Here is a 144,179-nt window from a genome sequence, read left to right as displayed (position 1 = left end):
AAAATATCCTCTCATGTTGTCCTGGTTTCCAGTGGTTTGCAGAAGAGGATGTCTTCCTTAATTGACCCCACATTCACAGACATATACCAGGAGCTGTGCCAGGCGCGCCACGTCTGTTGACTCATCCAGCTGTAACGCATATAATTCACTGGCTTTTATGCGAAGCAGTAATTGTTTCAAAACATCTCCTGCCATGTCACTGATGCGTCGTGAAACAGTGTTGTTTGATGAAGGCATTGTCTGTTTTTTTGTCCTTTTCCCCCAGCATTCTCCCAGCCATATCCGCGGCAGCAGGAAGAATTAAGTCCTCCACAATAGTATGGGGCTTTCCTGTCCTAGCCACTCAGTAACTAACCATATAAGACGATTCTAGACCCTTCTTCTTTGGTATTTGTTGCTTTTATACATGTCTTACTACTAGAAAGTCGTCTTTATTCTCGCTCAAAAAACTCCTGTGGCTTATTTTTCAAATTGTCATGTTTAATTTCTAAATGTCTGCGCAAGAGTGAAGGTTTCCTGCGAGAGAGTAACGGTTAATGTTATTTGATGTTATTTAGGCTACCTGTATTTGACATTGTGTTGCTATTTCGCTGAACACTAGATGGTTTAATTTAATTTTTGGCAGTGAAATGAGGCTACTCAGGCGAGAAAAAAACCTCACCCAAATGTGTAGCCCCGTTGGAAAATATACATGTACTGTTTGAAAATGTGAAGAAAAAAATAATATACAGTATGTATACAGTTGAAGTCGGAAGTTTACATACACTTAGGTTGGAGTCATTAAAACTCGTTTATCAACCACTCTACAAATTTCTTGTGCACAAACTATAGTTTTGGCAAGTCGGTTAGGACATATACTTTGTGCATGACACAAGTAATTTTTCAATTGTTTACAGACAGATTATTTCACTTAGAATTCACTGTATCACAATTCCAGTGGATCAGAAGTTTACATACACTAAGTTGATTGTGCCTTTAAACTGCTTGGAACATTCCAGAAAATGATGTCAGTTAGCCTATCAGAAGCTTTAAAAAGCTATGACATCATTTGAGTCAATTGGAGGTGTACCTGTGGATGTATTACAAGGCCTACCATCAAACTCAGTGCCTCTTTGCTTGACATCATGGGAAAATCAGAAGAAATCAGCCAAGACATCAGAAAAAAAATTGTAGACCTCATCCTTGGGAGCAATTTCCAAATGCATTAAAGTACCACGTTCATCTGTACAAACAATAGTACACAAGTATAAACACCATGGGACCACGCAGCCGTCATACCGCTCAGGAAGGAGGCGCGTCCTGTCTCCTAGAGACGAACGTACTTTGGTGCAAAAAGTGCAAATCAATTCCAGAACAACAGCAAAGGACAATGTGAAGATGCTGGAGGAAACAGGTACAACAGTATCTATATCCACAGTAAAACGAGTCCTTTATCAGTATAACCTGAACGGCCGCTCAGCAAGGAAGGAGCCACTGCTCCAAAACCTCCATAAAAAGCCAGACTACGGTGTGCAACTGCACATGAGGACAAAGATTATACTTTTTGGAGAAATGTCCTTTGGTCTGATGAAACAAAAATAGAACTGTTTGGCCATAATGACCATCGTTATGTTTTGGGGGAAATAGGGGGAGGCTTGCAAGCCAAAAAACACCATCCCAAACCTGAAGAACAGGGGTGGCAGCATCATGTTCTGGGAGTACTTTGCTGCAGGAGGGACTGGTGCACTTCACAAAATAGATGGCATCATGAGGAGGGAAAAGTATGTGGAAATATTGAAGCTACATCTCAAGACATCAGTCAGGAAGTTAAAGCCGGTCTGTGGACCGTCACTGGAGGCTCTGAACTGTGAACCGTCGCTGGAAGCTCTGGACTGTGAACCGTCGCTGGAAGCTCTGGACTGTGAACAGTCGCTGGAGGTTCCGGGCTGTAGACCGTCGCTGGAGACTCTGGACTGTACACACGCACTGGTCGACGTGTGCGGGGAGCCGGCACAGGACGTACCGGGCTGGGAAGACGCACTGGAGGCCTGTGGTGCGTGGAGCCGGCACAGGTTGCACCGGACTGATGACACGCTCTTCAGGGCGAGTGCGGGGAGCCGGCACAGGACGTACCGGGCTGAGAAGGCGCACTGGAACCCTGGTGCGTGGAGCCGGCACAGGTTGCACCGGACTGATGACATGCTCCTCAAACCCCTGCGCAAGCGACTCCCAGACGGTCTCTGGCTCTCGGCTCGGCCGACCGCCCCTTGTGACCCCTCCCCCCAAAAACTTGAGGTTGCCCTTGGGCTGTTTGTGGCCGAGGACCCCGGCGTCATCGCTGTCCTCCTTTACTCCTCGGCGACTCCCGCCAAGGAAGGGTCTCGCATCCACCTAGTATCTCTTCCCATGACCAACTCTCCTTCACCTCCTGGGCACGCTGCTTGGTCCTGTAGTGGTGGGATATTCTGTCACGAACGTTGTATGAATAATTGGAGTTCTACATTTTATTGATAATGAAACTTCCAAAACAACAAAGATATAACGATCGTGAAATACGTAGCGCACATAGGCACTAATACAAAACAATATCCCACATCGCAGGTGGGAAAAAGGACAAACTAAGAATGATACCCAATTAGAGGCAAAGATCATCAGCTGCCTCCAATTGGGAACCATACCCACACACCAACATATAAATATAATACCTAGAAACCCCACTAGTCACGCCTTGACCTAAAACACCATAGAGAACCCAGAGGGCTCTCTGGTCAGGGCGTGACATGCCCCTAAGTAAAAGCCAACTCTTCCATGCCCAAAAATGCATTCGTGTCAGTAAGCTGCTTGAGAACATCCCTGTTTCTTCTTACCTTCTTGTTGCGTTGCACAGTTTGAATAGGCAGACCTTCATCCATTACATGATCGATGCAGCTTTTTCCTAGAAGCTTGAATCTGTTGTGGGCAATGAAAAGGGGCTATTCAAAAAATGATCCACTACATTGTCGTTAGCGTTAGATTACATTGCGTTACATTGCACTCTGGTAGCTAGCTGGCTACTTGCTACTGAAGTTAGCAAGGCAAATTTAAATAAATTACACTAACTCGACACAAAAAGACAAGAAAACATTATATAATCTACCTTCTCTGTCTCCTTTAGTTTAAAGAAACACATTTTTATGTAATAATATCATGAAGGAAAAGGAAACCGCACACTGCTCTTGATAGTATCACCGATATTTAATAAGCTTAAGTATCGGCCACACGGCCTTCGTCAGAGCTCAAAAAGCTCTGACGAAGGCCGTGTGGCCGATACGTAAGCTTATTAAATATCGGTGATACTATCAAGAGCAGTGTGCGGTTTCCTTTTCCTTCATCTTGTTCAATTGATGCCATGCACCTGCAAATAAGATTGCTCAGATGTGCGAGTGCCTTTTTGTATATGTAATAATATCATAAAAAAGCTCAACAATCACTATTTACTATCTCAATTTAAAATCTATCCAACAATGTCACCAAATCACCAAGCTTCTAAATCACACTTACTACTGTAGTACTAGGTTTGTTCTCTGATCCTTTGATTGGATGGACAACATGTTAGTTCATACTGCAAAAGGTTTGATTGGTTGGAGGATGTCCTCTGGAAGTCATCATAATAACCTTGTAGGTATATGGAAGGGGGTGAGGAGCACAAGCTTCCAAGGTTTTGTGTTGAAGTCAGAGGAGGACAGAAAATAGCTGTCCTCTGACTACACCATGATGCTACCTTAGAGGGTACTGTTAAGACTACTATAGACCTTCACTGCAAAACAGAAATTCACTGAGTAGGATGGTCTTCCCCTTCCTCCTCTGAGCCTCCACTGGGCATGTCAATTTTTGCCTAAAATCTAACTGCCTGTAGCTCAGGACCTGAAGCAAGGATATTCATCTTTTCAATGATGTTGAAGTTGATGACTGTAGATTGTAGCATTAATCTGTAACAACAACTGTATTAGTAGGGTGCTAATCCAACCATTACATTTAGAGCATGCTAGCTAACTTGCTCGCACAGCAATAGTATACAAAACGGATCACAGGAAGCCCCAAGTATCTATCGGGTACCATACACATGCATATACATCAGGAAATTAACATAGTGAACTCAAACAGATTGCAAACACTTAAATAGAATGCAGTATTTCAGAACGTGACCTACAGCTTCCATGTCAATATCAGACTGGAAAGAATAGATCTTATTGACATCTAAATTGAACCAACCAACAGAAATACTGATAATTCATATTCCTGCAGTGACAAGTGGAAACATAACCAACACCATTACACAAAAACACTATAATATGAAACAAGGATGTATTTTAATGATTTCTTATTACCTTATTCCAAGCTCTGTTTCAATTGAACCTTTAATTGTTCCATGACTGTCAGGGTTTTTGCTGCTGGTCATTAGAGTCAAGTGCAGGAGAGCAGAGAATAGGTGATCAGGCGACTTTATAAGCCAAGAGCAACAAACAGACGGGCGCCAACAGTGACAACTTAAGCCAACCGGCAAAAAGGACAAGCACAAAATACCATCAATAATATAACAATAAGGTTCACCAATAATTCCCCAAATAGAGTACAGGCAATGCCCAGGGTGAAAAGCCAAACTGGCGCGATACAACAAACACAAAACAAAATAATTCCACACAAAGACATGGGGGGAACAGAGGAATATACAGTGGGGAGAACAAGTATTTGATACACTGCCGATTTTGCAGGTTTTCCTACTTACAAAGCATGTAGAGGTCTGTAATTTTTGTCATAGATACACTTCAACTGTGAGAGACGGAATCTTAAACAAAAAATCCAGAAAATCATATTGTATGATTTTTAAGTAATTAATTTGCATTTTATTGCATGACATAAGTATTTGATACATCAGAAAAGCAGAACTTAATATTTGGTACAGAAACCTTTGTTTGCAATTACAGAGATCATACGTTTCCTGTAGTTCTTGACCAGGTTTGCACACACTGCAGCAGTGATTTGGCCCACTCCTCCATACAGACCTTCTCCAGATCCTTCAGGTTTCGGGGCTGTTGCTGGGCAATACGGACATTCAGCTCCCTCCAAAGATTTTCTATTGGGTTCAGGTCTGGAGACTGGCTAGGCCACTCCAGGACCTTGAGGTGTTTCTTACGGAGCCACTCCTTAGTTGCCCTGGCTGTGTGTTTCGGGTCGTTGTCATGCTGGAAGACCCAGCCACGACCCATCTTTAATGCTCTTACTGAGGGAAGGAGGTTGTTGGCCAAGATCTCGCGATACATGGCCCCATTCATCCTCCCCTCAATACGGCGCAGTTGTCCTGTGCCCTTTGCAGAAAAGCATCCCCAAAGAATGATGTTTCCACCTCCATGCTTCACGGTTGGGATGGTGTTCTTGGGGTTGTACTCATCCTTCTTCTTCCTCCAAACACGGCGAGTGGAGTTTAGACCAAAAAGCTCTATTTTTGTCTCATCAGACCACATGACCTTCTCCCATTCCTCCTCTGGATCATCCATATGGTCATTGGCAAACTTCAGACGGCCTGGACATGCGCTGGCTTGACCAGGGGACCTTGCGTGCGTTGCAGGATTTTAATCCATGACGGCGTAGTGTGTTACTAATGGTTTTCTTTGAGACTGTGGTCCCAGCTCTCTTCAGGTCATTGACCAGGTCCTGCCGTGTAGTTCTGGGCTGATCCCTCACCTTCCTCATGATCATTGATGCCCCACGAGGTGAGATCTTGCATGGAGCCCCAGACCGAGGGTGATTGACCGTCATCTTGAACTTCTTCCATTTTCTAATAATTGCGCCAACAGTTGTTGCCTTCTCACCAAGCTGCTTGCCTATTGTCCTGTAGACCTCCCAGCAGGTCTACAATTTTATCCCTGATGTCCTTACACAGCTCTCTGGTCTTGGCCATTGTGGAGAGGTTGGAGTCTGTTTGATTGAGTGGTGTGGACAGGTGTCTTTTTATACAGGTAACGAGTTCAAACAGGTGCAGTTAATACAGGTAATGAGTGGAGAACAGGTGGGCTTCTTAAAGAAAAACTAACAGGTCTGTAAGAGCCAGAATTCTTACTGGTTGGTAGGTGATCAAATACTTATGTCATGCAATAAAATGCAAATGAATTACTTAAAAATCATACAATGTGATTTTCTGGATTTTTTGTTTAAGATTCCGTCTCTCACAGTTGAAGTGTATCTATGACAAAAATTACAGACCTCTACATGCTTTGTAAGTAGGAAAACCTGCAAAATCGGCAGTGTATCAAATACTTGTTCTCCCCATTGTATATATATGCAATGTGATTAGGTAATGTAAACCAGGTGTGCGGGAACAAGACTAAACAAATGGAACAATAAAAAATGGAGCGGCGAGGGCTAGAAGGCCGGTGACGTCGACCGCCGAACGCCGCCCGAATAAGGAGGGGTGCCGACGTCGGCGGAAGTCGTGACAATGACAGAGTAAACAGAATAGAAAGAGAGAGACACACACACACACACACACACGCTGTTAGATGGATTTCTAACAGAGACCAACAAGAGACACAGCAAAACATTCTTAGTAATATAGAGTAGTCAAAAGTTTGGACACACCTACTCATTCACGGGTTTTTCTTTATTTTTACTATTTTCTACATTGTAGACATCAAAACTATTATGTGGTAACCAAAAAAGTGTTGAAAAAAAATCTAAATATATTTTACAGAACAACAGAACAACGACCTTAAGCAAACAGCCAAGACAACGCAGGAGACCCTCTACTCAGTACATTGTTGAAGCACCTTTGGCAGCGATTACAGCCTTGAGTCTTCTTGGGTATGATGCTACAAGCTTGGCACAACTGTATTGGGGGAGTTTCTCCCATTTTTCTCTGCAGATCCTCTCAAGCTCTGTCAGGTTGGATGGGGAGCGTCGCTGCACAGCTATTTTCAGGTCTCTCTAGAGATGTTCGATCGGGTTGAAGTCCGGACTGGCTGGGCCACTAAAGGACATTCAGAGACTTGTCCCGAAGCCACTCCTGCGTTGTCTTGGCTGTGTGCTTAGGGTCATTGTCCTGTTGGAAGGTGAACCTTCATCTCAGTCTGAGGTGATGAGAGCTCTGGAGCAGGGTTTCATCAAGGATCCGTCTGTACATTGTTCCATTCATCTTTCCCTCGATCCTGACTAGTCTCCCAATCCCTTCCGCAGAAAAATATGTGTGTCAGGTTTCTTCCAGATGTGACGCGTTTCGTTTCATCAGACCAGATAATCTTGTTCCTCATGGTCTGAGAGTCCTTTCGGTGCCTTATGGCAACTCCAAGCAGGCTGTCATGTGCATTTTAGTGATGAGTGACTTCCTTCTGGCCACTCTACCATAAAGGCCTGATTGGTGGAGTGCTGCAGAGATGGTTGTCCTTCTGGAAAGTTTTCCCATCTCCACAGAGGAACTCTTTAGCTCTGTCAGAGTGACCATCGGGTTCTTGGTCACCTCCCTGACCAAGGCTTTTCTCCTCCAATTGCTCAGTTTGGCCAGGCGGCCAGCTCTAGGAAGAGTCTTGGTGGTTTCAAACTTCTTCCATTTAAGAATGATGGAGTCCGGCCTTCCGAGTGGTGCAGCGGTGTAAGGCACTGCATCGCAGTGCTAGAGGCATCACTACAGACCCGGGTTCGATCCCGGGCTGTGTCGCAGCTAGCCGCGACCGGGGAGACCCAAGAGGCGGCACACAATTGGCCCAGCGCCATCCGGGTTAGGGGAGGGCCAGGCGCATACACGCTGACTTCAGTCGCCAGCTGTACGGTGTTTCCTCCAATACATTGGTGCGGCTGGCTTCCGGGTTAAGCGAGCAGTGTGTCAGGAGTCATGTTTTGGAGAATGCATGGCTCTCGATCTTTGCCTCTCCCCACTCTGTACGGGAGTTGCAGTGATGGGGACAAGACTGTAACTACCAATTGGGGAGAAAAAAGGGGTAAAAAGTAAATATTTTTTTATATAAAATATTTTTACAAAATAATAACAATATGATGGAGGCCACTGTGTTATTGGGGACCTTCAATGTTTCAGAATGCTTTGGTACCGTTCCACAGATCTGTGCCTAGACACAATCCTGTCTCTGAGTTCTACGGACATTTCCTTCAACCTCATGGCTTGCTCATTGATCTGACATGCACTGTCAACTGTGGGAACTTATGTAGACAGGTGTGTGCCTTTCCGAATCATGTCCATCAATTTAATTTACCACAGGTGGACTCCAATCAAGTTGTAGAAACATCTCAAGGTTGATCAATGGAAACAGTATGCACATGAGCTCAATTTTGAGTCTCATAGCAAAGGGTCGAAATAGTTATGTAAATAAGGTATTTCAGTTTATTATTTTTAATACATTTGCTAAAACTTTTTTAAAAACTGTTTCGTTTTGTGTGTGTGTGTAGATTGATGATTTATTTATTGTTTAAATACATTTCAGAATAAGGCTGTAACGTAACAAAATGTGGAAAAAGGGAAGGGGTCTGAATACTTTATGAATGCACTGTGTGTATATATATATATTTTTTTTTTCTTCCAGTAACTACATTAAATATGCTTGAAACAGCAGAAATGCATAGCAGTACAGCACTCTGAGTATGTACACCGTGATAAAACCTCATGTAAAGCAACACTTACCGCTTCATCAGCAATTGCGGTAATAGAGTCCCAAGTAACTTTGACATTGTAATGATTCATATTATAATGTAATGATTATGGCACACCATGGTTTATTTGACTTTAGCCCACTACATGTATAATAACGTTGCTCTTTCTGACCTGTCAATATCTTACCAAAATGCATCCCAAATGGAACCCTATTCCCTATATAGTGCACTACTTTTGACCAGGACCCATGGGCTCTGGTCAAACGTAGTGCACTTTGAATGGAATAGGGTGCCATTTGGGACTCAGGCCAACTCAATGGACTATTCAGTTCATTTTCTTAATGTAAATCTCCCTCTTTGGTCTTCCCTGTACATATACATCCCAAATGTGGTTCTGGTTATAAAGAGAAACAGGGAGACAGAAAAGGGGAGAGCCCCCATGTAAATGTTCCTTTAAATCAACATGTTTGAGCACACTTTCGCTGAGATTTTGACATACAGAACTATAAACAGTGTAAAATAAATACCTGAAAATGATAAAGGAGCACTTTGGGCTTTATCAGTCCCATATGATATTGTGTGTGTGTACGCGAGTGCTAGTGCGAGTGCGAGACAGAACGTGCATGCTGCAGGGCTAAGGAAAGTTGGTTTCTCCAGCTAAAGCATGGCATCCTTTTCAGGGCTCTTATGTGTAAATATCCATTAAAACCACAGCCAAGCAGGCAGCCAGACAGCTTCACACACTGCCAGACATTCCAGCATGGACTTTTTTCCTCCTTCACTACCAGTAATACTGACTTGTTATAATAATAAGGTGAAATACTCCAATCTCCATGTTAAGATGTTGTGCTACCAGTTTTTTTGTCCAAATGAGAAAAGCACAATTATTTTAATGTGAGTGTTCCTTTGGACAGGTGATATGCTGTCACATTTTGACCTTACAAGGAAACCACAAGGAAGAAGACACAGATAGAACAGTAATGTTATCATCAACAGTGCTTGGGAGTACGGTGTATATTTTAGGACATCATCAGCCTCAAGCCTCACGCTTTCAAACCTTGAGTCAATCGTAATAATAATAAAAATGACCATAGTAAAAAGTATCCATAAAGTTTTGCTAGTCGACAACAAAACAAAATATAAAGTTGAATACTACCAGACAACATAGAATCCCAGTCAACACTTTTCGCTCATCAGACACTACGCATCTCCTATCACAGCCTTGTATCACAGAATACTTTCGCTGTTTGATTGACACACCGTAGAGCAGTGAGGATGGAAGTAGCGTTCGGGAGCACCAACGGTTTCTAGTCACAGACCCCTGCACACGACCCTAGAAATGTTGTTCCCTCTCACGTGAGGAGGAGGGGTGAGAGGGGTTTCCAGGGGAGAATAACTGCCCCCTCTCATTGAAGCCACTGAAGTTCAAGGGCGACCGCAGTACTGCAGGCATTGTTAGCAGAAATTAGGATCCCCATTATAGTGAATAAAAAAATTGCAATCTCTGTGGTCAATCTTTGCATACTTTTTAAAAATCAAAGACAATATTAGTACTAATAATTGCTTCGAATACACCAGATGTATGTCCTAGAACCAATTTATTTTTAAATCTCATCCAGATGAAGTTATAAGGAGAATTCGGTTGCTTATGGCAGCCTGCAGTACCCCGTTCAGCCTTCACAACTTGACTTACGCAATGAGTGGGGGCAGCACTGAACTACCAGTGGGGGCAGCACTGAACTACCCTGCAACGTCACTTCCTGGAGTAGCTCAAATGGCGAATGTTATGTTTCCATGAGACGCCATCTTAACCAACCTAAATTTGTCTTCAATGTGCTATTGAGTCTTCACATAGGAATGAATGGTGTCACGTGATCGATGGCTTTGGCTATTCATATACAGTGCCTTCAGAAGTATTCACACGTTGTCACGTTCTGACCATAGTTCTTATGTGTTTTGCTTGTTTTAGTGTTGGTCAGGACGTGAGCTGGGTGGGCATTCTATGTTGTGGGTCTTGTTTGTCCGTTTCTATGTTTGGCCTAATATGGTTCTCAATCAGAGGCAGATGTTTTGTGTTGTCTCTGATTGGGAATCATATATAGGTGGCTTGTTTTGTGTTGGGGTTTGTGGGTGGTTGTTTCCTGTCTTTGTGTTTCTCTGCACCAGCTAGGACTGTATCGGTTTGCCACAGTTTATTATTTTGTTATTTGTAAGTGTTCACAGTTTTGTAATTAAACATGGTGAGCACTGGCTACGCTGCGTGTTGGTCCGATCCTTGCTACACCTTCTCTTCTCGTGAAGAGGAGGAAGGCTGCCGTTACACACGTCTCTACTTTTTTCACATTTTGTTGTGTTACAACCTGAATCTGAAATGGATTAAATTGAGATTTTGGGTCACTAATTTACATACAATACCCCATAATGTCAATGTGGAATTTTGTTTGTAAAACATATTTGAAATTAAGAAAAAATGAAAAGCTGAAATGTCTCAAGTCAATAAGTTTTCAACCCCTTTGTTATGGCAAGTCTACATGAGTTCAGGAGTAAGAATATGCTTAAAACCTCTACGGGATCAGTGCCTCCCCGGCAGGACGGTATAACTAGTGTAGGGTAATGTGATTACCATGAGGTTGTAAGTAACATAGACTTATCTGTAAGGACATAGACGTATCTGATATGGGCAGAAAGCTTAAATTCTTGCTAATCTAACAGTACTGTCCAATTTACAGTAGCTATTACAGTGAAAGAATGCCATGCTATTGTTTGAGGAGAGTGCACAATTATGAACTTTAACTTTGTATCAAAATCTTGATACAACATTTTGAACAGATATGCAATGATTCATTGGATCAGTCTAAAACTTTGCACATACACTGCTGCCATCTAGTGGCCACAATCTAAATTGTGCCTGGGCTGGAATAATACATTATGGCCTTTCTCTTGCAGTTCAAAGATTATGAAAAAAACTAAACAAAAAAAATGCAGGTTTTTTAATTTGTATTATCTTTTACCAGATCTAATTTGTTATATTCTCCTACATTCATTTCACATTTCCACAAACTTCAAAGTGGTGCCTTTCAAATGGTATCAATAATATGCATATCCTTGCTTCAGGTCCTGAGCTACAGGCAGTTAGATTTGGGTATGTCATTTCAGGCAAAAATGGAAAAAAGGGTTGGATCCTTAAGAGGTTTAAATAGTTGTGATATGAGAACTGAGGATGGGCCAAAAACATTGTAGTTACTCCACAATACTAACCTAAATGAAAGAGTGAAAAGAAGGACGCCTGTACAGAATAAAAATATTCCAAAACATGCATCAAGGCACATAAGTAATACTGCAAAACATTTGGGAAAGAAATGAACGTTTTATCCTGAATATAAAGCACTATGTTTGGGGCAAATCCAACACAACACATCACGGATATTCTTCATATTTTCAATTATGGTGGTGGCTGCATCATGTTATGGGTGTGCTTGTCATTGGCAAGGACTAGGGAGTTTTTTATGATAAAAAGAAACAGAATACAGCTAAGCACAAAATCCTAACGATTATTCTTTCCAACAGACACTGGGAGAGCTGTATTCAGCAGGACAATACCCTAAAACAAAAGGCCATATCTATACTAGGGTTGCATAACCAAGATGACATTGAATGTTCCTGAGTGGAAAGTTACAGTTTTGACTTTCTAGCAATGATCAACAACAAACTTGACAGAGCTTGAAGAATTTTTGAAAGAATAACATTGTACAATCCAGGTGTGCAAATCTCTTAGAGAGACTTGACCAAAAAGACTCACAGCTCTAATCACTGCCAAACGTGTTTCTAACATGCATTGTCTCATAATCCCACTTTGTAACAAAAAAAAATGAAAAAAAGTCAAGGGGTCTGAATACTTTCCGAAGGCACTGAAACCACCTGGAAGTAATGCTGCCTGGTCCCCAGTGCAGGGTTATAAGGAGACCTGTGGACAGCGGTGACCTCGTTAGTGTAGCCTGTAATTATGAGCAACACTTATCACACTGAACAGGGGAACTTGAACATCCACCTCTTCCTATAACTGTAATGCAACTATGCATCGAGAAGGCTTTTTTGCTTTTATTTCTGTCCAGGGTTAATCAAGTTTATTTTTGTGGAGATGTGTCGTTAGTCTGTAATGGGGTGAGAAGGGAAAATCTTTTTTTTTTAAGGGATTTATGAGCTGTTGTGAATGTGTTTGGCACAGTACTGCAAAATAGAAACTTTAGTATCCTTTAAGATAGGTTATCTTTATCCTGCTGTGTTCTAACAATGCCTTGCAATGTTTTACTGCAATGGATGAAATCTTTGATTTGTATTTAGTATTCTATTCATTCGTGTGTGCGTGCGTGTGTGCGTGCGTGCGTGTGTGCGCGCGTGCAGGCATATGTGCCTGTGTGTGTATACAGCATGTGTGTCTGTATTTTTGAGCGTGTGTGTGTCCGTCTCTGTTTCTGTCTGTGTCTGTGTGGATGTTTATATACGCAGCTCAGGTCACCACACTCTCTGAAGCGGGCAGTGATAATAATCAGGAGGAGCTAATGGCCAGTGAAAGCACAAAGTGAGTCCTCTCACCCCCAGCGCCTAATGATTTTCATTACTTATTCCAAGTCGAGCTCCTACACACACACAGCCTGGGCTAATACCTACTATTGGGGTCTCTGGCTGGACTCCTCAGGCTGTGCATGTGCCTGCCAGCCCACCCCACTAGTTGGCAGCATGAGGGAAGGATTCTTTGTTGCGAAATAGGAAGCCAATTCTAGATTTAATTTGGAATTGGAGATGCTTAATATGAGTCTGGAAGGAGAGTTTATAGTCTAACCAGACACCTAGGTATCTGTAATTGTCCACATATTCTAAGTCAGAACAGTCCAGAGTAGTGATGCTAGGAGGGCGGGCAGGTGCGGGTAGCGATCGGTTGAAGAGCATGCATTTAGTTTTACTTGCATTTAAGAGCAGTTGGAGGCCACGGAACGAGAGTTGTTTGGCATTGAAGCTCGTCTGGAGTTAGTTAACACAGTGTCCAAAGAAGGGCCAGAAGTATATAGAATGGTGTCGTCTGCGTAGAGGTGGATCAGAGAATCACCAGCCGCAAGAGCAACATCATTGATGTATACAGAGAAAAGAATTGGCCCGAGAATTGAACCCTGTGGCACCCCCATAGAGACTGCCAGAGGTCCGGACAACAGGCCCTCCGATTTGACACACTAAACTCTGTCTGAGAAGTAGTTGGTGAACCAGGTGAGACAGTCATTTGAGAATCCAAGGCTGTTGAGTCTGCTGATAAGAATGTGGTGATTGACAGAGTCGAAAGCCTTGGCCAGGTCGATGAATAGTTTTGTATTTTGTCGATGGCGGTTATGATATCGTTTAGGACATTGAGCGTGGCTGAGGTGCACCCATGATCTGAAACCAGATTGCATAGCGGAGAAGGTACGGTGGGATTCAAAATGGTCGTTGATCTGTTTGTTAACTTGGCTTTCGAAGACCTTAGAAAGGCAGGGTAGGATAGATATAGGTCTGCAGCAGTTTTGGTCTAGAGTGTCTCCCCCTTTGAAGAGGGGGATGAACGCGGCAGCTTTCCAATCTTTGGGAATCTCAGACGAGACAAAATAGAGGTTGAACAGGCTAGTAATAAGGGTTGCAACAATTGCAGTGGATGATTTTAGAAAGAGAGGGTCCAGATTGTCTAGCCCAGCTGATTTGTAGGGGTTCAGACTTTGCAGTTCTTTCAGAACATCAGCTATCTGGATTTTGATTAAGGAGAAACTAGAAAGGCTTGGGCAAGTTGCTGTAGGAGTTGCAGAGCTGTTAAACGGGGTAGGGTTAGCCAGGTGGATAGCATGGCCAGCCGTAGAAAAATGCTTATTGAAATTTTCGATTACCGTCGATTTATCGGTGGTGACAGTGTTTCCTAGCCTCAGTGCAGTGGGCAGCTGGGAGGAGGTGCTCTTATTCTCCATGGACTTAACAGTATCCCAGAACTTGTTGGAGTTTGTGCTACAAGGTGCAAATTTCTGTTTGAAAAAGCTAGCCTTTTCTTTCCTAACTGCCTGTGTATATTGGTTCCTAACTTCCCTGAAAGTTGTATATCGCGGGGGCTATTCAAAGCTAATGCATGATGTTTTTGTGCTGGTCAAGGGCAGTCAGGCCTGGAGTGAACCAAGGGCAACATATGTTCCTGTTTCTAAATTCTTTGAACGGGGCATGCTTATTTAAGATGGTGAGGAAAGCACTTTTAAAGAATAAACAGGTATCCTCTACTGATGGAATGAGGTCAATATCTTTCCAGGATACCCGGGCCAGGTCGATTAGAAAGGCCTGCTCGCTGAAGTGTTTAGGGAGTATTTGACAGTGATGAGGGGTGGTCGTTTGACCGCGGACCCATTATGGACACAGGCAATGAGGCTGTGATCGCTGAGATCCTGGTTGAAGACAGCAGAGGTTTAATTAGAGGGCAGGTTGGTCAGGATGATATTTATGAGGGTGCCCGAGTTTACGCATTTGGGATTGTACCTGGTTCTATGATAATTTGTGTGAGATAGAGGGCATGTAGTTTAGATTGTAGGACGGCCGGGGTGTTAAGCATATCCCAGTTTAGGTCACCTAACAGTACAGACTCTGAAGATAAATGGAGGGCAATTAATTCACATATGGTGTCCAGGGTGCAGATGGGGGCTGAAGGGCATCTGTAACAAGCGGCAACAGTGAGAGACATGTTTCTGGAAAGGTGGATTTTTAAAAGTAGAAGCTAGAAGTAGAAGAAGAAAAAACTTAGGGAGGAGGCTTCTGATGTTAACATGCATGAAACCAAGGCTTTTACGGTTACAGAAGTAAACAAATGATAACGCCTGGGGAATAGGAGAGGAACTGGGGTCTACAGTTGCCTGGGTTAACCTCTACATCACCAGAGGAACAGAGGTGTAGTAGGATAAGGGTACGGCTAAAGGCTATAAGAACTGGTCGTCTAGTGCATTGGGCCGACAGTTGCCAATCCCTGCTCTGGGGGGATCATGCATTAAAAAGGCAAACCACTATCTTCAAGGTTATAAGCCATCTGTTTTACAAAGCCACAAAGCTGTGTAAAGCAGACATGAAGATTTCTGGGCGTGGTAGAATAGATTCAAGGCATAATGTACAGACAAGGGTATGGTAGGATGTGAGTACAGTGGAGGAAAACCTATGCGTTGCATGACGATGAGAGGTTTTGTCTCTGAAGGCATCAATTAACATATGTGAGGTCTCCGCATGTGTGTGGGGTTGGACGAAATAGCTTTTTTTTATCAGGACTGTGGGCTCTACAGTGAAATAAAACAAATAAAACTAGCCAAGACAGCAGTAGACAATGCATATTGACATTTGAGAGAGGCATAAAGCAATCACAGGTCTTGATCAGGAGAGCTAAGACATCAACGGGTAAATGGCGATGAAAGGGCAGAGCGGGTCAGTTAGATACATACAGGACCTGAGTTCGAGGCTGGGGCCAACAGGTTAACAAAATGAGGTACCGTGTTATTGAAATAGTCCAGGGGGCATCAGCTGTGTAGCCGAGAGATCATAGGGTCAAAAGAGTAGCAATAGGTGGGTCAGGGTGCTGTACGGTATTCACTACTACGCTGGGCGAGCAGGGGACACAGCATTCAGAAAAAGCTAATGTGCCAGGGTTAGTAGATGGTTCTGCGGCGATATCGTAACAGAATAGCCTGTTGAGAGCACATCAGGCGATCACGTCGGCAGTCCAGTCGTGATGGATCGGCGGGGCTCTGTGTCGACAATAAAGTGTCCAGGCTATTTGGCAAAGGAGGTTTGTAGCCCTAGAATTAGTTGGTATATGGGCTTAGCTCGAGGCTAGCTCAAGGCTAGCTGGTGCTTGCTTCGGGACAGGTGTTAGCTAACCGTAGTCACTCTAGCAGCTAGCTAGGAGTAATGATCCGGTGTAATGATCCAGAGCGGCAGTAATCCGGTGATATGGTAGAGAGAAGCAGTCCGATATGCTCTGGGTTGATATCGCGCTGTGCAAGACTGGCAGGTATTGTCCGAGCTAAGGCTGGCTGATGCTGGGGGAAATAAGGCGAGGACCGCTAGCCGTATCTATCAAAGACTAGTAGCTAGTTAGCTGGCTAGCTCCTGATGGAAGTTTCAGCTATAAGAAATAAAAATAGCAGATCCGTACCACATTGGGTGAGGCGGGATGCAGGAAAGTATATTTAGTTCGTAGATAGAAGTGAGATTAAGATATATATGAAAAAAGACCAGCTATTTACAAGGGATAAGACACAGGATAAGACAAAGACAGATATACACGTGCGACTGCCCCGCCATCTTGGATTAAAAATAATTTGCCTCGTGTTGAGGTTAAAAGTTTTAACCACTTCAAACATGTTGCTACCGCCTCACGTTTCCTGATCTAATATTAATCTCTGTTGGCAATCATTTTATTCCCTCTGGCTAAAGGGGACCTTTCCGTCAGTATGACACGCTCTCCGATCTCACTCGGGGTGTGGCTTCTTAATTATGCACAGTTTATAGGAGATATATTATCTTATACCTCCTAAAATGGCGTTCATATCTTAACAAAAATACTTTAATAATTTTTCATATTATATGCACGTATTGGATGGAAATTTGACAGATAAAGGGGATATAATTTCCAAGTTACAGTATTTCGTCCATACAGTTTTTAATGGCTACACAAAATGAAAAACAATAGGACATTAATTTTCTATAGCTCCCCACTGACCATTCCCCACATTCTTATGTTGGAATTATTGTTCTACTATTCACGTTTGACCGTGCATGAGTTTCAGCGGGTAAACGTCTGTCAAACAAAGAACTTTCCTTGGGTTAAATACTCAAGGGGGAGAGAAAGTCTCATTCTCCTGTAATTTATGACAGGGTGTGAACTGTCAACCATCCAGCAGCTCTCTCTGTGGGCGAGAGAGGGCCTGGTTACTGTCAGCTATTGCCAAGCTGATCTGACCCATTCTGATCCTCACAGGACAGTCATGACACTCCTCTTCCCTGAATTATTCATTCCAGACTCAGCCCTGGCGCTGGTGAGTATAATATAGGCATAGCCTGGTCCCAGAGCTGTTTAAAAATAAGCTAAATCAAAAAGGGTAGTTAAGATATTAGTATTGTTTATGTTAAATAAATTAACGTGAAAATATGTATTTCAGAATCTAAACATATTCCATATTTGAGAGAACACTATAAGGAGCATAATGACAGCAAGATGTTGTCTGAATCATGTACGGTTCACAGATCATAGGGTCTTACAGGGGGCATACAAAGAGTCTAAAACTACAAATTTCATAATGATTTTCCCCACAAAATGTTTGTGATACAAATGTAAAAAGCATCCTTCCTCCCAGTGAAGTTCCTATGTATGAATTGCCAGAACAATCTGAGATACCAAATATTTTTCGCTCCCGCTGGTGTGGAATCACCCAGTAATGGTGACTGCAGAGTGCAGCAACTTAGCGTTTTTTGCCAGAATCAGGGAAGCCAGTCTGGTCTGGTATGTGTTGGGTTTAATGGAGGTGGAAGAGTAGGGGATGGAGTGAGTATGGTGTGGAGAGCTGGTGAGTAATGGGGCTCTCATGGAGGAGACCGACTTCCAGGCCTACGACTACAGTCCTGGGAGCTCCACCTGGCACAGCTACCATAAATCCCCCTTTTTTTACGCCATGAATCTAACAAATGCTTTTGGTTTCACATTGGTTGTGGGAACAAAGCCATACGTTTCCATACCGGTAAAACTGATCTTTTATTTTTCTGAAAATTTTGCCTGTTCTGGGAACGTACATTTTAGGTTGCAGGGAGGTTCTGAGAATGTTTTCCTCTGGTTCCTTTAAAGTTTTTCTGGTAGGTTTTATAAATGCTCTGAGAATGGAAAGTTCCTTAAAACGTTCACTGCATGTTTCAAAAACACTTTTAATAACACTGCTAGCTTATTTTGGGTTAACTTTTTTTTACCTCCAAGCACAGATAGGACACATGGAAATGTATTTCACTAGGCATTAATCAAGCAAACACCATTTTGTTTTGCTGTGACACGACATCAATGAGATTCAAACCTATGATCGATATTCTGATCTCTATCGTTGGAATTAATCTACTGCGCCACCAGGATGGGGCATGCCATGTTTATTTTACGCATACAAAACTGTTCACTTTAGTCTATTCAAACAGACCCAATTTCAAAGAAAACAAGCACTCCTTAAGATCAGGTGAGCGGATGAGGCCAACACACATTAACACACTTATGCTGAGAACAGAATGTGCATGTTTTTAAATAAAATTCTTAGTACGTTCTCTGAACATTACTCGTTTTTTTGTGGTTTTACTGGAAAGTTTTCTTAAAGTTCTCAGAATGGAATTTAGAGCTTATTGATGTTAATGTGTACAATTATTTAATTTGTTTCATTACCAGAATATTTCCAAGAACTGACATAAAAGAGTGCCATACATTGAGACCAAGAGTGTGGCTTCTGCTGCCGGTGTGTGTCGTGCCGATTGTCCAACAGCTGGGTTGCCTTCATGTTTAGGTAAAACATTGTCCGACAGAAACCAATATGCCATATATGGTATTTACACTTGTGTTTGTGTATGTGATCTAGAAAATGTGAAATCAGCTCTTTTCTGGGTGGGCGAAATTGTGAGTGGGAAACGTCCCACTCACAATGTTGTGTTATGTTGTTATCATAATTTTTTTTTTTTTTTATGTTTTATTTCACCTTAATTTAACCAGGTAGGCCAGATAAGAACATGTTCTCATTTACAAATGAGCAAAGCAAAGCAGTGAGACACAAACAACAACACAGTTAGACATGGAATAAACAAACGTACAGTCAATAACAACATAGAAAAGTCTATATACAGTGTGTGCAAATGAGGTAAGTTTAGGGAGGTAAGGCAATAAATAGACCGTAGTGGCGAATTAATGACAATTTAGCAATTAAACACTGGAGTGATAGATGTGCAGAAGATGAATGTGCATGTAGAGATACTGGGGTGCAAAGGGGTGCAAACAATGATCATAATGGATAGCTCAAACTTCTGAAAACAGACACGGTGGTGTGTGTGTGTGATATTTCGATTGAGATGTTTATAAAATCAGTTCTTTTGAGTGAGCATGATAAACTCAGCCCAATCTGCCCGACCCAGCGGCAGTTGCCGGAAGAAGAAGACAGCGGAGAGTCCTTGGGAAGCAGAAATGATGCAGCAGGTGGAGGAAATAAAGCAACGGCGACAGAGTCCTGCAAGTGCCCTCTTTGACACAATAGAGCACCACAGTATGAGACATAATACCAATAAAACCAAGCGGTCAAACAGGGAAATGATTCCAATAGTTTTTCATTTTTTCCATAGGGGATTTTAGAAACTCTTAAAGGGCTGTGTTTCGTGTAGGCTTACCCTGTCGTGATGTTTTGATAACCATGTAAATCTCTCTCGGACAAGGTGACTTTTATCAATATATTCGCCTCTATTTACTCTCAGATTCAAAAATGCTAATTATTATCAATGTAGACGTCATGCAAGACTACAAATCCCTGCCAGCTCCTGCACGTCATCTCTAGCTGACACCTTTGCTAACAGGTATTGTGTCAATCTAAAACTTGCACAAGAAAGTTCACAGAATTGTCCATTCGAATACATTTTGCCAATTTATTCATTACTACATTTAGCTAATAGTTAATCCAGATATTCTTACCTGTGCCTCGATTCGGGACTCTCATCCAGATCATCATGGCATTTATAGTTCTTCATGACAGCCACATTAGCAGCTAATTAGCATTTCACTTTTGGGGGATAAATACAGGTGAATATATTGATAAATGTCCCCAAAAAGCATATATTGATAAATGCACAAAAAGGCCTTCACAGGCAAGGATATTGCTGGCCAGTAAGATTGAACCTAAATCAACCATTTATCGGATCATCAAGAACTTCAAGGAGACCAGTTCAATTGTTGTGAAGAAGACTTCAGGGCACCCAAGAAAGTCCAGCAAGCGCCAGGACCGTCTTCTAAAGTTGATTCAGCTGCGGGATCGGGGCACCAACAGTACAGAGCTTGCTCAGGAATGGCAGCAGGCAGGAGTGAGTACATCTGCACGCACAGTGAGGCAAAGTCTTTTGGAGGATGGCCTGGTGTCATGAAGGGCAGCAAAGAAGCCACTTCTCTCCAGGGAAAACATCAGGGACAGACTGATATTCTACAAAAGTTACAGGATTTGGATGGCTGAGGACTGGGGTAGTCATTTTCTCTGATGAATCCCCTTTCCGATTGTTTGGGGCATCCGGAAAAAAGCTTGTCCGGAGAAGACAAGGTGAGCGCTACCATCAGTCCTGTGTCATGCCAACAGTATAGCATCCATTCTGAACGTCGCATAATCCGTGGATCCGCAAGAACCCTAGCCCTTTTGAATATTCAGTTTTACAGAAATTGATTTAAACATTTATTTATTAGCTAACTAAATAATAACACAGAATACCATACACACTTACATGAGATAAAATTCACTAGTGGACTGACACGATATGACAGCTGGAAAGGGGAGTGGGGAAAGATAAAGAGTGGGAGAGAAAAAGAGAACTAACTTATCGAACATACATTTGGAAACTACGCTCACGGAAATACGAATACTTATCACCCTAACCACTGCTCATTCGGATTAGAAATTAAATATATATTTACGTGTAGATGTGTTTCTCTGTCGCCTCTCTGTTGAAACCAATCGATACGTCTATTGGTAGTGGCTCGATGTACGGCTCTGGTTGTCCACCAGAGGTCACAACCTCCCTTCTTAGTTGTAGAGCTTCTCTGGTCTTGGAGTTAAACTAGATACTTTAGATGCACCAGTGATAGTCTAAGATGGGGTTTCTTCCTTCCAACCTCATGTCTTGAGTCAAAGTTCTAGGACCACTTGTGTTATTATTTAGTTAGTTAATCACTGGTGCATCTGAAGTATCAGAGTGCTTAAACGCAAGTCATTTTACGCACTCTGGCCAAAGGGGTCTTCCATCATGCTGGCATGAACTCTGGGCTCACTGGGGCGTGACTACTGACTGGGCACAAGTTTAGATGAAAAAAATGATAATTGAGAAGGCTAAAATCACTTTGCTATCTTCACAAAAGTATTATCACATTGAATCATTTAGATGTGAACCTGATACATATGACGCGAACACTTTCAGAGTTACTGTTACCTTGATATACCATCTAATGACATCACAAAATAATAAACAATGTGACAGGATTATTCTTTAGACACCCACTGGACCATTCTTAACATTTGGACGTCTATAATGAATGTTCCAGTCTCAATCTTTTGATGTTAGAGTTTTTAGGCGGGCCACACTCTCTCTAGACAAAGCTTTCCTTTGGTGGATACTGAAAGGCAGAGAGGGAAAGTTCCCTCCTGCTTAAATTTACAACCCAGTGTTAAGGTGTCAAGACCGGCACAGCCCACCTACCCCTCTTCTGTGGGAGAGAGGAGGTCTTCAAACATTTGTCTAGCTGATGGGGCTTTTGATCCACTGTCAGGAGAGTCATGACAGTGCACATGTTTTCTAAACCACACTCCAACATTCACTGTAGGGTGGCGTGCGTGACAGCAGCATCCTGGAAAGACACCCGACCAGCCGTTGTGAGGAAGTAGTCCTTGGGGTTGTTGCACATGTCTATAGCAACTTTAGTTGCCCTGTCTACCGACATGTTTATTGAGTTTTAAGAAGCTGGTGTCCTCTTGTACCACCTGTTTCCACGACGCAGGTCCCCAGTGGGTGCAGAGTAGTCAACAAATGTGGGGTGGATGTACTGTGTTGATGACTGTTGTCAGTGTCTGTGGTGCATAGGTAGTTGTGGAGGGCCACGCAGGCCTTCACAATGGTCTCAGCTTTCTCAGGGGCAATCTCAAGGGCTCGTCGCAGGATCCTCCATCTCACAGCAAGGATGCCAAAGCAGTTAGTTCTCTGAAATTCTTCTGGCTCTTGAGTGACGGTAGTTGTAAATCTTCTTGGCATCAAAGGCCAGAAGAACCTTTGAAAAAAATTAACATTTCATTAGTATTGAACAGGAACATGAAGGCTATCAAATGTGTACTGTAATAAAATGTGTAGTCTATATTTTATCCTCCTACTGGGATGCCAGAGCACTTTTATGTGAGACATATCATTACAACTTCTATTCACATTGGTATACTTTTCACATACTATTACAAGTCACATGCATTTACAGTATCTTACCTGGATATGGTCGCATCGTGTTGACCTTCAGAGGGAACTTGCTTCACAAGAAAATTCCCTCATCTCCCTCCCTCCCATATGCGCCCATGTCAACCATGGTCATCAAGTCATTAAATCCAAAAGTATTGAAAATGTATTTCCTCATCAATGCTTCGATTAGGTTGGACAAGAGACATGTATTCTCCATCATCCCATCTTGTAGTGTTAAGTAGACAAACATGCCATTTTCTCCCTCGTTTGTTTTTATTTTTCACAAGTCGTAAGAGGAGTTCAAGCTCTTCCAATTTGGAGACAGACATGTTTGCTTTGGCTTCTGTAGCTAGTTAAAAGTAGTGTTAAAGGCATAGAACACCAGAATGTAGCTAGCTAGCTAGTATTTGCAAACAGGCAAGTTCAAACCGGATCCAGATGTTCAAGAGCGTCGGTCCCTCTTGTTTGGTAAGCTATTCTAGCACACCAAGCCCCCTAGTGGATATATACACTCCACAAGGTGGAATTCCTCTCTGGGTGAAACGGAAGGAAAAGAGTCCGCTGACCCAAAAACTCCACTACGAACATGCACGTCCATAGATCTATCCATATAAACCTTAACCCTAAACCTAAAATAGTATTTTCCCTTGTGGGGATCAGCGAAATGTACCCCAAAACACACAGAATTTACTTACAGTTAGAGTTAGGCTGAAGGGCTCCCGAGTGGCACAGCGGTCTAAGGCAGTGCATCCTCAGTGCTAAAGGCATCACTACAGACCCTGGTTCGATTCCAGGCTGTATCACAACCATCCGTGTTTGGGAGTCCCATAGGGTGGTGCACAATTGGCCCAGCGTCGTCCGGATTAACACTTGGCCGGGGTAGGCTGTCATTGTAAATAATAGTTTGTTTTTACCTGACTTGCCTAGTTAAATAAAGGTTAAATAAATAGGCAGTCCTGTAAGAGAGGGGCTGTGCGTGCATATCTGTGCCTGTGTGAGGCCCAGACTTGATCCACTCCTTATCTTTATACTGCATCTGAACTTGTGACTGTCTGGCCGAGAGCTCACTGAACTGACCTTTAGCAGCTCTCTCCTCCTCAGAGCCCACCCTTCACTTTATACTCTCTGGTCTCTACTATATGTCATAAACGAGGGGAATTTTCCTTTTAAATTTAATGACAGCTTATCTACAGGGGATCAGTTAAGATCAGATGTAGATGGTGGTGGTGGAGGTGGCAGGCAGGGGTATGACTGGATGGTAATGTAAGACAGTTGAGAAAACACCAATGTCAGGCCTAATGTGGGAGAGAGGTTAAGGGGAGAGAAAGAGAGAGAAGGGAGAGAAAGCGAGAGGCCCTCCACATTGTTTGGTTCTTATGGTTAGTGGACTTGTGGTCGGCTGGTGACAGTAGCCTGGCTTTCGCAACTACTGCAGAAATCTGGAAAAAGATCTGGCCTACTCAGAGGGGGGCCTCGGCTCCTTAGATAGCACCGTTAGCCTGGCAAGGCTCTGCTAATTATGTGTGTCGTTCCTAGTTGCAGTGACCAAGGCTGGGGACCAGAAACTGTCAGGATCTTACCTGGGACGCCAGCTTTCCCTTGCCCACCAGCACTCTCCCTGGCTCGCCCCCAACCGGGCCACACGGCTTGCCTGACCGCTGTTTTGACAAGTGCTTCAGACATTGCCCGAATGTCACCGAGAACCCCACCGGCCTGCCAAAAATCCTAACTAACCATAACAATAATTAAGAGGAGAATGGGGAGAAAGGAGAGGCTGAAACGCTAACAGAAGCAGAGTTGGAGGTAGCAGTGGTGGTGGTCGTTATGGGGAGGCTTAGATGCAGGCCTGATTAACTGAGGGGAAAGTGAGACCAAGGGAGGGACAGGGCCAGATTGTAATTTCAGGGGGATGCCATGGAGCTGTGCTGGGAATGGTGGGAATGGTGGGACATTTAATGGTTTCATCGCCTGGGTCTCCGAGACATTCTGTATGATGAATAAAGTTCTCTCTCTCGTTACCCAGAGGTTTATTATTCCTTATAGATAGATTTTTGTAAAGTCACAGCTAATGCAAATTCCTTAGCCTTATTGAAGAACACATTTACAATTGCTCAATCAGACCCACAATTGATACATTGATTTATTTGAATAATCCGTTGTGAAGCCAATTCTGCTAATTTAGTACTATGCATACAAAATCAGCGCTTTGTTTCGGAAGTCCTCCATAGCTGGATACATAACACAGGAGATGTAATGTCTTGGGGCATCTTCTAATTTACAACAGCCTTAATTTCCTTGGAGCTTGCTGAATTTTGCAAATCTGAAGAGGGAGTTATCACATTTAGATTTTGTTTGTTTTCTTATATCTAGGGGCCACGTTGGAAACATGTGCAGTCACCAGATAATGACAAGCTGGTTGTGCACTTTCCCACATGAGGAATACACTACGGAGCACGACCACATATCCAACTGTCTAAATGATGTCTCTGACTCATGTTAAATGTTGTTAGTGTTGTGGTTGCGAGTTCACCTTCCACATCTAATGCCTCTTGTTTTGGGGTGCTGGTATAGGCCACCAAGCGCTAACAATCAGTATTTGGATAATATAATAATGCGCAATGCTTGATAATGTAAGCAACCCTGTGACAGTCATCTTTTCCCATTGAATGCAATGTATTGACATAAACATCAATTGGTTGATGCTCATCTTTTCCCTTTGACTGCAATGTATTAAACATCATCTTTTCCCATTGATTGCAATGTATTGACATAAACATCAATTCATTGACGCTCATCTTTTCCCATTGCCACCAGAAAGCCTGCTGGGAATATTACCAATTGACATAAGCTTCAATGGGTTGATGCACAAATCTTTGCTATAACGTGACAGGATGACGAATTGAGGCTGATAATGGGCTGAGTAAATCACCTTTTGTCCCTTCTGAGGGGTTTCCCAGTGCCTGATGGGCATGGTGGTGTAGATCAGCTCCAGGCCTCTCTCGTCACAGATACTGGTCATGAAGGAGAGAGAGAAAGACTGTCTCCATTCAGTCATGGAAGCCAAAAGTTAAATACACGGTTGAACGTAGCCAGGTATAATGATTCACAGCTAATTGACAAGGGAATTGCCAGCAATGCACTGACTCGTTGGCATTAGTCACCCGGGCCACGGAGTAGGCTAGTCCATTGGCACCATGGAATGGGGCACCTCCATACAACATAAAAGACACACAGTGGTTCTTCCTTTAAAAGTTGTGTCGTACTGCAGCTTGCGGGCTGCAGCATAATTCTATGGTACGTTATTTAAGTGTCAGCAATTGTTTCCATTAATGCTAGTTAGTGCTAGTTTGACCACCAGAGGGCATCTTTGAGAAGCATTTGACTGTTTTTAATATTGGCTGTACTAGAGAATTTAAAACATTTTTTATGAGAACAAAGTATATGGAAAGACTTTTAGAAATGTAGCTTAATTAATTTGATTCATATTATGGTGTTTCTATTCCAAGAAAGATGACGCTGTACAACGTAACCGGTCGGGAGTAGGCCTAGGTTGCTAAGTGACTGCGAGTGAAGAGCAAAATAATCCTAACATTTCCACGCCCTAATTGTAGTCTAACCAATATCCAAACGGAGATTCAGTGAAAATAAAAACCAGATTGATTTATCAAGACCAGTCCCCATGCTTGTCGCAAAGAGAAACCTAAAGCCCACCATGCCTATTTTTCATTGTAATTTCCCAAGTCTCTCTCAACTCCAGGACCACTGCCAGCGTTTTTTTTTTATTGCCTGATGCAGTACTCTAGTGCCAAAGAAGACAGACTCTCGGACTGAAAGACCTTCATTAATTTATGAAAAGATAGTCAATTGGTGCCACAGTTTAGACTACCGATAGATCAGCATTCAAACTCCCCCTTGTGATAGTGTGGTGCAATTTCAGAACGAGCAATCGGCCACCATCTACCACAAACAGTCGCGGCATAAACTCAAATCTTTTAAACGAAGTACCAGACAAGTGATAGTACTTTGACCTTAAACAAGGTCAAATATGAGCAACCTGATTCAAGTGTCCTCCATTACTCTGAAACGGGACTGGCTCAGCCTTATTTTGCTGTTGGCATGTGGTTTTGGTTTATCTGAAGCTATCTAATGGTAGTTAGCTAGCAGTGATCTTAGCTAGCCAGTTCGAGTTGAAACATTATTGAAAGCAAGCTGGCTACATTCTATCTAACCTGAAATGCTAATGAATAGGCTACAGTTGCCAAGATCTGGCATGACAGCCAATGGAGATCCCTCCACAATGCAGTTGAAGAAGCTGTTGTTAGCAAGGTAGCTATCTTGCTAACATTAGCAAAGCAAATATTCCCCTGACATTACATCACACGTTAGGGAAAGGCTTTGTATTTAGCTATTCATAGTATCATGGCTAGCCTGGCTAACTAGCATTATCAAATAATACACTGAACAAAAATGTCAACACAACATGTAAAGTGTTGGTCCCATGTTTCATGAGCTGAAATAAAAGATCCCAGTAATGTTCCATCACACAAGAAAATGTATATCTGTCAAATGTTGTGCACATATTTGTTTACATCCCTGTTAGTGAGCATTTATCCTTTGCCAATATAATCCATCCACCTGACAGGTGTGGCATAATCAAGAAACTGATTAAACAGCATGCTCATTACACAGGTGCACCTTGTGCTAGGGACAGTAAAAGGCCACTCTAAAATGTGCAGTTTTGTCACACAACACAATGCCACAGATGTATCAAGTTTTGAGGGAGGGTGCAATTGGCATGCTGACTGCAGGAATGTCCACCAGAGCGGTTGCCAGATAATTCAATGTTAATTTCTCTACCCTGAGCTGCCTCCAACATCGTTTTAGAGAATTTGTCAGTACGTCTAACCGGCCTCACAACTGCAGACCACGTGTAACCACGCCAGCCCAGGACCTCCACATCCGGCTTCTTCACCTGCGGGACCGTCTGGGACCAGCCACCCGGACAGCTGATGAAACGGTGGGTTTCCACAACCGAAGAATTTCTGAACAAACTGTCAGAAACAGTTCTTCCATGGCCTGCATACTCCCCAGACATGCAACCCATTGAGCATGTTTGGGATGCTCTGGATCGATGTGTACGACAGCGTGTTCCAGTTCCTGTCAATATCCAGCAACTTCACACAACCATTGAAGAGGAGTGGGACAACATTCCACAGGTCATCATCAACAGCCTGTTCAACTCTATGTGAAGGAGATGTGTCATGCTGCATGAGGCAAATGGTGGTCACACCAGATACTGACTGGTTTTCTGATCCATGCCCCTACCTTTTTTTTATGTATCTGTGACCAACAGATACATATCTGTATTCCACATCATGTGAAATCCATAGATTAGGGCCTAATACATTTATTTCAATTGACTGATTTCTTTATATGAACTGTAACTTAGTAAAATCTTTGAAATTATTGCATGTTGCGTTTATATTTTAGTAGTATAAACTACATTTATTCACCAGTCACCAACAACACCAGTCTCAGGTTTGACGGTTGACAGCTCACAGAAGTAGGAGCTAGCGTAGGATGTAATCCATATCCTGGCCATCTGTCCAAAATTGTTCAAATACTTTATGGAAGCCCATTTTCACTATAGTATTTCTCGAGCAATATGTGCATTGCCCAACAAGCTACTGCCAAAGATAATGGCAGGGAAAGTAACCACATCGTGTTTTCTGGGGAAGAACATTTCTCCTTGCATGACAATTCTCCACAGGCATTGCCACCATTAATGAAAAAAAGGGGACATGTATGTTGACATAATTGTAATCCCAACCTCTCATGTAAATTGAGACGAACTCACTTCCAAAACTCAGTTTTAGACAAGAATGACTTTGACCAAAAATATCATATTTACACTATTGTAGTCAAATTTGACAGTAGAATAAATGTTTCTGAATCATACCGATGCCACATAGGCCGTTTTCAAAAAGAGAAGGTACTTTTTAGATTCAGTCGCCCTTTAACAGCAATCATTATGAGAGAATATATGATTGATAAAAACATCACAGTTGGAAATTGGCTGTTATCTAGGCTGCGGGAAAAAAGAGTCTATTTTTTATTTGTCACACTTGCCAAAGACAGAGAATCTGACCGCTCAAAAGTCACCTAAATTTCTCCACTCAAAGGCTGACGGGAGATCTGCAGAATTATTGAAATTACACTCTAAATAAAAATGTATTTAATTGAAAAGGAAGGGCTCAGAAAAAAAGTGTAATGTTGGCAACAGCCTTGAGCAGGCTCAACAACTTGAACCATCCTTTCAAATTAAAATGTCTTATTGTTTGAGTAAAAATGGTTTCTTTCCCTCCGCTCTCTTAATTTTTGTGACTTTTCTTTTAATGGATCTCATTTGTCAAGCGAGAAGAGATACACACTTTTGGCTGTGGCCTTCATAGAAAAATGCATCGTTTTTTTCTCTCTAAAAAACAACCCTTCTGTTATTATTCCTTTGTCTGTTCCAATTCAATGATTCCTAAATTCCCCCTCTGTTCCAACTCCTGCAATCCCAGTTCACTTTGGCAGGAGAGAACAGGCATCTGTCCAAAACGTCAACCCGTCCGTCTGTCCTCACCATGCCCCCACTTCATACACACACACGCAATCAACTCATACTCACATTAAGGATATTGCAATGATCTTGGCCTGACTAGTGCAAGCTGGCTTAGTGTGGGATGGCCCCATTTGATAGTCTATGAACGTTCCAATAAATCACAGACACAAAGGACCAAGTACTCTTGCTTATCCACATATGAAAAGCATCGCCACGTTGCTCCAGTGCCTCTCCAACTCTCTCTATCTTGCTTTCTCTCTCTCTACTCTACCCTTCCTCTCTCTATCCCTCCCTCTCTCTTTCTACCGCACCCTGCCTCCCTCTCTTTTCTCTCTCTAATTGGAGACAGTGTCCGGTCTGGAGAGCTTCACTCTATTTCATCACTTTCTCCTGTCTGACAGAAAATCTACCAACACATCTGACTCATTCAAGAGTCAGCAACTTTAGAAAGTTCACCAGGGGGGAAATTCCAGCATCGAGCTTTTTCTGATAATGTCCTTGCTTTTTATTATTTTTATCAGGTTACAAAGAAGTGTTACCTAAACAGTCCTTAAACACTCTGTGGCCTATATACCAGAAAAGGAGGTTGTAATTTCTATTTCTTTCTGAAAGATCTTATCGTGTCCAGGCCACATTTGAGAACAGAGTGGCTCCGCCGGCTAGTTTGAGAGGTTGGGTGATGTTAACATCCCAATCTCACTCAGTAACACAGGCAGGTGATCTGTGTGCCATGCCTAATTAATGAGCCTGTTTGTGTGGTAACAGTGAGTAAGTGAAGAAAGGAGGCCTTATTTTCCCTCACGCCACAACGAGCAGAAAACCCTGGCACAGACACTTACAGAGAGAGAGCGAGAAAGACAGAGAGAGAGAGAGAGAGAGAGAGAGAGAGAGAGAGAGAGAGAGAGAGAGAGAGAGCAAATAAGCTGTGTCTTAAATATTAATTATACTTTGAGACTCACGTGCAACACACCTTTACAATATGTGGTACCGAGAATTGAACTATTGACTCTTTCATGAACCCTGGCACATGTTGGTATCCATTTACCTGAAAGGGTCAATCTTTTCAACAAAGAGCTAGTTCTAATTCTACGTTATAAGATAGCTCAAAGAAACTGGGGTGGCAAACTTTGATCTGTGGTATCCTGGAAGGTCTACCCCGGGTGTTGGTGATAGAGGGGAGGTACGTGCCGCCATGTTGGCTCCCTTTGCTGGGAGTATACGGGCTGGGCACCCCAACGCTGATGCCCCAAGTAGAGGTAATGAGTGGAGAGTGCCAACCAGCAAAGCAGGCCACATAAAGTGAGCACCGTGGCATACCTCGAGGGAAGACAGAGAGACAGACACAGAGCCGAATCTGAGAAGAGGGACTGATCCAAACCTAAGTTATATTGTTGTTATGTTTATTTTGTTGGAGGTGGAGGCACCAGACGGACCGGCTGACACAGGAATCCTCAAGGGCCAGTTCGGGATGGTCCAGTTAGAAGACCCCAACCTCGAGAATGTGAGAAGCCAAGTGATCGTGGTGGACGGCGGACTATTACCCGGGGTAAGTGAGTGGCGCTACTCCCACATCGCCATCAAACATAATTTATTGTATCAGGTAGTAAAGCACAATGGGGAGACGAAGACTTATTACTCATACCCACCCAGTATGTTAGGACTGTCTTGCAGCTCAAACACCTCCAGCTTTATCATGTGACCGTACTGAAGAAGTGGCACGCACGAGAGGTGCTGTGCGCAACGTGGACCTGGCCACAGCAGAACCCACCCTCTGTTGAAGGTTCCATGGGGGTACACCTCAGCCCGACCCAACGGCAAGCACTCCGAGAGTTGGTCCAGCGGAATACAGCCATGTTCTCGGGGAGCACGGATCTTGTGAAACATCATATCCACAGACGTCTGGGAGAAAAAGTGCGTAAACGGCCATACCAGATACCAGAAGCCCGGAGGACGAAGGTCCAGCGGGAAATTATGACAATGCTAGAGATGGGGGTACTGGAGGAGTCCCACAGTTAGTGGTCTAGCCCTATAGTGCTTGTACCAAAACCGGACGGAACCGTCCGCTTCTGCAACGACTTCCAGGGCCTGAATGAGGTCAGTGAATTCGACGCCTACCCCATGCCCAGGTGCACCGCTTGGGGAAGGCAAGATACGTCAGCACCCAGGAACTGACGAAGGGGTACTGGCAGGTGCCGCTGGCAGTGGCCTCCTGGGAGAAGATGGCCTTCTCCACCCCAGGGGGGCTATATCACTACCGGGTTCTTCCTTTTGCGCTGCACGGGGCCCTAGCAACCTTTCAGCGACTCATGGACCGCTTCCCGTGCTCGCGCTGTGAGTACGCTGCTTATTTGGATGATATAATCGTACATGTTGAAAGTTGGGAGTTCCATCTCTGTAGGTTACAGGCGCTACGGGATGCGGGGCTAACCGCGAATCCCCACAAGTGCAAGCTGGCCTATGCCGAGGCGGAGTAATTGGGCAATCGAATCAGGCGGGGAAATGTGAAGCCCCAAGAACCAAGAGGCAGGTGAAGTTGTTCCTGGGGTTAGCAGACTACTACAGTCGATTTGTACCTAACTTTGCCGCAATAGCTTCTACCCTCACAGACATAATGAAGGCATGCCTACCCCAGATGGTGCGATGGACGGAGTACACAGAGGTGGAATTCCAGGCCCTGAAGGACGCACTATGTTCGCACCCGGTCCTCGTGACCTCAGACTTCTAAACAAACTCCTGGTCCAGACAGGCGCGTCTGACACGGGTAGGGGCCATCTTGTTCCAAGAGCAGGAAGGCGAGGAGCACCCCATCATGTATGTCAGCAGGAAGCTCCTCCCGAGGGAGAAGAAGTACTCGATTGTCAAGGAGTGCCTCGCCATAAAGTATTACCTCCTCGGGAGGAAGTTCACCCTGATCACTGACCATGCCCCTCTTGTGTTAATGGCAAGAGGTAAGGACACAAATGACCGTTGGTTCCTGTCCTTACAGCGATTTTTTTCTCTCTGTCATCCACAGGTCAGGGGCCCAGCACAGCAATGCGGACGCCCTCTCCAGGAGGGATGCAAACCTAGCCCTGAGCGCGCCTCCCTCTCGGTTGCTTAGAAAAGTTGTGTTTTCTGACTAGAACCTCCCTGTCTCTGTGTTCATCTCTGCATGCTCAACCCAACACCCCACGGTTTACCATAGATCTTATATCGCTTCAAGGTGTGTATACTTCCATCCCTGCCCTGCCCAGCAACCTCTTTTAGGGGACAGTTAAGTGCATTGCTACCTGGGACCTAAAAGTACAGCCGCCCCAGATCCAGAAGGTCAGGAGTATTGATAGTGCTTCTTGAGTACGTTGTGTTAGGGTGGGGAAGGTTGCGGCTTTGTGCTCCAATTGATGGGGAATTTACACTTGGTTACATCTGGAACATACACTTTCTTGCAGACACTGAAAGGTTGATTGGGCCAGCACTAAGCCGAATATGTATTCCTCTGTTTGCCGTTACCTGATTAATTTAGCTGTCGTGGTCATACAATGAGATTGTGGAACATGCAGAACTGTCAAAATTCCTCTGTCCTTGACACTCGAGGCTCTGTGATACAGTGAATCCAGGGCTGTCCAATCGATTAGCGACTACTTTCTAAGCACCTTGCAGAGTTTATTAAAAGCTTGCTTTGCCTTCACCTGTTCAGAAGAGATAGAGAAAAAGTGCCATGGTTCTCTAACACGCAGAGTGGAAGAGAAAGGAGCTGCCTCGTTTAAGTTACATTTCAATGAATTAATGTCTTGGCTCCCTCCCTCAATAAGCATGCTGGTCAGATGGGAGTTTTGGGATACTGTTGTTCCAGATGTAAAACTGTGCACAGCCCTGGCCAATAAAGTCCAAGCTCTCTAAATAAAACCAACTGATAATAGCTAGAGGAAGATGCTAGGCTACATCAACTGCCTGCTAATGTAGGTCATCGTGTTGTTTTCTTCCTTATGAACGTCCCCTTTAGTTGCAAAGAGCATCCTCTTTTAGAGTATATTCTTGAGTGGTGGGCAAACAGCTAAACCAGTTTACCTATTTCTTTATTTCATTTTTAAACGATATAACAAATCTGTTCTGTTGGATGGTGTCAAACAATCGTTTAAGCTTACCCAATTTGAATGAGTGGTATATTTTTCATCACAGAACCAGAATTTCCGCTTAAAATTACATACCCAAAAATGACATGACAGCTCAGGACCTGAAGCAAGGATATGCATATTCTTGATACCATTTGAAAGGAAACACTTAGAAGTTTGTGGAAATGTGAAATTGATGTAGGAGAATATAACACATTAAATCTGGTAAAAGATCATACAAAGAAATAAACATGCGTTTTCATTTACAATTGTCACAGTTGAAATGCAAGAGAAAGGCCATACTATCAGATAGGAGTTCAGTTGCAATTTAGATTTTGGCCACCATATGGCAGCAGTGTGTGTGCAAAGTTTCAGACTGATCCGATAAACGTTACATTACTACACTATATTTTGTATCAAGTCTGCCAGGAGAATGCCCAAATGTGCCAAATTGGTCAGTTGATAGATTTTCAAGTACATAACTATAGAGAACATATACAAAAATGCTATGGTAACAATACATTTAAGTGCACATACATCCAGGAATGTGGTACATGATAGATAAGTAGCTTCCCCGCAGAAAAAACACTAACAAAGATCTAGATGGCCGGGCAGGGTGAGTGTGGGGCCAGAGACAGCAGGGGTTCAAACTGTAGAACCCAGTTCCTACATTTGAATATAAAAATGTATTTTATCAAATAAAACGATGCTACATTTTATGCTACATTTTATCTCTGGGACCCTCAGGATGACAAATCAGAGCAAGATTACTGAATGTAAGTACATTATTTACCTTCAGAGGTGAGTGTATCAGACCAGTTGCCATTATTAAAGTGTTTGGTTGTTGTGCACTCTCCTCAAATAATAGCATGGTATTTTTTACACTGTAATAGCGACTATGAATTGGACACTGCAGTTAGATTAACGCAAATTTAAGCTTTCTGGCCATATAACACATGTCTATATCCTGGAAAGTTGGCTGTTACTTGCAACATCAGTCTAATTATATTAGCGCACGTTAGCATCCATCATCCCGGTTTAGGGACACTGATCCCGTAGAGGATAAACACAAGGAAAAAGAAAGAATGAAAATAAAGTTTTCAACAAGCCTAAATGAAGATAGTGGTTCTCTGGTATTATAAAAACAATGTAGGTTTTGTATTGTATCAGAAATCTCAGCTTCACTATATATTAGCTCAAGAACTTGGAAATGATCATGTCAACGTAAATTAAATTATACAACTTTAGTCATCTGGAAAGAATGAGTACAGTAACAATACCTCCCCATGGAGCCAAGTCAGTCAACATTTACTGCTGCCACATTTCAAGGCTGTAAATTCTCAAATAAGGGTATATAGAGATTTTGTCTTCAGTGCATGTATCTAATGTCTCGGGCTGTATTTTCTTTAAACAGGTTGATCATCGGTAGGGACACCATTTTGACATGTCAAGGGGATTAATGGCCAATGATAAGTGGGATGGTGTATTAACTACTTTGAGTGTTGCCATTTCCATTTCAAGCATCATTTGTGGGATAATGGAAATTACAGTAGATCTAAAGTAGTAGGGTGGAAGGACTTTCAGTAAGGGACACAGATCCAAAAAACGTGCCAGTTTAGCTGAGCCAGACTATCAACAGCAAAACAGACGGCATACAAACATGCTCACAGACAGACACGCAAACATCTGCAGGTTCTCACACACTATAACAGCTATTCTTTATGGCAGCATGAGCACTATGAGCCGAGGGTGAAATGTGGGCACGGTGGGAGTCTCTGGGGAAGACAACTGTGTTTGCGCGTGTGCACGGCTCACACCGCGCGTGTGCACGGCTCACACCGCGCGTGTGCACGGCTCACGTGTGCACGGCTCACATATGTGCATGTATGTATTGCACTGTTAGCATAAGCCAAGGCAGGACTCTCCGAAGTTCAGTGGTTTGGGGTGTTAATTATCTGATCAGCTTTTTTCTGATAATGCAAGTCAAAACGGCAGAGCCAACTCAGGATGCAACACCCAGGTTCAAAGTAAAACCATTGACCATAAGTATCAAACCTCTCAGAGTAAGAGTGCTGCTCTAAGATCAGGTCTTGCCCGTCTATGTAGTCTTACTAATTGCAATCTAAAATGCAAAACTGATCCTAAATCAGCCCTCCTACTCTGAGACGTTTGATAGATATGGTTTCAGATCTTTTCACACGAGTGCAATTCTAACCTTGAGAGTAGACACACTGCTCAGAACCGTTCCCTTATGAAGAATGCATACAGAAATGCCCAAATATAAACGCCCAATTCGATGAACTGTCTTCATTCAGCTCGTTCGCCAGGTTTAACATTCTCCTAAACAGGCAGCCAGGAGAGCAAGACTTCAGGAATGCACAATGCAGCTTGTTTCCAGTAGTCGGCAGTATCGACTAGCAGATACTGTATCACGCCTTGTCGAGCCAGTGTCCAGCCAGGAAACGGGAATTACAGAGTAGCACGGCCTTGAAAGCATGCTATGCAGAGCCCTTCACAAGCATGAATTTTAAGCCTGAACCCTACCCCCGACATTCAGGCCATACCATACCCAGGCCCGATTGCTTCTGCCAAATTTAAAGCCTGGCCTTGCCCAAAATCTGAAATAACTTTAAACCGACATAACTTAAGGAACGTCATTATTTCCTGTGAAAATCTCTCCTGTCTTATATTTGATCAAGTTGAAGCACTTCTGAAACCATGTTATGATCTTAGTGTGCAGCAGAGCATGACCTCAGCTTCAATATGTTTGTGATCAATTTCGTGATACCCGAGCTCTACCCATACCCTAGTTATTGATGAAAAAACAGGCTCTACCCAGTCCTAACCCAATGTATAATGTCGGGGCCCGTTGGGCTCGGGTCAGGTAGCAGAGCTCTAACACCATGCATTTAAGACTGCTTTCTTGTAGGATCTTGTAGTCACACAAATGAAAATGCATCCATTTATACTGTAACTATATCAGCGAAAGAAAATTGGCCAGAAAATGATGCAGAGCTGGGCCTGGGCATGCTGATTGGGGCTTGGCCTGGGTCATTTTAATGGAGCAAGAGGGACATCTAATGGTTGGATTTAGACAGTGTGCTCTTTTTCCACATTGTGTTGTCAGTAGTATCTCGAGTTTCCCTTTGTCTATGGCTGTGATGAGTGTCATTTGAGCCCATGTGCTACAGTATAGTTATTCATATGCATCTTAAAATGGCACCCTATCCCTTATGTAGTGCACTACTTTTGATCAGGGCCCACAAGGGTAGTATGTGAAGTTGTGCACTACATAGGGAATAAGGTGCCATTTGGGACTCAACATGGTGACATGCTTAGGCTTAACTACCATGTGTAGTGTAACGGTTTTGACTTGACTTGAGGTGATGGTTTGTTAGGGGTGCAAGGTAGGTCATCCCTACCAGAGAAACATTGGATTTCTCCTTTGTCTCATCTGTCAGTCAAGTCTACACCAATACAAAGGATTCATGTAAAAGTCAGAATTCTGAAATACACTTTGCATAAACCCTTAAAACATTGGAAGCAGTAAGTAACTTCAAAACAAAGGTGTCCATTTGCTTTTCTTATATTATTCAAAATAAAATATCCCACAAACATAACAGAGTCTCAAAATAATAATAACTTAGGTCACTCAGGAAAGGCACATTCCTCTGGCCTAAAAGGAGACTGGCTCAGTAAATGACTACAGTGAACCTATTTGACCTGTCTAGCAATGTTCATCAATACATAAGGGAGGTTTCTGAGTCAAAGGTGAACAAGGTGATTAGCTCACTAAAGAACTCTAAAGCCAAATATGTGTTTGGGCTGGACTCTACAAAGAGTCACTCACTGGCCCCATTATTAAGGTCACCAACCCATCTATTGGTGGTGTTAGCAATAGTCTGGAATAACACAGATCTTTAAATCAGGTAACCCTGCTGATGTAACTACAGGCCCATTAGTATACTACCTGTGGTGTTGAAGGTTGCTGAAAAGTGTGTAGCAGAGCAACTGATTGCCCACTTCAACAACAGCCCCTTCACAGAAACGGCCAAATGCTTTCTTTGGAAAATGTGAAGTCCAAGATGGACAAAAGGGGCATTGTTGGGGATGTGTTTCTAGACCTAAGGAACGTCTTTGATACTGTTAACCATGAGGTTCTCATCACAAAACTGTCCAAATTAAACTTTTCCCCCAATGTCTTGAGATGGATGAAATCATACCTTGAGAGCAGAACCCAGTGTGTCAGAGTGAGCAATGAGATGTCGCCCACTCTCAGCTATGATGTAGGCGTGCACCAAGGGTCAATACTGGGGCCACTGCTGTTCAGCCTGCATGTTAGTCACAAATAGGGCAACTTATGCTATTACGCCAGATGTCTATGTGTCAGGGGAGAAGATCCAGTTGGTGTCAGATTTTAAGTACCTTGGCATCATACTTGATTCCAACCTCTCTTTTAAAAAGCAAGAGAAAAAGTGTAACTCAAATAACCAAAATCAACCTAGCTAATTTCCGATACATACACAATTGTTTGACTACAGAGGCAGCAAAACTGTACTTCAATGCTATGATACTCCCCCACTTAACATACTGCTTGACTAGTTGTGCCCAAGCTTGCTGTACAACATTAAAACCCATTCAGTCTGTCTACAAAGAGGCTCTCAAAGTGCTTGATAGAAAGCCAAATTGCCATCATTACTGTTACATCCTCAGAAAGCATGAGTTCCTGAGTTGGGAAAATCTTGTGCAATACACAGAGGCATGTCTTTTATTCAAGATCCTAAATGGCCTGGCTCCACGTCCACTTAGTACTTTAGTCAAACAGAAAACCCAAACCCATGGCAGCAGATCCACAAGGTCTGCCATGAGAGGTGAGTGTATAGTTCCCTAAAGGAAAAGCAGCTTTAGGCAAACTGCTTTCTATGTGAGAGCATCCATGTCTGGAACACACCATCATCCGACACACATACATACAATGGCTTGCGAAAGTATTCACCCCCCTTGGCATTTTCCCTATTTTGTTGCCTTACAATCTGGAATTAAAATAAATTTTTGGGGGTTTTGTATAATTTAATTTACAGTTGAAGTCAGATGTTTATATACATATACACATTTTGTTGAATAAAAAAATAAAATAATCAATTACATGTTACATTTACCACATTGGTAACACTTTACCTTAAGTGTCCTTCAAATAATAATACTAAATAGTAATACATGTATTTATAGCATAGTAGTTACATGTAATTACTATGTAATTACACTGTAATAGCGGTTTAGTGCTATAGGTTATTACACAAGTGGAACAAGGATATGTAATTACAAATCAGCTTGATGGCGGTCATTCCACATGTGTAATTACTTTTGTTACTTTTGTTCCGACTCCCGAGCGCTACAATGGTAATCTTGGCACTTGCAGAGCCTTTCTTGTGCAATCCTCACTAGTATTTGAGCAACAGCCCTACTCTGTGCTAGTGAACGAGCCAAGATTCAGTCACCTATCTGCTTCTCCTACGGTAGATTCACGGAGGAGATGAGGAAGGTCTTCGACCACCCGGTCTGTGGGAAGATTGCCGCTAAACGGCTTCTGCCCCTTCGTCAAGGCTCCCAGAGTATGGCTGAAATAGCATGTGAGTTCCGCACCCTCGACACAGAGAGCAGCTAGAATGAGGAGGCCCTTCAGGGAGCATTCCAAAACGCACTCACTGAGACCCTTAAAGACGAGTTGTTGTCCAGAGAGGTGCCTGTTGGACTTGACGAACTCATTTCTCTCACTATCCGCATTGACAACCATCTCCGTAAGCGTCGGAGGGAGAGAGTAGGTAGGGTTGCATGTCCCATAACATCTGCTTCAGTGCCTTGCTCTCCTTCTCTGACTGCATCACATCTCCAGGCAGGTTCTAATCCTGAACCCATGCAGCTCAGCCGGACCCGTCTATCTCCAGAGAGGCAGCGGCGTATTTGTACTAGGAGCTGTTTATATTGTGGCCAATATAAATATCTGTCTGCTCTCATCGAATATCTGTCTGCTCTCATCGATTCAGGTGCCGACAAGAGCTTCCTGGACCGAGGGGTCATTAACCAGTTGGGTCTGGACACTGTTTCTTTCGATTCACCTCTCGATTACCAACACTCTCAATGGAAAGCAACTCTTCCGTGTTTTTGAGAGAACTGTTCCTGTTATCCTGCGTCTCTCTGGAAATCACCAGGAAAAGATCAGTTTCCACATAATCGACTGTCCTTACTCTCCCCTGGATCTGGGTCATCCATGGTTAAAGCTACACAACCCACAGATTGACTGGTCCACCGGGAGGGTAACTACTTGGAGTACATTTTGTCATTCCAATCGTCTACATTCTGCACTTCCACCTGCCTTGTCTGCACCCCAGTCAATTCCAGAACCCCCAGACCTTTCTTCTGTTCCTCCAGAGAATCACGGTCTAGCTCCTATATTTAGTAAGCACCACACCCCACCTCTGCCGTAAGACTGCGCTATCAAGCTGCAGCCAGGAGCTCTTCTCCCTAGTAGCAGGTTGTATAACCTATCTCGCCCCGAGCAAGAGGCTATGGAGGAATACATCCAGGATTCCATGGCTGTCGGACATGTCAGGCCTTCTTCCTCTCCGGTGGGAGCTTGGTTTTTCTTCGTCAAGAAAGAGGATGGGTCACTGAGGCCATGCATAGACTTCCGTGGGTTGAATAGTATCACTGTCAGGAACAAGTATCCCTTGCCACAGTGCTGCTTTTGCCTCCCTCCATGGTACCACAGTGTTTACTAAACTTGACCTCCTGAATGCCTACCACCTTGTTCGCATCAGAGGGGGACGAGTGGAAAATGGCGTTCAACACACCACTTGGACATTTTGAATATTTGGTCATGCCTTTTGGTCTCACTAATGCCACTGCTGTTTTTCAGAGCCTGGTTAATGACGTCCTGAGGGATGTCTTTGAGCGTTTTATTTTTGTCTATGTGGATGACATTCTTATTTTTTCGAAGGACCTTGAGGCTCACAAGCAACACGTTCTCCAAAGGCTGTTGGAGAATAAGCTGTTTGTTAAGACTAAGAAATGTGAGTTTCATGGTTCCTGTGTACTTCTTGGGTTACATCACTGCTCAAGGACAGCTACGAATTGACCCTGCCAAGGTTAGAGCAGTCACAGAGTGGCCTGGGCCCACAAATCTGAAGCAGCAACAGCGTTTCCTGGGGTTTGCCAATTTTTATAGATGTTTCATCTGTGACTACAGTCGTTTGGCAGCTCCTCTCACCACCACTCCATTCTACTGGTCCCCTGAGGCAGCGTTCCGGGAACTCAAGCACCGCTTCACTTCCGCTCCAATCCTTGCCCATCCAGACCCAGAATTCCAGTTCGTTCTCGAGGTGGACGCTTTCGACACCGGTGCAGATGAAACCTGTCTCAACGTTCTCCCTCGGATCAGAAGCTCCATCCTTGTGCCTTGTCCCGCAAGCTCTCACCTGCAGAGAGACATTTTGACATAGGTAACCAGGAACTCCTGGTTGTTAAGCTGGCTCTTGAGGAGTGGCGTCACTGGTTAGAGGGTTTGGTCCTTCCCTTCATTGTGTGGACGGATCACAAAACAATCTAGCCTACATCCAGACCGCCAAACGTCTGAACTCTCGGCAGGCCAGGTGGGCATTCTTTTTCGGAAGATTCAACTTCACACTCACATATCGCCCCGGACCTAAGAATACCAAGCCTGATGCCCCCTCCCGTCAGTTCACCGCAGACAACACAGGTTCCGAGCCAGAAACCATTATGCCATCCTCCTGCATCGTTGCTGCTGTCTCCTGGGAGATTGAGTCCCGTGTTCGTCAGGCTCAGCTGAACCAGCCTGATCCAAGAAACGTACCTTGTAAGGCTCTGTTTGTGCCAGATTCAGTTTGTTCTGAAGTTCTTCAGTGGGCCCATTCTACCCAGCTCACCTGTCACGCTGGCATGAACCAGACTGTCGCCTTCCTGCGTCAGCAATTTTGGTGGCCCACCATGGAGAAAGACGCTCGGGAATTAATCTCATTCTGCTCGGTCTGTGCCCGGAACAAAACCTCCACCAAACCTACATCCGGTCTGCTTCGCCCTCTTCCCATACCCAGTCGCCCCTGGTCACACATAGCTCTGGACTTTGTCACTGGCCTTCCCCCATCGAACGGTAACTCAGTCATCCTCACTATTATTGACCGATTTTATTTTATTTTTTATTTTTTCCACATGAGCTGTTGTCATCACACCTGGAGGAGGGCCCAGGCTGCTCTTCGTGCCTCTGCCAGGACCCAATCCCAAGCTAACCGTCAATGTGCATCAACCCCAGTCTACATTCCAGGCCATTGACCACCATCATGCCTCACCATCCGGCGGCTTTTGGATGTGCGCCATCATGGTTGGCAGTATCTGGTGTACTGGGAGGGATATGGGCCTGAGGAGCGCTGCTGGGTTCCCCGTCATCACATTCTGGATCCCTCCCTCTTACAGGATTTTCATACCCCACACCCAGACAAGCTGGGTCGCGCGCCAGGTGGTGTCTGTAGAGGGGGGGTGGTATTGTCACATCTACTCCTGCTACGCCCTCTTGTGGTCATCCGGTGTCTTCTTGACATGCAGTTACTCCCCCAGTACACACTCTCTCTCTCCCCCTCTCTGTGTGATTGTGTGGTTGGAGACAGGTGTGCTGGAGTCAGAGCAGATGCCTACCAGCTACAACTCGTTCCATATTCAAGACCTCTACAAATACTCAGTCCTGCCGCTTCCACTCTGCCAGATCATAATCTCTGCTCAGTCAGCTCATGCATCTAGCTATTTATGATTATTCAAGATCCTGTTACGCTGCGGTGCCTGTTTCCCTGCCTGACGCTGTTTATCCTCTCATTGCAGTTTTACTGCTCTGTCTCTGGCGCCTGTCTCCCGTTCCACATCTCAAAACCCTACTACCCTGTTCTGGATTTAGCTCACCACCACTACCTTGGATTCCCCTCCGGACCTGTTTACCCGGTTCTACCCAGCTCACTCCAACCTCAGTCTCCATCTGGTTTTCTACAACTCATCCGAGCTTCCCCAGATCTGCACTCCATATCTCCCTGTGTTACAATAAATATCTTGGTTCATTCATCCCTGTTTCCTCATCTGAGTCTGCTCTTGGTTTCCCCTGTGTCACTCCGCCTAACAGATTACAACTGTGTCTTTCTGGGTAAGTCTCTAAAAGCTTTGCACACCTGGATTGTACAATATTTGCACAATATTGTTTTTGAAATTCTTAAATCTCAAGTTGGTTGGTCATTTTCAAGTCTTGCCATAGATTTAAGCCAATTTAAGTCAAAACTGTAACGAGGCTACTCAAGAACATTCAATGTCATCTTGGTATGCAACTCCAGTGTATTTAGCCTTGTTTTAGATTATTGTCCTGCTGAAAGGTGACTTCATCTCCCAGTGTCTGATGGAAAGCCGACAACCAGCTTTTTCACTAGGATTTTGCCCGTGCTTAGCCCAATTCCATGTATTTGTTATCCTGGAAAAACTCCCAAGTCCTTAACAACCTCTTCAGGCTAGGGGGCAGTATTTTCACGTCCGGATGAAAAGCGTGCACAAAGTAAACTGCCTACTACTCAGGCCCAGAAGCTAGGATATACATATAATTGGTAGATTTAGATAGAAAACACAAACATTTCTCAAATTGTTTGAATAATGTCTGTGTATAACAGAACTGATATGGCAGGCGAAAACCTGAGAAAAATCCATCCAGGATTTTTTTTTTGACTTCACTCTCTTTTCAATGGGTTTTCTATGATGATCTAGATTTCTGTGGCGCTTGCAGTTCCTATCGCTTTCACTGGATGTCAAGTCTTTAGAAATTGGTTGATGTTTTTCCTTTGAGAAATGAAGTAGGGCAGTTCAGAACGAGGGTCGAGTGTAGTGTACTGTTTGTTTGGCGCTCGCTCCGCTTTGCTCCACCTTGTTTTTATCCACTATTGAACGCAGTTTATCCCGTCTTACATTTTATCGATTATTTACATTAGACAATACCTAAAGTTGTATTAGGATGTTTAGAACAAGTTTACAGGTAACTTATTAGATATTTTGTAGTCATGTTGCGCGAGTTGGAACCGTTGTTTTTCTGGATCAAACGCGCCAAATAAATGGACATTTTGGAGATATAACGATGGAATTAATTGAACAAAAGGACAATTTGTGATGTTTATGAGACATATTGGAGTGCCAACAAAAAAAGATATTCAAAGGTAAGGCATGAATTATATCATTATTCATGCATTTTGTGTCGCGCCTGGCGGGTTGAAATATGAATGTCATGTGTTTGTTTGGTGGGGTGCTATCCTCAGATAATCACATGGTTTATTTTCGCCGTAAAGCCTTTTTGAAATCTGACAAATTGGCTGGATTAACAACAAGTGTAGCTTTAATTTGGTGAATTGCATGTGTGATTTCATGAAAGTTTAATATTTATTTGAATTTGGCGCTCTGCCATTTCACCGGATGTTGTCGAGGGGTTCCGCTAGCGGAACGTCTAGCCGTAACACGTTAACAATTACAAGCAATTAACAATTACAAGCCCCTAAAAAAATAATAATAATAATAATAATAATTTTTTAAAAAGAAAAGTAAAAAATAAATAAATAAATAAATAAATAAATAAATTTAAACTATTACAAGCATACCCAAAACATGATGCAGCCACTGCTATGCTTGAAAATATGGAGATTGGTACTCAGTAATGTATTGGATTTGCCCCAAACATAACACTTTGTATTCAGGACAAAGTAAATTGCTTTGCCACATTTGTTGCAGTATTACTTTAGTGATATGTTGCAAACAGGATGCAAGTTTGAAATATTTTTCTTCTATACAGTTTTCTCTTATGACATCCATTAAACTCTAACTGTTTTAAAGTCATTGGCCTCATGGTGAAATCCCTGAGCAATTTCCTTCCTCTCCGGCAACTGAGTTAGGAAAGACGCCTGTACCTTTGTAGTGACTGGGTGTATTGTTACACCATCTGTCACAACCTGATCTGTTTCACCTGTTCCTGTGATTGTCTCCACCCCCTCCAGGTGTCGCTTATTTTCCCCACTGTATTCATCCCTGTGTTTCCTGTCTCTGTGTCAGTTCATCTTGTATGTCAAGTCAACCAGCTTGCTTTTCCCGTACTCCTATTGCTCTTCTCCTTTTTGTAGTCCTCCTGGTTTTTACCCTTGCCTGTTTCTGGACTCTGTACCCACCTGCCTGTCTGCCACTCTGTACCTCCTGGCATCTGATCTTGTTTTGACCTTTTTGCCTGTCCACGGCCATTCTCTTATCCCAACTCCTTTGGATTATTAAACATTGTAAGACTCCAACCTTCTGCATCTGGGTCTCACCTTGTGACGTGATACCATCCGAAGTGTAATAATTAACACCATGCTGAAAGGGATATTCAATGTCAGCTTTTATTTTTTTTTACCAATATATTTTTTCTACCAATAAATGCCCTTTGCGAGGCATTGGAAAAGCTCCCTGGTCTTCGTGGTTGAATCTGTTTTAAATTCACTGCTCCACTGAGGGACCTTACAATTAATTATATGTATGTGTGAGGTAGTCATTAAAAAAACATGTTAAAGCCTATTATTCCACAGAGTGAGTCCATGCAACTTATGTTTCTTGTTCAGCACATTTTTACTCCTGAACTTATTTAGGCTTGCCATGAGAAAGGGATTGACTACATTTCAGCTTTTCATTTTTAGTTAATTTATACAAATGTCTAATATAATTAAATTTTGACATGATGGGGTATTGTGTGTTGGCTATTGACACAATCTCACTTTAATCCATTTTATATTCAGGCTGCAACACAACAATATGGAAAAAGTCAAGTTGTTGTGAATACTTTCTGAAGGCAGTGTACATATTCACATGTCAAGGCCTACATCATTGGGTTTAACTAATATAAAGCTGTGGCTTCTCAAATGTTGGGAATATTTGTTTCTAAATCTCTCTGTAGTTAACCTCTCTAGGGGATGTGGGACACTAGCGTCCCGCTCGCCAACATCCAGTGACATTGCAGAGCGCCAAATTCAAAAACAGAAATACTAATAGAAATTCATAAAAGATACAACTGTTATACATCGGTTTAAAGAAACTTCTTGTTAATCCAACCACGGTGTCAGATTTCAAAAAGACTTCATGGCAAAAGCAAACCATGCGATTATCTGAGAACAGCGCCCAGCAGACAAATCATTACAAACAGTAACCAGCCTAGAAGACAAGTAACAAAAGTCAGAAATAGCGATAAACTGAATCACTTACCTTTGATCTTCATATGGTTACACTCACAAAAATCCCAGTTACCCAATAAATGTTTGTTTTGTTCGATCAAGTCCCTCTTTATATCCAAAAACCTCTGGTTTGTTAGCGCGTTTTGTTCAGTAAAACACTGTCTCAAACAACATCCAGTGAAATTGCAGAGCGTGAAACTCAATAAAACAGAAATTCTCATAATAAACATTCATAAAAGATACACATGTTATACACCAACTTAAAGATAAATGTATTGTTAATCCAACCGCTGTGTCAGATTTCAAAAAGGATTTACGGCGAAAGTAAACCATGCGATTATCTGAGAACAGCGCCCAGCAGACAAATCATTACAAACAGTTAGCAGCCAAGAAGAAGAGTAACAAAAGCCAGAAATAGCAATAAAATGTATCCCTTACCTTTGATGTTCTTCATATGGTTGCACTCCGAGACTCCATGTTACACAATAAATGTTTGTTTTGTTCGATAATGTCCCTCTTTCTGTCCAAAAACCACAGCTTTGTTGGTGCGTTTTGTTCAGTATTCCATTGGAACAAAGCGCGGTCACAAAAGACAGACGAAAAATCAAAATATACCATAAAGGTTCGTAGAAACATGTCAAACGATGTTTATAATCAATCCTCAAGTTGTTTTTGTCATAAATAATCGATAATATTTCAACCGGACAAAAGCTTCATCAATAGAAAAGGAGAAACAAGAAAGGCGCTCTCCCGATCGCGCGCTGGCTTCATGTCTGGAAATGTCCACTGTCCACTCATTGAATGGGCTGTTTCTCCCTCATTTTTCAGAGTAAAAGCCTGAAACAATGCCTAAAGACTGGCCACATGTTGTCGAAAGCACAGAGATCGTAAACTGCGTCATAAGTCTGTGTATGGTGGATAGGCTTTCAATGGAAAACAGCCATTTCAAAATAAAAGCATTTCCTGGATGGATTTTCCTCAGGTTTTTGCCTGCCATATCAGTTCGTTATACTCACAGACATTATTTTAACAGTTTTGGAAACTAGAGTGTTTTCTATCCAAATCTACCAATTATATGCATATTCTAGCTTCTGGGCCTGAGTAGCAGGCAGTTTAGTTTGGGCACGCTTTTCATCCAAGATTCCGAATGCTGTCCCCTACCCTCGTGAGGTTAACAGATGCTGGAGAAGTCATCAGAAGAGCAAAATACTTCATCCAGTTCAGGGCAGTATGTTGGAAGTTTTGAGTTGCCTGTACAAGAGACTGAGCCAACGTAGTTTTTGTCATTGTAAGCAGAGCAAAATATATAGGTAATTTGTCTATCGGCAAGGGATGAGAGGTGTGTTTTGAGGTATTAGACAGCGCAAATAATAAAATCAAACTTTATTTGTCACACGCGCCGATTACAAGTGTAGATTTTATTGTGAAATGCTTAATTACAAGCCCATAACCAAAAGTGCAGTTCAAGAAGAGTTAAGAAAATATTTACCTATAAAAGTAATGAGGTTATATACAGGGGGCACCGAGTCAATGTACAGGTTATTTGAGGTAATTTGTACATGTAGGTGGGGATGACTATGCATATATAATAAGCAGCAGTGTACAACAGAGGGGGGTTAATGTAAATTGTCCGGTGGCGATTTTTTACATTTTTCAGCAGTCTTATGGCTTGGAGGTAGAAACTGTTGAGGAGCCTCTTGGTCCTAGACTTGGCACTCTGGTACCTCTTGCCATGCGGTAGTAGAGAAAACGGTCTATAACTTGGGTTACTGGAGTCTCTGACAATTTTATAGGCTTTCCTCTGACACCGCCTATTATATAGGTCGTGGATGGCAGGAAGCTTGGCCCCAGTGATGTACTGGGCCGTTCGCATTACCCTCTGTAGCGCCTTATGGTCAGATGCCGAGCAGTTGCCATACCAGGCGGTGATGCAACCGGTCAGGATGCTCTCTGGTGCAGCTGTAGAACCTTTTGAGGATCTGGGGGCCCATGCCAAATATTTTCAGTCTCCTTAGGGGGAAAAGGTTTTGTTGTGCCCTCTTCACGACTGTCTTGGTATGTTTGGACCATGACAGTTCGTTGGTGATGTGGACACCAAGGAACTTAACACTCGACCCGCTCCACTACAGCCCCATCGATGTTAATGCGGGCCTGTTCGGCTCGCCTTTTCCTGTAGTCCATGATCAGCTCTTTAGTCTTGCTCACATTGAGGGAGAGGTTGTTGTCCTGGCACCACACTGCCAGCCCTATAGGCCGTCTCATCATTGTCGGTGATCAGGCCTACCGCTGTTGTGTCGCCAGAAAACTTAATGGTGGTGTTGGAGTCGTATTTGGCCAGGCAGTCGTGGGTGAACACGGAATACAGCAGGGGACTAGGTACACACCCCTGAGGGGCCCCAGTGTTAAGGATCAGCGTGGCAGACGTGTTGCCTACTCTTACCACCTGGGTGTGGCCCGTCAGGAAGTCCAGGAGCGTGTTACATTCAAAATCATAATGTCACAAGTCATCTCTATTGTTTCTACTGCTGAAAGGAAATCATTATTTGACATTAAAATATTTTGTTATTCTTCGTGTTACATTCAAAATCATGATTTATTTCATGATGGGCTGTTAAATGTTGGCTTATCAACTCACTTTGTCCTGTATTTCGAACATTTCCGGATAAATGTGCCACCAATCAAGTGTTTAGTTTTTTTGAACTGTTAACTATATTTAAGCAGCTAAATGCACTACACATATGTTCAGAGAAGCCACCTTGTAAGTGTTGCTGCATGAGAATCAAATCACAGTATTGCCAAGTACCTAAACTCCTCCACGGAGGTAAGCGCAGACTAGTTGTTTTTTTTAAATGAACCCCCGACTCAGAGTCGCTATGCGTCGATACATACCATTTTTGTTTCTTAAACCTTTACCGTGTATCTGTTTTTCCTCTGTTGCATGCCTTTCTTTGTTTGCTGAAATCCATACTTTTTTATAAAATGTTAATCAAATAAAACTACCGACTGTTTCCTTGTTGAGATTCAATTGGCACAAGATCATTCGCGCTGATTTGTCAATCTTACAACACCAATGAGTCAGTCATTGGTATGTGATTAACTCTAGTCTGCGCTCAACTCTGTGGAGGAGTTGAGGTGCTTGGCAAATCACAGTACAATACACTACAGTATCAACTGGCTGAATTCAACTTTGGATTGGATATCTGATGCCTGTGTGTGTCCACCAGCAGCGATTCATGTGAGTGACACACATTGTAACTTATATTATGCTGCTCTGTGATATGATAATTAACAAATCAATCATATCTTATCATTATGGAATTGTTAGTCCAGTATCGTGACGGGAGTGAGTCAGTTGGGCCACTTGGGTGAGTAGTTCTTACAAGTTGTCAAATATAATTTTTGAACTTTTAATACGAGTTGTGACATTCAGGAACTCTCAATATCAATAAGCCTAACATGACGTTGGTAGAGAATGTCATTCAACTTAAGTGCAGTGAATTTATGTCTTAGCTGTAAAATTACACTGTACGACTACAAAACAATATGCTGAAATGACTTACAAAACACCTCACGTTGTTACAACGAAAGCTTCATACTAGTCAACACTAGTGCAAATATTTTCAGTGCAGTGAGTTAACCTTGGACTTTTCCCCACATGACTGCAGTCACTGTTCAGTACAAGGAGTGTTCAGTACAGGGAGTGCTACAGTACATTTATTTGTGCATTTACGGAAACACATCTGGTGGAAAAATAGCCTTTTTTTCTAAACTGACTGAAATTGCTTATTCAAACGGTTACTTCTCTTTCAATTTGAACTCGTGTGTCCTTCCCCTTTTCAAATGGGATAACACTTAAAGGAACTTGTCAGAAAATAGATTATATGTTTTATCTTGTCATCCTGTAAGTCATTTTCTTGTCCAAAAGTAATGTGATGTAGATGTCATATACCTCAATCATATTCATTTGAGTTGAAGTTGATAGTTTTTACCTCAAGTTGTTCCCAATCATTTTAGTTGCTATAATAACATTTAAAACATATTTAGCCTAATAATAATGAGAATTGGGTTGTTTCTTTTAGTTCCACAATGAGCCAAGGCATAATCAAGGAGGAAATTCTTCGCGATGATCTAAAATACTACTTCATGAGCCCTTGTGAGAAATACAGGGCCAGACGCCAGTTACCATGGAAACTGGGGGTGCAGATCCTGAAAATCGTCATGATCACATCACAGGTATAGTCTGAGAAGTGTATCATTAGAACTGTTTCTCTCTTTTTAGGAATTATCAAAGGTAATTGCTAAGAATGGCTATTCTGGGTGTCAGTCTGTTTCTGCTCGCTGTCTTGTCAACTCCTTATGGAATTGGTTTGGCATGGCATAAGGAGTTGGCGGTAGAGCAGAAAGTAACAGACGGGCACCAAGGCTTAAGAATGCTATCAACCCTTATGGATTTTTTTTACTCTCACAACTCATTAGGTGAATTTACACTGATTTGGTGATAAAACAATTTGATATGGTTGTGATATGAAAGGCAAATGCCCAGATTAGGCTGTTTTAGTATTTTGTTCATTAGTTCATTGTTGATACAATTCCCCACAATTGTGCATGTCAGCAATCAAGTTTTCATGATAAAGCACTTTTCAGTACAGAGGAAAAAACGGATGTGTGTTGCATCATACTATCCCTTTAAAATCTGTTTTTCTTCTCTCACCAAGCTTATCTTGTTTGGACTGAACAACCAGCTTGTGGTTTCCTACAAGGAGGAGAATGCCATGACCTTCAAGAACATGTTCCTCAAGGACTATAGTGGAGTTGATGAGGACGATTACAGTGTAGCTGTTTACTCCCAACAAGCCGTCTATGACAGTCTGTTCTATGTGCTGGATCAGGCAAGTCTCCAGGGCCCATATTCATAATAAAGCATCTCAGAGTAGGAGTGCAGATCTAGTATCTAAACAAGTCTCCCGACTGTCCTTCTCTTTCCCCTGTCTCTTTTACTCTATCCCCATTCTCTTTCTTACCGCCGCTTTCTCCCTTGCTTGTCATCGGTTTCATAATCATTCCTGTATTTTTTGCAGAGTAAATTGGTTTCTGCCACTCTTCAGGCAATTTTTCCCTGGGTTATCAATATTGAGTCATGGTTATAGCCTAATGCTGCACACATAAGCATTTCACTCTTAAATTATTTTTTTTATTATAGAGATATAGGGTGACAGTGGGGAAAAACAGAGAGAGGTCGTGTCAAAGGGCAGCAGCTCAGATTTTACCTTCGCCGATACCGTAGACGTGTGCTGCAGGCTGCGACATTACTGCTAGACCAGCCAGGCCACCTTTTACTGTTTTATGAGTATGATTGTCCTTTTTTGTTTATGGTGCTGGTGCACCATTTCATTAGAGGTTATGACTCATACACATAGCGTTACATACAGTAGCTGGTAATGAGCAAAACGCACTTGTGTTTGAATGGCGTTCTGTTTCCTGTAGTACCGCCAGTTGGGGCGCCTCTCTGTGGGGCCTATCAGTTACGCTGAGGAGGATGGGAAACTGTTACCTCTGGTCATCTGTAAGGAGTACTACAAGAGAGGCAATGTGGAACCCTCGGACGAGGCCTACGACATTGATGCTCAGTTAGAAAAAGGTCAGTGGACTCCAAGGGCGAAATTGTGGCGTAGATATTTGGGAGGATGAACAGTAGACAGTGACATTTTAAAGCATATTTCCTGCAATTCTACATAGTTTGACATGACTTATTATACCTATTTTCAGGGGTATATGGAGGGGTATTTAAAAAAAATTATAATAAAGGTTAACTTCCTGCATTTTGCCATGGGGAAGAGAAACATTTGCCGTGTTCTAATATTATTCTATGAGATAATATGTTGCTATTTTTCTGCTACTCTACAAATTTTGACATGAGGCTGAGAGAAAATGTTGCATTTTTAAAGTAACTGTCCAGTGAAAATCTTACTTTTGAAAGATAATATTCTGTTAACTCATACCCAAATAATGTTGTTGACTCATCCAATACTCGTGTTTGTGGCCAAAGTATAAATTGGAGAAAAGCACTTCAACCCCCCACATCAAACTTCAAACAGGCTGTTTAAAAAATGCTTGCTATTTCCTTATAGAGGATGATGTCATCCTCCAGAGGAGGATGAGCTGGCCAATCAGCCGTCTACTCGCATACATTTTTTAATGACCGGTATCCGACCACACCATTCACTTGTTAAACCTTCATTGTCTAAGAGTGTGAATCAAAATCAAATCAAATCAAATGTATTTATATAGCCCTTCTTACATCAGCTGATATCTCAAAGTGCTGTACAGAAACCCAGCCTAAAACCCCAAACAGCAAGCAATGCAGGTGTAGAAGCACGGCATGGCTAGGAAAAATCTCCTAGAAAGGCCAAAACCTAGGAAGACACCTAGAGAGGAACCAGGCTATGAGGGGTGGCCAGTCCTCTTCTGGCTGTGCCGGGTGGAGATTATAACGAGACATCCAAGATGTTTCAAATCTTCATAAATTACCAGCATGGTCAAATAATAATAATCACAGTAGTGGTCGAGGGTGCAGCAAGTCAGCACCCAGGAGTAAATGTCAGTTGGCTTTCATAGCCGATCATTAAGAGTATCTCTACCGCTCCTGCATCTCTAGAGAGTTGAAACAGCAGGTCTGGGACAGGTAGCACGTCCGGTGAACAGGTCAGGGTTCCATAGCCGCGGCAGGAACAGTTTGAAACTGAACAACTTAATTTGGCCTACATATGGTTTAATTAGTTGTTCCAATCTTTCCATATTTGCAGATTGTATGACACATGATCCAACGAACGTGAGCCAGTGGAAAGCAGAAAATGTGTCTTTTTTAATCTGGAATTTTACAGGGTACAGTAACATGTTTCTTATTGGACAAGTGAGTATTTCTTAAGCCTAATGAACACAACCCTGATTATTGGAAAAGCTCCTCGCCGTGCACACGGAACCGGTTGGTGTCGCCTGCCCTCTCATGTTTTCATTTGCGGAGCTTTCCTAACTGTTATACCTCAGTGTTCCAGACAGACAGAAATGGGCAGAGCCGAGTTCATATAGCTCAGTGGGTTCGCCTGGGCAAATCCAGTACAAAAATAATTTCTTTACATTGCAAATAGGAAGGTCCATGAACAGACATGACTCCCTAGAATAGCAACAGTCATCAAAATTGTTAAGGCTCTATATATACAGTGGAGAACAAGTAATTGATACACTGACAATTTTGCAGGTTTTCCTACTTACAAAGCATGTAGAGGTCTGTAATTTTTTATCATACGTACACTTCAACTGTGAGAGAAGGAATCTAAACAAAAATCCAGAAAATCACATTGTATGATTTTTATTAATTAATTTGCATTTTATTGCATGACATAAGTATTTGATACTCAGAAAAGCAGAACTGAATATTTGGTACAGAAACCTTGTGGTGCAATTACAGAGATCATACGTTTCTGAGTTTCTTGACCAGGTTTGCACACACTGCAGCAGGATTTGGCCCACTCTCCTCATACAGACCTTCTCCAAAATCCTTCAGGTTCGGGCTGTCGGTGCTGGCATACGGACTTTCGGCTCCCTCCAAAGATTTTCTTTGGGTTCAGTCTGGAAGCTGGCTAGGCCACTCCAGGACTTGAGATGCTTCTTACGAGCCACTCCTTAGTTGCCCGGCCTGTGTGTTTTCGGTGCGTTGTCATGCTGGAAACCCAGCCACGACCCATCTTCCAATGCTCTTACTGAGGGAAGGAGGTTGTTGGTCAAGATCTCACGATACATGCCCCATCCATCCTCCCTTCAATACGGTGCAGGTCGTCCTGTCCCCTTTGCAGAAAAGCATCCCCAAAGAGATTGTTTCCACCTCCATGCTTCACGGTTGGGATGGTGTTCTTGGTTGTACTCATCCTTCTATTCCTCCAAACACGGCGAGTGAGTTTAGAGCAAAAAGCTCTATTTTTGTCTCATCAGACCACAGACCTTCTCCCATTCCTCCTCTGGATCATCCAGATGGTCATTGGCAACTTCAGAGGGCCTGGACATGCGCTGGCTTGAGCAGGGGGACCTTGCGTGCGCTGCAGGATTTTAATCGCATGAGCGCGTAGTGTTTTACTAATGTTTTCTTGAGACGTGGTCCCAGCTCTCTTCAGGTCATTGACCAGGTCCTGCGTGTAGTTCTGGGCTGATCCTCCACTTCTCATGATCATTATGCCCCAAAGGTGAGATCTGCATGATGCCCCGAGACCGAGGGTGATTGACCGTCATCTTGAACTTCTTCCATTTTCTAATAATTGTGCCAAACAGTTGTTGCTTCTCACCAAGCTGCTTGGCTATTGTCCTGTAGCCCATCCCAGCCTTGTACAGGTCTACAATTTATCCCTGATGTCCTTACACAGCTCTCTGGTCTTGGCCATTGTGGAGAGGTTGAGTCTGTTTGATTGAGTGTGTGACAGGTGTCTTTTATACAGGTAACGAGTTCAAACAGGTGCAGTTAATACGGTAATGAGTGGAGAACAGGAGGGCTTCTTTAAAGAAAAACTAACAGGTCTGTGAGAGCCGGAATTCTTACTGGTTGGTAGGTGATCAAATACTTATGTCATGCAATAAAATGCAAAATTTAATTACTTAAAAATCATACAAATGTGTTTTCTGCGGATTTTTGTTTTAGATCCGTCTCTCACAGTTGAGGTGTAGCGGGTATGATAAAAATGACAGACCTCTACATGCTTTGTAAGTAGGAAAACCTGCAAAATCGGCAGTGTATCAAATACTTGTTCTCCCCACTGTATATATTTTCTAATAGGTCTTTTTTAAATATTTTGTTTAAAAAAAAATGTATATGCCTCACTTGCATAAATACAATGGGTGTATTTGCATATATGACTAAATTAACATAGCGCTGTGGAACAGGGCTGCAACAACCAAAAAACTTGCTCTCTCTAGGCCTACCTGCACTCACCTGTGCTGTCTAGACTACCTCATTATTACTGTTGTCAAGTTCTGTTGCATAATTCAACAAGTGTGTCAATAGCAGGATACCCTCGGATTAAAAATTAACATGCTTGGCTCTAGTTTACACCTATCTATACATACTTTACATTGTTTGCAAGATCAGACATAATATGACTGTAATCCAGGTGTTCATTTTCAGAAGTTGTTTTCATTTCAGCGCATTTAATTTGTAAACGTTTCAACTGTATTCCAAGATTACTTTTTCAATTCCACAAAAAATGAACACCCATCAAAATAAAGTTATTTCTTGTGACATAAGTGTCGAGATGTGTTAAATAATAAAAAGCTTCAGTGTTCATACAGATGCAACGAAAAGACAATGTATTCGATTGAGCCCATTTCAGCCATTAACAGAGTGTGTTCGACAGGTCATTACAGACATTTTCGTGGTTGTAACGTTAACGGGAAAAAACAATATGCACAAGAATAAGAGTTGCAGGAATAAAATGAAACCATTCAATCCAGTGAGATGTAAGTGACAAGTAGATTTTGCACCCTTCAAATAGGAAATGGATGGCTGAAAAAGACATCCGCAGGTGGGCAGGGCATGTACGTTGCTACCTTAGAATCAGAGGCATATTTGTTCTACATCAAATATTTCTCTCAACGTTGAACAATGTGTCCTTCCTCCTTCTGAATACGGCCCTGTTATGCTGCATTCATAACCAAGTAGCTCCCTCATTTGACTCCCTGATTTGCATAGTGCTACTACTGATTTTGGAGCTCAAAACAACGATTATCACTGCAGAAACAATTATTAGTGGGGAGAGCACATACATTCTGGTCCACTCTAATTTTTGCAGTGCGTGAAATATAAATGACAAATTTTTTGCAGGTGATCTACTAATTTGTCCAGGTAAAAATGTTTTTGAATGTGCATTTCACAATCTAACATAATCTCAGGCTACTTTTTGAGCTTTACATTGGAGTTTTGTTCTAAGTCAGAGATGGGCAACTTCGATGGGGGTGGGAGCCACAAGTCTGCATACCGAAACGACCATTCCCCACCACTTTGCATTTTTAGCATCACCTGTCTTGAAAATGTTGCAGTATTAAAGCTAGTTGGCTGCAATTCTATACATTTTGACATGGGGTGGAGAGAAGATTTTGCTACAGTGGATTTGCGAAAGTTTTCACCCCCTTGGCATTTTATCTATTTTGTTGCCACACAACCTGGAATTAAAATAGTTTTTTGGGAGGGGTTAGCATCATTTGATTTACACAACATGCTTACCACTTTGAAGACACAAAATATTTTTTATTGTGAAACAAACCAGAAATTAGACAAAAAGAACTGAACTTGAACGTGCATAACTATTCACCCCCCAAAGTCAATACTTTGTAGAGCCACCTTTTGCAGCAATTACAGCTGCAAGTCTCTTGGGGTATGTCTCTATAAACTTGGCACATCTAGCCACTGGGATTTTTGCCCATTCTTCAAGGCAAAACTGCTCCAGCTCCTTCAAGTTGGATGAGTTCCAATGGTGTACAGCAATATTTAAGTCATACCACATTTTCTCAATTGGATTCCCTGTGGGGATGGTGTTCTTGGGGTGATGAGAGGTGTTGGGTTTGCGCCAGACAGTGTTTTCCTTGATGGCCAAAAAGCTAAATTTTAGTTTCATCTGACCAGAGTACCTTCTTCATGTTTGGGGAGTCTCCCACATACCTTTTGGTGAACACTAAATGTGTTTGCTTATTTTTTTCTTTAAACAATGGCGTTTTTCTGGCCACTCTTCTGTAAAACCCAGCTCTGTGGAGTGTATGGCTTAAAGTGGTCCTATGGACAGATGCTCCAATCTCCGCTGTGGCGCTTTGCAGCTCCTTCAGGGGTATCTTTGGTCTCTTTGTTGCATCTGATTAAGCCCTCCTTGCCTGGTCCGTGAGTTTTGGTGGGCGGCCCTCTCTTGGCAGGTTTGTAGTGAGTTTCTGGGATGATGGTGTTGATGTGGACCATGATCAGCCTTTCAAAGTGCTAGGGGTCGGTAGTGGAATGGAACCATGACATCAGGAACCAAAACTCCTCCGTAGTGACCCGACACATGATAGCTAAATCAGCTGTTCGATTTAACTTACGGCATGTCAACTGAACCAGGATAACAGTCACATGGATTGGGAAGTATTTCTCAAAGTAATCTTCCAAGCGTTGGAGGTGAGCAGTCATCACTTGTAAGTAAGTAGCCTTGCATGAGCCTTGGATTGTGCGAACCGGAACGGCTCATTGAGCAGAAGCCTATGTCCTGTTTCTGTAGCATGAGGCAGCTTGATGTACAAGTACACGCCCTGAACAGGACACTAGTCTATCGCAGGGCCTTACCCTCAATCTATCTCAATGCTGAGTGCCAAACGGCAACGATCCAGGTCCCACTTTCGTATGACTCGGCCAGGGATTGAACCTTCCAATCTCAGGGCAGACACGCTAATGACAAGACCACTCGTATGGGACACTTACTGATGCTGTTTTCTGTTAGAAACGTGCACACCCAAGGGAAGGGGGCATGGAATTATTTCCTCTGAATCCACTGATTCGGTTTCTCATCTGTAGAATGTTTTGTATTTCCCCTGCGTCTTACGTTTAGTTCGTTCAATTTCTCAAATATGTATGTTACATAGGCAATGTAACAGTTTCATTAATTCACTGCTTGAGCACACTCCGCCAACCCTAATGTACTAGCTGTGTCTGAATCCTGGCATAGGAAGTCCACCAAAAATTGTGACATTTCCATCCCCAATAGCATTTGTCTTGACGGAAAATGTAAAAGGGGGAGGAATTGCAATATACTGTAGAGATAGCCTGCAGAGTTCTGTCATACTATGCAGGTCTATGCCCAAACAGTTCGAGCTTCTACTTTTAAAGATCCATCTCTCCAGAAATAAGTCCTTCACTGTTGCCGCTTGTTATAGACACCCCTCAGCTCCCAGCTGTGCCCTGGACACCATATGTGAATTGATTGCCCCCCATCTATCATCAGAGTTCGTACTACTAGGTGACATAAATTGGGATATGATTAACACCCCGGCCGTCCTACAATCTAAGCTAGATACCCTCAATCTCACACAAATTATAAAGGAACCTACCAGGTACAACCCCAAATCCGTAAACATGGGCACCCTCATAGATATCATCCTGACCAACTTGCCCTCTAAATACACCTCTGCTGTTTCCAACCAGGATCTCAGCGATCACTGCCTCATTGCCTGCGTCCGTTATGGGTCCGTGGTCAAACGATCACCCCTCATCACTGTCAAATGTTCCCTAAAACACTTCTGCGAGCTGGCCTTTGTAATCGACCTGGCCCAGGTATCCTGGAAGGATATTGACCTCATCCCATCAGTAGAGGATACCTGGTTGTTCTTTAGAAGTGCTTTCCCCACCATCTTAAATAAGTGTGCCCCTTTCAAAAAATGTTGAACTAAGAACAGATATAGCCCTTGGTTCACTCCGGACTTGACTGCCCTTAACCAGCACAAAAACACCCTGTGGCATCCTGCACTAACATTGAATAGTCCCCACGATATGCAACTTTTCAGGGAAGTTAGGAACCAATACACACAGTCAGTTAGGAAAGCAAAGGCTATATTTTTCAAACAGAAATTTGCATCCTGCAGCACTAATTCCAAAAAGTTTTGGGACACTGTAAAGTCCATGGAGAATAAGAGCACCTCCTCCCAGCTGCCCACTGCACTAAGACTAGGAAACACTGTCACCACTGATAAATCCACGATAATCGAATTTCAATAAGTATTTCTCTACGGCTGGCCATGCTTTCCACCTGACTACCCCGGCCAACAGCTCTGCAACCCACACAGCAGCTGGCAGTCTCTCTGGCAGTCTCTATGGGGGTGCCAGAGGGTTCAATTCTCAGGACGACTCTCTTCTCTGTTTACATCAATGATGTTGCTCTTGCTGCTGGTTATTCTCTGATCCACCTCTACGCAGATGACACCATTCTGTATACATCTGGCCCTTCTTTGGACACTGTTAGCAAACCTCCAAACGACCTTCAACGCCATACAACACTCCTTCCGTGGCCTCAAACTGCTCTTAAATGCTAGTAAAATGAAATGCATGCTCGTCAACTGATCTCTGCCCGCACCTGCCTGCCATTCCAGCATCACTACTCTGGACGGTTCTGACTTAGAATATGTGGACAACTACCTGTACCTAGGTGTCTGGTTGGACTGTAAACTCTCCTTCCAGACTCACATTAAGCATCTCCATTCCAAAATTAAATCTAGAATTGGCTTCCTATTTCGCAACAACGCATCCTTTACTCATGCTGCCAAACATACCCTCGTAAAACTGACTATCCTACCGATCCTTAGTCATTTACAAAATATCCTCCAACACTCTACTCAGCAAATTGGATGCAGTCTATCACAGTGCCATCCGTTTTGTCACCAAAGCCCCATATAGTACCCACCACTGCGACCTGTATGCTCTCGTTGGCTGGCCCTCGCTAAATATTCATCGCTAAACCCACTGGCTCCAGGTCATCTAAGTCTTTGCTAGGTAAAGCTCCGCCTTATCTCAGCTCACTAGTTGCCATAGCAACACTCACCCGCAGCACACGCTCCAGCTGGTCATCCCCAAAGCCAACACCTCCTTTGGCCGCCTTTCCTTCCAGCTCTCTGTTGTCAATGACTGGAACGAATTGCAAAAATCACTGAAGCTGGAGACTTATATCTCCATCACTAACTTTAAGCATCAGCTGTCAGAGCAGCTTACTGATCACTGCACCTGTACATAGCCCATCCAACCAACTACCTACCTAATCCCCTATTTGTTTTAGTTTTTCTGCTCTTTTGCACACCAGTATTTCTACTTGCACATTCTCATCTGCACATATATCAATTTAGCATGTAAATTGCTAAATTGTAATTACTTCGCCACTATTAGCCTATTTATTGCCTTACCTCCTTACTTAATTTGCACACACTGTATACAGATGTTTCTATTGTTATTGACTGTACGTTTGTTTATCCCATGTGTAACTCTGTGTTTTTGTCGCACTGCTTTGCTTTATCTTGGCCAGGTCACAGTTGTAAATGAGAACTGTTTAACTGGCCTACCTGGTTAAATAAAGGTGGGGGGAAAACATTTGAATGCTACATCCATTGTGAATGACAAAGTTCCTCTCTCAAAGCGAAAAGCCTCAGTGTGAAATAGAACATTATCATGCTCTGATCCCATATCTCCATGTAGTTTTGCAAACAGGCTTGGGCGCAGTGAAGTTGGTTTGATGTAGTTTACAATCGAAGTTACCTGCTGCAGTATATCTCTGAGTTCTGTGCTTCGATCTTTTGCCACCAGTTGCTCTCGGTGTATCATACAATGCGACCTTATGGCAGAAGGAGATAGATGGAGCCCCATCTGTGCAAAAGCCCACCATCCGATCCTATGTAGAATCTGTTTTTCTGCACATCCCCTGTGCAGTTTCATTCTCGGGAATCGTGAGACAGAACTGTGTGGGTGTCGGTGTGTGGAGGTGTCGGTGTGTGGGGGTGTCGGTGTGTGGGGGTGTCGGTGTGTGTGTGTGTCGGCCCTCACAGCTAACGTCCCTTTGGAGAACATAAACTGGGGAGTTTGAGTTCAGTCAGTTTCCTCTTGATTACTAGTAATAGCATAAATTCTTTGTTTAACAGTATTATCTGACAAAGATAATGATGTGAGTTTCTATGCCTCTGCCTCCCCACACATTGTTTTCACCATATCAATTGTGGCCAGTAATATCAAAGTCTGTAATAGTGTGTGGTTTCATGGCGTAGTGGGCCTAGTCAATCAGCATGGGAATAATTTTTTCATGATCTAAGGGCACGCTCTGGTTTCTTTATTATTTGAATAATTTTGATTTTTAAGGTTAACCAAATTACAATGATGGGTGGGGGGTGGGGGGGGGGGGGGGGGGGGGTTGCTGAAGAGTATTTCTCTCTTTAATAAAGCGTGGAGAAAAACTCATTCTGATAGGCTGGGCCTAGCTCCCCAGTGGGTGGGCCTAGCTTCCAAGTGGGTGGGCTTATGGCTGCACCCCTGTTTGTGAAATCCATAGATTAGGGCCTAATTTATTTATTTCAATTGACTGATTTCCATATGATTAATTCTCCAGCAACCCCGTTTTCAAATTCGGCAACCCCATTTGGGGTCACAATCCATAGTTTGGGAACCGCTGGCTTATGGGTAATGTGATTGAGGCTTTACATGTACCTGCTGATGTATCACCATGCAGGCTACGTTGTGTCGAGCGTGGTGGAATGAAAATGCATCTCAACCAAGGAAAATGTGTGGTGGGCCGACCCCGCCAACCTTGACCCGTTCCTTGTGCCGCAGCGAGGGGTACTTGGATCATTTGGGGATTGATTTCTTATTAACGTTGGCATGTTTTCCTTTCAGGCTTGTTGATATCAAGATCACGTTTCAACTTAAAGGAATCAACCTGCAAACAGTGCGCTCACATGAGTTACCCGACTGTTATGTCTTTTTTGTGACGGTAAGTTTCCTTTGTTGTGTTTAAACATGTAACCCCATCATCATGCCCACGGAGCGCTGTTGGTACTGTTAGACCATTTTGTAATCTGTTTTCAGTTGTCTCTTTCTCCAGATCACATTTGATAACCAGTGTCACAGCGGAAAGATAAAAGTCTTCCTCGACATTGACGCACTGAGCAGCGCGTGCAAAAACTGGAAGATTTCAGGGACTGGTAAGTATAGTTAAGTTTGAGTTATTAAGAAACCAATTTGTTCATCAGGATTAATTGTCCTGGGTAATTAAATAAACGCAGTATGTTCAAATACTTGAGGTGCCGTTAAGTAGGTGTACATGCAAACAAATGCATGTGCAAACAAATCCAGTTTTCTTACTCATATTATTATAATTATTTGATTTATTCCGCTCGTTCCAGCACTTAAACGACTTAAGCTATTAACATGAAACCAACTTCCAAATGTGCAGATCGACCCAACTTATTTTTGATATTGTATACTTTTTGTACTACAGCAATATTTAAATGAGCTGACAATACATTTCAATGGAAATAAAAGTGCCATAGACTTACACCATATATACAAAAGTATGTGGACACCCCTTCAAATGAGTATATTCGTCTATTTCAGCCACACCCGTTGCTGACAGGTGTATAAACTCGAGCACCCAGCCATGCAATCTCCATAGACAAACATTGGCAATAGAATGGCCTTATTGAAGACCTGAGTGACTTTCTGCCCTGCTAGAGCTGCTCCAGTCAACTGTAAGTGCTGTTATTGTGAAGTGGAAACATCTAGGATCAACAATAGCTCAGCCGCGAAGTGGTAGGCCACATAAGCTCACAGACTGTGACCGCCGAGTCCAAAGACTCTGGACAGGTGAAACTGGAGCAGCAGCGCGACCAGGTGGACTCGGGACAGCTGAGAATACTTGCTCGTATTCATAGTGCCAACGGTAAAGTTTGGTGGAGGAGGAATAATGGTCTGGGGTGGTTTTTCATGGTTCAGGCTGGGCCCCTTAGGTCCAGTGAAGGGACATAAAGCTACAGCATACAATGGCATTCTAGACGATTCTGCGCTTCCAACTTTGTGGAAACAGTTTTGGGAAGGCCATTTCCTGTTTCAGCATGACAATGCCCCCGTGCACAAAGCGAGGTCCATACAGAAATGGTTTGCCGAGATCGGTGTGGAAGAACTTGACTGGCCTGCACAGAGCCCTGACCTTAACCTCATTGAACGCCTTTGGGATGAATTGGAACGCCAACTGCGAGCCAGGCCTAATCACCAGTGCCCGACCTCAGTAATGCTCTTGTGGCTGAATGGAAGAAAGTCCCCTCAGCAAGAGTGGAGGCTGTTATAACTACACTGAACAAAAATATAAAAGCAACATGTAAAGTTTTGGTCCTATGTTTCATGAGCTGAAATAAAAAATCCCAGAAATTTTCCATACGAACAAAAAGCTTATTTCTCTCAAATTTTCGGAACAAATTTGTTTAGTGAGCATTTGTTTATTGACTTGTTTATTGTTTACTCCATGTGTAACTCTGTGTTGTCTGTTCACACTGCTATGCTTTATCTTGGCCAGGTCGCAGTTGCAAATGAGAACTTGTTCTCAACTAGCCTACCTGGTTAAATAAAGGTGAAATAAAAAATAAATAAAATAAAAAAATTCTTCTTAGCCAAGATGATTGAGTTGGACTATTTCTGTCTGTAATAAAGCCCCTTTTCTGGGGGAAAGAAATAATGCTGATTGGCTGCGCCTATGCCTCCCAAGGCCCACCCATGGCTGCACTCCTGCCCAGTCAAATGAAAATCAAAGATTAGGGCCTAAAGCGTTCATTTAAATTGACTCATTTCCTTATATGAACTCCAACTCAGTAAAATCTTTGACATTTTTGAATGTTGCGTTTATATTTTTGGTGAGTATACATATGTTGGCATAACATAACTCGCTAACAGTAACTATTGAACCGTTTAAGCTAGACACACCAAACCAACTTTCTCATTTTCAGGCTATCCTAATTTCAAGTTATTAAACTTTTATCAACTATTATTATATACATTTTCATAAAATACATCACCAACCCTAACTCTTAAACCGTTCAAGCTAGAGATACTAAACCAGCTTCCTCATTCTTAAACTTTTATCAACTATAACTATATGAAATTGCATGAATTTGCATAAAGAAACTACAAACAATAATTATTGAAAAGTTCAAGCTACATTATAGGCACCAAAATTCCACATGTTCAGGTTCACATGTAACTTCAAATTCTTAAAAAACTTTCAAAAATGACAACTTCAAATTAGCATCAAATAACACACCAACAGTAATTCTTGATCCGTAATTCTTGATCCGTTCAAGCTAGAGACACAAAACCAACTTTCACATGTTCAGGCTATCCTAACTTAAAATTGTTATACACTTTTATCAACTATATCTAAGCAAATTGCATAAATTAGCATACAATTTATCACCAACAGTAACTGTTGAACTGCTATCCTATTTTCAAATTCGTATTTTTTTTAAACAAATATAACTATACAAATTTGAATAAATTAGCATACAATTACTTGCCAACAGTAACTATTGAACCGTTCAAGATAGACACCAAAGCAACCATCACATGTTCAGGCTTTCCTAACTTCACATTTGTATATCCTTTTATCAACTATAACTCCCTCATTTGCATAAATTAGCATACAATTTCTCACCAACAGTAACTCTTGATCAGTTCAAGCTAGACATACTAAACTCACTTCATGTTCAGGCTATCCTAACTCCCATATCTAAAAAACGTTAACATTTTTACATTTTAGTCATTTAGCAGACGCTCTTATCCAGAGCGACTTACATGCATACATTTTATTAAATATTTTTTTTTTTTTACATACTGAGACAAGGATATCCCTACCGGCCAAACCCTCCCTAGCGGCCAAACCCTCCCTAACCCAGACGACGCTATGCCAATTGTGCATCGCCCCACGGATCTCCCGGTTGCGGCCGGCTGCGACAGAGCCTGGGCGCGAACCCAGCCCAGCCTGGGCGCGAACCCAGAGACTCTGGTGGCGCAGCTAGTGCCCTAGACCACTGCGCCACCCGGGAGTTAAGACATAACTATAAACATTTGCATAAACTAAGTCACTAACAGTAACTCTTAATTAAACCATTCTAGCTATAGATACTCAACCAACTTCCTCATGTTCCAGCTATCCTAACATCAAATTATTACAAACTTTTATCAACTATAACTATATGAAATTGCTTAGATTTGAATAAAAAAACTACAAACAGTAATTATTGAACCGTTCCAGCTATAAGCACCGAACTAGCTTTGTCATGTTCAGGATATCCTAACTTTAAATTATTCACTTTGATCAACTATAGCGCACTTGCACAAAATAGCATACAATGACCAACCCACAGTAACTCTTTATTCGTTCAAGCTAGGGACTCCGAACCAATTTTCTCATGTTTATACTATCCTAACTTCAAATTCTTCAAAACTTTCAACAAATAGAACTATACAGATTTGAATGTATTTGCATAAAATAACCCACTAAAAGTAACTTCTTCCCTTTCAAGCTAGAGACACTAAATCAAGATTCTCATGTTCAGCCTATCCTAACGTAAACGTAACTTTTATTATATAAATGAACTATAAATATATAAATGTACATACTTTTACAAAAATAACTCACCGTCAGTAACTGTTGATCCTTCAAGTTTATGCCACCAAACCAACCTTTACATGTTCAGCCTATACTAAACCAACAGTAACTCTTGATCCGTTCAAGCTAGACTCCAAACCGCCTTTCACATGTTATGCCAATCCTAACTTCAAATTATTAAACTTTCAACAACTACAACTATATAATTTGTAATACATGTTTGTAAAGTAAGCCACCAACAGTAACTCTTGATCCATTCAAGCTATACACCAAACCAACTTTCACATGTTCAGGCTATCCTAACTTCAAATACTTAAATGTTTACAAGAACAAAAAACACAAATGTACATGCATTTGCATAAATAACTCATCAATAGAAATTCTTGAACTGTTTAAGCTACTGTAGAGCCAAAAACCCAACCGTCACATATTCAGGCTATCCTAAATTCAAATTCTTATACAATTTTATCAACAATAACTATGGAATTTGCGTAAATCAGCATACAATTTTTAACCAACAGTAACTGTTGAACCATTCAAGCTAGATCACATGTTCAGGCTATCCTAACTTAAAAATCTTAACTGTAACAACTATACAAATGTAACGAAATTAGCATAAAATGACTCGCCAACAGTAACTATTGATCTGTTCAAGCTAGATACACCAAACCAATTTTTACATGTTCAGGCTATCAAAAATTCTAAATCTTCAAAAGATTTCAACAACTATACAAATTGTAATACACTTGCATAAAATAACTGAATAAAAGTAACTCGTCTTCCGTTCAAGCTAGAGACACCAAACCACCTTTCACATGTTCATTGCATAAATTAGCATACAATTTCCCACCAACAGTAAGTCTTGATCCTTTCAAGCTAGAGATCCTAAACATATTTCCTCATGTTCAGGCTATCCTAACCTCAAATTCTTAGACTTTGTCAACTATAACACCAAACCAACTTCCACATTTTAAGGCTATTCAATCAATCAATCCATCACAAGCTAGCATGCACATCATATTTTCTTCAGGAAATGTACTTTTCTAGTTTAGCCTGCCTTACTAGCTTTTGCTAGTAGAGGAACGTTGGTAAGTTGCTCAAGAGTGTTTGCTAAATGACTGTAAAATGTACTTTTGAGTATAATTTGACATATGTACTGTATTTGAACTAAGTCTCAAATAAGTCCAAATCCAACCATAATGTTTCTTCTCTAAACAACCAATACTGAAGACTTCCAATGTTGACACTGTGACACTATGTCAAAAGCCTCAAAGCACATGGGATGAGTTATGTAACCCAGGTGTCTTTATCTGTTTCAGCTCAGAAGAACACACACTACCTTCTGGTGTTTGATGGCTTTGTCATACTGGTTTGCCTGACCTCGGCCGTGCTATGCACACGCTCCATCGTTCTGGCAGTCAAATTACTGCAGGTCAGTTAATGATACATTATGGAAGTTTAGTTGCTAATTATATACATCACATTTCGGCTTGAAAGGCCAATGTTGGCTGTATGGTTAATACACATGTATGATGTGAATTTCTTGTCTCATAAAACCCAACTTGTGTTTTAGCTAAACAATATACGCTTTGCTCATGGGTGCGATGTCATTTCTGGACAATATTTATCTCCATTTAGAGGGATCCCTTTTGGCTCAAAAACCAAATTGTAGGTGTTCTGGACCCCTCACTGGCCAATCAGAATGTGTTCCATGGCTAAAYATGTGGTTGCTTCAAGTTGTGTATTTACAGTCTTTTATGTATTGTGTTGTAATCAACTCCAATTACAATAGTCCATTATGGCCTAGTTTGTTAAATAGCCTACAGAAACAAAATAACAAAATATATGTAGGCCAGTCCTATCTTCGCTTAACTTCTTATGGCTGCAGGGGCAGTATTGAGTAGCTTGGATGAAAAGGTGCCCAGAGGTGCCCAGAGTAAACTGCCTGCCCCTCAGTCCCAGTTGCTAATATATGCATATTATTATTAGCATTGGATAGAAAACACTCTGACGTTTCTAAAACTGTTTGAATGATGTATGTGAGTATAACAGAACTCATATGGCATGCGAAAACCTGAGAAAAATCCAACCAGGAAGTGGGATATCTGAGGTTTGTAGTTTTTCAAARCTTGGCCTACCGAATACACAGTGTCTATGGAGTCAAGTTGCACTTCCTATGGCTTCCACTAGATGTCAACCGTCTTTAGAAACTGGTTTGAGGATTCTACTATAAAGGAGGGGCTCATGAGACCTGTTTGAGTCAGTGGTCTGGCAGAGTGTCTCAGGCTCGTGACGCGCGCTCCCGACAGAGTTAGCTCTCATTCCGGTGCTTTTCTTCAGACATAGGAATTCTCCGGTTGGAAGCTTATTGATGTTTTATGTTAAAAACATCCTAAAGATTGATTCCATACATCGTTTGACTTGTTTCTACGACCTGTAACGGAACTTTTCGAGTTTTTGTCTGGACGAAGTGCTCGCGCCTCATGAAGATGGATTACTGGGCTGAACACGCTAACAACAAGTGGCTATTTGGACATAAATGATGGACTTTATGGAACTTTATGGAACAAATCAGTCATTTATTGTCGAACTGGGATTCCTGGAAGTGCCTTCTGATGAAGATCATCAAAGGTAAGTGAATATTTATTGTGTTATTTCTAACTTCTGTTGACCCCCCCAAAAAAATGATATATTTTTTTTAAAGACAATTAATTACATTCCCCACCCCCAAAAACCCCTCAATGCACCAACAACCAAGAAAATGAACTAAAGAGAAAAAAGAAAAAGACAGAACAAACAGCAAACAACAATGCAAAACAAAACAAGGGACATCAAGGACAACTAAAATCATAACAGCAATGCCAACTGTATATGTTTGAGTGCATGTCTGGCACTATTACGTGTGTGTGTGTGTGTGTCCGTGTATGCGTGTATTTGAATGAGTGTGTGTGTGTGTATATGCATGGGTACAAAGACCTGCACGGTATCAGCCTCATCTTTGACCATCATTCATCATTTGACCAATCTCCCACACAGCATTTCCACTCCAACTTATCTCCAGGTGCTTCAATAAAGTACTAAGTAAAGGGTCTGAATACTTATGTACAGTGCATTTGGAAAGTATTCAGACCCCTTGACTTTTTGCACATTTTGTTACGTTACAGCCTTATTCTAAAATGGACTCAATAGTTATTATCCCCATTATCAATCTACACACAATATCCCATAATGACAAAGCAAAAACTGGTTTAGACATTTTTGAAAATGTATATAAAAGAAACTGAAATATCACATTTACATAAGTATTAAGACCCTTTTAGTGAAATCAAATCAAAATCTAATTAAATGTTATTTGTCAAATGTTCCAAATCAAACAGGTGTATACCTTACTGTAAACTGCTTACTTACAAGCCCTTAACCAACAATGCAGTTCAAGAAATAGAGTTAAGAAAATATTTACTAAATAAACTAAAGTAAAAAATTAAATAAAAAGTAGCACAATAAAATAACAAGGTTATATACAGGGGGTAGCGGTACAGAGTCCATGTGCAGGGTTACAGGTTAGTTCGAGGTCATTTGTACATGTAGATGGGGGTAAAGTAACTATGCATAGATAATCAACAGTGAGTAGCAGCAGTGTGCTCAGTACTTTGTTGAAGCACCTTTGGCAGCAGTTACAACCTCGAGTCTACTTAGCCTCCATAGCCTTGTTATCTACCCTCTTGGTCCTGGTGTCTTCTGTAGCCTATCTTCTAGCTAAATCCAACTCTTTGTTTCGAATCCTCTTCGCTATATTCTGGATGAAACATCTATGGATGAATGTCACAATGTAGTAAAAAAAAAAATGCTCCATTCTCAAATTCATGTTGATGATTGGAATCCCTTGAAGCCATTATGGTCTGGTAAGTTCTTTCAGTTTTGCCCAAAGTATTGTGTTAGTGTCCGCCTCCCTTTTTAAAAAAGGCCGCCTTGGAGGAGGGAGAGGGCCAGAGCATGAGGCTCCGCTCCCCAGGAGTTCAAATGTGTCAGCTTGTATATTTAGCAATGCATCTGCTGATAGGAACATCACTGAAAGACGTTTAATGGCTCTATCAAACAAGGACAGCCATATACATGCACAAAAACGTATAGCGCGATAAGTATCACATTGAGACTTCGTGAAATTCCACAAAGCAGGACTACATTTATTTTCGGATCTCCCCCCATCATTACACCAGAAGCCGTCATAGGGTGTATCATTTAGTGCGCAAAGCCCAGACCTGCCTTCCTCCTAGGCAATGATGTGTAAAACACATCTCGCTGACCTAAAATACCTTGAACGTGATGAAAACAAGCCCAGATTCCCCCAGGGTGAAATTCCCTTTCAAGAACACCTCAAATATTGTCACCCCTTCCGCCTCAGCACAAGCGAGCTGATGTTAGGTAGGTAAATTGCCGAAATTGGCGTGAAGGGGGTAAAATGCCATTGAGCCAGTTTTTACATGACGAAATTTGTAACTAACGTGCGTTTTAACACTTGTGCCTCCTTAGCGCCAGACGAAAACAGAGCCCTCGGTCTCTTTCTGTGTCTGAGTCTCCAGAAGTGTCACTCACAATTTCACCATGACAATGTGCATCCTATAGTATTCATTATAAATGCGGTAAAAAGTTACATGAACTTGCTTGTGACATGTTGCCAGTTTTGTGTAAACTTCATGATGGGCTTTTATAACCATTTGTGTGGTTTATTACAGTATACAATGATCTTTCAATTCCTGGCCTGATGAATTTATCCCCCTTTATTCCAGAGATTTTCCAGGTTCTTCCGTGAGAATTATAATCACAAGGTGTGTGAGACTGACCAAAAGGAGTTTTTAAACGGCTGGTATGTTTTGGTGATCGTCAGTGACGCTATGGCCATAGTAGGATCCATATTGAAGATGGAAATACAAGCAAAGGTAATTCTCAACTCAAATGTTTCAAACTCCTTGAAAGAGTTTCAGCTGACACACATTCACCAGACATCTCTTTCTTTCCTAAATTTAATAGGAACATGTCTAATCATAGGAAGATTATCTATCTGTTAGGGGAGAAGTATCTGTTAATTGAATGATTGGAATATTCCGCCCTGAAACATATAATTGTATGGAAGTGATTAGAATGTATGAAATCATAATCAATAAATGTGTAGTCTAGTCAGAATTAGGGTAAAGGCAATATGTCTTTATGGTATTATAAACACAGACTGTCTGAGCTCGGTGCCGACCTGACTAGAGATTGGGAGAGAACAGGGAGTTGACGTGTCAAGAACAAGGTCACTGATCTCTGTCGGCTGGGTAGCAGGACATGTGTGTGCGTCTGTTTGTGTGCATGTGTGTGTGGGTATGTGTATGTGTGTGTGTGTTGGTGTGTGTGTGGTGTGTGTGTGTGTGTGTGTGTGTTGTGTGTGTGTGTGTGTGTGTGTGTGTGTGTGTGTGTGTGTGTGTGTGTGTGTGTGTGTGTGTGTGTGTGTGTGTGTGTGTGTGTGTGTGTTGTGTGTGTGTGTGTGTGTGTTGTGTGTGGTTGTGTGAATGTGTGGGCGTGAGAAGTCAGTATAAAATGAATTGTTTTGTATTCTTGACTTTAGAACGTTCTCGTGAATATATTTTTGACTATCTATTTTAGCTGGGCCTCCGTCTGTTTCGTTCGACTGGGCTTGGACTTTGTAACAAGATGGTTGAATCAAGACATTGTAAAACTCCCAAAGACTATTTACTCTAACCTGAGTGACTTTCGAGTCAGATCTTATTGCTTGCATGTTAACCATTTACCCCCAGTTGCATATAGGAAAATGAACTCCTCTCTCCCTTCTAGAGTCTTACCAGCTATGATGTGTGCAGCATCTTTCTGGGACTTCTACGCTGATGGTGTGGGTGGGAGTGATCAGGTACCGGGCTACTTCCAAAAGTACAATGTAAGTTTGATCAAGAGTAATATTCCAGTTGGAATAGACGTGTCCTGTTTGGCCACATGCAAACTCAGACTTACATAAAAAATACATTGGAAAAATACCATTTAAAAATCTATACATAATGAAAGTGGTTAAAAACAAGGATGTGGCAATAAGAGTGATTCATCAACTTAAGGAACACTATCTTAAACACTGATTCAACACAGGTTTTACAGTGTGTGTGTGTGGTGTGTGTGTGTGTGTGTGTGTGTGTGTGTGTGTGTGTGTGTGTGTGTGTGTGTGTGTGTGTGTGTGTGTGTGTGTGTGTGTGTGTGTGTGTGTGTGTGTGTGTGTGTGTGTGTGTGTGCACATGCGTGTGTGTTCCAGGTGCTCATCCTGACTATGAAGACTGCCTTCCCCAAGGTGATCCGCTTCTGTTGCTGTGCTGGCATGATCTACCTGGGGTACACCTTTTGTGGCTGGATCGTACTTGGCCCTTACCATGAAAAGGTACTGACTGGGAATGGCAATGCTGATACTCATTTTAATTCTACAGAATAGGGACTCCCGAGTGGCGCAGCGGTCTAAGGCACTGCTTTGCCGTGCTAGAGCCGTCACTACAGACCCTGGTTCGAGCCTGGGCTGTATCACAACCGTCCATGATCGGGAGTCTCATAGGTCAGAGCAAAATTGACCCAGCGTCTTCTGGGTTAGGTGAAGGTTTGGCTGGGGTAGGCCGTCATTGTAAATAAGAATGTGTTCTTAAAACTGACTTGCCTAATTAAATAAAAAATACCAGGCTTCATATTTTAGAACCATTTCCTTAACTGTACACAACTTAAAGTGATAGTCCTCTGTGTGTACCGACCCAATTCAAGCACTGGCGATATAAATAGGCTTCATGTGGCCTGGTGTGGTTTTGCAATGGCCTGAAACGGAACATGTTTCCACTGTCGCCCAACAATTTGATGTATTGTTATCCATTGACAACCACAAGATGGCAGCATGTATACATTTTGCTGCTTGTTGTTGCTTGTCTAGTCAGTATTGCACCATTATGAGGCACACACATAATGCCTGAATCATTAATGCTAGCAAGGAAGGGCCCAAGTGTCTAAAGTGATCGCTGGTTTATAAGAAAAATAATTGACGGAAGTCGAGAAACATTGCAGTAGTAAACAAGAGCTCACATGGTGGACTGCAGAATCCTCAAACTAACTTTAACCCGCGTCAAACTACACAGCCACACTTTAGTTGGATTGTCTCCTGTAGTTGGTCTACACATGTTCAAACTATCAAAAGCAATTTCCAATTAACACTTTGCTGGGATTAGGGTTAGGTTCAGGGGATTAGGTTTAGGGTTGGGGTAAATTGACACAGTAGTTAGTATAGTGAACAAAAATATAAACGCAACAGAACCATACATTTATATATATGTTTGTTTTTATTTATTAAATTTTGTTTACCCCTTTTTCTCCTCGATTTCGTGATATCCAATTCGTAGTTACAGTCTTGTCCCATCTCTGCAACTCCCGTACGGACTCGGGAGAGGCGAAGGTCAAGAGCCATGCGTCTTCCGAAACACAACCCTGCCAAGCCACACTGCTTCTTCACACACTGCTCGCTTAACCCGAAAGCCAGCCGCACCAATGTGTTGAAGGAAACACTGTACAACTGGCGACCGTGTCAGTGTGCATGCACCCGTTCCGCCACAAGAGTTGCTAGAGCGCGATGGGACAAGAACATCCTGGCCGGCCAAACCCTCCCCTAACCCGGACGACGCTGGGCCAATTGTGCACCGCATCATGGGTCTCCTGGTCGCGGCCGGCTGCAACACAGCCGGGATCGAACCAACATGCAACGATTTTACTGAGTTACAGATCTTATAAGGAAATCAGTCAATTGAAATAAATGTATTTGACCCAAATCTATGGATTTCACATGAATTGGCAAGGGTGCAGCCATGAGTGGGCCTGGGAAGCCTACCCACTTGGGGGCCAGGCTCACCCACGGGGGAGTCAGGCCCAGCCATTGAGAATGAGTTTCTCAGTTTCAACCAGTCCGAATACTCCTCAGTTTCCTCAGCTGTCCGGGATGCTGGTCTCAGACAATCCCACAGGTGAAGAAAGCGGATGTGGAGGTCCTGGGCTGGCGTGGTTACACGTGGTCTGCGGTTAGGAGGCTGGTTGGACATACTGCCAAATTCTCTAAAATGATGTTGGAGGTGACTTATGGTTGAGAAATGAACATTCAATTCTCTGGCAACAGCTCTGGTGGACATTCCTGTAGTCAGCATGCCAATTGCACGCTCCCTCAACTTGAGACATCTGTGGCATTGTGTTGTGTGACAAAATTGCACATTTTAGAGTGGCCTTTTATTGTCCCCAGCACAAGGTGCACCTATGTAATGACCACGCTGTTTAATCAGCTTTTTTTATATGCCACACCTGTCTGATGGATGGATTATCTTGGCCAATGATAAATGCTCACTAATAAGGATGTAAACACATTTGTGCTCAAAATTTGAGATAAATAAGCTTGGACAATTTCTGGGATCTTTTATTTCAGCTTATGAAAACATGGGATCAACTCTTTACATGTTGCATTTATATTTCTGTTTCGTATAGTTTGGGGACTATCCAAATACAGTGTTACCCTTACAGGTTTACTATCTTAATTTGATCACTCTGTTGTCGCAGAGAATTTTCCTGCAAAGCAGGAAATGCAAATTGTAGTATTTAAAAAGGCTTTGAATGTTTGTAATTTCCACATTAAAATGACAGACTTGATTTATCCTATCAAAAAATGTATCAACCTCTACAAAAATGTCAATTTAATTATAATCCACATAATAGTTCACATTTCCTGTTGCTGCAGATCTAGAAAATGGTCAAATTAAGATAGAACATCTGTGTACTTGTACGCAGTCCAAATAAGGTGTGACCCTATTTTGTCTTCATTAGTTTGACATTTTCCTCTCATACTTTAAGAGTTTTCTGAATGATGGCATGAGTGAAATTATAATATTTGTTGTAACTTTTCTGTAAGGAGGAAGTTTGTTTTAAACAGAGTTTTAGCATAGTTTTAGTACACGCAATGCAATCAAGAGCTGCAGTATCAGATCTCCCATTATTTAAAATGTGGCGGTGCGTTTACTTATAGTGCGTTCGTGTTTGCAAGAGGAAAATGTTGCCCAATATGTGTAAAAATGGCACCAAACTGTCCTCACTGCACGGGTACATTGCAGAGAGGCTGTTCAGATAGATAGATATCGTTAATAGATATTGTATTATCTCTATGATTCAGACTATCCTTGATCACCTCAGTATTCAACTCTGGTGTCTGTTGCAACAAGATGTTCACTCATACTTACAACATGGGTGTGTGTCCCAAATGGCATCCTATTCCCTATATAGTGCACTACTTTTGACTCCCTATGGGCCCTGGTCAAAAGCAGTGCATTATGTAGGAAATGGGGTGCCTTTCGGGATGCAACCATACACTGCAGCCAGGGAAGTTACCATAACATCAACTCATTTAGACATTGTTTACCATTTGCAATAAACAAGGGATGTTACAGAGCTGCCCTCCCACATGTCCCCTACCCTACCTAGGATCTATACCGTCTGTCTGAGTGGGCTGTGCTTAGATGCTATCGCTCTTTGTTTGTAGTGATGTCTCCCCCTGAATCTGACTGTGTTTGTGGGATGTGTGCACTCTTTCCTCTCTCTCTCTCTCTCCCTCACTCACTCTTTCTCTCTCCTCTCTCTTTTTGCAATCTCTCTCCCATGTTTCTCTCTGTCCATCTCTCTGCTCCTCTCTCTCATTGTCTATGCCTGTCTCTTCTCTCTCCTCTCTACTCGGTTCCCTTCCCTCTCTCATCTCTTGCTTTCTTTCTCCTCCCCCTTCACCCTTCTCTTTTTCTCACTCCATCTCAGTTTGAGGGCCTGAGTCGGGTGGCCGAGAGCCTGTTCTCGCTGGTCAACGGCGACGACATGTACACCACCTTTGCACAGCTGAAGGACAAAAACAGCCTGGTGTGGCTGTTCAGCCGCGTCTACCTCTACTCCTTCATCTCCCTCTTCATCTATATGGTGCTCTCGCTCTTCATTGCCCTCATCACAGACGCCTACGACACCATCAAGGTACTCACTCATACCTTTGCTGGTTTGTGTTCAGTTGGCACAAAACGTAAGAAAATGATCTGAAATGGAGTGAAATGGGGAGGTACTATCTGAACGTGCCCAATTAGGAACGCTCACTTTGTTATCCGTTGCAAAACATTCTGAAACATTTTTCTAAGGTGTGGCCTGATGATCATGACCCACAGACCCAGGTATCAGGTCTATATCCCAGACCATACCACCCCAAATCCATAACTATCGTCCAAAAACAGCTTATTGAGATTTGAGGAGGGTTACATATGTAAACGGTCCATATCAGATATGTTTTAATGTCTAGTGAAAATGAGGGGGCCCAGGCACATTATTACACATAATTAATTAAAAGATATTGAATTTAGTCATCAGTGCCCCTTCAAAACAAAATAGTACATGAACAAATATTATACATTATGTGTGATGAGAGAAACAACAATATACGTTGAAAGATTAATCAACTGAGGACCCTTTCATGTGTTAACGAGCAATGGAATTGGAATCGGAAATTGGAATTGGAGATTTTGTCCAGTATGGCATTATTTGTTATTCATCCTTTAATGTTTTTTCTATGGGCCCAATTCAGACTTAGTAAATGTCCGCCTTTCCCACGCACGCCTTTCCTATGCACTTTTCAGTAGTTGGTATTCAGACTTACCTTATGCATATGCATAACGGGCTTTGCAGGCGTGTTTCCCTTGCCCGCGATGGACACATTTTATTAAACAGCTGAAAACCCTCCCACTTGATGGCCAACAGATTTTCTCGTGGAGTTTTCATTCAATAGGCATTTCCGTACATGCATCTAAAGCCACCCCTTTAAATGTGGTATACCTTTTAATTCTAATTTTGTCGAGACTCACTAGAATATATGAAGAGAATGATTCGGAATATTAGGGATCAATGAAAGATAGCCATGTAAATACACACATATTTGTCTTCTTTTCAGCGGTAATTGGTAGATTTAAAAATACTCTGATCTTGTATATTATTTAGGGTTAGGAAAGTATTTTTGAAAAAAATAAAAGGGTTTGGAGAACATTTATGTTCAAAATATATTGATGAATCAAGAATGGTGGTTTGATTCATCCTGAAGGTTGCCATATCATTGAAATATTGGAAGGTGAGAAGTGTACAATATGGGTTGAACAGTAGTCCTATAAATCTACCCTAATAATCCTCACTAATCATGGAACTGTGACAATGGTCGAGTCGCCGTGAACGTGCGCCAGCATCCAGATTGAAACTGCTAAGTACACTGTGTACGAAAAATTAGGAACACCTTTTTATCGACACCAATTTTTCAAAATGCAGTGAAAAGTCTGGGCATATAATTGAAAGATTCTAGCATTAATCAACTCGGCAGGTTTGGGGCTATACTGTCATTTGCACGTAGGCTACAGAAGCATATAGTTTGGGTCTCCAAATTTTAGGGCCAGCATTTCATAAACTTGGTGATATGTTGACAGGCTTCAGTTTGCTGCCGTGTGACGGGTTTGTCTCACATTTGTCTCTGGCGATCATAATGCAAAATAGATCTAAACAATTGTCATATATATTTACAATTCCCTTATCCAAGTGACTTGCTCATTTACGTAGATCTTATTGAGTTGTAAATTGCAGTGTTGTAAATTGCAGGGGAAAAATTGAAGTAGATGCAGTTCCACTTGGAACCCCAGATTGCTCGATCTTATCGTTTCATTGTGCATGAAGGTGGTCAAATTATGAGGCAATTAAGTCGAGGTCAGAATACAACGTATCTGTAGACACGCCTACGCAACACCTTCATTTCTTTGATCTTCACCCCGAACAAATAGAGGGTGAATAGCATGCTTGCTTTAAGTTCAAGATCAGAATGCATGTAAACAGAGAAGTTTATGAAGAGCAATTAGTGCCTTCAGAAAGTATTCACACCTCTTGACTTTTTCCACATTTTGTGTTACAAAGTGGGATTAAAGTGGATTTAATTGTCATTTTTCTCAACGATCTACAAAAAATACTCTAATGTCAAAGTGGAAGAAAAAATGTGAACATTTGTAAAAAAATATTATAATAAAAAAATAGAACACTAATGTACTGTATCTTGATTAGATACGTATTCAACAGCCTGAGTCAATACATGTTATAATCACCTTTGGCAGTAATTACAGCTGTGAGTCTTTCTGGTTAAGTCTCTAAGAGCTTTGCACACCTGGATTGTACAATATTTGCACATTATTCTTTTTTAAATCCTTAAAGCTCTGCCAAGTTGGTTTTGATCATTGCTAGACAGCCATTTTCATGGCTTAATATAGATTTTCAAGCCAATTTAAGTCAAAACTGTAACTAGGCCACTCAGGAAAATTCAATGTTGTCTTGGTAAGGAACTCCAGTGTATATTTGGCCTTGTGTTTTAGGTTATTGTCCTGCTGAAAGGTGAATTAATCTCCCACTGTGTAAAGATCGTCTAAGGGAGGAGACCAAAACGCAGCGTGGTAAGTGTTCATGCCTTTTAATGAGAAGTGAACACTATGACAAAAATAACAAAGTGATAAACAAAAATCGAACAACACGAAACAGTTCTGTCTGGTACAGACACAAAGACAGAAAACAACTACCCATAAAACACAGGTGGGAAAAGGCTACCTAAGTATGGTTCTCAATCAGAGACAACGATAGACAGCTGCCTCTGATTGAGAACCACACCCGGCCAAACACACAGAAATAAAAAACATAGAACACAAAACATAGAATGCCCACCCCAACTCACGCCCTGACCAAACCAAAATAGAGACATAAAAAGGTTCTCTAAGGTCAATGTAACGGTTTTCTTCGGTGGAAGAAGGAGAGGACCAAAGCGCAGCGTGGTAAGTGTCCATAATGTTTAATTAAAGACAATAAACTGAACACTTCCAAATAGAAAACAACAAAAGTGACAACCGAAACAGTTCTATCTGGTGCAGAGACACAAAGACTGAAAACAACCACCCACAAAACCCAACACAAAACAGGCTACCTAAATATGGTTCCCAATCAGGGACAACGAATGACAGCTGCCTCTGATTGAGAACCATATCAGGCCAAACACAGAAATAGAAAAATTTAGAAATACAAACATAGATTGCCCACCCCAACTCACGCCCTGACCATACTAAATAAAGACAAAACAAAGGAAATAAAGGTCAGAACGTGACAGTCAAGTCGTGACACACTGTCTGGTGGAAAGCAGACTGAACCAGGTTTCCCTCTAGGATTTTGCTTTTGCTTAGCTCCATTCCATTTCTTTTTATTCTGAAAAACTACAGTCATTAACGATGACAAGCATACCTATAACATGATGCAGCCACCACTATGCTTGGAAATATGGAGAGTAGTACTCAGTATTGTGTTGTTTTGGATTTGCCCCAAACATAACAATTTGTATGTTTGTTATAAAGTATTTTTTTTGGGCAGTTTTACTTTAGTGCCTTGTTGCAAACAGGACGCATGTTTTGGAATAATTTTCACTGTCAATTTGGTTAGTATTGTGGAGTAGCTACAATGTTGTTGATCCATCCTCATTCTTCTCCTATCACAGCCATTAAACTCTGTAACTGTTTAAAAGTCACCATTGGCCTCATGGTGAAATCCCTGAGCGGGTTCCTCCTTCTCCGGAAACTGAGTTAGGATGGATGCCTCTCTTTGTAGTGGCTGGGTGTGTTGATACACCATCCTAAGTGTAATTGATAACTTCACCATGCTCAAAGGGATATTTCAAGTCAGCTTTTTTACCCATCTCCCAATAGGTGCCCTTATTTGTGAAGTATTGGAAAACCTCTCTGGTCTTTGTGGTTGAATCTGTTCGAATTTCACTGCTCGACTGAGAGACCATACAGATAATTGTGTGTGTGGAGTACAGAAATAAGGTAGTCATTAAAAAATAATGTTAAACACTTAAACACTTAGCATTTATGCATGCTTAACTATTATTGCACACATAGTGAGTCCATGCAACTTATTATGTGACTTGTTTATCTTGCCATAACAAAGGGGTAAAATACTTATTGACTCAAGACATTTCAGCTTTTCATTTTTAATTAACTTGTAAACATAAAAAAATATATAATTCCTCTTCGACATTATGGGGTATTGTGTGTAAGCCAGTGATAATAAAACATCTGAATTTAATCCATTTTAAATTCAGGCTGTAACACAACAAAATGTGGAAAAAGTCAAGGGGTGTGAATACCTTCTGAAGGCTCTTTTCATTTATGCGTGCTTAATTCGGGTCGGAATTCCCCCCTATGTGAATTCAGTTGTCTCATAGTACTTTTATTCTACCCTACCGACAGAACTACCAGAAGAATGGTTTCCCCATGACAGACCTGCAGAGGTTCCTGAGAGAGCAGAAGGATTTCCCCCCCAGTGAGGAGGGCAGCGAGATGGACACAGAGATTGGAATGGGACACCCAGCGCTGTGCTGTTGCAGACGGTACAGTAACGTTAAAATAGCATTACCCCATATAATTAAAATTAGTATAACAGACAATCTCATTTTAAGCAAAGTTCCATTTTATGATGATGGTAGTATAGTTTGTTAAGGTATATGGCACGTTATTATGACATGTCATATAGTATGGCTATGTAATATTTGTATTTAATCCCCTAGAGTCGATGTCCGCGCCCCCTCAGAAATGTAATTAGAATAATAAACATCCCCATCAAAATTTGTCAGTTTCATCTAGAGATATCAGTTTCCGCATCAGAGACATTCATCTGTGCTGAAAGGTGGCAGAGCTAGAGCAGTGTGTGTCAGACCATGAGACATCCCGAAAACGTATGTTGTCCGAACGGTTTAGCTTACAAACTATTATGACCCCTCTATGGAAAGATGAGACTCTCACGAATATGAAATAAAGAAAGAATATGACAATTTTATGAGTGGTAAAATTGCGTGACACGATTGCATTTTAGAACCCCGCTACCCCCATTTTAGGCAAATTCGTTCCGCATGGCCCACTGCCCTGGGTGTGGTTTGCTCATTTTCGACCATTCCATTGATCCTAATGAGGAAATCTACACCCACCCGGGGCACCGGGCCAGACAAAATTTACTCGTCCATTGATTCAATAGTTATGTTATCGATATTAACGGAGCTTATATTCTTTCTATTTCTATAAAGAATTTGCAGCCGCAATTTAGATAATGAATACACTGAATGTCCAAAGTATTAGGAACACCTTCCCAATATTGATTTGCACCCCCTTTTGATCATGTGCATGTCCAAATATGAATGATGTCTGGAATCCGACACAGTTTCACTGGAATGATCAAACGGCAAGAGTCAAACAAACGTCAACCCACAAAATGTCAATAGCTTGTATATGCATGGTTTAGCTGAGACACATTTTTTGATAGGTAGGCTGGTAGTCTTTTTCTGAAATTATTTTCACCTGATTTATAGTATGCCTGTCTTAACTGAAGTGGTACTCACAACTTTCATTAGCTAGCTAAGTTTAGCATGCTAGCTAGTTACACTGACAGCTGTCAGTCAGTACCCTATTTGCTGATATTTCCCTGCTACACGTGGAAATCACCACAACGTTCCCACCTCCAATTGCCAAATATGTATTAGCAGCCTGCGTCAGTCTTTGAGGTGGAACCTAAATGCTCTAGGACGGGAATTACTCAAAATAGGTGCGGCAACTTCCTCTGAGTTGGGCCTTTAACCATTTAGCTGGTTAGTCCAAAACAAGTCAATAACAACCTGGTTGGGATTGGGAAGACTGTTCATTTCTACACATTTTTCAGTGTTAGTTTTCCATCCATATGCAACAACTTCAATCACCATTGTCTCTCCCACATGACTGCTCTTACGTGAAAAGCATGTGTAATTTCCCTTCGAAACAGTTTCTATCAATCTCTGTCATCTAGGGCAGAGCGCAGCCGATGTGGAGTTTCCACCACGCTGAGGTTTAGCCTAGCCCTTTGTGGCCTGAGAAATGAAATTAGTGGTGGGAGAAATGTGGACACACCCAGCGATGTGCTGATTACAGAGGAACCAAGGGTTATATGCTGGGAAGAGACTTCACCCTTTGGCTGCTCTGTGCCCTGAGATAAACAACAGCATTGAGTTTGAGTCCCAAATGGCACCCTTTTCCATATATAGTGCACTACATTTGACCAGGGCCCATAGGGCTCTGGTAAAAACTAGTGCACTATGTAGGGAATAGGTCAAATTAACCAGTGTCATACTGGCTATGTGTTAGCCTGGTCCCAGATCTGTGTGTGCGGTCTTGCCAAACACTGGCGTGACAATGACCATAGGAATTTTCTAAACAGCACAAAGAGATCAGGGACCAGGCTAGATATGTGTGCCACTATATGATTCACTGATGATGTCTGGAAAGCAACAGCTCGTGCTGGTCAACAAATGATGACCATTTCAAGGTCTCTGTGTCTTCTGTTGTGTTTATTTGCAGTAAGCATGTGTTTGAATCTGTGGACAGTATGTGCGTGTGGAAGGAGTGGCGTTCTCGAAATGAATTCATTTTGAAGTGCATTTATTCTAAGTATTTATAGAGCAAGTTGTGTTCGTATTTCCTTATTTTATTTAATAATTTACCAAACATTCCAGTTTCTAGATACTGTATTTCCCATTATTTTCAACCAATTGCAGTCATGTGTTAATTATTAAGTGTTACTTGATTTCTATTGGTCCAGTTGATGGAAGTGGTTAATTGACAAAAGTGTTTCAGCTCAGTAATTGGCTCACCTGCCATGTTAAAAATAGGTGTGTCTTGTATATTGGATTCCATAAAAATGTGATGCCTAGTGATGGCGTGAGTAACTACTGGAAGCGTTGTTGAATCCAATGGGTTGCTTTAACATTAGCTAGCATGTGTAACGGCAGCCTTCCTCCTCTTCGTCTGAAGAGGAGGTGTAACAGGGATCGGACCAAGACGCAGCGTAGCTCGTGTTCAACATGTTTAATTACAAACGAAACTGTGAACACTTACAAAATAACAAAACGTGGCAAACCGAAACAGCCCTATCTGGTGCAGAGAAAACACAGAGACAGGAAACAACCACCCACAATCCCCAACACAAAACAAGCCACCTATATATGATTCCCAATCAGAGACAACACAAAACATCTGCCTCTGATTGAGAACCATATTAGGCCAAACATAGAAACGGACAAACAAGACACACAACATAGTATGCCCACCCAGCTCACGTCCTGACCAACACTAAAACAAGCAAAACACACAAGAACTATGGTCAGAACGTGACAGTACCCTCCTCCTGAGGTGCGGACTCCGACGCACCCCCTAAAACTCAAGGGGAGGGTCTGGTGGGCATCTGTCGCGACATAGTGCGGCTCCGGCGCAGGACGAGGCCACCACTCCACCATTGTCTTTGTCCCCCTCCTTACGCTACTTTGAGTGGCCCTCGCCCCGACCTTGGCCTAGGAATCTTCACAAGGTCCCCACTAGATGAGGAGACAGCTCAGGACAGAGAGGTAGCTCAGGACAGAGGTAGTTCAGGACAAGAGGTAGCTCAGACAGAGAGTAGCTCAGGACAGAGAGGTAGCTCAGGACAGAGAGTAGCTCAGACAGAAGGCAGCTCAGGCAGAGCAGTCAGTGACAGAGATAGCTCAGACAGTAGACGGTAGCTCCGGACTGAAGGGCAGCTCTGGACTGTAGGGCAGCTCCGGACTGAGGGAGGCAGCCCGACTGAGGGCAGCTCCGGACTAATGCAGCTCACGGACGATGGGCACGCTCCGGGATCTGAGGCAGCGCCGACGAGGCAGGCCTGACTGAGGAGCTCACGTATGAGGGCAGCTCATGACTGAGGGCAGCTCCATGACTGTCGGGCGGCTCATGACTGGCGACGCTCTGGCAGCTCCTGACTGGCGGCGGCTCTGCAGCTCCTGACTGGCGGGTGCTCTGACAGCTCCTGACTGCGGCGGCTCTGGCGGCTCCTGACTGGCAGGCGGCTCTGGCGGCTCTTGACTGGCGGCGGCTCTGGCGGCTCCTGACTGACGGCGGCTCTAATGGGTCGGGACAGACGGCGGCTCTGACGCTCGGCAGGAGGCGGCTCAGATGGCGCTGGGCAGGCGGCAGGGCAGTCAGATGGCGCTGGCAGGCAGGCAGCTCAGTGACGCAGGCAGGCAGCTCGAGAGGCGCTGGCAGGCAGCAGCTCGACGCGTCGGCAGGCAGGAGCTCCGACGGCCCTGGGCAGGCAGGCAGCTCAGATGGCGCGACAGCAGGCAGCTCAGCGGCGCTGGCAGGCAGGCAGTGCAGCAGCGTTGGACAGCACGCGACTCTGACCTCTGAGGCGCACAGTAGGCCTGGTGCGTGGTGCCGGAACTGGTGTACCGGACTGGAGACACGCACCTCAAGGCTAGTGCGGGGAGCAGGAACAGCACACTGGACTCTCGAGGCGCACTATAGGCCTGGTGCGTGGTACCCACTGTGGTACCGGGCTGAGGGCACGCACTCAGGCGAGTGTGGGAGAAGGAACAGTGCGTACAGGCTCTGGATACGCACAGTGGCTTGGTGCGTGGTCTGGAACTGGAGTACTGGGCTGGAGACACGCACCACAGGGAGAGTGCGTGGAGGAGGAACAGGCTCTGGAGACGCACTGGAAGCCTGTGCGTGGTGTAGGCACTGGTGGTACTGGGCTAGGGGGGAGGTGGCCCGGATAGACGGACCGTGAAGGCGTACAGGAGCTCTTAAGCACCTATCTGCCCAACCTTACCTGGTTTAATGCTCCCGTAGCCGACCAATGCGGGAGGTGGAATAACCCGCACTGGGCTGTGTTGGCGAACCGGGGACACCATACGTAAGGCTGTGCCATGTACACCGGCCCGAGGAGACGCACTGGAGACCAGATGTGTTGAGCGGCTTCATGGCACCTGGCTCGATGCCCACTCTCAGCCCGGCCGATACTGAGCTGAATGTACCGCACCGGGCTAAGCACACGTACACGAGACACCGTGCGCTTTTCCGCATAACACGTGTTCTGCCCGTACTCCGCTCTCCACGTAAGCATAGGAAGTGGGCGCAGGTTTCCTACCTGACTTCGCCACACTCCTCTTTAGCCCCCCCCAAGACATTTTTGGGTTTCTTCTCGGGCTTCCAGCCACGCTTCCGTGCTGCCTCCTCATACCACCGCTCTGGGCTTTAGCTGCCTCCATCTCTCACGTCTGAGAGCGGCGATATTCTCCAATGTTAGCCCAGTGTCCTTTACCCTCCAGAATTTCCTCCCATGTCCAGGAGTCCTGTGTAGTGGGCCGCTGCTGCTGCTGTCGCTGCTGCCCAATGCTACGCTGCTTGGTCCGAGTTTGGTGGGTGGTTCTGTAACGGCAGCCTTCCTCCTCTTCGTCTGAAGAGGAGGTATAACAGGGATCGGACTAAAACGCAGCGTAGCTCGTGTTCAACATGTTTAATTACAAACGAAACTGTGAACACTTACAACAATTACAAAATAACAAAACGTGGCAAACCGAAACAGCCCTATCTGGTGCAGAGAAAACACAGAGACAGGAAACAACCACCCACAATCCCCAACACAAAACAAGCCACCTATATATGATTCCCAATCAGAGACAACACAAAACATCTGCCTCTGATTGAGAATCATATTAGGCCAAACATAGAAACGGACAAACAAGACACACAACATAGAATGCCCACCCAGCTGACGTCCTGACCAACACTAAAACAAGCAAAACACACAAGAACTATGGTCAGAACGTGACAGCATGCTGATGAAAACGGCAGTTCAATTAAAGACTAGCATTATTTCAATCTTCTCTATGTATTATTTTGGATAATGGGATAATTAGGTGTACAGTGCCCTCTCCCATCCCTGGATTGAGCTATGTTTTCTGAGCCATATCTCTCGCTGGCTAAATGGCATCCTGATCATGGCAGCCTGCCGTTAAGACTTTACAGGGAAGATGAAATTACAGTGACCGTAAGGTCTGAATCTTTAGGCTAAATCCCCCCCCCAAAAAAATAAATAGTACAGTACAATTGACTAATATTTGAATAATTATGTGTAAACATATCGCCATGGTGGAACTTGCACTCATGTAGTTGTGAAATTGCCAGCCAACCCAAAAACTAAAGAGCAGCAATTCAGGCATTCTTGAAAGTCAGGACATTCCTTGTTCTGCAAAAAAACATTATCTTCAAAAGTATTCAGCAAAAAAAAAAAGTGTCAATTTTTCACAGAGGAAGTTAGACACTCTTGTCGAACGGCTCCAATTACACGCCACTTTTTTTCTTCTCTTTCTTTTTTTGACATCGCTTTTGTTGAATACACCTGGGTCAATGGAAACCTTAATGTGACACTCCAGCAGCATATCTGTGACTCTTGGAATGCAAAAGCTAGTTTTGGTCAACAAATGGCCATTTCAAGGTCTCTGTTTTGATTAATTTGCAGTATAGCATGTTTGACTCATTGGGAGGCTTGTTTGTATCTGCCACTCTCAGCACTTGCTTGGAAACCAACAGTTAGTGCTGGTCAACAGATGGCCAGTTCAAGGTCTGTCTGTGTTGCATATAGACGGGTTAGCTGAGAACATCATGAATGATGTGCGTTATGATTCTAGATGGTCAGAAAGCTAGCAACAATGACAAGATGCTTCCATGTGGGGAATCATAGGTGGCTCGTTTTTAGCTCATGTCTTGTTATTGATACTATGTAGGGCCTCGCAATACTCGTTAGTATTGTGGCAAGGAAACAAACTGCCTTAATGTTAGAAACTAACATAATGTTGTCATCCAGCGTCACATTTATTTTCCAAGCTATAGCGCACAATATTTTACATGCAAGCAGGTTAAGGATGAAAGAGTTTGGTCTGATTCGTGTTGTCATTTTTGCCATGGAAAAAAATATCCCGATACAGCGATCGTCCCGGCCCAAAACTGTGTCTTGTTTTGACTCTTGTCACATTTATGCTAAAATGACAAATTCGCTAGCTAACCAACAACTGTAATGATGTATTTCACTAAAGGTTTTGAGGAAATATAGTTAACATGCCAACAATCCTTTGACATTTGGAAGGATTACAAGCTCTTTGATGAGGGGAGAGTTATGTTGGTTCTCTTATGCATTGACAGTTTATTCTCCCACCTGAATGACTATTTGGATTTAGGTTTTAGTGATTTCTCAATTGCTCTGAGATTTACCAAGTGTTTTTTGTTTTTTTACAGATGCTTTTTAAATCTTGTTTGCCCCCTTTTTAGTCACTTGTTTATACATGTGAACACTTTATTGTGCTGAAGTCTTTTTAAACAACACTAGAACCGCGTGGCCTTTCAGCCTATAAATACCTGCTAGATAATGTTGCCGAGCGTCCACTTTAGCATATGCATCAGATGCATATCAACCCGCGAACATAAGCACCAACGCTTGATAAATGGTGCATAAAGGATTAACTTTTACTTGGTACTCATCCCGGATCCGGGAGCACCCCCCACAGTAAAAAAGCTGACTAGCATAGCCTAGCATAGCGTCACAAGTAAATACAAGCATCTAAATATCATTAAATCACAAGTCCAAGACACCAGATGAAAGATACAGATCTTGTGAATCCAGACATCATTTCTGATTTTTAAAATGTTTTACAGGGAAGACACAATATGTAAATCTATTAGCTAACCACGTTAGCAAAAGACACACTTTTTTACTCCACCATTTTTTTACTCCATCAGTAGCTATCACTAATTCGACAAAATAAAGATATATATAGCCACTAACCAAGAAAACAACTTCATAAGATGACAGTCTGATAACATATTTATGGTATAGCATATGTTTTTTTAAAAATGTGCATATTTCAGGTATAAATCACAGTTCTACATTGCAGCTGCAATCTGAAATAGCGTTGGAAGCAGCCGGAATAATTACAGAGACCGACGTCAATTACCAAAATACTCATCCTAAAACATTTCTGAAAAATAACACAGCCTACAGCAATTGAAAGACACAGATCTTGTGAATCCAGCCATCATTTCTGATTTTTAAAATGTTTTACAGGGAAGACACAATATGTAAATCTATTAGCTAACCACGATAGCAAAAGACACAACTTTTTTTCTCCACCTTTTTTTCCTGCATCAGTAGCTATCACTAATTCGACTAAATAAAGATATATATAGCCACTAACCAAGAAACAACTTCATAAGATGACAGTCTGATAACATATTTATGATATAGCATATTGTTTTTTTTGAAAAATGTGCATATTTCAGGTATAAATCACAGTTCTACATTGCAGCTGCAATCTGAAATAGCGTTGGAAGCAGCCGGAATAATTACAGAGACCGACGTCAATTACCAAAAATACTCATCCTAAAACATTTCTGAAAAATACACAGCCTACAGCAATTGAAAGACACAGATCTTGTGAATCCAGACAATATTTCAGATTTTCTAAGTGTTTACAGCGAAAACACAATATATCGTTATATTAGCATACCACATGAGCTAACATCACCCCGCATTGAATCAAGGCAAAAGGGGCGATAACGTTATCGCCACCAAAATATATAAATTCTTTCACTAACCTTCTCAGAATTCTTCAGATGACAGTCCTGTAACATCATATTACACAATGCATATAGAGTTTGTTCGAAAATGTGCATATTTAGCATCACAAATCGTGGTTATGCAATGTAATCTGTCAAAACATGGCATGCATTCTGGACGGCGCCATCTTGGAAAGGCACCTATGTTTACGATTATTTATCGATTAGATTGACTAAAAAATACAGGTTGGACAGCTAATGAAAGATGCATTGGTTATTAATGCAACCGCTGATTTAGATTTTAAAAATTAACGTTACTAGACATACATTGTGAGTTACAGCCAGACTAGTGCCGCCAAAAAATGGCCGACAACTGCGGTTACATTTTTCCACATAAATACAGAATAAAATCATAAATAACTCTTACTTTTGGACGAGCTTCCATCAGTATCTTGGGCAATGTGTCCTTTATCCAAAAGAATCGTTGCTTTGTTGTTAAACGACCTCTTCAACTTCGGAACTAGCAGCTAACGATCTACATGGCACACACATGTCCAAATCCTCAAACGCAATACTAAGGAAATTCCGAAAAATAGCAATATACTCGCATCAAAACTGAAATAATCGGTTTCAAATAACTTCGTTATGATGTTTCTAACACCTATATCGAATTAAATCACAGACGGATATATCTTTGATCAATAACGAGAGCTTTTGAGCATGCCATTCTGATGTCCTCCCTTGCGTCCTGGCGAGCGTCCAAAAGAAGGGACATCTCACTCCATTGCGTTTATAAACTCTGAGAACACGTTAGAAACCGCCATTCCACTTCTCATTGGTTACTGACATCCAGGGGAAGGCGGGTGCAGTTCATTTCGATCCATAGGGCATACACAGAGCTTAAAACTGATCCGAGATCAGAGACTATTTTTCAGAGCTTCGCATGTCCTGTCATGATTTTCGCTGTAGAAAGAGTTCTGGTTCACCCACAGACATAATTCAAACGGTTTTAGAAACTAGAGATAGTTTTCTATCCAATAGTAATAATAATATGCATATTGTACGAGCAAGAATTGAGTACGAGGCAGTTTAATTTGGAAATGTAAAAAAAATTATAATGCTAACAGCTCCCCCTATTGACAAAAGGTTAATTAAGAAATATTGTGGAAATGTTTTGTGAAGTCACATGCGCCATTATCCATTTATATTGCCCATTCATCCACTGATGACAGAAAACCATATTTTAATTGTATTATACTAGTTTTTGCTTTGATTTCTATATACCTTATCAAACATCTCTGAGTAGGAGTGCTGATTTAGGATAAGTTTTGCCTTTTAGATCCTTGATCCGCACTCTGAAATGCTTGATACATATAGCCACTTGTGTAACTCCACTGAGCTGTGTTATCACATGAACAACAAGCGTTATCAGTGAGATATGGACTGTGGGAGCTTACGCAGTAACCTCATGTCATGCCAACTGTTAAAAGTGGACTTATAAGGCTAAGAGTGCAGGGTCACTGATCTATGTGTTATTTCTTACATTGTTACCCCAGGAAATATTAGGTTATATTACATACAGTCGGGAAGAACTATTGGATATAAGAGCAACGTCAACTCACCAACATTACGACCAGGAATACGACTTTCCCGAAGCGGATCCCCTATTTGGTCCACCACCCAGGACAATGGATCGGATCCCACCCGGCGACCCAAAACAACGGCGCCGCAGAAGGGGCAGACGGCGCGGTCTTCTGGTCAGGCTCCGTATACGGGCACATCGCGCACCGCTCCCAAGCATACTACTCGCCAATGTCCAGTCTCTTGACAACAAGGTGGACGAAATCCGAGCAAGGGTTGCCTTCCAGAGAGACATCAGAGATTGTAACATTCTCTGTTAAACGGAAACATGGCTCACTCGGGATAGAGTCGGTACAGCCACCTGGCTTCTTCACGCATCGCACCGACAGAAACAAACATCTCTCTGGTAAGAAGAAGTGCGGGGGTGTATGCCTTATGATTAACGAGACGTGGTGTGATCATAACAACATACAGGAACTGAAGTCCTTTTGTTCACCTGACTTAGAATTCCTTCCAATCAAATGCAGACCGCATTATCTACCAAGAGAATTCTCTATGATCATAATCACAGTCGTGTATATCCCGCCCAAGCAGACACATCGACGGCCCTGAAAGAACTTAATTTGACTCTATGTAAACTGGAAACCACAAATTTATTGTAGCAGGGAAATTTAACAAGGCTAATCTGAAAACAAGGCTCCCTAAATTTTATCAGCATATCGACTGCGGACCCGGGCTGGCAAAACTCTGGATCATTGTTATTCTAACTTCCGCGAAGCATACAAGCCCTCCCCTGCCCTCCTTTTGGAAAATCTGACCACGACTCCATTTTGTTGCTCCCAGCCTATAGACAGAAACTTAAACAGGAAGCGCCCGTGCTCAGGTCTGTTCAACGCTGGTCCAACCAATCGGATTCCACGCTCCAAGATTGCTTCGATCACGTGGACTGGGATATGTTCCGCATAGTGTCGGACAATAACATTGATGAATACGCGGATTTGGTGACCGAGTTTATTAGCAAGTGCATCGGTGATGTTATACCCACAGCGTCTATTAAAACATTCCCCAACCAGAAACCGTGGATTGATGGCAGCATTCGCGCAAAACTGAAAGCGCAAACCACTGCTTTTAATCAGGGCAAGGTGACCGGAAACATGACCGAATACAAATAGTGTAGCTATTCCCTCCACAAGGCAATCAAACAAGCTAAGCGTAAGTATAGAGACAAAGTAGAGTCGCAATTTAACGGCTCACACACGAGAGGTATGTGGCAGGATCTACAGTCAATCACAAACTATAAAACCAGCCCCGTCGCGGACAACGATGTCTTGCTCCTAAACAAACAAACAACTTTGCTCGCTTTGAGGACAATACAGTGCCACTGACACGGCCCGCTACTTAAACCTGCGGGCTCTCCTTCACTGCAGCCAACTTGAGTAAAACATTTAAACGTGTTAACCCTCGCAAGGCTGCCGGCCCAGACGGCATCCCCAGCCGCGTCCTCAGAGCATGCGCAGACCAGCTGGCTGGAGTGTTTATGGACATATTTAATCAATCCTTATCTGTTGGTTGTTCCCACATGCTTCAAGAGGGCCACCATTGTTCCTGTTCCCAAGAAAGCTAAGGTAACTGAGCTAAATGACTATCGCCCCGTAGCACTCACTTCCGTCATCATGAAGTGCTTTGAGAGACTATTCAAGGACCTGATCACCTCCACCCTACCTGACACCCTAAACCCACTCCAATTTTCTTACCGCCCCAATAGGTCCACAGACGACGCAATCGCAATTACACTGCCCTAACCTATCTGGATAAGAGGAATACCTATGTAAGAATGCTGTTCATCGACTACAGCTCAGCATTTAACACCATAGTACCCTCAACTCGCCATCAAGCTCGAGACCCTGGGTCTCGAGCCCGCCCTGTGCAACTGGGTCCTGGACTTCCTGACAGGCCGCCCCCAGGTGGTGAGGGTAGGTAACAACATCACCCCGCTGATCCTCAACACTGGGGCCCCACAAGGGTGCGTTCTCAGCCCTCTCCTGTACTCCCTGTTCACCCATGACTGCATGGCCATGCACGCCTCCAACTTAATCATCAAGTTTGCAGACGACACTACAGTGGTAGGCTTGATTACCAACAACGACGAGACGGCCTACAGGGAGGAAGTGAGGGCCCTCAGAGTGCGGTGTCAGGAGAATAACCTCACACTCAATGTCAACAAAACAAAGGAGATGATCGTGGACTTCAGGAGACAGCAGAGGGAGCAGCCCCCTATCCACATCGACGGGACAGTAGTGAAGAAGGTGGAAAGTTTTAAGTTCCTCGGTGTACACATCACTCACAAACTGAAATGGTCCACCCACACAGACAGCGTGGTGAAGAAGGCGCAGCAGCGCCTCTTCAACCTCAGGAGGCTAAAGAAATTCGGCTTGTCACCAGAAACACTCAAACTTTTACAGATGCACAATCGGGAGCATCCTGTCGGGCTGTATCACCGCCTGGTACGGCAACTACTCCGCCCACAACCGTAAGGTTCTCCAGAGGGTAGTGAGGTCTACACAACGCATCACCGGGGGCAGACTACCTGCCCTCCAGGACACCTACACCACCCGACGTCACATGAAGGCCAAAAAGATCGTCAAGGACAACAACCACCCAGGCCACTGCCTGTTCACCCCGCTATCATCCAGAAGGCGAGGTCAGTACAGGTGTATCAAAACGGGGACCGAGAGACTGAAAAACAGCTTCTATCTCAAGGCCATCAGACTGTTAAACAGCCATTGCTAACATTGCGTGGCTGCTGCCAACATACTAACTCATCTCTAGCCACTTTAATAATGTAAAAAATGGATGTAATAAATGTATCACTAGCCACTTTAAACAATGCCACGTTATATAATGTTTACATACCCAACATTACTCTTCTCATATGTATATACTGTACTCTATACCGTCTACTGCATCTTGCCTATGCCGTTCGGCCATCGCTCATTCATATATCTTTATGCACATATTCTTATTCATTCCTTTACACGTGTGTGTTTAAGGTAGTTGTGAAATTGTTAGGTTAGATTACTTGTTAGATATTATTGCATGGTCGGAACTAGAAGCACAAGCACACCTTTAACATCTGACTGATTCCCGAGATCGTTTCCTGACATTTATATCCAAGAGGATTTCAAATAAAACATCTTAAGCATGTACAAATGAAAATAAAACTTCTGGCTACAGAAAACAACCAAACACAGTAACAGACACCAGAGAAACCCGCCCCTCCCCACTGCTTCCCCAAATGAAGCACTGTTCTCTCATGTAAATGAGGACCGCCGGGCATGATAGCTAGAATAGACAAATTAATACGTTACTGCTTATGAATCAACATAAAATCCACTGTTTGCTCAGTCAATATCCCAGAAATATGTGGCGAGTGATTTCACCTTTGCAGAGGGTTTGTTGTAGTTTTGATGAGTAGGTTGCAGCCTCTTCGGGCTTGGTGAAAACTCTTGTCATGCCGTTGTGATGAATATGCAGCTTTTCTGGGAAACGCAGGCTGTATTTCACCTCCCCCTCTCTCATGGTCTGCATGACATCTTGGAATGCGTGCTGCTGCGCCTTCACCTCCATGGTGTCGTCGGGGAAAATGAAAACCTTTTGGCCTTTGTATTCCATAGCTCGCTGATGAGCTCCTTTTCCTGAATTTGATTTACCCTTGCTATTATGGTGCACGGCTTGGCACCTAGTGAGGGCTTCACCTGCAGAGAGTGGTGTGTACGGTCAATGAAGTGCTTTGGGAAGTTGTCATTGGCCAGCAGCTTGGGAATGAGCTTGGACACGAACTCTGTGGGTTACCTTGTTCTTCGTCCTCCCAAATGCAAACAAGTCTGCTGTTCAGCCTGAAACTCCTGCTTTCTAAGTCGAGAACCTGGGCTTGGAGCGCCTTAATTTAAAAAAAGCTGCGGGCAGGTGGTTTCCAGGCCTCCAATCCGGGTGTCATTGTCAGACAGCCTCATCGGCTGTGTCCATGCGGCTCTTCAGTTCGACCTGTGCTGTCTTTAGGGACTCAAACTTTGTTTCGAGCCTGTCAAAATGATCGTTGATAGTTTTTATTACAGCCTTCGAATTTGTTCATTGCCGTGGCAGAATCTTGTTGCTGGGTGTCTGAAGTGTTGTCAGTACTCAAACTGGCGCTAGCTGCTGCTTGTTGTGACTGGGCCTTTGTAGACTTTCCGTTAGCGGTTCTGTTGATTTTCGTCACCATTCTTCACTTCATCGCTGCTAGTTAAAACTTCTTATGGGCAGGTGGGACGGTAGTGTCCCACCTGGCCAACATCCGGTGAAATTGCAGAGCGAAAAATTCTAACTACAGAATTCTAAATATTTAACTTTCATAAAATGACAAGTGTAATACATCAAAATAAAGCTTAGCTTCGTGTTAATCCAGCCGCTGTGTCAGATTTCAAAAAGGATCTATCTGAGGACAGCGCCCCGCATACAAAAGCATGAAAAACATATTTCAACCAGGCAGGTGGCCACGAAAGTCAGAAATAGCGATATAAAAAATGCCTTACCTTTGATCTTCTTCTGTTGGCACTCCAAAAGGTCCCAGATACATCACAAATGGTCCTTTTGTTCGATAATGTCCTTCTTTATATCCATAAAAACTCAGTTTAGCTGGCACGCTTCAGTCAATAATCCACCCAGTTTCCCTCCATCAAAATGCAAAAATAAATGAATCCCAAACGTTACTAATAAACTTTTCCAAACAAGTCAAACAATGTTTATAATCAAACCTTAGGTACCCAAATACGTAAATAAATGATACAATTTAAGACGTAGAATTGTTATTGTCTTTACCGGAGAAAAATACCAAAGAACGCGCTCCCTTCCACGCGCTTGGAGACACTACAGCCAAAATGGGAGCCACCTAGAAAAACGACCATTCCTGGCTCATTTTTCCAAAAACCAGAAAACTCTTTCTAAAGACTGTTGACATCTAGTGGAAGCACTAGGAACTGTAATCTGGGAGGATTTCACCTTATAATAAAAGTGACAGCCATTGAAAACAGTGGTAGGCTGAAAAAAAAAATGTTGGGGGGGGTGGTTTGTCCTCTGGGTTTCGCCTGCCATATCAATTCTGTTATACTCACAGACATAATTTTAACAGTTTTAGAAACTTTTGAGTGTTTTTAAAATGTTCTACATTCGAACTTTCAGGGACTACATCCAAATGCCACGCTATTCCCTACATAGTGCCACGTTATTCCCTACATAGCACTACAAATGGAATAGCGTGGCATTTGGAATGCAAACACAAAGCTTTAAGTTTTACCAGACAACCTAGGGTCCATACTTGTGAACATTAGAAAAAGTTTCAGTTTAACCTGGACCTACATTGTAGTTGGTCCCATCCGATAACCTGCCACGTGTTAGCCCTATGCCAACCTCACCAGCAGACAATGATTATTTCCTGTAACAACAAATTCTGCATCAGCTTATCAAAGATCTTAAACTTTATATCCACCAACAAATTACATTTCTTAAAATAGGTCCTTGGTCACCAGAGGGATATTTAACCTCAAAATTCAAGGTTTACTTTTGTTCCTCTTGGTCTGTCTCAAGTATAGAGTGCCAACATTGCGTGATGATGATAATGCATCCTTGACTAGGCTACTAATGTTAGACACAATTCAAAAGGCACGTTTTCTCATATGTCAAAATCCTACACTTTTGCTCATCTGTTGTGCACACATCCATGTGCTTTTACAGAAAATCAGTCAATGCAACAAGTTTATTGTACATTGTAAAAAAATAAAAGCTGAAGAGCCATATGGACTTGTCATATAGATGTCATGACGTACCATCAACATAATTACTTCCTGGTGGCAAACTTAGCTAATGCAGTTGCCTGAAATGACAGTGCTCATTAACCATGGGTTCGAGCTCCCCTCATGTCAAGCATTTTTGGTAAGGGAAACACTGCTTGTCCTCTGTTCAATGAGACAAAGTCGATAATTATAAAACATTGTACATGTAAGGGTAGCCTAATGTGGTTTTTCCCTATGGGTGATTGAAGCTAGTAAAAGATTTGCTGGAATGACCGTCAACTTTTTTTGTTTGGGATTATGACTGGATTGTTCTGTTTCAGGGCTCCAAGCAATGATGACATCATACTCATCAGCTGACAGCAGCCACACCTGGGAATGTTGGGAGAAGAGAATGATTCTGGAAATTGGGAACCCGGACCTCTGAAATAGAAATGGAAATACTGTTCAATAATATTTGGGACCATGCAGGTTTTTATAGGCAGAGTTTATATATTTTCCACAGGGGAGCAAATGTGGAATATAAGTGCCAAATAAAGTTCTTTATATTGCCTTTTAAACATTAAACTAAAAGCCATGTACGATATCTGCTGGCTCAGAGCCAGCGGCTCTGTATTAGCAAAGAGAAGGAAAATATTGAAAAGCTAGAATCATTAATTGAAACAATAAGTGGCCACTCCACCTCTGAGGAATGGTCCTGGAGAAATGTAACAACTCTCAAATTCATAGAGGGAGCTATGTATGCAAGGACTAACCATCATGATATCAAAATTATAGTTAACTATGTTTTGATGCTATACAGTGTTTTACTTTGTTTACAAACATTGGCGTAACAAAACAAGCTCAGGGTGCTCAGGGTGCAAAACAGGCTCAGGGTGCTGTCACTCATAGGGAGACTACGTCGCCAGCAAAAGCCCATCTTCAGTGCTCCATTGATTTACAGTAGAAGCAAACAGAGACCAGAGCTTGTCGTTTCCAATCGGAACAAATTAATTATAGTGGGTAGTGTCGTAGCTGAATCAGAATTAGTTAGGTAACATAGATAAATAAGATGTTTTATTTACTTTCATAATATGCTTATGTGAGATACTTGTCATTAGAATGTCTCTTTTTGGACTATACTGTCGGCAGTTGCATTTTTCCTTTCTACTCTAGGGAAAAGTCACTTGGGGCCCAGAGAGGGGAGTGGTCAGGCTTGACTTTTGCATGTCTGGTAATATGCAGAATATCAGAATGGAACATTGTCTTCATATGTGAACAGAATGGAACATTGTCTTCATATGTGAATGTATCTGTTAAACCATGTGAAGGGATGATTAAGGGGGAACCAATTATCTCTTGGCTCCACAATGTCTGTGCACAAGTCACTCCCCTCAGTGAGCTTGTCCAGGAGTGGGGAGAAGAGGGGTTGTATTTGAGATGGGTGTATCTAGAATTGACAATTGATATATGCCATTGGATGAGGTAATGTTTTGGTACTATGAAGTACCAAGAACGAGATTAGAAGCTCGTCTTAGAGAGCAAAATGAACGATAATTTATAGCTAATGCTATCTGGCTATGGGATACTCCTCTCTCAAGTAAAAGGCCCTTTGTGAAGTTCCTAAGATCTGTGGTTAGTCATGTGAGTTGAGAGGGGTGTATCTTGGCTATAAAAGATACTAAGTATTCTTTTGTAAGCACTCTCAGAACTCATTTATAGACACTGAATTGATCTGAGAGTCAAAGGGCTATGGTGAAGCTCATATAATTAAAGATGAAGTTTAAAATATAACTCTGACTTGTGTGTGGTTTGTAAACCCTCTTCATTTATTAATACAGGAAATTACCACGACAGTAGAACAAGCAAGGAGGTGGGCAGAGCCAAGCATGAGCTAGTGAGATTCTATTTATTTGCACATTTCCGTGTGGTGCCAAGACAACAGCTCTCCCTCAACCTGTTCAAGACAAAGGAGTTGATTGTGGACTACAGGAAAAGGCGGACCGAACACGCCCCCATTCTCATCGACGGGGCTGTAGTGGAGCGGGTTGAGCGCTTCAAGTTCCTTGGTGTCCACATCACCAACAAACTAACATGGTCCAAACACACCAAGACAGTCGTGAAGAGGGCACAACAAAACCTATTCCCCCTCAGGAGACTGAAAAGATTTGGCATGGGTCCTCAGATCCTCAAAAGGTTCAACAGTTGCACCATCGAGAGCATCCTGACTGGTTGCATCAATGCCTGGTATGGCAACTGCTCGGCCTCCGACCGCAAAGGAACTAGAGAGGGTAGTGTGTACGGCCCAGTACATCACTGGGGCCAAATTTCCTGCCATCCATGACCTCTATACCAGGTGGTGTCAGTGGAAGGCCCTAAAAATTGTCAAACTCCAGCCACCCTAGTCATACTGTTCTCTCTGCTACTGCACGTTAAGTGGTACCGGAGCGCCAAGTCTAGATCTAGGTAAACAGCTTCTACCCCCAAGCCATAAGACTCCTGAACATCCAATCAAATGGCTACCCAGACTATTTGCATTAACCCCCCCACCGCGCACATTGGCTCTGTACCGGTACCCCCTGTATATAGTCTCTGTGTTATTTTACTGCTGCTCTTAACTACTTGTTACTTGTATTTCTTATTCATATTTTTTAAACTGCATTGTTGGTTAGGGGCTTGTAAGTAAGTATTTCACTGTAAGGTCTACACCTGTTGTATACGGCGCATGTGAATAATACAATTCTGAAGTGCATGTGTACAATAATTGAATTTGCCCCTTGCACGCCTTCTAAACAATGTAATTTTTGGAAACTTTGGCAAATACAGTCCACACTGTTTTATTACAGATTCTAGTTTTGGAAACAAAACTATATGGCGATCAAATGTTTCATCGATGAGAAAATGAGCTGTCAACTGCTGGCAACTGGGCTTCCTCTCATCACCATATTTGGTAGTGAGTGGAAACACTAACTGGATGCTTCACATTTAAACATCCGGTAAAATATCTGGCTCTTTGTTCTATCTGTAGTAGATGTGGCCTCCCAAGAAGGCTCATTGTCATTGGCCACAGATAAGTCAACCTCTTATGCCCGGTAACATTGTTTGGACTGATGGGATAACTTCATAACTAGGTTTACCACGCACAGTTACCACATCTTCAAGCTAGGTAGCTTAGCTAGATAAAACATGTCGACGAGTTAAACTATCCACTAGCAAATGATTTTCTAACTTAATGTTATGAAGGACATGTAGAGAGAACGTCTCAGTGCTCATAAACTGTCCATCCATTAAAATTAAGCATGCTGAAAAAGACGATTCAAGTCAAGTGGTTGGTGGTGGATCATGTTTTTAAGTAGGCTAGCCATAATATACTATCCACCTCATTTTTGAATGTTGCTACAGGCACAGCCAAACAACGGAGGTGATGGATTCGACTTCCGCTTTATTTCCCTACTGCAGTACACGGGTGGCAAACTCGCCAGAGTAAATGATTTGAAAGAGTGTATAAAATTCAAGTGAACAAGTGTAAGTGTCATTTTATATTTCTTTAATTCAAGTTCACTAATGTTACGTAGCTAGACATACGTTAGTTGTGTTGTGGCAGAGTTAAGGACCATCCACCAAGCCTATAACAATAAATATAATGATACACTTTAGGCTACATAACTACAAAATGTTTGGAGCGTCCACACTAGAGGAAAGTTTATCGTCCTGCACCAGTCAATCGACTGAACAAATGCATCCCACTGCACGCTTCTTATTAAAAACCCTTTCCTGACCTTAAATTACCAAATCGACCACCTCATGGGTGGAATGTTAATGTTTCAACATTTCAGAATGAATAAACATGTTTTTTACCTGTTGAAAATCTGCTATTTCTTTTTTTTTCTTTAAATACATTTTACTCCCTTTTCTCCCCAATTTTCATGGTATCCAATCGCTAGTAATTACTATCTTGTCTCATCGCTACAACTCCCGTACGGGCTCGGGAGAGACGAAGGTCGAAAGCCATGCATCCTCCGAAGCACAACCCAACCAAGCCGCACTGCTTCTTAACACAGCGCGCCTCCTACCCGGAAGCCAGCCGCACCAATGTGTCAGAGGAAACACCGTGCACCTGGCCCCCTTGGTTAGCACGCACTGCGCCTGGCCCGCCACAGGAGTCGCTGGAGCGCAATGAGACAAGGATATCCCTACCAGCCAAACCCTCCCTAACCCGGACGACGCTAGGCCAATTGTGCGTCGCCCCACGGACCTCCCGGTCGCGGCTGGCTGCGACAGAGCCTGGGTGCGAACCCAGAGACTCTGGTGGCGCAGCTAGCGCTGCGATGCAGTGCCCTAGACCACTGCGCCACCCGGGAGGCCCTGAAAATCTGCTATTTCTATGTGAAACGGTTTTGTTATATTTCAGTCTTCTGCGATGTACACTGAACAAAAATATAAATGCAACATTCAACAATTTCAAAGATTTGACATAAATTCATTAGGCCCTTGTATATGGATTTCACATGACTGGAAATACACATGCATCTGTTGGTCACAGACACATTAAAAAGGTAGGGGCGTGGATCAGAAAAGCAGTAAGTATCTAGTGTGACCACCATTTGCCTCATGCAGTGCGACACATCTCCTTCACATCGTTTATCGGGCTGCTGAATGTGGCCTGCGGATTGTTGTCCCACTCCTCTTCAATGGCTGTTAAAAGTTGCTGGATATTGGAGGGGACTGGGACATCAGCTTCCAGACATTGTCTACAAATCCTTACGACAAGGGGCTGTGCATTATCATGCTGGAACATAAGGTGATGGCGGTGGATGAATGGCACGACAATGGGCCTCAGGATCTCATCACGGTATCTCTGTGTATTCAAATTGACATTGATAAAAATGCAATTGTGTTTGTGGTCCGTAGCTTATACCTGCCCATACCATCACCCAACCACCACCATGGGGCACTCTGTTCACAACGCTGACATCAGCGAACCACTCACCCACACAACGCCATACACGCCGTCTGCCCGGTACAGTTGAAACTGGGATTCATCCATAAAGAGCACACTTCTCCGGTGTGCCAGTGGCCATCGAAGGTGAGCCCACTGAAGTCGGTTACGAAGCCGAACTGCAGTCAGGTCAAAACTCTGGTAAGGATGACAAGCATGCAGATGTGCTTCCCTGACACGGCTTCTGGGAGTTTGTGCAGAAATGCTTCTGTTGTGCAAACCCACAGTTTCATCAGCAGTCCAGGTGGCTTTTCTCAAAAGTTCCCACGGGTATAAAAAAAGCTGGATGTAGAGGTCCAGGGTAGCGCTGTTTAGGTAACTGTATTACCGCCAGTGGTCATGAGTCATGGTAATTAGGCTTCTCCAAGCTCTGATGCTGTTGATGGTCATAAGGGCTACCGAGTGGCGCATCGGTAAAAGACACTGCATCTTGGTGCTAGAGGCGTCACTACAGACCCTGGTTCGATTCACAACGGCCGCTAAAAGGCATGGATTTTTGGGGGGGGCATTACGGCCATACAACCGGGAAATTCGATGTATCAAATGTTGAATGAGCGACTGAAGTGTGTACAGCCTGCACAAAAAAACAAAGCAGAGCTCAAGCCTTTCATGCACTTTTTCAAATAATCATTAGTCGCATCATGCAGCCTTAGAAGGTATTCAAAATCTAAAACATATAACCCAACATTTGTATCGCAACTTAAGTTACATAAATTACTCTAAGCATATAGGACGACCTGTTTCTTTTGTTAACCGCTCAACACAGAATAGCCGCATGTGCACACTCCCTCAAATCGTTTGTAGAAAATATCCTTTATATTTTATTCAAATGTTCAATTGTATTCTTCATACTATAAAATAAGATAAAATACTGCCACGGAATCCTAAGCAAATCTTTTCTGCTAAATTAACTCGTGTAGACCACAGCTATATGGCATAGCGAGATCAGGACCTAACATAAGGGCAACTCAGTGTGCTATTCTGTTCTTCTGAAATAGACTACATTTTATTCATATCATGTTTCTTTAGACCTGTCTAAAATAAATAATGTATTTACTGTGATGGTGTAAGCTATATTACATGGATTTATTAGACTTTATTAAATGTAAATGTTCAGGTCTGCATCAGTGACTTGTAGGCTATGCGTGGAAGCCATGAGATGCGTGGAAGCCAACAATAAAACAATGTTTTATTGTTCATTAACGGTCAATTAATGTGAGACCACCAGTTATTTGCTTGACAAACACTTGCTGAGAAAATGTAATGACCGCCACAGCCCTTGTCCTGGGCTAGCGTGGTCACACGTAGTCTGGGGTTGTAAGGCCGGTTGGACTTTTTGCCAAATTCTCTAAAACAACTTTGGAGGCAGCTTAGAGAGATTAGATCCATGCATTCAGCATGCCAATTGCATGTTCCCTAAACTTGAGACATCTATGGCATTGTGAAAACTGCACATTTTAATGGCCTTTTATTGTCCCCAACACAAGGTGCACCTCTGTAATGATCATGCTGTTTAATCAGCTTCTTGATATGCCACACCTGTCAGGTGGATGAGTTATCTTGGGAAAGGAGAAATGCTCACTAACAGGGATGCAAACAAATGTGTGCACAACATTTGAGAGAAATTAGCGTTTTGTGCATATGGAACATTTCTGGGATCTTTAATTTCAGCTCATGAAACATGGGACCAACACTTTACATGTTGCATTTATTATTTTTGTTCAGTATAAGTGTCCAACAAGCTTTTGCAGTCTGGCTTTTCCTGAGACTCTACCAGATTTAAGGAGAATAACTGTGGCAGCAGAGAGGCCAGGTGCGTAATTTTGCAACCGAACAAAGACAGACTCGCACGAGATGTAGCCTATAGGCTAAATTCGAAGCGTATGCATATTATCCCATAATTCATGAACTCAGGCGTAATCCTGCAGTGAATACATCAAGTCAATTTACACAGTGAAAGGAAAAGATTGTTTAATCAGACAACGAAATCATAGGTAGCCTACACTGAGTGTGCTTCCTCCCAGTCCCCCGGTACCAGCTTGAACAGCTACCCTAATGATTCTGTTTTTTTTAGGGACAGAAAAATGTATCCTACCAAGGCTACAACCACACAATTTAATGAAGAATGCTATTATTGTTTTCAAGTGAGTACAAAATTCTAGCCTAAGGCTGTAAACTGCAGTGAATAGCCAATGTCATTTAAATAACTGCTCAAAAGCCTGGCATTTTGAATGCATATTCATTTAGAAATAACTGCATCTAGCCTGCCTGATTGGGCGACCATTTGGATCAGTTATGGGGTTTTTCTCAGCAGTTTAGCTTACAAGGTCCAGGCACATTAGCAGGCCAGTAATATGGTTTATTTTTTCCAGGATGTATCGGCAAACAGAAACATGCTAATGCAGGGATTTCTAGAGGTGGGCAAATTAATTATAATAATGCATGAGCATACAGGAAGTTGTATCCATAGTTTCTGTGTTTCAAAGTGTTCGAAAATGAGGTGCAAAGGCTACCTCTCTTATTGTTGATGTTTGATGGCTGACTGTAATACCCATGGAACCACATGTAGAAGAAGGGTTAGTTATGTAAGCAAGAGAATAATGTTATAAAAGTTGCATATTGTTCACGGGCCCCTTTTTAACAGACAGGCAGACCCATGCAGGCAATATCTCAATATTGTAGACCGATTACTAGCTAGCTAGTTTACTCTAAAAGTATGCTCGACTACCGTGGTCTTCCATGCAATAAGAACTAAAGATATGGGAAGTACAGTAGCCATAAACTGATAACCCAAATCTTATAACGTTTGTGTTTGTGGCTCAAAACTCATTTTTGGGATTGGTTATTAGTGCATTCAATGTGTAGACAGTTGTACTGGTTTTGTTGCATGTCATCAGCTTTGTTGAGTTTGCTTCACCAATATTTTCATGTTAAAATCGCCACTGTTACTGAATATGCCAAAAGGCCAAACCAAGTTTTGGAACTTGAAACTTGAACTGATATATAGCCTGTGCTAGCCCTATTTCCCCATTGGCCGGTATAGGCCCTTGACTTAACATTCTTATTTTTCGTCTTCTCCTTCTCACTGAGGTCAATGTTGCGTAAAGTTCCCTATAGAGTTAAATCCTCAGGGCCCAATTTGATCTACAGTTATCTATCTGGATTTCTCTTAGCCTTATTGGATAGGATTAAATGCATAGAAATAGAATGGAAAAAGCATTAATTTAATCCTATCCGATAACTGAAACAGATCACTTCTGAAAAACTGGGCCTGAGGTACATTTTACGGATCAAAATCGCTTAGTTGAAGATCATAACTCTTCCATTAACTCATTAACAGCTAAGTGACAGGCTCATTTTCTCGTCATCTTCTCGAATCCGCAGGAAATCAAACAATGTAGAGGTAAGATGGGATGTAGTACTTTCATATTGTAGTATACGGTTTTCATATTTTGAAATTCCTGTACATTTTTGAAGATTTCTCACAACAAGCATATCTCTGTGAAATGTCAACAGAGCACTGAGCGTTTACCAACCTTTTTATTTTCAGCCTTTTACATTTTACTCGTGTCAACATAATTATATTGATGCGAGCTGTGAAAACAACTTTGAAGAAGGCTACCACAAAATGTAAAATCCTCAAGTTATTATGAGAAACCTGCACTGCTATGTCAACAGAGCTCTGTGCTTATTATTGGATGTATTAGGTTACGAAATCCGACTTTTTGGATGTAATGTCGGGATGCAAATGTCTGTAAATTTTGCTGCCGACTAACCGACACTCATTAACCGGTCACCAACTGTACATTTTTTCCAAACAGTACAATGATGTTTATAGGAGAGAATTTCCTAATTACTCATAGATCGATAGAGCTAGAGACATCATATTTTATGACTAACAATTTATATACAGTTGAAGTCGGAAGTTTACATACGCCAAATACATTTAAACTCAGTTTTTCACAATTCCTGACATTTAATCCCAGTAAAAATTCCCTGTCTTAGGTCAGTTAGGATCACCACTTTATTTTAAGAATGTGAAATGTCAGAATAATAGTAGACAGTGATTTATTTCAGCTTTTATTTCTTTCATCACATTCCCAGTGGGTCAGAAGTTTACATACACTCAGTTAGTATTTGGTAGCATTGCCTTTAAATTGTTTAACTTGGGTCAAATGTTTTGGGTAGCCTTCCACAAGCATCCCACAACAAGTTGGTAAAATTTTGGCCCATTCCTCCTGACATAGCTTGTGTAACTGAGTCAGGATTTTAGGCCTCCTTGCTCGCACATGCTTTTTCAGTTCTGCACACAAATGTTCAATAGGACTGAGTTCAGGGCTTTGTAATGGCCACTCCAATACCTTGACTTTGTTGTCCTTAAGCCAGTATTTATGCTGCAGTAGTTTGTGTCAGGGGGCTAGGGTCAGTTTGTTATATCTGGAGAACTTCTCCTGTCTTATCCGGTGTCCTGTGTGAATTTAAGTATGCTCTTTCTAATTCTCTCTCTCACTCTTTCTTTCTCTCTCTCGGAGGACCTGAGCCCTAGGACCATGCCTCAGGACTACCTGGCATGATGACTCCTTGCTGTCTCCAGTCCACCTGGCCGTGCTGCTGCTCCAGTTTCAACTGTTCTGCCTGCGGCTATGAAACCCTGACCTGTTCACCGGACGTGCTACCTGTCCCAGACCTGCTGTTTTCAATTCTCTAGAGACAGGAGGAGCAGTAGAGATACTCTTAAATGAGCGGCCTATTTGAAAAGCCAACTGACATTTACTCCTGAGTGCTGACTTCGTGCACCCTCGACAACTACTGTGATTATTATTATTTGACCATGCTGGTCATTTATGAACATTTGAACATCTTGGCCATGTTCTGTTATAATCTCCACCCAGCACAGCCAGAAGAGGACTGGCCACCCCCCATAGCCTGGTTCCTCTCTAGGTTTCTTCCTAGGTTTGGCCTTTCAGGAGTTTTTCCTAGCCACCGTGCTTCTACACCTGCATTGCTTGCTGTTGGGGTTTTAGGCTGGGTTTCTGTACAGCACTTTGAGATATCAGCTGATGTAAGAAGGGCTTATTAAATAAATGTGATTTTATTTGCCACAACTTTGGAAGTATGCTTGGGGTCATTGTCCATTTGGAAGACCCATTTTTCGACCAAGCTTTAACTTCCTGACTGATGTCTTGAGATGTTGCTTCAATATATCCACATAATTTTCCTGCCTCATGATGTCATCTATTTTGTGAAGTGCACCAGTCCCTCATGCAGCAAAGCACACCAACAACATAATGCTGCCACCCCTGTGCTTCACGGTTGGGATGGTGTTCTTCGACTGCAAGCCTCCCCCTTTTTCCTACAAATAACGATGGTCATTATGGCCAAACAGTTCTATTTTTGTTTCATCAGACCAGAGGACATTTCTCCAAAAAGCACGAAATTTGTCCCCATGTGCAGTTGCAAACCGTAGTCTAGCTTTTTTAATACGGTTTTGGAGCAGTGGCTTCCTCCTTGCTGTGCGGCCTTTCAGGCTATGTCGATATAGGACTCGTTTTACTGTGGATATAGATACTTTTGTGCCTGTTTCCTCCAGCATCTCACAAGGTCCTTTGCTGTTGTTCTTGGATTGATTTGCACTTTCGCACAAGTACGTTCATCTCTAGGAGACAGAACGCGTCTCCTTCCTGAAGGCGTATTGATGGCTGCGTGGTCCCATGGTGTTTATACTTGCGTACTATTGTTTGTACAGATGAATGTGGTACCTTCAGGCATTTGGAAATTGCTCCCAAGGATGAACCAGACTTGTGGAGGTCTACAACTTTTTTTCTGAGGTCTTGGCTGATTTCTTTTGATTTTCCTTTGATGTCTTTCTTTTGATGTCAAACAAAGAGGCACTGAGTTTGAAGGTAGGCCTTGAAATACATCCACAGGTACACCTCCGATTGACTCAAATTATGTCAATTAGCCTATCAGAAGCTTCTAAATCCATGACATCATTTTCTGGAATTTTCCAAGCTGTTTAAAGGCACAGTCACTTTAGTGTGTGTAAACGTCTGACCCACCGGAATTGTGATACAGTGAAATAATCTGCCTGTAAACAATTGTTGGAAAAATTACTTGTGTCATGCACAAAGTAGATGTCCTAACCGACTTGCCAAAACTATAGTTTGTTAACAAGAAATTTGTGGAATGGTTTAAAAACCGGTTTTAATGACTCCAACATAAGTGTATGTAAACTTCCGACTTCAACTGTATGTCTTCTGAGCAGAGGGCAAGTGCATCGAAAGACTTGCTTTCTCAATTGCAAAAGCAGCAAGGACTTTTCACAAAACTGCATTCAGCAAACAACAGAATTGCGAGAGCTAGCTATGTACTGTCCCACAAAATTGCTAAACATCACAAGCCATTTGCTGAGGGTGAATTCATTAAAGAATGTTTAATTGACTGCAGCAAAACTTTGCTCTCGACAAGAAAGAGCTGAAGAGAGCTCAAGACAAACAGTGACACGGTGTGTTGAGGACATTGCAGACAATGTGGAACAACAGTTGAAAGACAAGGAAATGGATTTCACTTTTTTCTCCTTGGCCCTGGATGAGAGCAGTGATGCACGTGACAGGGCACAGTTGTTGATATTCTTACGAGGCATAACCCCAGACTTTAAATTACAGAGAAGCTTGCTTCAGTGAAGAGCACAACCACTGGGAAAGATATATTGGAGGAGGTTAATAAGTGTGTTTCAAAGCTGGGACTGAGTTTCAAAAAGTTATCTAGTGTGACCACTGATGGTTGCCCAAACTTGACAGGAAAAAACGTTGGCCTTTTGAAAAGGATACAAAATCAAGTAGCTGAGCTGTACCCAGATCAGAAAATTATTTTCGTGCATTGCATTATTCAGGAGGAGGTGCTCTGTAAATGTGTTCTGAAAATGAGCCATGTTGTGGATATAGTCACTAAATTGGTAAACTTCATAAGAGCAAAATCTTTAAACCACAGGCAGTTTGTCTCACTGTTGGAAGAGACAGTGTCGGGTCATGCAGATCTCCCCTACAAAATCAGTGGTTGGCTGATTTTGTCTTCACCGTGGACATCATGGCCCTCATGAATGAACTGAATTACAAACTACAAGGGAAGAGCCTTTTTCCACATCAGATGTACAGCCTTGTCAAAGCCTTCAAGGGAACATTAGTCCTCCTGACCCGCCAAGTAGAAGCCAACAATCTCACCCACCTTCCGACACTACTAGTCTGTTCCCTATCAGATGACCAGTGTGAGAAGTATACATCACTGCTGCATGCTTTGAACGGTGAGTTTTCTCATCGTTTTGAGGATCTCAAAGTGTTGGAAAATGACACTTGGAAAATGACACCTGCAACTTGAGCTTATCGATCTTCAGTCTGATGCAGTGATTGGTGAAGTATTCAAAACAATGTCACAGAGGTTCTTTGCCTCTCTCGATGAACAAAACTTTCCAAAGATTAGGAGTCACCCTCAGAAGATGTTTGTACTGTTTGGGTCAACCTATGTATGTGAACAGACATTTTCAGTGATGAAATATAACAAGTCAAGGCACAGATCATCTCTTACTGACTCTCACCTCTCAGCAATCCTGCACATAGCGACATCAGAAACTATACTTGACTTCACTGCTCTAGTCAATGCCCATCAGAGACTTCACTCCTCACACTGGTTGAGTAGTTTAAATGTAATGTTGAGCTCTCTCTTTCTTGTGTTTTTGTGCATACCCGTTAACAAGAGTTCTGTCCGTGGTGCTGAATGCATAGTGTACTTTTCCCTTCGTTTAGTTCATTGCATGTTTAATAATGAAAATACGTAACAAAAGGAGAACATGGATGTGGTTTATTTCTGCATGTAAAAAAGTAAAATAAGAAGCATATCTGGACGTGATTTACAGTAGATATATCTGTCAACATAATCATACACAATATGATTCTGGCCCGCGAAAGCAGAAATATATTCTGTGGCCCTCCACGGAAAAAAATTGCCCAGGCCTAGGCTAGGCAGAAGACTCTATTGCTAGCTAGCTAACCAGCCATGATATATACACATGAAAAGAAGCTAGCTAGCCAGCATCAGCTTCGTAGTTGTAATGCTACGTAGAAACACACATTTTTATTTCTTCCTCCATTTTTCTCACCAACGCCTTGCTTTAGCATTTACATTATGTAATTGCATTTACTAATTCTAACAATTTAATCCAAATTTAGCAACATATCCTCCCTCCCTGAGTAAGCAATTCATCGCAACAGGATGGGACTCAAACAAAGTCAAACTCCCGGAAATTGACGCGGAAGGGGTTACAACGTGGTACTTTCCAGACACATGAAATTGTGTCCGTTACTACAAAGGCATTCGAAATGTGTGCAGTGGAACAATTTCATGCGTCTGAAAGTACAAAATTCAAGTGTTCTAATTGCTTGGGGTACATTTTTACGCTTGATTCATCCGCATGTCCTTTTTGCATGAACAGGTGAATAAAGCGCCTGTCTTCTTAATTTCACACACGTTAAGCATTTTTACACTTGATTTTTTTCACCTGTTGTGTATGTATTTACAAGTGTAGAAAGCGTGTGTCTTCTGTGAAGAGTTCGAGTTTAATGGCTGTGATAGGAGAACTGAGGATGGATCAATTACATAGTATTTACTCCAGTGCTTAATTTGAGTCACCTCTCAGTTTTGGACTATTTGCCTGGATCTGTTACCTCTATTGGCATGAACTTGTTTTCAATGTAAAAATTCCAATTAAAATATTTGCTAAACATTGCAAGCCATTCACCTTTCAACAAAAAAAGTTTCAACAATATCCTAGCTCCCTTTCTTTCTTTTCCTTGCCATCTCCCTTTCCTTTCCTCCTTTTCTATTCTAGCTCCTCTACCTTTTCTAGCTCCCTTTGCTTCGCCATTAGTGTTCTTGATACTAATATCTAGAGTATTGATATGTTCAACACTGTTTGGAATGGGATACTATAAATTGCAATGATTTCTTTTTTTTAAACTTTTTTTTTTTTACATTTGTGAATTATGTATGCAAGGTGGCAGACTATATATTTAAAAAAGAATTGTATGTCAGTTGTTCTAAATTAAACTTCAATTGTTGTGGCAACGGGGGCTTCGAATAGTGATCAAATCAAAGTGTATTGGTCGCGTACACAGTTTAGCACATCAAAGTGTATTTGGAATTTTACACTGGTGACAAGGTGTACACACTACTTATTTTCCCCAATGTAGTGATTTATTGTTTTATATATACATTTGAAATATTGTATAACATACTGTTTATCATGGCCTAGCCTACAGCTTGGGCTTATTAGTCACACAAAAATAACTATTTTTACTTTATGCAATGACTTGAATATTTTGGTCAGGACATATGGGACCGACCGGCTCGAATCGGTCTTATGTAGCAAAAATTGAAATTGTGTTTTTTACATTGGATAATAGTAGAGACTCAGAGCTAGAAAATGGTATATCATACACTACAGTTGAGGTACAATGGGAAAGTAATTCTGCTTTGAAAGTTCATGAACTTGCAACTACACTTTTGAGAAAATGGCCTTTGAATGTTTTGATACACCCACTGGAGAGTGTAATATTCATATGTGTAAACATACTGAATTGTAATTGGATGCATTTTACCGCCATATCATACTGTGCTATGATTGGTTAAGACCACCCAAATGGTTAGGTGATGGTCAGTTTGATCCTGGTTGGCGATACGTTAACATGCCAGTTATAGCTAGCTAATAAAGAGCTACGTTAAGAAATATCCTGTAGTACTGCATTTTATTATTTTGTACAAAGCGTGCAAAACAAGACATGGTGTCAGAGTAAAAGGTCTTAAAAGATGGATTTTTCTGGAGTTCCTTCACCTCGAATGGACTGGGAGTCTACAAATTTACCCGATGCATGGCGTAAGTACAAACAGCATGTGGAGCTAATGTTCACGGGTCCTCTGAAGGAAAGAGGAGAAGAGGGAAAATGCAGCTACCTACTCCTCTGGATCGGTGAAAAAGGGAGAGATATTTACAACACATGGACACTTACCGAGGCTGAATCAAAGGTACTGAAAACATACTACGATCGTTTTGAAGCATATGTTGTGCCGAAGACCAATACGATATTCGCTAGGTACAAATTCCATGAGAAAGTACAGGGAGCTAGCGAGTCTTTTGAACAGTTTGTGACAGAACTGCGTCTGCTTGTGAAAGACTGTGATTATGCAAACAAGGATGAGATGGTCAGGGACCGTATTGTATTTGGAATACACTCACCGCGAGTGAGAGAGAAACTTTTGAATGTTGGGTCTGAGGTAACGCTGGACAAAGCTATCGACATAGCCAGATCTCACGAGCTAGCACAGGCTCAGACGAAAACCATTTCGCGTGTCAGCATGAGCGCATCACGTGAACAAGCAGTGCACGCAGTAAGGCAGACATCAAAGCACACCTCCGGTGCACAGAGAGCGTGTTTTAGAACGGAGAGAGACATAACTCCAAAACAGAGCGACACAGACTCAAAACGCCCCAAAACATGTGGATATTGTGGATACAAAGTGCATGGCGAACAAGGAAATTGCCCAGCTAAAGGCAAACAATGTAATAAATGTGGAAAATGGAATCACTTTGCAAAAGTGTGCAGAGCTTACCGTGGAAAAACAGTACACACAGTGAGTGAAGATGAAATGTCAATCAAAGAGTCAAACACTGATGAACTGTTTATTGATTCAGTGACACAGAAAAGTCAAATATCAGAGACAGAGCAAGCCTTTGCTGACATTGAGATAGGAACACAAGGCACAAAGCTAAAGTTCAAACTAGACACACAAGTAAACATTATTCCTCTGAATAATACTGCAGCTTGACATCTGAGTGCGAGCTACAGCCCACCACGCGCAGACTGACTGGTTATGGTGGTCACGCGCAGACTGACTGGTTATGGTGGTGAACAGCTCCCAGTAAAAGGCACATGCACTTTCAAATGCAAATACAACGAAAGTGACATGATGTTGGACTTTTATGTTGTTGACACTAGAGCACCTGCAGTGCTAGGTCTTAAAGCATGTTTAGACATGGACCTCATCAAGCTAGTTTTATCAGTGACAGCGCCAGTAGAGACAGACAATGTACTGGAGGAGTTTGCTGATGTTTTTACAGGAATAGGATTATTCCCAGGAGAATGTACCATTCACCTTGACCCAGACGCAACCCCTGTGGTCTACCCACCGAGAAAGATTCCGCTTGCTCTCCGTGCCGTCTGAAGAAAGAGTTGGAGAGCATGGAGCAATCTGACATAAGTCACCAAGGTTACAGAACCGACTGACTGGGTAAACGCGTTAGTGGTGGTGGAGAAATCACGCACAGGCAAGCTCCGAGTATGTCTCGACCCTTGAACAAGGCTATCAAACGCCCCCATTATCCTTTACCGACGCTAGATGGCATCACACACAAGCTAGCGGGAGCACACTACTTCAGTGTCATGGACGCTAGATCAGTCTACTGGGCTATCAAGCTCACAGAAGAGTCATCTAAGCTCACAACATTCAACACACCATTTGGACGCTACAGGTTCCGTCGCCTGCCTTTTGGGATTATCTCAGCTCAAGACGAGTTTCAGCGAAAGATCGACGAAGTGTACGAAGGCCTCGACGGAGTTGTGGCAATTGTGGACGACATCCTTGTCTATGGTCGAACCAAAGAGGAGCACAACCGAAACCTCCGCGCAATGCTGCAAAGGTCCCGCGAGAGAGGAGTCCGGCTCAACCCCGAGAAGAGCACAGTCGGCGCTACAGAGGTCAGCTACTTCGGACATCTTCTYACAGCGACTGGAATCAAGCCAGATCCACAGAAGATCTYARCCATAAAAGAAATGGAGCCACCAAAGAACCGTGCAGAGCTGGAAACAGTGCTTGGCATGGTCAACTACTTAGCCAAGTTCGCACCCAGCCTCTTCAATGCTAATGCACCCCTGCGTCAACTGCTAAAGCAGTCCAGTGAGTTTCTCTGGGACAAGCAACACGACATTGCTTTCCAGAAATGTGAAAGACTTGATCACGAGAGAACCAGGACCAATCCTTGCCTACTACGACCCCGACAAAGAGCTCAGACTCCAAGTGGACGCGTCGAAGTATGGACTAGGTGCAGTGCTACTGCAAGAAGGAAAGCCCATCGGCTACGCTTCCAAATCTCTCACAGACTGTGAAATCAACTACGCTCAAATTGAAAAGGAGCTCTATGCCATTCTGTTCGGATGTAAACGTTTCCATCAGTACATATATGGACGACAAGTCATTGTGGAATCCGACCACAAGCCCCTTGAGTCAATTATGAGGAAACCACTAGCCGCAGCCCCGCCAAGGCTACAGAGAATGATCCTTCAACTACAAAAATACGACTTCACAATCACTCACCATCCAGACAAAGACATCCCTGTCGCAGACACGCTCTCCAGGAAGTTTCTTACCTATAAGGACAGCAGCCTCAGTGAAGGCATGGACATTCAAGTGCACACTGTGTACAGCAACTTACCAGTTAGTGACACAAAACTGAAGGAGATCCAAGCAGAAACAGAAAAGGACTCACAACTCGCACAGCTGAGGAAAGTCATACAGGATGGATGGCCTGAGGAGAGGAGAAAATGCCCTCAGAGCGTTTCAGAATTCTGGAACCATCGTGATGAACTATCACAGATCAACGGAATAATTTTCAAAGGAGAGAAAATCATTATTCCTACCAGTCTCAGAGAAGAGATTTTGACAAAGATCCATGCTGGACACATGGGCATGGAAAAGTGCAAACAGAGAGCACGGGACATTTTGTTTTGGCCCGGAATGTGCAAACAAATAGAGGACATTGTTGGTAAATGCGCCATATGTCTTGAACGACGCCCCTCAAACACCAAAGAGCCAATGTTACCTCACTGTATCCCTGTCACCAGAAGCCCGCATTACCCTCAAAGTAATGGCCTTGCTGAAAAATCAGTGCAGATTGCTAAATCACTCATGGATAAAGCAAAAGCAGACAAGAGAGACCCCTACCTCAGTCTCCTTGAATACCGCAACACTCCAGTTGACAACTTCAAATCACTAGCCCAGCTGTTGATGAGCCGCAGACTTCGCTCAATCCTTCCCAGCACCAACCAGCAGCTGCAACCTGAGGTCGTCAGCTACAAGGAAATGCATGGAAAACGTGCACAGAGACAACAACAACAAAAGCGATACTACGACAGGTCAGCTAGACCACTGCCACCACTGATCGACGGAGAGTCAGTTAGAATCCAGGAGCATGGCCTCTGGAAGCCAGCAGTCGTCATCCAGCCAGCTGACACTGAACGTTCATATCACGTCCGCACCGCAGAAGGAGCGGTGTACTGCCGCAATCGTCGTCACCTACTGAACACAAAAGAACAACACACTGATGAGATGAACTGTTCCCCTGAAAGAGAACGTGATGGACTAAACACACACACAGCACAACATACACCATACTTACCTGCAACACCACAAGAACTGTTGACTGACACAGAAGCATGCTCAGCATCATATCGCACAAGGTCAGGAAGAGAGGTCAAGCCCAGAGCTGTCCTAGACCTGTGAAATGTCAAAGGGTGTAGGCGGATCGCTGCCCTAAAAGAGTTCCAGACTGTAAACTTGTTATTGAAAGTTCACTTGAAATGCTTTGGTATTGTATTTGTTTGAGATGTTAAGATGTTATTTCTACAGTGAAAGCTGAGTTGCTGAGAATCCCTTGTTTGAAAAGTAACAGTATGTTGGATTATTGTTTCAGAGTCTATGTTGATTCAGTTGGTATAGTATGCAATATAAATGGTTACTTACCTTGAGTTCAAACTACAGAGCATGTATTCAAATGAAACGCTTAGAATATGTAAACATTTTTATTTTGTTTTAAAAGAAGGGGGATGTAATATTCATATGTGTAAACATACTGAATTGTAATTGGATGCATTTTACCGCCATATCATACTGTGCTATGATTGGTTAAGACCACCCAAATGGTTATGTGATGGTCAGTTTGATCCTGGTTGGCGATATGTTAACATGCCAGTTATAGCTAGCTAATAAAGAGCTACGTTAAGAAATATCCTTCCTTCTTTGTCTACACCCATTCAGCATCCTTAACACCCTCTTAAGCTATAGCCCCGCCCGTAAACTCAGAGCGTTGTCAGATTGTCCTTTTGTAAATTCAGAGCGTTTCGCTCTCGGAGCATTCAGAGTGCACACTGGACACTCTGGCCGAGGAGTAGGGTTGATCCGAGCATTCTGTACTAACAAAAGCAGTCAAGCACCCAAGCTAACTGGCTAACGTTGGCTACTCTACTCACTCTGACCAGTTTACTCGCCTTGTCAGAGCTGGTTAGGCTGTTTTTATGTTATCCAGCGCATTGGTGACTGCAACTGTGCTGCTGGCAACAATTTAATTACGCTTTTTTGCCAATGTTTACAGACACCAGCCATATTCAACGGGTGTTGAGCATTCGTAAATTCGTCAGTTATTCTGAGGTCTGGCACACTCAGACGAGAGTGCTCTGAAATTGGAGTAGATATCCAGAGCGAATTTACCAGCTAAGTCTATCAACAGTTGTCGCATTGACATCATGAACATTGTATTGAAATGGTTTCTTGCATAGTGGAGTATTTTGTTAAGACATGTAGCTAGCTAAACAATAAACCATAATCCCAACTCATGACGTTGCAACCCTGCATGAACCACCTACAACAAAACATGATTTATTCACCCCACTTATTGTATTGATCTCTATTAGACTGGCTAGTTTAGCACACCTAACATGGAGATTTCAATATTTTCAGCTTACTTTTTGGGCTCCCGAGCGGCACTGCATCTCAATGCTAGAGGTGTCACTACAGACCATGGTTCGATTCCAGGCTGTATCACAACCGGCCTAGCATCGTCCGGGTTATGGTTAGGCCGTCTTTGTAAATAAGAATTTGTTCTTAACTGACTTGCCTAGTTAAATAAAGGTAAAGAATCTGCAGGTAGCTAACCAACCAGGTTCAATTTTAGCTAGCTAACATTAGGCTATAACTAGCAAAGCAAATGCCTCTGAGATACGACTAATATTACTAAACAGATATTACACGTAATGTCAGCTAGCGAGCCAGCCAGCTAACGTTAGCTAGCTAGCTAACAGTACACTTTAACTTGAAATTAAAAACGACTTTCTGACGAAATTAGAAACATGTAATATCTGAAAATATAGTCCATCCATGTACCCATATACATGGATGGACACTTATCCCTCTCTGTCACGGATGCCCTTAGTTTGAAGATGTAATCCGGAGACAGGTGTTTTCTCTATCTCCATAGCTATCATACTCTAATTACGCTGATTTCAAAACTCGATCTCTCAGCATGTCCAGCCCACTCATTATCTCAGCCAATCATGGCTAGCAGGAAGGTTGCTGACCTTTTGTGTCTAAACTAACTAGGCTTGTTATTAATGCACATGAAAGTTCACATGTTCGAAAAAGGCATTTCTGCCCAAAACTATGTTTACGTTCAAATAGCTCTCCTGTGAAGTAGAAGTATGCCTAGTTTCCTGAAACGAGTTACATATACAGTACCAGTTAAACGTTTGGACACACCTACTCATTCCAGGGATTTTCTAAATGTTTTACTCTTTTCTACATTGTAGAATAATAGTGAAGACATCAAAACTATGAAATAACACAAATGAAATCATGAATTAACCACCTTTACCTTGATGACAGCTTTTCACACTTGGAATTCTCTCAACCAGCTTCATGAGGTAGTCACCTGGAATGTATTTCAATTAACAGGTGTGCCTTGTTAAAAGTTCATTTGTGGAATTTCATCCCTTAATGCGTTCGAGCCAATCAGTAGTGTTGTGACAAGTTAGGGGTGGTAAACAGAAGATAACTCTATTTGGTAAAATGCTAAGTCCATATTATGGCAAGAACAGCTCAACTAAGCAAAGAAAAATGACAGTCCATCATTACTAACCTGTCTAGGACATGCGTTCCACTAGCGGAACCCCTCGACAACATTCCGCTGAAAAGGCAGCGCGGGAAATTCAAAAATATTTTTCCAAAATATGTCACTTTCACACATTAACAAGTCCAATACAGCAAATGAAAGATAAGCATCTTGTTAATCTACCCATCGTGTCCAATTTCAAAAATGCTTTACAGCGAAAGCACAACATATGATTGTTAGATCACCACCAAGTCAAAAAAACACACAGCTATTTTTCCAGCCAAAGAGAGGAGTCACAAAAAGCAGAAAGAGATAAAATGAATCACTAACCTTTGGTCATCTTCATCAGATGACACTCATAGGACATATATACATATATGTTTTGTTCGGTTAAGTTAATATTTATATCCAAAAACCTCAGTTTACATTGGCCCCAGGTTCAGAAATGCCTCCAAAATAACCGGAGAAATTGCAGAGAGCCACGTCAAATAACATAAATACTCATCATAAACTTTGATGAAAGATACATGTTTTACAAAGAACTAAAGATACTCTTGTTCTTTTAATGCAACCGCTGTGTCAGATTTCAAAAAAACTTTACGAAAAATGCAAACCATGCAATAATCTGAGACGGCGTCCAGAAAGAAAAAAAATAATTTCCGCCATGTTGGAGTCAACAGAAATCAGAAAATACATTATAAATATTCCCTTACCTTTGATGATCTTCATCAGAATGCACTCCCAGGAATCCTAATTCCACAATAAATTGTTGTTTTGTTCAATAATGTCCATTATTTATGTCCAAGTAGCTACTTTTGTTAGCGCGTTTAGTACACATATCTAAACGCTCGTGCAGGTCCAGGCGAACGTCGGACGAAAACTTCAAAAAGTTATATTACAGATCAAAGAAACTTGTCAAACTAAGTATAGAATATATCTTTAGGATGTTATCATAAATATTCAATAACGTTCCAACCGGAGAGTTCCTTTGTGTGTAGAGAAGCAATGGAACGCAGGTCGCTATCATGTGAAATGCGCGTGACCAGGACCTGGCTCTCTCCCAGACCACTGACTCAAACAGCTCCCATCCGGCTCCACATCACAGTAGAAGCTTCATTCAAGGTTCTACAGACTGTTGACATCTAGTGGAAGCCATAGGAAGTGCAAACAGATCCATATCCTACTGTGCATTCAATAGGCGATGAGTTGAAAATCGAACAACCTCAGATATCCCACTTCCTGGTTGGATTTTCCTCAGGTTTTTGTCTGCCATATGAGTTCTGTTATCCTCACAGACATCTTTCAAACAGTTTTAGAAACTTCAGAGTGTTTTCTATCCAATAGTAATAATAATATGCATATCTTAGCATCTGGGACAGAGTAGGAGGCAGTTCACTCTGGGCACGCTATTCATCCAAAAGTGAAAATGCTGCCCCCTATCCCAAAAAAGATATAAAGTGATTGATTAGGCTGCATAGATTTCATGACTAGAATCTCAAGAAGGAGAGTGCTGCATCAGATCACCTGGCCTTCACAATCCCCCGACTTGAACTAAATTGAGATGGTTTGGGATGAGTTGGCCCTCAAACTGAGGGAAAAGCAGCCAACAAGTGCTCAGCATATGTGGGAACTCTTTCAAGGCTGTTGGAAAAGCATACCAGGTGAAGCTTGTTGAAAGACTGCCAAGAGTGTGCAAAGCTGTCATTTATTAAGGCAAAGGGTGGCTTTTTGAAGAATCTCAAATATAAAATATATTTTGATTTGTTTAACACTATTTTGATTACTACATGATTCCATATGTGTTATTTCATAGTTTTGATGTCTTCGTTATTATTCTACAATGTAGAAAATAGTAAAAATAAAGAAAAATCCTTGAATGAGTAGGTGTTCTAAAACTTTTGACCGGTAGTGTACCTGAGTCTTAAAATAGTGAGAGAGCTACCATTGTTAACTAAATGTTTTATACGTTTTAAATCAATTTTGTAACGTTTATTGACCGAGTTGGAAAACGTATTGACATTGCCTTCATTAGTCAATATGGGGGAAAAGATAGCTATAGCTGTCACGATCGTTGTTATGTGAAAGAGAGGACCCAGGCGCAGCGTTCTAATGATACATCTTCTCTTTATAATGAAGACGAAACAAACACTTTTACAAACTAACAAAAGACCGTGAAGCTATATAAACAAATAGTGCTGACACTACACATATACAATTACCCACAACCTACCTAATGCCTATGGCTGCCTTAAATATGGCTCCCAATCAGAGACAACGATACACAGCTGTCTCTGATTGAGAACCCATCCAGGCAACCATAGACTTACATAAACACCTACACTGAACACCACCCCATGAACTCTACAAAACCCCCTATACAATACAAACACCCTAGACTAGACAAAAACACACAAACATCCCCCATGTCACACCCTGACCTAACTAAAATAATAAAGAAAACAAAGATAACTAAGGCCAGGGCGTGACAATAGCTTTACCACCCTGTGTTAGTATGTTTTACTCACTCAAATAGTTATTTCTATAAGTAGTTATTTAGTTATTTCTATAACAAAGATATTAATCTTTGTTAAATCTAGTCAAGAAAAGTCCATCTGAAAAATTTCAATAGTAAGATTCTTCGGCGATGTCCTCAGCAAATGTTTTATGTGCTAGCTATATCTGGAAAATGTAAATAAAATGTTCATATCTCCTTTAAAACTCTGTGTTGTGTTCTTTTTGATAAGTGAGGCATGTTTATAAATACTTTAAGTGTTTTATGAATGGGAAAATATACATTACATTAAATTGACTGCATAGAATTAAAACATTGACCTTTAATGTTGGTGTTATAGATAATAGTTGCAAACTGCAGAGTTAATTGCCATGAAGTGCTTAGCTATAAATGCTTTTTGAATGGGAAAATAGATTACCCTACTTTGACTGCATAGAATTTATGCATATACATTTCATGTGTACATTATAGACCAGTATGACCAACTTATTTGTGATGTAGAGGAGGGGTGTTAAAACCTCTCTGGGATATGTGGGATGCTAGCGTCAACAGCCAGTGAAATGGCAGGGCGCCAAATTCAAAACAACAGAAATCTCATAATTAAAATTCCTCAAACAAACAAGTATTATACACCATTTTAAAGATAAACTTCTCGTTAATCCAGCCACAGTGTCTGATTTCAAAAAGGCTTTACGGAAAAAGCACAACTTGCGATTATGTTAGGTCAGCGCCAAGTCACAGAAAAACATACAGCCATTTTCCAAAGAAGGAGAGGTGTCACAAAACTCAGAAATAGCGTTAAACGATAATCACTAACTTTGATGATCTTCACCGGAGGGCACTCCAAGGACTCCATGTTAGACAATAAATGTGTGTTTTGCTCGATAAATTTCATCTTTATGTCCAAAAACCTAATTTGAAATTGGTGTTGTCACGCCCTGGCCTTAGTATTCTTTGTTTTCTTAATTATTTTGGTTAGGTCAGGGTGTGACATGGGGATGTATGTGGTTTTTGTAGTGTCTAGGGTGGTTGTAAGGTTTAGGGGGTTTATTAGAGGAGTTGGGTTTATGTTTAGTATAGTAGTCTAGCTGTGTCTATGGTTGAGTGTAGGTATCTAGGAAAGTCTATGGTTGCCTGAATTGGGTCTCAATTAGAGACAGCTGGTTATTGTTGTCTCTGTATTGGGAGCCATATTTAAGGCAACCATAGGCTTTAGCTGGTTGTGGGGAATTGTCTATGTTGAATGTTTTGTAGCCTGTGTGTGTGTGGTGTGTGTGTGTGTGTGTGTGTGTGTGTGTGTGTGTGTGTGTGTGTGTGTGTGTGTGTGTGTTGTGTGTGTGTGTGTGTGTGTGTGTGTGTTGTGTGTGTGTGTGTGGTGTGTGTGTGGTGTGGTGTGTGTGTGTGTGTGTGTGTGTGTGTGCGCACTACGTTTATAGCTTCACGGTCGTTTGTTGTTTTTGTATAGTTTGTAATAGTGTTTCATGTTCATCTTCGTAGTAAAAAATAAAGAAGATGGCTTATTTTCCACATGCTGCGTTTTGGTCCGTCTCTCCTCCACACGATCGTGACAGAATTCCCCACCAACATCGGATCAAGCAGCGTGTGCAACAACAACAGGACCCACCTACACAGGACTATTGGAATTGGGAGGAAATTCTGGACCGCGAAGTACCAGGAGATATAACCGCCCCAAGGCTGAGCTGGAGGCAGCGAAAGCAGAGAGGCGGAGATATGAGGAGGCAGCAAGGAAACAAGGCTGGAAGCCCGTAAGTCAAACCCAAAAATTTCTTGGGGGGGGGCTCTCGGGTAGTTTAGTGGTCAGTCGGGGACGTGAGCCAACTCCTCGCTGCTTACCGTAAGGAGCCGGTGAGGGCGGATTTGGAGGTGAGTGACGCAGGACAGTAAAGGAGTTAATGGAGAAATTGGAGGAGAGAGTTATGAGGGATGTACTGGTTTGGTGCATGAGGCACGGCATTCCGAGATGAACGTGTTGGTGAGTTAATGTCACCGGGAACAGCTCTCCATAACTCGTCCTGAGGAGCGTGCTAGCCGTCTGGTTAAGACAGTCCTACAGCACGCACAAAGCCTCCTGTGCGTCTCCAGAGTCCTGTGCGTCCTGTTACTGCTCCTCGCACTAGCCCTGTGGTGTGTATTCCCAGCCCAGTACCACCAGTGCTGACACCACGCACCAGGCTTCCAGTGCGTCTCCAGAGCCCTGTTCCTCCTCCACGCACTCTCCTGTGGTGCGTGTCTCCAGCCCAGTGCTCCAGTCCCGGCACCACGCACCAAGCCTCCTGTGCGTATCCAGAGCCCTGTACGCACTGATCCTTCTCCCCGCACTCGTCCTGAGGTGCGTGCCCTCAGCCCGGTACCACCAGTTCCGGTACCACGCACCAGTCCTATAGTGCGCCTTGAGAACTCAGTGTGCCCTGACCCTGCTCCCCGCACTAGCCTTGAGGTGCGTGTCTCCAGTCCGGTACCACCAGTTCCGGTACCACGACGCACCAGCCTCATGTGCGTCTCCAGAGCCCTGTACGCACTGTTCCTTCTCCCCGTACTCGCCTGTTGTGCGTGCCCTCAGCCCGGTACCACCAGTGCCGGTACCACACATCAGGCCTATAGTACGCCTTGAGAGTCCAGTGTGCCCTGTTGTTGTTCCGCCGCACTAGCCTGAAGGTGCGTGTCCTTAGCCCGGTACCTCCAGTTCCGGCACCACGCACCAGGCCTACAGTGCGTCTCAGCCGGCCAGAGTCTGCCGTCTGCCCAACGGCGCCTGAACTGCCCGTCTGCCAAGCGGCGCCTGAACTGCCCGTCTGCCAAGCGGCGCCTGAACTGCCCGTCTGCCAAGCGGCGCCTGAACTGCCCGTCTGCCAAGCGGCGCCTGAACTGCCCGTCTGCCAAGCGGCGCCTAAACTGCCCGTCTGCCAAGCGGCGCCTGAACTGCCCGTCTGCCAAGCGCGCGCCTGAACTGCCGGTCTGCCAAGCGGCGCTGAACTGCCCGTCTGCCCAACGGCGCTGAACTGCCCGTCTGCCCAACGCCGCCTGAACTGCCCGTCTGTATTGAGCCTTCAAAGCTGCCCGTCTGCCATGAGCTTGCAAAGCCGCGGTCTGCCATGAGCCTACAGAGCCGTCCGCCAGACAGGAGCCGCTAGAGCCTTCGCCAGACAGGAGCCGCTAGAGCCTTCCGCCAGAACCGGATCAGCCAGAGCCTTCCGCCAGACCGGATCAGCCAGAGCCTTCCGCCAAGACCGGATCAGCCAGAGCCTTCCGCCAGACCGGATCAGCCAGAGCCTTCCGCCAGACCGGATCAGCCAGAGCCTTCCGCCAGACCGGATCAGCCAGAGCTTCCGCCAGAACGGATCAGCCAGAGCCGTCAGCGAGCCATGACCAGCCAGAGCCGTCAGCGAGCGCACAGATCGCAGCCAGAGCGCAGATCCGTCAGCCAGCCATGAGCAGCCAGATCCGTCAGCAGCCATGAGCGCCAGATCGTAGCACAGCATGCAGCCAGATCCGTCAGCCAGCATGAGCAGCCAGATCCGTCAGCCAGCCATGAGCAGCCAGATCCGTCAGCCAGCCATGAGCAGCCAGATCCGTCAGCCAGCCATGAGCAGCCAGATCCGTCAGCCAGCCATGGAGCAGCCAGATCCGTCGGCCAGCCATGAGCCGTCCAGCAGGATCCGCCAGAGCCGTCCAGCCAGGATCCGCCAGAGCCGTCATCCAGCCAGGATCCGTCCCTCAGTCCGGAGCTGCCGTCCCTCAGTCCGGAGCTGCCCCTTATCCTGGTGCTGCCCCTTATCCTGGTGCTGCCCCTTATCCTGGTGCTGCCCCTTATCCTGGTGCTGCCCCCTTATCCGGTGCTGCCCCTTAGTCCGGTGCTGCCTTAGTCGGTGCTGCCCCTTAGTCCGGTGCTGCCCTTAGTCGGTGCTGCCCCTTAGTCCGGTGCTGCCCCTTAGTCGGTGCTGCCCTTATCCAGTGGGGTTAATGTGGAGGGTGGCCATTTGGAGGAGGCTACGAAAGCGGGTAGTGACTATGGTGGGGTGGGGACCACGACCAGTGCCAGGGTCAGGGTGTGACATGGGGAATGTATGTGGTTTTTGTAGTGTCTAGGGTGGTTGTAAGGTTTAGGGGGTTTTTTAGAGGAGTTGGGTTTATGTTTAGTATAGTAGTCTAGCTGTGTCTATGGTTGAGTGTAGGTATCTAGGAAAGTCTATGGTTGCCTGAATTGGGTCTCAATTAGAGACAGCTGGTTATTGTTGTCTCTGATTGGGAGCCATATTTAAGGCAACCATAGGCTTTAGCTGGTTGTGGGGAAATTGTCTATGTTGAACGTTTGTGGCCTGTGTGGTGTGTGTGTGCGCGCACTACGTTTTTAGCTTCACGGTCGTTTGTTGTTTTTGTATAGTTTGTAAAGTGTTTCGTTTCATGTTCAATCTTCGTAGTAAAATAAAAGAAGATGGCTTATTTTCCACATGCTGCGTTTGGTCCGTCTCTCTCCACACGATCGTGACAGGTGTGTTATGTTCAGAAATGCATTTTCTCAAACAAACATCCGGTGAAAGTCCAGAGAGCAAGATCAAATTACAGAAATACTCATCATAAACATTTGATAAAAGATACAAGTGTTAACACACATTAAAGATAACTTCTCCTTAATGCAACCGCTGTGTCAGATTTCAAAAAGGCTTTACGCGACAGCACACCTTGCGATTATGTTAGGTCAGCGCCAAGTCACAGAAAAACATACAGCCATTTTCCAAAGAAGGAGAGGTGTCACAAAACTCAGAAATAGCTTTGTTTTCTATCCAAATCTACTAATTATATGCATATTCTAGCTTTCGGGCCTGAGTAGCAGGCAGTTTACTCTGGGCACCTTATTCATCCAAGCTACTCAATACTGCCCCCCAGTCCCAAAGAAGTTAATGAGTTATAACATGACCCTCAACTACATGTTTTGATCTGGAAAATGTACAAAGGATTCAACCCTGTGGGGATCTTCATGCACCATTGACCTTAGTGAGAAGGAGGTAAGGCACTGGTCTATACTGGCCAATGGGGGAAATGGGGTTGTTACTGGCCGGCTATATACAGTATCAGCATAATTTTCAAAATATGGTTTGGCCTTTTGGCATATTCACTAACACTGGTATGGCAGAAGCACACTTTTGAGAACAGCCATAATGATTGACACCACGCTGTCATTGAAATAATGCATTTATTAAGATACCTAAATATGAGCTCTTTTAATGCATGATATGAATGTGCTATAGATATACTCTGGATATATCTCATTGACTTTTAATAATGCGTTTGGGACATGTTATAACACGTTCAGGAAATGCTTGTGAATGTGTAAATAATGCATTATGGATATGTAGTCAAAGTAAATCATTACCGTTTTGGTATTCATTATTTTATATCTGCTATACATTCACTCAAAATGGGATCTTATGTTGCCAGAGTATCTCAAAGTTATTGGTCAGATGACCAAGTCTGACAAAGTGTGTGATTCATAGGGGGATTTTTATGACTGAATAAGATGAGTCCGACTATTATGACGAATGCCATGTAATGTTGGTAATGAGCCTTGTCATCACACAATCTGCTTTGACAGGACGTCGTAGGAACAAGCTGGAACACAACCGTCTTTGGCACTTCAGGAAAGCTCATCGGGGAGTATGTGGCAAGAGTCAGTAAAAAGAGAATCCAACTTTACAGAGTCACCGAAGGATCAAATGAATCATTTTCCCTAGGTGTCTGTAGTGAAATAGACATAATATACGATGTTGAAGTGAAATACCAACCTTCAATTACCTTTATCTTATTCCCTTATTCTTATGAATGTTGTTTTAGTGGTTGTATTGCCTCATGAGCGGCTGGTTAGTATTTGGCAGTGGCATGAGCCCTGAGGTGGGGGTGGTGATTATATGTAACACTATATTACTGATGTGTAATCTATTCAGTGTTTTTCCTGCTGGAATGTAGATATCCTCTGAATGGTTTTGAGGTTGTGGGAATACACTAACTAAACCAACCACCAACAGGTAGTCTAGCTATGGATCTTTTATTCCAGTCTTTTTTAACATATACTTTTTAACCCAGACCTTCACCATTGAATATCATTTTCTAACATACAAGTGGAATGGTACGCATGTAGGAGAATTGTTTTAGCTCATGGCCCCATGTGGTGAACCACGCACATACAAAGGAATAATTTTTACTGCAGCCAGTGGAGTCGAGATATGAGAAGCTGTGTCACACACCCTCTACGTCAGACTACTCCTGCCTCAAACTTTTCTCCCTCATTCGGTTCACTCACGGCTGTCACCTTCTCCTGTAAAGTTGCCCCGGGAGAATGAAGGAGGACATTCTTGAAATGAGTAGTAGAACGAATGAGAAATTCCGTTTACACAAAGGATTCGATAGAAAATATTTGCACAGGTAAACTTCACCTGGTAAGTCGGTTTTCTTACATTTTGTTTCGCGTATATTTGCATATCATTTCCGGGATGATCTATAAGACTTACTGTCTTTCAACCGCAAATAATACGACTTTTTTGCGTTTGGAAATTCCTTATCGTAACAATAGAGGTCTACATTTTAAGTGTTGAAAGACAAAGCATTTATGGCTACACTATTTTTATTATTATTATAAAATTATAAATAACTAGACATTCCATAGGATCGTTGAATTACATGGCAAAACATTTCTCTCCATTGGTACTTTGGTATTTTATTCTGAAGCTTTCTGTCATACTAAAATTGGTTGTTTCACAAATTGCATGATACATAGTCATTAGAAAATCATGGGAATAAAGTCTGTTCCTTTTAGTTGTGAGTTGTTATATGGAAGAGATTGTATCCATGATATCTGTAAAAGTCATACCTAATTGGTTTCTTTCATACCTAATATTTTCAGAGTTGAAGCTCAGAATGTCTTTATCCTTATCTCACTATACCTCTGTAATGAGAAAATGTGTGATTAACCAGTGATTTATGCAGCTGCTTCCAGTAAAAAGGGTGTTTGACATGTTGATTGCCCTTTAGAGTTGGGTAATTTAATCTTTCTCAGTTCAGGAGTTATTTGGCCATGGGAAAATTGGCACGGCACAAATAATGGGTTTATTAGAACTTTTGTTCTGGAGTTCGCAATACCGTCCTTGCACTAAATTAGCCCATGTAGTTATACTGTGTAGACCTACCATGAATTCCAAAAGGTTGATATTTGTTAGAATGTTAAAGAGAAACCAATAAATAATGCTTATTTTTTTCTCTCTTTATATCTCTTGTCAACTCTCGTCAGCAGCCTTTCACTCAAGATGGCCAGCCAGAACAAATGCTACCATGATGAGCCCATGAGCTTCTTCTACAACAACAGCAACCAGACCAAAGACGACTGGAGCTCCACACAGCTCATTCTGGTCCAAGTTGTAGGCTCCCTCTTCTGCTGCTTTATCCTGGTGTCCAACGCCATGGTCATTGCTGCCATCATCACCAACAAGAGGTTCCACTACCCGTTCTACTATCTCCTTGCCAACCTGGCCGCTTCAGACTTCCTCGCTGGTATAGCCTACGTATACCTCATGTTCAACACCGGGACGGTGTCCAGGAAACTAACTGTGAGGGGCTATTTCATTCGTCAAGGGCTTCTGGACACCAGTCTCTCAGCCTCTCTGGCGAACTTGCTAGTGATCGCCTTGGAGCGCTACATCTCTGTGATGGACTGGAAGGTCCACAGTAACCTGACCAAGCGGCGGGTGACCCTGCTCATCGTGCTGGTGTGGGCCATCTCTATCTTCATGGGCGCCGTGCCCAGCCTGGGGTGGAACTGCATCTGCAACCTTCAGGACTGCTCCCAGCTGGCGCCCATCTTCAGCCGGAGCTACCTGATTTTCTGGTCCGTGTCCAACCTGGTTTTGTTCCTGGTCATGGTGTCCATCTACCTGAGGATTTACACCTACGTCAAGAGGAAAACGGCGGTGCTCAGCCCGCACACCAGCGGCTCCATCAACCGCAAGAGGACACCCATCAAGCTCATCAAGACAGTCATGACTGTGTTAGGTAGGCTTGAGGCCATCAGATTCCTCTCACATTGTGTCAATGTAGGAACTTCAAATGTGTTTCTGAGTAGTACTGAGCCCTTTATGAAGGACTACATTTTTTTTTTAAGTCATTGATTGGACCCATCAGAATTTCACTGTTGGGAAATGTAGTCCTTCCTAAAGTCTGAGTAGCACTAGTACTCTGTGCTCTTAAGTAGCAGAACATTTGATCATTTCATTTGTTCTTAAAGGACTTTCCTCATAAGCAATTAAACACACTCACAAGCTTGTCTCAAAGGTTATTTAGCTGGTTGAGTGTGGAGAAAGGTAGGGAAAGCATTGTTGCTGACAACAGTGGATTGTAATCTACATTTCCAAGATAGTGGGGAAAATCCTGATTAAAGGTTTGAGGTTTGAGCAAAATGTTATGGTCAAGGCCTTTAAAAAAACACTTCAATATATCCCACATAGTGACTGATATTGACATCATTTTTGAGTAATCTTTGTTTGACCTGGGTGTTGGTTTAAAAAGTGGACGGTTGTACTAAGAACCTCAAAGTTTGCTGTGCAGTTGTGCGTCTTCAACTTGGGCTGCAGTTACGTAGCACTTTATTCAGAACAGACGCATATTATTTGCTCTGATCTGTCTCCGCTTAATAACATGGTTCTCCACTTAGGATCACTCATCTGTGCACGTGTCTAAATCACTAACAAAGAAAATTCATTTCAACTAACATCGTTGGAGCATGTGTCGATACTGATAGGGTCGAAAGAAAGGCAGCGCTGCTCTCGAATCAGCTTTCTCTAGTCAAATCTTACCTTAACATTATAATTATTCAAAATACTGACGACGGATCAGCTCCTAGAGTGATATTACCACCTATGTGGCTGCAAATATTGAGTCGGCTTATTCTAATGCTTACCCACATAATGAAATATTACAGTAGCCTATTAGCGAAATATAACTCAATTGATTGAACATAATGTATTTCAATAGGATTTAAATATAGAGGTGTATGTAGCCTATACTGTATTTATTGTTCAATGCAGTCATCTCAGTTTTAATTTCAAGCATATTTTTATCCTTTAGCTTGTTTGTAACAATTGCAAAGACATTCGCAACTTTGTATTTGTAGTTATCGGTGGTCACAGACAGATAGATAAACATCTTGATTCTAAGTTTAGTTTAGTTTATTCGGATCCCCAATAGCTTTTGCAGAAGCAGCATATATTCTTCCAGGGGTCCACACAAAAACATAAAACACGACAAGTAACAAAACACCGATACACAAGACCAGTCACACAAATGTAAAATACAATGATATACAACGATATACATATATAGTGGAGATCTTCTCTATAAAGTGACGCGGGAGGGTAAAAAGCATCTAACGATGCACTTAGCTGTTAACAAAGCTCCTACGAAGGTCCCAACAATGAACTTAGCCTTAAGATGCTTTTGGGAATCAGGGCCCAGGTCTCCCCTGTAAAAAATATATTCTGACCTGAATGACCTCAAATTCCTGCATTAAATGAAGGTAAAAAATAAATAAAATAAAAATATTTGCAGATCAGGGCTTGTTTTCAACATGTGTGTGAATAGCAAACATACCACAAGTGTGCGGTCCTTAACATACACATTTGCACATGAGCATGCACATTCCAGATCAGATAAGGCGGGCTTCTGCTGGTAGGTGTGTCGGAACAGGATATGTTGCACTTAAGACAAGAGTTGAGCACACCCACCCTCTCCTTAGCATGGCTCCTCAGTACAGGTCAGACGAGTTTGATTGTTATCAACTCAGCCAGTAGGTGCTGCTGAATTTCCTAAACATCAACTTTTTGTACGTGCCAGATAGCATATTTAAGGCTCTATGTTGTGCTAGAAGGAGTGTTTTCTTATATGCTGTCCTCCTGGCAGATTAATAAAAGTGAAAGCAGACTATCTCTGCGCTCTGGTCGCCCCCCAGATAGGCGTGGAGGAAGCTGCCTCGCTCTCTGTACAGAGTGTCTTCAAGACTGCGCTATGTAATTATCTCTCGCACAAGGACACACACAGTCACACACTGGTTAGGCTGCCAGGCATCTCAGCCGAAACCGCCCAAGACTGCACGGTCTGCGGCTTTCTCAGAAGAACCCCCAAAAAGAACCTATACTTTCAGGGGTTTTTCAGGCAGCGTGCAATTGCTTTCAGATGCAATTGTCCCCATTAAACTAGCTGTTGTGCTCTTATGTCCTCAAGTTTCAAGTCAAGCCTACCGTTACGTTATTCTGGGGTGAAAGACTCGAGACGCTAGGGAGGGTGTCTCATTGTATTTTTTTGAGCCTGCTGGAATTTTCCCACATTATAGCCATCGGTCCTTTGACGTTGTGTGTTACCCAATCACTTTTGTCATGATACAATTGTCTCTATCCTAGAGCAATTTGGAAGAATTGATGCAATTCTCCACATTCCATCTGTGAGGAGTTGTTCGATAACATTGTGATGCAGAAAGTCAACTCAAGATTGAAAAATAAAAACTCTATTGTCAGTATCTCAGTTGGGAATACGGTAGACAGCAAACCGGTAGGAAAAAAACGTAACAAACTTCTAAATATGCCTAAAATGTTCAGGTGAAAGCATTATCCTATGTGACAATGATAAGAACAGGGGAGAAGTATGAGAGAGAGCGAGGAAAGGAATCCCTATATTCGTCATTTGGGAGGTTAAGAAACAAGTATTCAAGCATATTACTGGGGCTGTACGGGGAAGAAAACAGCTCTTGTTAGCTCATGTTTCAGGTGAATAGAAATCTGTTCTTTTGTGTTGACTAACGCTGAATTGGTGACTGGATAAACCTGTCCAGACTTTTTCTGGGGCCTCATATATAACCGTTGCATACATTTCACACTAAATAGTGCGTGCGCACGTACAAAAATATTGATATCTATAAACTTAAATGATAAATAAGCATGATTCCTGTAATCAATCAGATCCGTGGTGAAAACTGCACCTGAAAAACGCCCATCATTCACCTTTTATGGTGACAATAACGCCCTTATTTTCTGTATACTTTGGAAGTATTGGAATTAGGCCAAGGCAGTTTCTAAAGGAACTAGCAATTGTGAACTTGATAAAACGTCTGGAGGTGTTGGCAGAATGTTTAAAACTTTTACAGTGACATATGCTATATCTGACAGTTTCTGAAAGATAAAAACTATTGCAAATTGTTGTGGACCTGAAAACAGATGGTTTGAGTTCAATAATGTTTTGCATTTACTTTTTCCCCGAACCTAAATATGCTGCTCTACCTGCGAATTCTGAAACATTGTCTTGTTAGTATGTCTACTGTATAAAAAATAATTTAAAAAACAGTAGGCCTACTTGCAGTGGTAGCCTACACACTTCAAAGCAAAAGATCAACTGTCTGTTCATCTGTAAAATGTATACTGTATATTATAAACCACGCAACCATTCGGATAGAGAGGCTATTACTTCAAGTATTGTTCTCTATCTAATAGGCACAATTCAATGAGAGATGCACATGGCAATTTGTTGTAGGCTAAAGCTTCTTCAGGAAAATGAACCCATCAATGTCAGAAAAGGTGGTGAGGAATTTGTTCTGTTATAAAAGAAAGATGTATTATGTAGGCCTATTATGTTTATAAATGAAATATTGTTTACTTGAGACATTTGAAATTACAGTAGGCTATTCAGAAGTACAGTAAACTAAAAAAACTACATGGAAAAGGTAGGTCTGTTCGCATAGAGAAAAATACTTGAAATTGTTCAAATATTTACAACTGTAAAGTGGGTCCAATGAAATGAGAGATGGGACATTGTAGGCCTAAGGCTACTTTGAAAATATGAAGCCATCACAGTCAGTAAAGGTGATGAATGTATTCTGTCATGGAAATGAACTAGGAAATGTATGCCTATTTCTAACTATTTCAAAGACGCAAAGATGCAAAAAACTATATTTTCTCTTCTCACTAACGGCAAATGATTGCATCTTGTTATTATATTTAGCTTTTGTTATAAATAAGTGTGTCATCATATCCCTCATTTGCACCAAATACTAGGCTACTTGCCTGCTTGTATTGCAATACTTCAACCACTAGAAACTGTTCATGCATGGTCTGAAGTTTTGCGGGATCTAAAGTTTGCAGGTAGCTAAACAAATTCTCACGTCAAGTTCGGTTATAAATGCCAACTTTTGCCTGAAAACTGATGCATGCATGTTTTGGAGTATATTTTTGTACTCAACGTTTATAAACGAGGCCCCGGGGGCGGGTGGGCGTGTCGAAAGAGTGGGTGTATGAAAGCGAATCCGCTTATTGGGCATACTATTTGTTGCCACTCAAGGCTGTTTTGCATGGCTGATTGTGCTTGGACGACGAGTCGATAAGCCGGCGACTAGTGTTGTATTGACGTGCCTGCTGACCTTTATTTGTTCTGTTATTTAACTAGGCAAGTCAGTTAAGAACACATTCTTATTTTACAATGACGGCCTACCCCGGCCAAACCCGCCCCTAACCAGGACAACGCTGGGCCAATTGTGCGATGCCCTATGGGACTCCCGATCACGGCCGGTTGTGATACAGTCTGAGATTGAACCAGGATCTGTAGTGACGCCGCTAGCACTGAGATGCAGTGCCTTAGACCGCTGTGCCAGGTGCTTCCTACTGGGCAGATGTACCACAGTTGTCGCCGGCAGTAGCTAACTTGACAAAAATAAATAAATTCACCCACATGATTTTATTTCAAGTAGGATAGCAGCCTATACAATAAATAACTTATATTGATAACCATCTAGATATCAATTCATACATACAGTGCCTTCATAAAGTATTCACAACCCTTTACGTTTTCCACATTTTGTTGTTACAAAGTGCAATTAAATTGTCATTTTTTGTCAACGATCTACACAAAATACTCTGTAATGTCAAAGTGGTAAAACATTTGGGGGAAAAATGTACTAATATATCTTGATTAGATAAGTATTCAACCCCCTGAGTCAATGCATGTTAGAATCACCTTTGGCAGTAATTACAGCTGTGAGTCTTTCTGGTTAACTCTGTAAGAACTTTCCACACCTGGATTGTGCAACATTTGCCCATTATTCTTTTCAAAATTCTGCAAGTTCTGTCTGATTGGATCTTGATCATTGCTAGAGAACAATTTAGGTTTTGCCATTTGTCTTCAAGACAATTTTAAGTCAAAAAGAACAGTGGGTTAACTGCCTTGTTCAGGGGCAGAACGAAAGATTCTTACCTTGTCAGCTCGGAGATTCGATTCAGCAACATTTCGGTTAATTGCCATACCCTCTATCCACTAGAATACCTGTGTGTAAATTGATGAGGGAAAAAACTATTTAATCAATTTTAGAAAAAGACTGACGTAACAAAATGTGAAAAAATCAAGTGGTCTGAATACTTTCAAATGCACTATATATACAGAGTTGAAGTCGGAAGTTTACATACACCTTAGTCAAATACATTTAACTCAGTTTTTCACAATTCCTGACATTTAATCCTAGTAAAAATTCTCTGTTTTAGGTCAGTTAGGATCACCACTTTATTTTAAGAATGTGAAATGTCAGAATAAAAGTAGAGAGAATGATTTATTTCAGCTTGTATTTCTTTCATCACATTCCCAGTGGGTCAGAGGTTTAAATACAATCAGTTAGAATTTGGTAGCATTGCTTTTAAAATGATTAATTTGGGTCAAATGTTTAGGGTAGCCTTCCACAACCTTCCCACAATAAGTTGGGAGAATTTTGGCCCATTCCTCCTGACAGAGCTGGTGTAACTGAGTCAGGTTTGTAGGCCTCCTTGCTCGCACATGCTTTTTCAGTTCTGCCCACAAATTTTCTATAGGATTGAGGTCAGGGCTTTGTGATGGCCACTCCAATACCTTGACTTTGTTGTCCTTAAGCCAGTTTGCCACACCTTTGGAAGTATGCTTGGGGTCATTGTCCATTTGGAAGACCCATTTGCGGCCAATCTTTAACTTCCTGACTGATGTCTTGAGATGTTGCTTCAATTTATCCACTAATTTCCCTCTCTCATGATGCCATCTATTTTGTGAAGTGCACCAGTCCCTCCTGCAGCAAAGCAGCCCCATAACATGATGCTGCCACCCCCGTGCTTCACGGTAGGGATGGTGTTCTTTAGCTTGCAAGGCTCCCCCTTGTTCCACCAAACATAACGATGGGCATTATGTCCATACAGTTCTGTTTTTGTTTCATCAGACCAGAGGACATTTCTCCACGAAGTATGATCTTTGTCCCCATGTGCAGTTGCAAACCGTAGTCTGGCTTTTTTTATGCCGGTTTTGGAGAAGTGGCTTCTTCCTTGCTGAGCGGCCTTTCAGGTTATGTGGATATAGGACTCGTTTTACTGTGGATATAGATTATTTTGTAACTGTTTCCTCCAGCATCTTCACAAGGTCCTTTGATGTTGTTCTGGGATTGATTTGCACTTTTCGCACCAAAGTAGTTCATCTCTAGGAGACAGAACGCGTCTCCTTCCTGAGCGTCATGACGGCTGCGTAGTCCTGTGGTGTTTATACTTGCGTACTATTGTTTGTACAGATGAACGTGATACCTTCAGGTGTTTGGAAATTGCTCCCAAGGATGAACCAGACTTGTGGAGGTTTCCAATTTCTTTCTGAGGTATTGGCTGATGTCTTTTGATTTTCCAATGATGTCAAGCAAAGAGGCACTGAGTTTGAAGGTAGGCCTTGAAATACATCCACAGGTACACCTCCAATTGACTCAAATTATGTCAATTAGCCTATCAGAAGCTTCTAAAGCCATGACATCATTTTCTGGAATTTTCCAAGCTGTTTAAAGGCACAGTCAACTTAGTATATGTAAACRTCTGACCCACTGGGATAGTGATACAGTGAATTATAAGTGAAATAATCTGTCTGTAAACAATTGTTGGAAAAATGACTTGGGTCATGTTCAAAGTAGATGTCCTAACTGACTTGCCAAAACTATAGTTTGTTAACAAGAAATTTGTGGAGTGGTTGAAAAACGAGTTTTAATGACTCCAACCTTATGTAAACTTCCGACTTCAACTGTATTATACACAGTACCAGTCAAAAGTTTGAACACATGTACTAATTCCAGGGTTTTTCTTAATTTGTTTACTATGTTCTACATTGTAGAATAATTGTGAAGACATCAAAACTATGAAATAACACATGGAATCATGTAGTAACCAAAAAAAGTGTTTAACAGATCAAAATACATTTAATATTTGAGATTCTTCAAAGTAGCCACCATTTGCCTTGATGACAGCTTTGCGCACTCTTGGCATTCTGTCAACCAGCTTCATGAGGAATGCTTTTCCAACAGTCTTGAAAGAGTTCCCACATATGCTGAGCACTTGTTGGCTGCTTTTCCTTCACTCTGCGGTACAACTCATCCCAAACCATCTCAATTGGGTTGAGGTCAGGTGATTGTGGAGGCCAGGTCATCTGATGCAGCACTCCATCACTCTCCTTCTTGGTAAAATAGCCCTTACACAGCCTGGAGGTATGTTTTGGGTCAGTGTCCTGTTGAAAAACAAATGATAGTCATACTAAGCGCAAACCAGATGGGATGGCATATCGCTGCAGAATGCTGTGGTAGCCGTTCTGGTTAAGTGTGCCTTGAATTCTAAATAAATCACTGACAGTGTCACCCGAAAAGCACCCCCACACCTCCTCCTCCATGCTTCACGGTGTGAACCACACATGCAGAGATCATCCGTTCACCTACTGTGCATTTTACAAAGACACGGCGGTTGGATCCAAAAATCTCAGCTTTGGACAGATTTCCGCTGATCTAATGTCCATTGCTTGTGTTTCTTGGCCCAAGCAAGTATCTTATTTTTATTGGTGTCCTTTAGTAGTGGTTTCTTTGCAGCAATTCGAACATGAAGGCTTGATTCACACAGTCTCCTCTGAAAAGTTGATGTTGAGATGTATCTGTTACTTGAAGTACTCTTTGAAGCATTTATTTGGGCTGCAATTTCTGAGGCTGGTAACTCCAATGAACTTTTCCTCTGCAGCAGAGGTAACTCTGGGTCTTTCTTTCCTGTGGCAGTCCTCATGAGAGCCAGTTTCATCATAGCACTTAATGGTTTTTGCGACTGCACTTGATTAAACTTTAGAAGTTATTGACATTTTCCGGATTTACTGACCTTCATGTCTTAAAGTAATGATGCTTATTTGAGTTGTTATTTGAGTTGTTCTTGCTGTAATATGGACTTGATCTTTTACCAAATTGGGCTGTCTTCTGTATACCATCCCTACCTTGTCACAACACAACTGATTGGCTCAAACACATTAAGAAGGAAAGAAATTCCACAGATGAACTTTTAACAAGGCACACTTGTTCATTGAAATGCATTCCATGTGACTAACTCATGAAGCTGGTTGAGAGAATGCCAAGAGTGTGCAAAGCTGTCAAGGCAAAGGGTGGCTACTTTGACAAATCTTAAATATAAAATATGGACGGTATATGAATAGGAAAGGTGTGTATAGCAGTAGTTATAAGGATGAGCCTTGACTACCATACAGTAAATACATATGAAGTGTGTAAAAACGGACCTTTTGAAATAAAGTAAATGAATCTCGAAGAGATACAGTGCCTTCATAAGGTATTCATACCCCTTGACTTATTCCACATTTGTTGTGTTACAGCTTGAATTCAAAATGTTTTTTTATTTTTTATTCTCACCAATCTACAAACACTACCTTGTAATGACAAAGTGAAAGCATGTTTTTGTATTTCTTTTTTTGTGCAAATGTATTGAATATGAAATACAGAAATCTCTCATTTACATTAGTATTCACACCCCTGAGTCAATACTTTCTATATGCACCATATGTGCTCTTCTTTGCGAGGCATTGCAAAACCTCCCTGGTCTTTGGGGTTGAATCTGTGTTTGAAATTCACTGCTGAACTGAGGAACCTTACAGATAATATGTGTGAGGTACAGAGACGAGGTAGTCATTAAAAAATCATGTTAAACGCTATTATTGCACATAGTCCATGTAACGTATTATGTGACTTGTTAAGCACATTTTTACTCCTGAATGTATTTAGGCATGCCATAACAAAGGAGTTGAATACTAATTGACTCAACATTTTTTTATTAATTTGTAAAAAAAAAAAAAAAAAACATAATTCCCATTAACATTACGGGATATTGTGTGTATGCCAGTGACAACAAATCTAAATGTAAGCAATTGTAAATTCAGGCTGTAACACAACAACAAAAAAGTCAAGAGGTGTGAATACTTTTTGAAGGCACTGTACATCTCCAATATCACTAACATCTATCATTTAGGAAATGGTGGAAGGAGAATGCAGGGAGATTTGGCATCACCTTTGACCTTGTTAAACATGTTGGCTGGAGTTTTACTGTCATTTCTTTTTGACCATTTTAATTGAGAACAATCACAGCGAGGTACTTAATTGTTACCCAGAAATGATTTGATATTGAGATCAAAATGGCTGCATTGGACGCTAAAAGTGTTTTCTACACTGTTATGGTTACAGTCATCTCTCATGACAGATATAAACAGTTAGCCAGGTGGCATACACAATATTTGGTTACAGTGATTTAGAGGAGCATTAGGTTCGAAGAAGCCCCCCCATACAGGTAGCTGTAAAATAATCTACAAAATTCCCACCGAGATTGGGACCTGATTGTGCTTGATGGTAGCTATTTAGGCACACACGTGCATAAACTCAACCCCTATGCTTTGATTCATCATCCTTGTGATTCTGTGGAAAGGAAGAAGGCAAACATTCATGGTAGCCATTTCACTGTAATATGTGGGACCATTTATGGATTTAGACTGAAGCAAACAGAACTGCAGAGAAAAATCTTGACTCATTCTGCTTCCCTTGATGTATACCCTGCCATATATTTCAGAGGTTAATGAATGCCGCTCAACCAAAGGCTCACATGTGCTAGAAACATGCCCGTTTCCCAACCCAGATGTTTTTTTGAATATTTCATATGAAACACCCATGGAACCCCCACCATTTCTTTCTGCCTGCTCCTTGTATTTTAGTTGGTGACCTTGTGTTTTTGAGAGAGAAGGCGGGGTTCATATTCCCTCCCTCTCTTCTCCCTTGTGGAGAACACAATTGTTATTTTTGTTCTACTGAGCTGAAGCCGGGTTCTGGAGAGGTATTGGCAGAACGGACAAGCTGCTACATGTCCGAGAAAAGCTCCCTGAAATCCCTTAATCTTGCCGCAACACGCTCTGCGGTCGGTGACTAGCCTAGATACTGGTTGGCATTTCACGTCGAATGAAAATTCAGACAAACATTGAGTGTAGTGTCTGAGACACAAAGAATGGAAAAATATAATTTTCTTCCTTCTAAGACAGCCTTTGGGTCCGTCGGTTTTTCTCTAACTTGTACCTGCTTTCCTCAGACGGTATTCATTGGCAAGCCATCATAACTTAGGTAGCTCTCGCTTTTGTCTCCAGTGTAGTGACAGAAGCGACGTCCCAATTGTCTCTCCTTCCTCCCAACGTGTGCACTTGTTCACTTCCCTTCAGTGATTTGAATAGAGAATGACTGGTATAAGAAATATGGTGGAAACATCCACGAGCCCGTGCCTCCGCCACTCTAATGCTTTTAGATTTGTGAGAAGTAGTGAATGAGTGCACACCTCAGGAGAAAGGAGATAGTATTGGGACACACATAGAGGCTGAGGTGGTGTAGCATCCTGTCCCTCATTGCCTCTTTTCTAACTTGAATCAAGCATTGATTATCTCTTGGTAAAATTGGTATGGCTCCTGTTTACAGTGACCATTTCTCACAGAACGATTATGTTTCAGTCCTAGCTGACACTAAAGGAGAATGATTTTTCAGTCACCTGACCTGTTGAAAATAAAGTAAACAGATCTCCAAAAAGAGATATCTCTCATACATCTAGGGCTCTGTTTTCATCTGGAGTTAATCGACAAAGCTTTATTAAAATATACTTTTCGCAGCAGCAAAACAGTGAGCGGACAGCTATGTAGGCTATTACATCATTTTAGCCAGCTCCTGTTATTATTTTGGATATGCATTAAAAAAAACTCCATGTAGGCTGTATGCCCATCGTGGAACGAGAGATGAGATAATCCGGTGACACTTGAATTTAGAAAAATGTAAGTTATTTTCCTGTAACAGTTGCTTGTTTTCCATTTCGTTTGATAAAAAAACAAGCCCTTAGTAGGTTACCCTTACCCTACTCAAACAAAAGCTGGTTCAACAGCAATGCGTTTGGTGTCTTTCTTATCCTGGCCATGCATTAGCCAAGTAGCCAATTCATAAAAGGTTTCTAAATGGTCTACTCATGAGGCTTTCATGCTTTTGCATTATTCACAATTCATATAGGCCTACCTGCAGGGCATACTCCATTCTGCTTGGATCTATCCCCAGTGCCTCTTGTCTGGTTACCAAAGGTGCGCTCCTCCAAACACAGGCTATTCACATTTTCAGTCCTATAACACCATATCAACGGTAGGTCTCTAGGCTATATCTTGCTTATTGAGAACATACAATACAATTTAGCGCAGTGCTTAAAGGCCAATACTCTTTGAATCCAATTACAACAATGCTGACTGTCAACACTCAAAACATATTGAGCAAACACTGGATGTTTTTTTTTTCCTTATTTCTGTATTAATAAACTGTATTATCAATCCACAATGGACTTGGATGAGAATATTCCATACCCCCAGCCGAATGGGAGTTGATGACAACAAAAAGACTAACACATGCAATATTAAGCCATGCAATGCCTTGATTGGCCAGTGACTGTCCAAGCCCTGGTCACACTTATGCATCAAAACCCAACCTGTTTGTGCCACCACCAGCTTTTGCGCTAATAACTGCTGTGAAAATAGCACTAATATTTCTGACACACTCAGGGACCTGTAGCGCTACCGCCAGCGCTTAGATTTACCATTATATTAGGTTTGATAAAATATAGCCTCTAATCTGTAATAACATTGGAGATGTCTCTAATATTTCTAATAATCTCATCTCTAATGATGATAAAGATATCTCCAACTTTTGACCTTAATAAACATGTTGGCTGGAGTTTTACTGTTATCTATTGCCAGGGAAGGAGAGTTGTGTAATATGTCCAGTGTGACTCTTGCAAATAGTATATATTATATTTCTAATAATCTCTAATCTATTGATCTAATCTCTAATGCTTTTGGATATATCTCAAATGTTTTGAAATAATATAATATATTTTATAATCTCTAATATTGTCTTTCATTACAGGGGCGTTTGTGATCTGCTGGACGCCGGGCCTGGTGGTGCTGCTGCTAGACGGCCTCCATTGCCAGCAGTGCGAGGTGATGCTCTTTAAGCGCTGGCTCCTCCTGCTGGCAGTACTCAACTCGGTCATGAACCCTGTCATCTACTCCTACAAGGATGACGAGATGTGGACCACCTTAAAGAACCTGCTTCGCTGCGTGGGCAATGGCACCCGGCGCCAGCGCTCGTCCAGGGCCAACGCCCGGCCTCTCAGCTCAGCCCAGGAGACGGGCACCACGCCGCAGACCTCTGAGGAGAAGGAGACTACCAAGGGCTCGGACGCCCAGGGGATGCTCAAGGCCTGAACCAAGACCTGAGGCAAGCAAGGCCGTTGTGGGAGTGTCTCTACAAGTGGATGTAGAGAGACATATAAAGACACAGATGGGTCTTCCATGGTCCAATGTTGTCTTCAGTGTAGCTGACTGGTTTAAAGGGCAGCTCGAACTGGGTCTGGGCCTTAGTGGAGGATTCCTCGAGGATGAAGGGCCATCCTTACTCTGCCCAATATGGGATATTAGCCTGCAAACTAAGGGGGCGACTACAGTATATCCAAATGGCTGACGAAAGATGTTGTGATATGAAGTAGACAGTGGTATAATGGTACATTTCCTGTTTTTACCTCAATATATTTTTTTAAGATCTTGAAAAGAGTAACTGATGCTTTTTTCCACCGTATAACCTTTAAGTCTCATGGATTTCTTTCATCAGGTTATTAATCTTGCCCTTATTTCCTTTTGAAAACAAAGTACTGTACTTGACGAAATAGCATTGTTCTTAATACATCATTGTACTATATATAGTACTAGGCTTATTAGGAGTTAAAGATGGTTTTCAAGTCTCATTGTTCCTATTTTTGACACACACAGGGAATCACAATCTACTGTATTTGGCTGCTAACATCCCTGAATGTTGTGTTAATGAATTGACAAATATCTTTCTAATGGAAGGAAAATGTGTGTCTCTCAACTAGAATAGATAAGCACTAGTCCCAATTTGCTCCTTTCCCCTTGCTCTTGTCCCTTACCTTAAAATGTTTGCAGATCTGAAGTGTCAGTGTAGTGGTGGAGCGTCCGCCATATTTTGTTGCCTTACAATCTGCTAACATCGAAGGATTAGGGCCAATGGGTTAACGAGGGACGATTATTTGGAAACATGTCACACTTTTCTAATGTCAAACTGCCTGAGATACACAGTAGATGGCTATTGGCACAACTGTCATTTTAAAGGAAGACCGTTAAATCCACCTTGCTTTGACAGTCAGTGGTCCGTGCAGTACCCCAAAAGGAAGTCATTTCTTTTGCCAGATGCATCATCAGTACAGTAGTCACTCCCTTTAACACTACTCACTACACTATGTACAGTGCCTTGACTTTTTTTCAAATTTTGTTGTTACAAAGTGGCATTAACGTTAATTTTATAGTCTTTCTTTTTCAATGATCTAAAAAAAATAAAAAATAAAAAAAAATTGTATTAATGGAAAATTAAACACGATTTCAGTGCTTTCAGAAAGTATTCACACCCCTTGAATTTTCCACGTTTTGTTTTGTTTGTTTTGTTACAAACTGGGATTAAAATGGATTTAATTGTCATTTTTTTGTCAATATACACAAAATACTCTAATGTCAAAGTGGAAGAAAAATTCTAACATTTGTAAAAAGTTAATGAAAAATAAAACACTAATATATCTTGATTAGATAAGTAGTCAACCCCCTAAGCCAATACATGTTAGAATCACAGTTGGCTGCGATTACAGCTGTGAGTCTTTCTGGGTAAGTCTCACACCTGGATTGTGCAACATTTGCCCATTATTCTTAAAATAATTCTTCAAGCTTTGTCAAATTGGTTATTGATCATTGCTAGACAACCATTTTCAGGTCTTGCCATAGATTTTCAAGCAGATTTAAGTCAAAACTGTAACTCAGCCACTCAGGAACATTCTCTGTTTTCTTGGTAAGCAACTCACTTGTGGATTTGGCCTGGTGTTTAAGGTTATTGTCCTGCTGAAAGAAGAATTAATCTCCCAATGTCTGGTGGAAAGCAGACTGAACTAGGTTTTCCTCTAGGATTTTGCCTGTGCTTAGCCCCACTCCCTAGTCCGATTACAAGCATACCCATAACATGATGCAGCCACCACTATGCTTGAACATATGGGGAGTGGTGCTCAGTAATGTGTTTTATTGGATTAGCCCCAAACATAACACTTTGTATTCGGAAAGAAAATGTATTGCTTCACCATGTTTTGCAGTTTTGCTTTAGTGCAGTGGTATTCAACTATTACCCTACGATGTGCTGTTTTTCTGTTCTACCTGATAATTAATTGCACCTACCTGGTGTCCCAGGTCTAAATCAGTCCCTGATTAGAGGGCAATAATGAAAAATTCAGTGCAACTGGCATCGAGGTCCAGAGATGAGTGTGATGAGTTTAGTGCCTTGTTGCAAACAGGATGCATGTTTTGGAATATTTTTATTCTGTACAGGCTTCCTTCTTTTCACTCTGTCAATTAGTTGTGGAGTAACTACAATGTTGTTGATCCATCCTCAGTTTTCTTCTATCACAGCCATTAGACTCTGTAAATGTTTCAAGTTCACAATTGGCCTCACGGTGAAATCCCTGAGCGGTTTCCTTCCTCTCCGGCAACTGAGTGAAGGACGTCTGTATCTTTGTAGTAACTGGGTGTATTGATACACCATCCAAAGTTTAATTAATTACTTCATCATGCTCAAAGGGATATTCAATGTCTGCTTTTTTCTTTGTTACCCATCTACAAATAGGTGCCCTTCTTTGTGAGGCATTGGAAAACCTCCCTGGTCTTTGTGGTTGAATCTGTGTTTGATATTCACTGTTCGACTGAGGGACCTTACAGATAATTGTATGTATGGGGTACAGAGATGAGGTAGTCATTTAACTTATTATGTGACTTGTTAAGTAAATGTTTACTCCTTAACTTATTTAGGCTTGCCATAACAAAGGGGTTGAATACTTATTGAATCAAAACATTTCAGCTTTTCATTTTTAATACATTCGTCAACATTTCGAAAAACATAATTCCACTTTGACATCATGGGGTATTGTGTGTAGGCCAGTATAAATAAAAATCTAAATTGAATACATTTCAAATTCAGGCTGTAACACAACAAAAGGTGTAAAAAGTCAAGGGGTGTGAATACGTATGAAGGCACTGTATATCAACACACAGTCTATGTCCAAGCTGAGAAGAAAAAGAAAAGCCTGCAGCACTGTCAACATCAAAAAACGTTTTTTACTTTCGCAGTGGAACTTTTGCACATCCTTTCATACAACTCGTAATGGCCATCGCCGCCTCATGCTGACGAAACAGCTGCTCGCTCACCTGAGAGCAAGGCCCAGGCTTGCAAACATTGCGACACACTGGATTCCTGCAGTAGATATGCCTGCAGGGAACTGACAAGGATATAACTGGAGCAACCCTTCCTTCCACAGGAGACCAATGATTAATCATTTACGGGGTCATTGAAACTCTTTACCTGCTGTACACTATTTATGTGGTTAAACCACTCTTTGTGTAAAAGGAAAAACCTCATTAAAACACATTTTTCCTCTGACTTTGATTGATTCAGTGGGACGTGTTGGAATGTGGTATATGTACATGTAAACAGGATGATGAAAGCATTGTGATAACTCTGTAGTCCAATGATATAAACGCAAAAAAAAACAGGAGTTCTCTTGGTTACAGAGTCGGGGGGGGTTGTTGAGCGGTGCTATAAACAGGAAAGGTATGCGTGCTGTGGCCTCAACAGGGTAGTGTTCTTTAGGACACACCGTAGCAAAGAAATGTGCATTTCTTATAGGACAAATACAGATAGTTCCTCCCTGTTTCACTGCACATAGAGCTTTTTCTTCTGTTTGGTGCCTAATTAACATTATCTCGGTTTTTCTCCAAACCCACATGGCTAGGTCAAAAAGTCCCTTTTAGTCAGTGTTTCTCAAACTTTGATGTATCAGTGACCAGCATGCAATTTGAGTAAAAATAGTGATGTCAGCTTACTCAGTGGACCTTGGTTGTGTTCATTAATTAAGGAGAAAAACATTTTGATATGGATTGAAACGGGGAAGTGCTATCTAACTGAACGTGTCCAGTAAGAGCAAGAAAATCTGTGCTCTTATTTGACAATATCAGGTAGCACCTTCCTGTTTCACTGAACACAACCCAGATTGAGTAGCATGGGTGGAGAAACACTGCCCTAGATTGCTTGTGCTCAAGTAGAGGTGCTTCAGGGTGATTTACTCTGTTTTGCTGGACTAATGGATGGCCCTTGGTTGCTATGAGTTTTTAATTTGTTAAAGTGCTACAGAAAATCTTTGGCCAGTTAGAAAGAAGGTACATTTGACCTTTTCAAAAAAAAACTGCTCTCAACAGTTGACTATTTCAGACAAATTTTAGTTCCTTAACTCTGATTTGCTTGACTGACTGAGAACTGCTGGGAACCTAACACCCTTTATTGGTTGAAACTCAACGTAAGCCTACTGATGGCAAGATTGCATCATCAAACAGTTATTTCACAGTCTGTTGGTGACATTTCATGTTGTGTAAGGTACATTATCATTGAGCAAATTAAGTCTTAATTTTAGTCAAAGTATGATATATTTGGGCTTCAAATAGGACATCTCAGACTGCCTCTTTCAAAAGAGCGTACAACTTTGACTTACTCAAAAATGTACCCTGAATTAATCGCAAGGCTAGCCCACCCTAAACCTAACGTTACTGTTGCTCACTGTTTTGCTTTTATATTCTCTCAGACTTGGACTATAAACTTTGTGCAGTGGTCTCATTTCTACTGCTCAAAGTTCTACTCATTTCTACTGTAATTACCGTGTTCTTGTAATGCAAATTAAAGCTGCAATTGTAACGCTCGTCGTTAGGTGGAAGAGAGGAGGACCAAAGCGCAGCGTGGTATGTTTCCATATTTATTGGAAACACTTAACACGAACAAAACAATAAACCGAAAATGAAACTAACGACGCTACAGACCTGAACATGTGAACATACAGACAACGAAGAACGCAATGAACAGGAACAATCACCCACAAACAAACAGTGAGAACAGCCTACCTAAATATGGTTCCCAATCAGAGACAACGTAAAACACCTGCCTCTAATTGAGAACCATATCAGGCTAGACAATAAACCCAACATAGAAACACATAACATAGAATGCCCACCCAGCTCACGTCCTGACCAACTAAACAAGACTGAACAAAGGAAATAAGGTCAGGAACGTGACAGCAATATGTAACTTTTTGGGCAACCCCCACTGTACATTTTAACAGAAGCTCTTATCCAAAGCGACTTATAATAGGTAGTGCATACATTTTCACATTCTTTCTATAC

General features: G+C 42.3%; 2 protein-coding genes across 3 annotated transcripts; both read left to right on the top strand.

The window, feature by feature from the left end:
* Positions 1 to 49,062: 49,062 nt before the first annotated feature.
* Positions 49,063 to 96,752, top strand: mcoln2 (mucolipin TRP cation channel 2). The gene is given in 16 exon segments (XM_023986195.2): positions 49,063 to 49,186; positions 49,901 to 50,054; positions 50,537 to 50,710; positions 51,306 to 51,459; positions 52,625 to 52,703; positions 61,240 to 61,336; positions 61,448 to 61,547; positions 66,322 to 66,434; positions 69,790 to 69,939; positions 70,835 to 70,865; positions 70,868 to 70,909; positions 70,912 to 70,934; positions 71,298 to 71,420; positions 74,849 to 75,055; positions 79,378 to 79,517; positions 95,303 to 96,752. Coding segments are annotated over 16 exon segments (1,677 nt in total). The 5' UTR covers positions 49,063 to 49,133; the 3' UTR covers positions 95,340 to 96,752.
* Positions 96,753 to 124,469: 27,717 nt separating this feature from the next.
* Positions 124,470 to 142,392, top strand: lpar3 (lysophosphatidic acid receptor 3). Of its 2 annotated transcripts, none has more exons than XM_023986419.2 (3): positions 124,470 to 124,906; positions 125,755 to 126,512; positions 138,775 to 142,392. In XM_023986419.2, exons 2-3 carry the CDS (start codon positions 125,771 to 125,773, stop codon positions 139,113 to 139,115), a joined length of 1,083 nt encoding a protein of 360 aa, XP_023842187.1. In that variant the 5' UTR covers positions 124,470 to 124,906; positions 125,755 to 125,770; the 3' UTR covers positions 139,116 to 142,392. The 2 variants fall into 2 exon arrangements, with proteins under 2 accessions (XP_023842187.1, XP_023842186.1); XM_023986418.2 differs by having other exon boundaries at positions 124,471 to 124,906; positions 125,758 to 126,512.
* Positions 142,393 to 144,179: the final 1,787 nt, after the last annotated feature.

This window comes from Salvelinus sp. IW2-2015, linkage group LG4q.2, assembly GCF_002910315.2.
Source record: "Salvelinus sp. IW2-2015 linkage group LG4q.2, ASM291031v2, whole genome shotgun sequence".
Lineage (NCBI taxonomy): Eukaryota > Metazoa > Chordata > Actinopteri > Salmoniformes > Salmonidae > Salvelinus > Salvelinus sp. IW2-2015.
The sequence above is the reverse complement of the archived record's forward strand: the minus strand, read 5'-3'. Positions and strand labels throughout refer to the sequence as shown.

Coding starts and splice junctions, on each gene's coding strand:
- lpar3 (XM_023986419.2), top strand. CDS start 125,771: ATGGCCAGCCAGAACAAATGCTACCATGATGAGCCCATGAGCTTCTTC. Junction 126,513..138,774: donor GACAGTCATGACTGTGTTAG/GTAGGCTTGAGG, acceptor CTTTCATTACAG/GGGCGTTTGTGATCTGCTGG.